The 122,932-nt window shown below is 42.6% G+C and overlaps 2 protein-coding genes across 3 annotated transcripts; one reads left to right on the top strand and one right to left on the bottom strand.

The window, feature by feature from the left end:
* Positions 1–1,456: 1,456 nt before the first annotated feature.
* MNAT1 (MNAT1 component of CDK activating kinase) lies at positions 1,457–95,607 on the bottom strand (the record flags this gene model as incomplete). The annotated part of the gene is made up of 8 exons (XM_039383316.1): positions 95,494–95,607; positions 60,486–60,638; positions 58,746–58,819; positions 50,113–50,216; positions 45,843–45,983; positions 40,413–40,538; positions 11,211–11,332; positions 1,457–1,592 (listed from the first exon to the last, which is right to left on the bottom strand). Coding segments are annotated over exons 1-8 (945 nt in total), but the record flags the coding sequence as incomplete, so codon positions are not given.
* Positions 95,608–96,882: 1,275 nt separating this feature from the next.
* On the top strand, positions 96,883–108,062 carry SIX4 (SIX homeobox 4). 2 transcript variants are annotated; one of them, XM_039383331.1, is made up of 4 exons: positions 96,924–97,068; positions 97,156–97,709; positions 99,049–99,737; positions 102,178–108,062. In XM_039383331.1, exons 1-4 carry the CDS (start codon positions 96,949–96,951, stop codon positions 102,972–102,974), a joined length of 2,160 nt encoding a protein of 719 aa, XP_039239265.1. In that variant the 5' UTR covers positions 96,924–96,948; the 3' UTR covers positions 102,975–108,062. The 2 variants fall into 2 exon arrangements, with proteins under 2 accessions (XP_027572528.1, XP_039239265.1); XM_027716727.2 differs by having other exon boundaries at positions 96,883–97,709.
* The last annotated feature ends 14,870 nt before the right edge of the window (positions 108,063–122,932 follow it).

Below are 122,932 nucleotides of genomic sequence, written 5' to 3'. Positions count from 1 at the left end.
GGACCTATGTTCAGCTCTTATTTTTAAACCTACAACCCTCAGCACCCAAGCAAGCTCAACGGGAATTTTTCAAAACAGTGGTTTGACACAAGAGCCAAAAACAAGTCAGGGAACATGTGAACTTCTTACAGCTCTTTGGAGAAGCCAGGGAAGGAGTCTGGAGGTGTTAACTGTGAGAACTGTGAAAATGCTGAGGAGGGCAGTTGCACTAAGTTATCATTGCTGTCATCTCCATGGTCTGATACTACACTATTGATGGCTCAGATGTTTGTAGAACTGGATAACACCAGTTTCGTATGTTCCTCTGCTAGTCCATGCTTTTCCAAGCACATTTAAGACCTGGATAAATTGATCAAATACAGTAGATCTAAAAAATCTGTAGATCATAGAATCACAGAATCAACCACTTCTGGGTGAGCAAAAAAGAGAGAGAAGTAATAAATACAAAATACAAAACGAGCAACTTCAGTGACTGCTCTTAGGCAGAAGCCAAAAGATCAAGAAGGATCCTACAGCATGGACTGCTCAAGGCAAGGGACTACTCAGTCATAGCAGAGTCCTGAAGGTGAACTCCTCATTGTACTCACACCTTCACAACAATATTTGCCTCTCTTCTGGTTAGAAAAAGAGCAGGATGTACCTACATCATGGAATGAGGAAAAAAATAAAAAAGGAAGATAAGGTTTCCATATTTCAGATTATATGGAGACTCTGTATCTGTGGGACTTTTCATTCCAAAGTTAACTGTGTGCTGAAGAGAGTCTGGAACAGCAGAGCCTTTGTGCTTCCAAGTTTTGAGGTGGCCTCAGAGTGCAGATCTGCTCTTCTCTCTTGTTTCTGGAATACTTTTTGACAATTAGCAGAATCAATGACCACAGAGCAAGAAGTCTGCCCAATCCATCAAGGCCCAAATGTGAAAAGAGGAGGACGAGAGAGAGAACCTTCTAATGACAGGAAGGGGAGAAGAGGTGTAGATTTTTTTTGGCTGTATTCAGGAGCATTTCCTCATGAATTCTGGAAGAGAGTCAGGAAATAAAGATAGCAGCCAGCACTCACCTCCTGCATCCTTTTAAGGGAGAACTAGACAAACGCAGCAGTAGCAAATAAAGGAAACCATAAGTAACTTTCTCTGTGCAAGGCAGACACTACTCCAGTACACACAGTTGGCACAAACCCAAGGTATAAAGTCTGCTTGGTAAAATTCTCAATACATATTAAAAACTCAAGTATGCTGATCTCTGCATTTTTTTCCCAAAGTTGGTGGGAAAATTAAAGCATGGGTTGATGCTGCTGAGAACAGAGGAGTCAGTAAGATTCCCATGTTTAGGGGAAAGAACAAAGAGATGGAGAAACTATTATCTTGAATCTCAGTTAGTGTCAATAGACTCTGGAGAGAAGAAAACCTGCACTGGAACCAGGACCACAGCACCTTTTCCATCCTTCCAGAAAGGCTCACCCAACTTCTAGACATGAGAGAGCAGAGGTGCTTGGAATCTTGTCTAGTGGAATAATGCCAGCAAAATATGGGACCTCTTCTTTCTACAGGTTTCATTCTTTTCTCATCACAAGCATATCTGCTGTTCCTATTGAGTCTACAAGGACAGAGGAGAAGGAAAGAAAAGAGAGTATTTCGTTTTCCACAGAAGGTAATCCTCATGTTCTGTGGTTATTTATTTATTTGTCTATTATTTCTATATGTGTATATATTCCTTTGCAGAGGAATAGTGGAGACCAAGAGCACAACCACCACCTGATATCAGCAGGAAGTCAAGAGCATGGAGAATGTGCTCACCTTAGGTGAAACACCACCAGGTCAGCAGCTGACGGGATCCCTAAGCAAAAAAAAACCCTATCCCTGCAACAAATCAGGATTGATGGGTCATTAAAAACAGTGACTAAATTACTTTTTGTGTAGAAATATTTAAAATACCGAATAACACAACCACTTCCAGTACAAAAGTAACCAAGCATGTAGCAAGTGTATTACATCAACTTCAATAATAAATCTAACCTGCTAATATTTTCAACACTATATTTGTTCTCGCACACTTTCGAATTACTCCAACACTATTTTAAACAAATCCTTTCGCTGAAGAAAACATCAATATATCAAAACTGTTTTTTACACTAATGAGTTTCCCTTTTTGCAAAGCAATTACTCTAAGTACTGAAAAGGTTTCCGTGGCACCCTCCACTTCCAACTGACAAATATCAGCAATAGCTGGATATAAAACAAACAAACTGAAAACCCCAAATCAGCAGCGTTTGACTCGAGGAAAAACATTAAATGTTTTCAAGCAGAAGCACTGAAAAACTTATGCCTACTGAAAGAAAAAAGTATGTATGCACACCTGCTGCTCTATCAATCTAAGCAGGAAACCATTTCGCTGCTGCATCATAAGTAGAAGAAAAGTGCTTATTAAAACATTAATCACAGTCCATTATATTCTGACTCCAAGCCAGAAGTTCCCATTACATCACTGAAAATATCTATTAACCAAAACCTGATTCTGACAAGTTACAGAAGTGTAGTGTTTAGGATTTAGTAATGTAAAAGTCAGTTTTAGAAGAACAGTTACACAATTGATTTTGCAGTGGCAAGCAACTATAATTAATTGTTTTTGTGACATTTATTACTGCAATGGGGTTGATTTAACTGGTGTTTCTACTGTAAAATTATTAAAAAATTATTTCAAACTTCATCTACTTTTATTAAACACATTTATTGTGAAGGCATTTAATACCTAGGACTGGCTAAACAATTTTAAAATGTGCTGGATATACCAGTACATGTAAAACTGTATTGTCTTGTGTAAATATGGGCCTTGTTTAGAACCACGTCTCACAGGAAATTATGCCAAATGAAAACCATCTCCCCTTCTCCTCTCCCACTGAAAAGGATTTATGTTTTTACATTTAATACCAGTTAAAGAAACAAAACCATGGTGGCGTTACCTTCAAGCCTGAGCAATAGTTCAGCTGTGCAGTTCAATTATGCTCAAACCCCTGTTTTGTTATTAGAAATGCAGCCTAACTCAAATGCTTCAATTTGGAAGAGGGAGAAGTGAACAACTCAATTCTTTCTGGAAGCCTGGCACTACGTGGCTTGTTAACCAAGAACACTTTTCAACTAACTATCAGCAAGCCAAAGCCATGAAAATCAGTTCCTAGATGTGTGCATATATAATTTCTAGCCAACCATTTTAATTGTAGGTACTTTCCTCAACCCCCTGGTAGGCAGCACCACTAAAAAAAGAATTCAAAAAACAGCTATAGAGCATGATAGGAAACACATATTACGTTTTTTTGCGATTCCACCAAGTCCAACTGCAATCAGGGAACAGATGCACAAACTGCTGGACTGGAAGGAGCTAAAAACTTCAATACTTATCGGTGTGCAATACTCAGATTTATTTTTTTTTAATAGGAAACTAGGAAAAATAAAGAAGAGAACACACATGTGATGGGATAACATCAAATCTTACGAAAGGTTCTCCGGTTCCACTTTTTCAAAAAGTTCCTCCAGTGTGATATAATCTGAGGGACCACAGGGTCATTATCAAAATAAGAAAAGAGAGACTACCAGCTCTTTAAAATCTCATCATCCACCCAGATCAGTTACATACACAGGATCAAATTTATCAGTGGAATTACTGACTTTGGCAATTGGCATGCTCCTCCGGGAAGAGATCCCTCACTTCTTCAGAGAAGCTTTAAACATAATTGACTCCTGCAACAGAGTTATCTGAAGGGGGTTAAAGAATTACAAGCAACTGCTTGAAAAGCTGCAGAAAACTTCAAGAAAGAAACTCCTGCACTTCCCTCTGACATTTCAGAACTTGTAATTCACCTTTGCAGCCACTGATACCTGAACAAACAATTTTCATTCAGGAGGCTGCTTTACAACTACATTTACCAGTGTCAGCCAAGACTTTACTCCTCACGACTAAGGTGTTCCTGCCTCTGTAGTCCAACACTGAGTTTAAAGAAAGCATTTGGGGCTCTGTCCCAGGAAGAACTACAAAAGTTGGAGGACACTGAGGCCCTGCTGTTGCTGAAGTGAGAGATAAGCAGGAAAGATCACTCCTGCATGTGCAAAACGTATTGTTTTTCCTTGTGGCAACTACACAATTCCCAATGCAATTATCCATCTGGCTGAGGAGTCAGAGAAAGACTCGAAAAGGGCAACATGATGGAGTGCAGGAGAAGCGAGGAAGGAAAAAAGTAAAGAAAAAGAAAATACTGAGCACAAAAACTACTGACCTCAAATTTACCACAAACTTTCAGAGAAGCAACAGAAGATCTAAAATTTACCTTCTACAAAAACACACTTTTTCTAAGTAGATGGAGGACAGTCTGTGGGCATAAAAAGTCACAGGAGAACCAGACATCAATAGCAATATCAATGCAGGAGATGAAGGGAAGGATGAAATCAAAGAAGGGCTTTCAATAACAGATAAGAACTGTCACAGACAATCAGATATTTTTAAATGGCTGGTAGTAACAAGGCTTTGATTTGGTGAGACACAAAGAGTGCAGAAAATAGGGCACTTGGCCCACACAATTGCTGGATGCCTCCTGCCACATTATAACCCATCAGCAGGCACCTTTGCATGAGTGGGCACCATTCATGTGCCCACTCAACAGCACTGCCCCTACACCTGCAGAGACAACTCAGGGCTTGCCTCCTACCAATTCACAATAATAAAGCCAATATTACCATCCTGATCTTCTGAAACAATTTTAAATATTTACTGATTCATCCCATAGTACAGTTTGCAGACAAATCCCCATTCCTTACTTTAAGGCTCTGAAAGATTTTTTCCTCTTCACATTATTAGCATTTTAATAAATGTATGATTTAGTATTCAGCAAGCCCACACTACAGAGAGACTATTCTAGAATAAATGGTATAATTACATTTCCTACAGCGACCTTGTAATCTCTCGAGTATTTATTCTAGACTAAACAGCCTTACTCAGCTGCCCTGTGTCTGATTGCCGATGAAAGAAGCTTGTTTGACAACTGCTTCGAGCAGAAACATATTTTTTCCATGATTGCATGAAAAAGTAAAAAAACATTACCAGAGCAGTATTCCGAGCACAGAGACTCGTGTTAGATCGATGAGTTAATTTTGAAGCCAAACGCCAACAAAAACAATCACTATGGACATTCTGCTGTCATGGCCAGCTTTTGAGGCTAATTTAGTGGTACATATACAACTACAGCCAACTTTACATATAAGAAACTACATGGTGTATTCAGGCTTCCTTCTTTGTTTCTTTATATATTTTCCATATTCTCTGCTTTTATAACCCCCCCGAGACCTTTTACAGTTACAGAACCCACACTATACCCACAGGTGGGCGGGCAGGAAGCAAAACTCTCCGTTTCATAAGCAGGCCACTTTTAATATATTCAATTGCTAATGACCTTGACAGAAGAGCTCCATGCAAAACACCATATTCTACAGGGTGTCGTTTGAAATGTTCACGGACGTTTCTGCCAGAAAGCTGATTTCTTAAACAGTAAGATTTCAGACTTACTAAAGGCTGCGCTCCTCGATTTCCATTCGGCTGGAAAAATTGGTGCTGATCTACCTCCCCCATATTGAATTTGCATCCTTAGAAATCTTAGGGTTTCTAAGATGAAACTTGTAGGATTTCTGTGGTACTCTAAAGCAATACCAGACAGTTTCTCCATCAAACCAAATTAGGATGGTTTGCACACAGTTGTTGCCTTGGTCCATCCTCTCTTGAAAGAGAGCGTATTCCAAGAAAGCGTATCCACACAGTACTGGTATTGTCATTCACAGGCTTTTATTCAATTATTCATAATAAAATGAACAAAAAAAGGCTGTATGCAAATGTATCTGTGTCTTTAAGGCAATAATCACTCCTTACTGGCCAATTCTCATTCGTTGGGTGCCTGATTCAAAATTCACTGCAGCTGACAGAGATCTCTCTACTGAGGATCAGGCCCTGCAACAGGAGACTCTGGGAAATTCAGACCATATGCCTTGGTAGCCAAGAGAATTCCTGCAAGGAGTGCAGTCCTCTACTTGCCCTCCAAAGCAAGACAAGCTTTCCTTGCTCTCACTCAATCTTTTGACTCTGACTACTGAGCTTATTGAGAAACTAGATTCCATTAAAAGGAGCAGAATGAATTCAGTGTTCAAAATCAATGGGCCAAAGCAGATCAAATCAGCCCTTCGTTTGCGGCTTTTCTCCTTTTCCAAGATTCAAGAAATATCTGCATACCCCAGTGACAGAGCAGATGTGAAAAATCACCTGCTATGACTTTTAAAGCCCAGCGCTCCCGTCACCCATTCCAAATCAATTCTCAGTTATTTCACCGCCTTGAACCCGACACAGACACTGACAGGATTTTAGCAAAAACTAATCCAGCCAAAGACCAGCTCAGCTATGCTTTAAGAATAGTTTGGAGAGCATCCTTACTATTGCCTCACTTCAAAAAAAAAAAAAAATCCACAATGATTGACAGCAAAGAAGTTACACGAGTCATTTCTACATTAAATGCCAGAACTCTACATGTGTTTTAAATTACACGACAACACTGTACAACAAAGAAATATGCAGAAATTTTCCACTTGAAGTGAAGGTTAAAAATTAAACACTAACAAAGCTCTAGCAGATATGAAATCCAACCTCACCTTAATGCAAAATTTAAAATGACTGAGCTGTCCTACACAAGGAAAACAGGAATAAATCAATCCAGTTGTTCAAAATAAAAAGAACGGTAGGTTAAAACATGGTCATTATATGTACAGATTTTCACAGCACTCTCACTCTGCTTCAGTACTTACCCTCATCTCTTAAAATGACATTTTGCTTAGATATAATTTATCAAAGTATATTACCTATCCTCATTACTTCAGTGGTCACTCTTGAACTTCATTTTCTTCATCTTATTTAAACAAACTGCAGTGCTCCTAACAATGTGGTTATACGTGAAAACAAGTCAACAGATCAATGGAAATTCACATTTTTCCCTAGAGAAAAGATGATATTTTTGGAGCAAACCTGATTTTTATATACACATGTATATATTCAGGTTATATCTCTCCAAAGCTAAGTAGACAAACACAATTTTATTTTAAGCAGCCCAAGCTTGACTTGATTACAAGGTCTGCACAGAAGTTCTGCCTTAACATAAAGAATTCGAGCGCAATGCAAATAGAAATTTTTAATCTTACTTGTAAATTACCTCTATTTTATGAGAACACTGAGGATAGGACTGGCACTGTGTTATGAGCATGATCCACTTTGGATTACAAGAGGCAGTGTCTAAACTTCGAGACATGAAGTTCGTGTATCTTTACCCAAAATGTTAATCACATAAGCAGATTTTTGATTTACAGTCAGTTTTTAAGTAGCTTGTGTACGGCTCTTCACAGCTGTAAATAGCTGGGGCGAGAACGCTGTGTGGCCGCTCCTGCTTGACATACATACTTACAATTACTGCCAGGAATGTCTTTACATTTTTCAAGACCTCAAACAAACATCATTTTGATCCTCAGGGTTTCTTTTTTGTTTTGTGTTTTTTTTTCCTTTAAAATCAAAACTACATATCAAACATACATTTTTAAAATAACACAACAATTTCCATCCCGAGTTATTCTTTCGCTACTTGGCATGTCAGCTTGTTATAGTTTTCATTTCTTTTGTTTTGCAGTAAGAAAAATGCAGACCTCCAACCACACATATTCAGCCTACTCAGCTAAAACATTAGAAAGAAAGAAAAAGAGACAGGCCTTTTTTGTCCCTCTAAGAAAACCCCCAAGTAAAGTAAGGGCAGAAGGGAAGTGAGTGCCTGAGCATCCAGGTGCTCCTCATGTTCTCTCTCCCAGCCACCTATCTCCACACCCTGAAAGCCATGGTAGGTCACACAGCCTTGCAATGACTTTGGCAATTGAACAGATTTGGACCAATTCAAGAGACAAGGCTCTCAAAACATGACTCCCATCAGCAGGTTGCCTTCAACTCCACACAGAAGCCAACAATTTCCCAACACGTGTCTCTAAACACTTCAGTAACTCAGAGCAGCGACCAAGTCACACAGACCCAGGGCTATCAGAGCCCTGGAAGGACAGGCAGCTGCAGAGCCTGCACCCAGGACGGGAATGTTATAGTGATCCAAGACCACACTTTTCTCCAAGGGCAGCACCACAGGTTTGGGAGATGCTCTCACACGTGTCTTCTCCCCTTCTCCAAGTCACGTTTCCTTTTGACAGCTGAGACAGGCATGAGCTGGTCCTCACAGCCTGAACAACCAAAGTGACCTTTACCAGGGGACTGAAGGACACAAACCCCTACACATTAAACCAATCATTTGTGTTGGGGGGGAAAAAAAAAATCTATTTCTTCATTATTCTCAGACTTCCAACACACTAACAAAAAATGCATCACGAGTATGTTAACGCTATTCTGCAGTACTTAGCAAAATAAAAGAAAATTTACATGTCCAGGGGAAACTGAAAACAAATTTCTAAAAACAATTTGAACATAAATTTCCTCTTTTGCAAAATATGCAAAGTCCACACAGAGGAGTAGTGGGAGGATGCAGAATCAAGTTTATTGGTCTGCTCATAAAGTTCTTTGTAAAGTCTAATAAGCAAATAATACAAGTCATCTTAAAAAGCAATTTTTTTAAAATAATGAAAGATCCCTAACAAATGTTCTAAGTGACCCCCTAAGGATTAACCCTTTTACTTGCTCTTTGCTAGACCTCCTTGCCAGCTGTCCTACATTACAGCAGTTTACTAAGAAATAAACTCAACACTGATACTGAAAACTTAAAGCAAGTCTTGCAAAAGGTAAGAGGTTAAGACGTGAATATTCAAAAAGCCCATTCTACTGAGTGTTTTGAAGAGAATAAATTGTACCTTAACAAAGAAAGAAGTCAATAAATTATGCTACCAGAAGAGAATTCAAAGTCTCCAGGTTGGCAGTGTCTTTGCAATAATTCTGGCTCCAGAAACTCAGATAACAGCCTGCACATTTGAGGGAACTATTTAGCAGCAATAAATAGCCAGACTGCAAAATCATTAATAGGAAAATGAAAAGAGGGAGAAACTAAAAACCTCCTAAAATTAAATACATTTAGAATTATAGAATGATTTGGGTTGGAAGGGACATTAAAGACCATCTTGTTCCAACCCCCTGCCACGGGTAGGGATGCCACCCACTAGGCCAGGTGCCTCAAAGCCCCATCTGGCCTTTCATGAGTGTAAATGAACAGGAAACTAAAAATCTTTAGCAGGAGTGGATATCATTGTGCCCAGCTCTTCTGCCTCACCCAGGCAGCTGTATGCAGCTGCCTGAAAACCCCCAAAGCAGGGACAGAGGCACATTAGTTAAGCATTCATCATCAACAGGAAATGCGCATGAGTTCATATAAACACAGAAACACAAATACATAAACCAACAGCCTTGCACAGTTTAAGGTATTTCAGACACCCCATGGAATAGGGTTGGAGCTGTACCGGCTGGGAACCCACAGCTTCGATGTATTTGTTTTGGAATGGCAAACAGCCTCAGGACTCAGCAGAGCTCTTCTGGTGGGCACCACCAACCAACCAACCCACCCACGAGCCGCCCCTTGCTGCCGCAGCCACCCGGCACCCCTGTGCTCTTAACTCCTTCATCTCCTCCAGAGCCAAGCCCAGCAACCCTGGCTGTTCATGCTCCCACGAGAAGAATGACACATTCCAAAGTGTTCCCAAGAAAAGACTGTGGCGTTGTTTGCAAACTCTACTCTGGATACACTCGCACACGGACGCTGCGACGCAACCGCAGGATTTAAAGGATTCTCTTTTGCAACCTGTTGTGCTGCCTCTGAACCACTGTCACGGGCAATTAAACGGGATGCACACGGATCACACGGGGTTCCTGGTGGATTTGGACACCAGCACTCACCTTACACAGGCAAAAGGACAGGGAGTGGGAATCCTCCCTGCACAAGTCATCTTTTTTCGTTTGTGATGGGGCTGAGGGCTGGGAGGGCCTCAAAGCTCCCCTCGCACTGGAGGTCCCTCACAGCTGTGCTCCATCCAAACAGGTGGTGAAGGCCGAACCAGGCTGTGCCCAAGTTTAAACTGCTAATTAATATTTGGTCTCAGAAGCTTGGTATCAGATAATAAAAAATTACAGCCATCAGGAGGACATAAAAACAGTAAAAACGGAGACAACCTCAATTCCAGACAGCCTTGAGTTCTCTAAAGCACCATTAGGTTGCTTATTTACTTAGAAAAGTCTATCTACCTCTGTCACTTTCTGGATGAGATACAATTTCTCCCATGCCAGTGAACTAGATGGGATTCCTGTTTGGATTTCAGTGGTCTCCAAAACTGCACACTAAATTGTCTCAACTTTGCTTAGTACTTTGTGGCTTCAGTTTTCCCATACTGCACAGTCAAATGTAAACTGTTATCTTTTAAACTCTTTCTTGCCTTGCCAGTCTGCACATTTGTTCTGCCATGTAGTTTTTCAGGCACTGAAAGTGCTGTTGACCTTGAAAGTTAGGCCATGATGAGTTGGGTGACCGTATCCCAGTAGCTACACATTTTCAGCTGGCATTTCAGCTACAAACACATCTCTAGAGAGCACACTTCTGGACTTCCTATCCTCCATTATGCAGGCACAGCAGGCTTCCAAACCCCCTTCCAAACATGGCTGCACACCGTGATGCCGCCAGGCTGCTGCTGGACCAGCCCTGCATTATATTTTTTGACATAAGTTAAGCTCTGTGCTTCATTTCTCACAAACGCTGTTTGACTGTAGACAGCAGCCGACAAGTAAATCTACCCTTTTCCATGGCAAACAGCCCAACTTTAATATTTTTACTGGCTTACAGCTGGGTAAATTAAGCCCCAGATTTTTATTTATTTATTTTTTAATACCGTGCAACTGAAAATGAACAGCTACTTCACCACGACTGCCAAGGACAACCTTAAAAACACTAATGCAATCCAGTCCAGCTCTCAATAGATCTATAAAGGCTAGAGGACCAAAAATTTCAGCTTATCCACCCAAACAAAATGTTGGTTGGGCAGGAAGTCTAAGATTTCATTAAGATGCTTTAAAAAAAAAAAAAAAAAAGAAAGGAAAGAAAAAAATCCCTGGCAATCTGAAGATGGTAACAGTCCCAGCTATAATGCCATGAAATGGGAATTAAAATGTGTTACTTACCCCAGCCTTCCCAGCATTTCAAGCTCTGGAACTTGTGGTCCATATGTCTCCACTTGCAGGGGCTGATACTCATACAAAGTTTCCTCTAGCTTTTGAATGGGAGCTAGTGAAATATGCTGACCCTGTTAAAAGGAAAAAAAAAAGATTGCTGTATACCAAGTCAAGGTTTTGTTTTGACCTTATTTAAATGCAATGCTAGAACAAGTTGATACCATTAACCTGGTCCAGATAAAGACCATCCCATTAAGAACATTTTGTCCACTGTATCACTTATTTCTTCATGATTTAAATTTTTTACTGGGAGCTACAGATTGGAAGTGATGTTTCATTAGCTATAGCTGTTTGGACAAGGTAGGAGGAAGGGGGCAAGTTTTATTGAAGGTGAGTTTACCGTTAGAGAGCACAGCTGCTTCCAGTGTCACTAGTAAAATTATTATTAGGTTAAAATTTTGTTTATCAGAAGTACTATCAAACAAATGTCTCTGAGAAAACCACTTAATTCTGTAATCAATGATTTCCTGAAAGCCCTCATTAGAAAGGGAAGCCGCTTTCCTTTCTCTCTGCAGGCTTTGCAAGCTCCCATATATAATGGCTCTCAAGGTAGACTTTTACAGAGCAATACAATTAATTCATTCAGCAAATTCCCATTTGTTTCATAGCTAAAAATACAGAAACACACAAACACTAAACTTTCATTCCAGATGGTACTTTTGCAAGCCCTTCAGACCACTGAGAAATAGTGAGATTTCCACCTCCCGCCTCCCCCTCTCCAAGTCCCTATCACTCCAAGCTCTCACAAAACAGGAGACTTGTGGCTGGAAAGGAGGGGGTCAGGAGGATATGAGATAGAGCCAAAGTTAACAGATGTTGCTGCGTGACATTCTACACTGATTTGTTGATCTTTCACACAGTTTCAATTTTCTACTGTATTCTATGGTGCTCACAAAAATTAGCAGCAGCAGCAAAAAGACAGAGCACTATGAGGTCTCCCAAAACAGCCCTGTAGAAACTGAGCTTCCCATCTGCAAAATGCAAGAATTTAGCAAAGTAGTAGTATTGTTTTTGTAGACATTTTGTCTGCAACAGGAGATGGGAAGCTTTCCATGGTGTAATGCCATGTATAACCCTGGCTCCCGCTGGTGATCACTTACTGAGTTGAGCTTCCCTGGGGCCACTCATGTGAGCATCTACTCCCTCAAGTGGAAACTACAGGCTCCCAATGTGGGACATTGGGTTAAAATTAACTAAAGACAGGGGGAAAAAAAGGTCGGTAGAAGGGGAATGCTGTTAATTAAATTTGTGGTTGAGGACAGTGACCTTTCTGAATTTGGAGCAGAGATATTTTTGTTTAGAGAGTTGCAGAAAATAGCTAAGAAAATTGAAGACACAAGTCCTTGAGAAATGCTGTCATGGATCTAAGCTGATCTCTATGGAAATATCGGCAGCTCAGGTTTTCCACTGAAATGGCTCTACATGTGTGATGAGAACAGACAGTTTTAGCCTTTTTCTGCAGTGCCTGGGGGCCTGGAGAGGCCCCTGCCAGCACCCTTGTGGTGACAGTCCTGGAGGTGAAACATGGTGAAGGAAGTTCTCCACTGAGCCACAGATCACTCCAACTCTCATGGTCAGCACACTTATTTCTGTGCCACAAACTATTGCTGCAACATTAAAAGCAGGCTTCCAAACATTTAAAAAAAAAAAGGTTGGAAAAGAAAGGTTAAAAACTCAGCTCTATTCCACTTTATGACATCTTAAGACACAAACCTGGGGTCTTCTATATTGCTAGAAGTTGTCAATTTACAATCTATTCAAGTTCATGAAAATATTGTACTTTGTAACTACATATATGTGGACCTGTTACACCCATTGTAAGAGATTAATGCTTAAATAAGACTTTTAGATTTCCATTTTTAGCAATATCTTTGACTCTAACCAAACCAGAGGTAAAGACATACCAACATTTTACATGTGTACAGCCTCATCTGGCGAGTGAAAAGTCTCACTCTTTCCAAACCCAAATTTTGTTCAAGCCATAGAAAAGAAAATTCAGTTTCGGGCAAAGATCAAAACCCTGGTAAATATTTTGGGAAACTCCTTGTGTGTGGGAAAAGGGAGCAGCTCAGATTGCAGGAGCCACATCTCTGGAGGGCACCACCAGAACAGCTGCTCACTGTTAGTGGAGTTGCCACTGGTGCATTCCCAACACTTTTAACAAGAGCAACTTCAGCTGACATTGGCCAAGAGACAGGGGAAGGCTCCTGACATGTGGACTGGGCTCATCACTGGCCTCTATTTTCACCCCCATTTATGCTGCTACAGATGCCCACCCCTGGGAACTGCTAGGAGGACAGGATGAATGTGTTCCATTTGTCTTCCTCTCTTTGTGGGGTTCCCAAGGTCAGAAGGGATCACAATGGTCATGAACTCCCAGATGATCAACCAGTAACTGTGAGGGAGCTCCTCTGACCAGTGGGGAGGGTGACTGGTCAGCACACCAGTGGTATGGGGGGCACCAGTGTATGGGTAGTGGGGAAGCCACTGAGCCATGCCAGAACCTCTCTGTGAGGTGGGGAATTGCATCACCAACACACTGTGGTGGCCTCGAGAGCAGCAGAACATCAGAAGAGGAACTGTCCACCCTCAAGCTGGTCTGACCTCATGCCCAGCACAGGCCAGGACATTTTGTGTTCCTGTACAAAGCTCAAGGACCGGCAGTTCAGCCAAAACACCTGAAAGGTGTCCAATCTAGGCTGAGAGATGTCAGATCATAAAGGTTCAGGCACATCCCCTAGGTAAGTTGTTGCAATAGTTAATTATCTTCACCATTAAATATTGGCAAGTGATTTTTTGTTCATCAGTTTCCAAGCAGTGACTCTCTCCTACGTCTTTCTCACCCACATCCTGGGCCAAGGTGCAAGTGTTAGGAACCAGGATGTACTTTTACATGGCAAAACAACTGTAGTGCTTTGTGTCCAGCCAGCAGATCTGCACCTCAAGGAGATTATGCAGCTGTATGAGACAGCTCATTTGTTTTCATTTCCCAAAATCACAACTTTAGCTGATGGGCTTTGGCAACATGGATTACATTCCACTTAGCAATGGGTAAAAAAACCCCACGACCAGCTGTTGTTCCTGCCCTATAGCTGTCTGGCCTTTAGGCTCCTTAGCTCATGGGCTTCCAGCTTGTTCAGCCCTGCACAGGTTAGTGTGGTCCCAAGCAGTGGGTATGGCACAGAGCAGTGCAAAAGGCTGGGATGCAAACCAAAAGCATTGCCTTCCCTATTTCCACTGATGTTGGGACAAGACAATTCACAAAAAAAAAACCTTGTTGAGGTCAAAAGGCTCAATTTGACCACTGTTATCTCAGTTAAAAGCTGTTTGACCAGAAGCATCCCAGTTTTGTCTCTCTGTCCCAAGTGGTCCCTAACAGTTTCATAACACACTGGTATAATAGGGATGCTGCTGTGTAACTTTAAAGACAATAACTGTTACTTAGGACTTACACAGCACTTTTACAGATCCAAAACCCATTTCAAATCTATGAGGTAAGACTTTTAAATTTCCTGTATTCCACCTAGACAGTCGGCCTTACCTCTTTCCAGCATTAAGAGGCATTTATCAGCATGCTAAAACCAAAATGAAAGCAGTGGGGCCAAGATCCTACTTCTGCATTGCTTTCTCCTGACAAACCTAAAATCTGACGCTGTGGTCATGGGTAAGTATTTCTAATTCCCCTTGGATGCTGTAATGTTTGTGTAAAAGAAGCTGACAGTATCCAAATGGAGATAGAAAAGGCTTCCAAGAACAGAGACAACACATTTTCCTGCCTCCTCTCCCTCCCACCCCTATCTTCATGGCATACAAGTGTTTTCTCTGGGATTATTTTAGGCACTGGAGCTGCCTATTACATATTGGAATGTATGGAACCACAAAACATGCTGCTAATTAGAAGGAAGGCATTTGCTTATCCTTAGGACTTTGTTTATGTAAAAGCCTGCACAGCAATGGATTTGTCAGCAACTGACTTCCCATTCATGTACTGTGTGGTTTCAGAGGAGAGAAATACAGGATTAAATTGGGAGAGGGGGGGTTAAATAATGTCTTTGCATTAGAAATAAAACTGACCCCCTGATTTACTTTTCATTATCCAAATATACTGTTTGAGACATCCCCCAGTTGAAATAATAAGAAACAACAGCCGTGGCCAATTTTGGTTTCAGACTGTGATACAACATGGCATTAATAAAAGAAAAGCCATGGATTATACACGGGGAAGAGCTGCCCTGGCAGTGACAAGGAGCTTATTTTAAACAAAAACAATGCTCTTTTAGGAAGAATCATGGCTACTAGAACATCAAAATTATAGAGTATCAGTGCACCTTTCACACAGGTTTGGGAGACTCTTGGCAAATGTCAGGTATATCAGTATTTGCCTGCTGGCAGAAGAGGTTATTTTAGCTAACAGAGTCCAGAAATATCTGCTCAAGGTGCAGCGTTCACAATTCTTCCCATCCTGTCCTCTCTCCCTTTCCCTGCCTTCCTTCACCTCCTTCCCTCTGCAGCAAAAAGAAACAACTGACAGTCTCCTCAGAAATCTTTCAAGTGCTGAGGAGGAGAAAGGAGACTGACACCAAAAATGCACTAGTAGGGGAAAGAGGAGGAACAGCTATGCCACAAAAACATCCCCAGGCAAGAGACAGAAGCCAGAGACTGGGGTCAGTAAAACTTGTCCAGACAAGGCATGTTTCTGTACTAGCAGCAGCTGGATGAGTTGTTGCAGCCAATCTTTTTGCTTTTTTAATTTCTCTCTGCTTAGGACCTTACTCAGCTCTGCTATCACCACATTTCCAGAGCACAGCACACGTCAGATAACAGAAATAGCAGTATTCGTGCTATGTCTCATTAAGTCAGTTTGCAGCAATGTTATTTTTATTTAACCCTTTTCACTGTCAGGTCACCTTCCCCAGCCTGGTGTAAGGAGCATAAAAGGAACCAAGGTCTGTGGGATGCCAGGGCATGACACTGCTAAAAAATCTCCAGCATTGCCTTGATTGTACGTGGTGCAACAGAGAAGTTAACAAAGGCCCTTTTTGACACACCATCATCTGAGTGTATAATTATCCAAATGCTTTCAAGAGAACATTAAAACAAAAATATAAATTCCTTGAATATTTCAGTATAAGGAGTCTTAGGAAACTATTTTACTGTTAAGCTCGTAACAGAATTCAGGTTTTGGAAAGGTTTCATGTTAGCACTATTTCTTACAGATATTAATGCAAATATCTTTGGCAATGTGGTCTGAGCCAAAAGTTGGGTTGTTGTGGGGCTTTTTTCCCCCTCCAGTTTCCAGCCTCCAAACTCACTATTGACAAATATTTGTTAGCAATGCTAATGTGGCTTTCTGATTCTGATTAACTACTTTGACTACAGTAATACTCAGGAAAAGGAGAATGAAACTGATAGATTTGGAGGGCTCAGTTAATATTATTTTAACCTTTACCCTCTCTGTCTTCCACAGCCTTTTTAAATAAACACAAGGAATGTCAAACTAAAATGTATAATTCCATTCCTTAGCCTAAAATTCCTAAGCCAGTGAGGCTTTTCCAAAGACGTGAATTTCTGAAATCAACTTCTCTTTCTTCTGCTCTTGAAAAATCAACAATAAATCTAATTTCTTTACTTGATTATGAGAAGTGGTATTGAGATATCCCAGCAGCAAAACTGAAAGAGAACAAATGATCTGACAGAAAGCAACAAAATCAACATTAGATTTCCTGTTGATCACAAAAACAAAATCTGATCACATATGGCAGGACTAGAGATACAAGATTGTCACCCTCCCTTCTCCCTGAGGTAGGTGATTTCAGATGCCTAATAACAATCTGACTAAACTACTAAATTTAGACTTTTATTTTCCCCCTCCACAGTAACTTAATTTGATTTTCAAATGCCAAAACAGATTTAAAAGATGTGCTTTCTTTAGGAATGGCAGAACTAAACCAGGAGATCAACAGCACTGAAGAAGCTATTAACAAAGACAGTCAGATATACGTGATTTGTTATACAGAAACAGGTACCTGGGCAATTAACCACAGAGTGACATGGGTTAAATCACACCATCAGTTCTACTTGCCTCCAAAATTTTCCTTTACAACTTTCTGACATAAGTAATTACCTGACCAGACTTATCTTCAAGCTCCTGCCAAAAAGCCCCATTTCTGTAATCTCTCAGAATAAAGCCCGTGTCCATCTAACACGCCGAAATACAATTCTGCTGGGTCTGTGCCAGCAGCAGATTTAGTGCCTGCTCCCTTCACAGAAAAGCCCGGTGCCCTTTCCTCATGTCCATGGATTGCAGCCCCTGCTTGGGACTGTCCTCTCCAGCACTGCCTGCTGAAGCCCAGGCAGGATTCAGGGGATAGTCTGGATGTTTGCTGCAACAAGTCACTCGCTTGTTTTCAGCGGAGACTCCAGAGCTCCTGCAGGAAACTGCCAAGCTTTCCTCAAAATCTCCAGCACTGTTCAAAGGACAGCCCACTACACAAGACAGCATCATTTTTGGAAATAAAGAATTAAAACACAACAGCATTTTCATGTCACTAGTAAGCCCACAGGTCACCCTCTGAGTTTTCAGCACTGGTTTCTCAATCTTGCTCCCAGCTCTGTCTCAGCTCCTAAGCACTCACTTCTGTGCAACCCAATGTATGCAGCTCAACTGCTTCTGCTCCTTTTGCTCTGGTCCCAGGACCTTTACCCTGCACACAAGACCTGTTTGGCCACTTTCAGCTACACTGCAGAGCCATGGCACTGGCTACTGTGTGGTATTCCGATGCCCTGGGAATGCCAATTGCATTTACAAACCTCGCTATCAGCTCACACATTCTTTTTCCTACCACGGCTTCCACCAACACAGCCCTTCTCAGGGTACAACTGCAGGCTCTTCCCATTTTTCAGATGTTTCACTACAGGTGACTCCAAGTCCCTGCTCTGTTCACTTTGTTATGTCAATCCTCAGTGTGCCATGTTGGTAATACAACATCAGGCAGAATTAAGCAAACTTTTGTTGCGTCTCTGCCATCAGACTTCTGGAGCCCTGCTCATTTTGATTTGGCTATCAACAGAGCACAGTATCAACTATCAACAGTAGCCAGGCTAATTACAGGATTTAGGGCTTTAACACAACACTGTTTTAAATACACACATTAAGGGCCTAATTTTTCAAGGGACGTGAAGTAGAAATCAATTTGGCAAATGCCACTTTGTACATCACAAGGAATAACACTGAGAGAGGGACAGACAGGGCAGGGGAGGTCAGAGCACAGCCTCAGCTCGCTGACCAGTGACACCTGTTTGAGTCCCCCCACAGGTGAATCTCCTGGTGTTCCTGTTTTGTTGCAGTAAAGCTGTGTGTTATGCTGATATAATCCCTCTATTGTGCAAGATAATTATTTAGGATTTCCTGGAGAACAGTGGAACCTGCAAAAATCAGCTGCTGTATTAGAACAGCAGCTCATGAAGAGCCATACATCATTGCACTGTCTGCTCTTTCCTGGGATTCTCTAAAGCAGCTTCCCCCCATCCAAACAGCCACAGCTCTACAATATTGTTTTTGAGGAATGCAAAGTCTGATAGATGATTTAAAACGACAGACTGCTTAAAATAAAACCAAACAGAAAGCTGACCTCGGCCTGCAGAAGATGAGAAACTCTGTGTGTGAAAGTAAGATACGTATTCCCTGTTTTACTGAGCATCCAGCCTAGGCCCAGATAAACATTGATAAACATGCAGAACATCATATTCAGCATGGCTTATGTCTGCCTGATAAAGGGAAGAAATAAAGGGAGATTCCTTGAATAGCTAGATTTTAAGGAGGGACTGCTAAGGGTTGATAATTGTCTGGCAAAAGAAAGCAAGGAAGTTTTTATAGCAACAGGAACAAAAAAGGGAATAAAATATGAAGAAAAGGACAATAAAGGCAGATGAAAGGAAAAGCACGAATAAAATAGAAAAACAGGAAGAGTGAATTATTAGAAACAGGCAAAAAGATAAAAAGGAGGAATTTAGAAAAACTGAAGTCTAAAGTTAAAAAACTAAGAAAGTGTCAGATGTTAGCAGTACGAGATACATTTTCATATTTGTGGATTGTATTTACTAAAAAATTTTAAATGAAAACTGAAACCTGTTAGCAACGTATTTGAAAATTGCTACTTAAAGTGGAAGTACTGTTCCTAGCATTTTTCCTCATTTGCCTGCAGAGTGCCCAAGTAAATATGAACCAATTATTCTGGGACAGGAAGGGACATACTGCAAACGTAACACACACTTCACAGCACTGCTTTGAAAACACGTAGTAATTTTCCCAAACTAAACAAAAAACTTCCCTGGGGCAGAAGCAACTGCATTTTAATATGCACAAAACACACTCCTTTGTCCTTCCAGAGAGGATTAGTTTCTTTCCATGCAAGTTTCCCTCTATGTTTTAAGTGGATGTATCAAAATGATGCTTCAGTCTGAACCACAGACACAGGACAGCTTTTCATGTTGTCTGTACTTACTTTCAATGGTACCTGAATTTTACCAGTCCCTTGGACAGGGTTCACCAAACTCCACAGGAGTCTATTTGTAAACCTTGTCTGATCTTGAGAGTGACACAGAAAGTCCCTCCACGAGCTACCACGATCTACTGCATTGCTCTGGTTTCAGTGGCTACAGCCTCGTTACTCCTTGAAGCACAAGAACCAGAAATATCTAAGGCACCCTTAACACAAAGAAAAAGGAATGGTTCCTGCCATGAAAAATCTACAGTCTCAGACAAAACAGAAGCTGGCAGCAAAAGCACCGATAAAATCATACGGCAATTTCACTTACTCCCAGAAAAATCCTATTTATCTGTTTGTAAAATAAAAAGATGCCTCATCTGTTTTATCTTGTTAACTGGCTCCTTTGTGAACCCTTTTGCTAAAACACTTGGTTTCAAATAAAAAAATGGCAAGTGTTGCCACAGACTCTGAAAGAGGAGACTGCCGTGAAAGCAACTGCAGCACAAACACCGCATTTTGAGCAAGTTAGAGAGGCTGCCTGAGTATTTCCTGCCATGGGCTTACAACAGACAGTTTTGCCTTAAAAACAACACTTCCATTGTGGAAAGGAAGATTCCTGTATGCTCTGACATGAGTACTGGATGGACCCACATCAGCAGAATGCTCTGACATTTAATAATACCCAGCACAAGGAAGGGAATTGCTCAAACACAGCATGATGGAGATCAGGGCTTGCACTGACATCCCATGCCATGGCTACTGGCTGCTGCTTGGGAAACAACACAAACAAGCTGGAATCCCAGAGAAAGGAAGCCCTGAGAACAAGTATTAAGAACATTTGTTAATCAAAGGACTAAACATATAGGAAGTTTTTCATTTCTCTTTCATATATTATATCCGTTCAGTAAAATATGTACCAGGCTCTCCACAGATGATGCAAATGTCTTACCCCGGCTCACGGAAGCTGCTGCTCTGAGAAAAAAACCAAAATGAGCTGATCATTTGAATTCCCTTAAAACTCTTAATACTGGGCCAAATAAAGCACAGTAGAACTTATTATACAGTTTAACAAGCCATGTCTAACATCTCTGTGCACTTAAAAACTCTAATTTAATTAACTTTACCTGTAAGCTTAGGGGGGAGGGGCGAGTGAGGGGGGAAAAAAAGAAAATAAAATACAAACTCCTTTTCTCCTCAACTCTGAAAATAGTTCAGCGTCCAAATCCCTATACAAGAAGTAATAAAAATAGTTCAGTTTCTGGTAGCAATAACAAAAACGAGGGCAAGATTAATTCTTACACTTTTATGGCAAACAATCTAAAGCAGATGTTTGAGAATAAAAGCGAGATGTCAAAGTAGTTAAAAAGTGCTTTCCAAACCCAAACACAACAAGACAACTTACAGCTTTATGTGCTTATATAAAACTCTAAATCATCTCAGTCAGCTTCCACCCTTAGCCCTTCACTGGTATATGAGGCTTCACAATTACCAAAAATGTTTTATTCAGAGCTAAACCACCACAGATCAGTGTCTCCTGAACAAAAGCACATGAGAGTGAGCTTTGCTGATGAGAGATCAGCTCCTGAATCTTAGGCCTTATGAACAGAAATAGGTTGCCATGGTTTGAATATCCAGAATCTCTGGAATAAAGGCCATGTCTTTAAGAGACACGGCACACTTTAAAGGTATATCTAGAAATAGTTCAGACTGTATTTACATTTCCACTACAATACTGCAGTTTTAAGACAGAGATCAAACTTCACATTTTAAGGTCAAAATCCCCATAAGCATTCCTCAGAATCAGACTTCAAATGGATATTTGAAGTTATGCACACCGTCTTGTTTGCGAGTTCAAAGAATTGCTGATCATAAAGCAAACCTGAAGATATCAAATCTTCTAAGTACAAATTTCACAAAAGACACTGTGTGCATACAGGTGAGTTGAGTCCTTCCACGTTTAATATGGCAAAAGCCTGTGGAAGGTAACTGTAAGCACATCCCTTTCCAATGAAACTACTCTTTGTTGTGAACACGAGAGACACTGTGTTAACTTAAAACAGCGTCCCCTTAGATGTGCTTTCCAAAAGGCCTCAGGCAGGACGATACTGATTTAAATAAAGAAAATTAGGCAAGTTTTTGCACTGGAGCTTCCCACACAACTAGGATTTGCCAAGCCTTTTGAGTCTAATCAGAACTACAATCACCAGTTTTATAAAGAGACTGACTCAGCGCGCGCACTTCCAGACTCACCAGCAAGGGCTGATTTTTTGGCTGACCACAGCAAACTGCCTCCTGAGCCGGTCAGCCCAAGAGTCCATCTACCTGGAAGCCATCCATCCAGCAACACTGGGCTACTGTGCATCTGCATCGCTGTTTCACTTCATCACATGAAACACAAACCCATCGCTACAGGCATCGCAGTAACTGATACCACACCGCTCAAGTCAATGGGAGCAAATCAGAAACTCTATAGAGTACATATGAATAATAACAGGCTTTTGTGTTTCCTTTCCCAAGTGCTGACAGTTTGGAGGGGTATTTTTCCCACCACCACCACTGCTGGACTAGAACCACATTAATTTCAGCGTGCCAAGGCAAGCTGTTTGAGAAGCTTTCACGGCCCATTTGGCTTAATAATCCAGGGTGGGGTTTTGGGGTTTTGTTTTGAATTGTCCAAGATTTGACAAGAAAATGAAAATGAAGGTTAAGATGTATAACTCTTAGGAAAATTATATTTTCAGCAAAAGATGGCAAGGCCACATCTAAAAGCTTTAACAAAAAATTCAAATCACCCTTTAAATCACCAGCAGCCTAAATAACTTTGCCCCGGCTCTGGATGTAAACTTTTATCAATTGGTAGTATACTGAGAAAACCACGTTTTCTCCTTCAGTTTCACATTAATCTTGGGTCACAGTTAAAACACAACCCCGCATCAACTTTTTTCTCCCCCCATCCCCTATTCATAGCCATTGCTGTGTTGGCTGAAACATTTATGGCTAGGACGGAGCATTGACCAAGAGACCTACAAGGAACAAAAGCCTGCCAAGAGCCCAAAAGCAGCTCACCTTACAAAATCATCTAATCCCCAGCTCAGCTACTCCAGCAGCTCTACCAGCCATTCCAGGGCATTAGCAAAAGCAGTGATTGTTTGCTACCAAGTCAACGAAATTCAGACTTTGTTTAACCTTTCCTGTCTCAGATTTAGACCAATATAAGAGGCAGCTCTCAAGTGCTACCAAGAGCATTCTATAATTCATACAATAGTTGAGTCACAGCAAACCAGCAGCCTGGCCAGGATAATGCACTGCTGAATGCACCTATATTTGCTTCTGCAAAGGGCTACAGTTTCCTTTTAACTATTCATAATGCTCTGCAACGTACTTGGATGTGTATACTGTACATACACATAGCAGATTTATTTGAGAAAATAACCACATCTCAGTAATTAGCTGATTGCAGTGCCCAAATGCTGCCGTTTTTAATGAGATGCTTTTTATGTGCATGGAGGTTTCTATTCTGTGTGTACACACAGATACACCCAGACACAAATAAACAAGGGCATGAGCTAAACAGTTTTAAACCAATACTGTCACAGAATGTTTGCACAACCCTGTAATTCCCCAATCATGTGCACATCTACACACAGGATTTATTTAGAGGCACGTCAAGCTAACAAATTTATTTGCTATCAGAAAATTTTATCGTACACTTACCTGGGGCTTAGACCCAGATTCAGCAACAATGATTCAGCTTAGAAAACTACACAGCTTTGAGCAAACAAAGAGCCTCACAAAGTCAAAGGAGCCGTCGCATTCCAATTACTTTGTCTGGATCGTGGCCTACAAGTCCAGTCCAACAAAGCCAAGCAAGCCTAAACCTGATGGCGTAAACTGAGCCCATCCGCTTCGCTGCAATTACCTGTGGCAATAAACACCACGGTCTAGGAAGCAGAGGCTTGCAGAAACAGGCCTCCAGAGAAACAACCAGCACCCTGAGGACTCCAGTCTCCGCTCCTTGTCCTTCCGTGGACTGTTCCAACAGCCCGGAAGTTGAGCGGCTCACAACCAGGTATTGGACACCAATGTGTGCCATTGCCTGGTCCACAGATCCACCAGGATACCTGGATGGGCCCTGGGGAGTGAACTGCAATGAGGGCAAAGTCACAGAGCTGAGGGGTAAGCCAACAGGAATACAGGCTTCCTTCATTTTAAAGCACATGCTTAAGGGTTTCCTGGGTTAAAGCCAGGATGATCCATATCTTATGAGATCAAGCACCTCCGCCAGTCTTAGATCAAAAATTTATATGGCCGTGTCAGTGATACCATCAGCCTACAAGGACAGATTTTAGCTCAGGATACAGGTAGTCTGATGGATTTTACCAGTCTAGTCAAGACGCACAAGCCATTTCCAAAGCAAAAACCCACTGGTTTTGGAGTGTTTTCTTACCAATTTAAATGGTAAGAAGGCCATCCCTCTCTACCTGAAGGTGGACATTAGGAGACTAATAAAACATTATTAAATAGATTTTAAGAAGTATATTGGGCTTCCAAGTAATGTCTCAAGAATAGTTATTTATTATATAAATCATCTTAATTTTATTATCTGGGCCCCAATCCCATGGTCTAAACAAATTGAAAAAACAGTCCCACTAGGCTCTATACATAATAGGGTCCATTACTCATACCAAATTGATTAAGCATCTTAGAAAGCCAATTTACAGAGAAAGTTTCCGAATTTCTCTAATCATGTATTTAAAAACTTAAAAGAAAGACAGCAAGCAATTATAAATCATGCAGACATACTCAGAAATTTGTATCATTTTAAAAAGCGGACCAGAATTCTCAGGAATAGCTTACTGCAACAGCCACTGAATTGATCACATTCCCTTCAGCGTCTTTTTTGAATAATACCTATCTTAGCATTTGACATTTGTCTTCCTAGTGAAAAAAATTGCAAAATGCACTGCAGACAGACCACAATCCCCTGTAAACTGATGTTCAGGGACATCACTTTATCGATGGGGTGCACCTCAGCTTATCAAAACAACCCAAGAAAACTTGCTTCCTTTTCAAGTGCACATCAGATTTCCCTAGTCTGTGCATTTACCAAACTGCATAACCACAGAACTGGTGGTTTGATGCAATCAGCACAGTGCCATTTAAAGCGCAGCACATCACAGCACCCTTTAAGTCTTTTTGGAAATACCTCTGGCTGTTGAGCAGCACCAGCTTTCCACCAGTTGCTGCTCCACATGCTATTGCCAATCAGCTGCATTTGCTGTAGCGCATTCCAAAGTTTACTAATTAATCTCTGCACTAAACCTCACCGATGGCCGGTTGCCATTTGAAATGATCATCATCTTTTATTTAAAGACATAGAGACCCTATGGTCAAACTCGGACCTTATCAGTAAAAAAAAAAAAAAAAAAAAAAAAAAAAAAAAAAAAGATGTGCCAAATTTCAGGTAATTAAATCCAGTATCAACTAGGGGTTTTTAAAAACTGGACAGAGGTAATTATTAACAGTTTGAGGGCATTTATATCAGACATAGTCAGTTATTTCAATGTTAATTGTCAGGAATCGGGCACACTCTCGCTTTTTGAGTTTGGAGCTACATTCAGCAGAGAGTATGAGATGCAAACTACTGGAAAAGACAACATTTATTTCTTGCAAAACAGCCTGGATGCTTTGAAGTCGTGTGTTTTAACGATTCCAGCTCATTGCTACATTTCAGATGAGGTTTTAAACATGGATTTCAGGCAGCCCAACCTCTCACACCATTGTTCCAGGCTGCTCCCATTCAGCCCTGAGTACTGGCTCCCTGACCTTCACAATGACCTCTACAAAAGCAGTTGTGCATTTTACTGTGGTGTAAATCCTCACAGACAAGTCGAACCTGTTCTTTTTGGCATCCAGCCCTTTAGATGAATACTCTGCAGAGATTTATTATGAAAGGGGAATGAAGGGGCATTATTGCACAACAGTCATCCCTCACATACAGCTAAGTTCCATCTCTTACAACTTCTGAAGACTTTTAAATAAACAGATCATCTTAATTACACAAATCCTTCTTGTTTCTCCCCAATTTTCTGCAATTAAAATTTGCTGTTGTTTACCAAAAGGTAGACATGCCCAGAAAAAGGCATGTGTGCAAAGGTGTTTTCTATTATTATTAATAAGTAATATTCATACTTCCTGCTACTATACACAGGGGATTAGTGTTTCCTAAGCACACCATTCACTTACTACACTGAAGTATTATTCCACATTGTAGCAACACACATTGCCCTAAAAGGGTCCATTAATTATTTTTGTAATGCCATGAAGCTGCTGCAGGATATTAGATTGTCTCCATAAGAAATACACTCCTACGGTAAAATGATGAATGACGAAGTTTGCAGGTTTTTAATTAAATTTCAGAGCAGTAAGAATTCACAGAGTTGTTTTCCATGGCTTTAACTTAATACTTCGTGTGACCTTATGCAAATAATTAAAACAAAATTCAAGATTCCATTAATCAAATAAAATAAAGGCATAAAAAACTGTGAAAAGAGAAGATTTTATAAATTCAATTAATCTGTCTAAGTGGTCAGAGTAGTAACCCTGTCACTCACATCATCAACATGCTTTCAGGTTTTCCAAATGATCCTTCAGCAAAACGTGCTCTCCTAGGGAAGGTGGGGAAACCAACATAAAAAAACCACCCAACCAAAGTTGCACTGATACTTCAATCCAAAAATCATGTTCAAACTAGCTTTAGTCACTTGGTATTAACTACAACAGAAGCATTTTGACTGAAGCACATATTCCCTGATCTAAATCTCTGAATTCCCCTCAAAAGCTCCCTTCCCCCAACATCAGCTGTCACAGACAATTGACAATGCACACACACACATACCTCCCACTGCCAAAATAAGGACCTGCTGTGTGTGTCTCTCCCTGTCACCCACAGGCGATGTCAGGTAGGGGTTCTCTCTCCCCTTCCTAAAAGCCTCAGATGGCCATTCCTCAACTTTCCTGCTCCTCCTTTTGTGCCAGCAAAAACCAAAGACAACAGAATGCACAACAGCAAAAACCTCCCCATGCAAAAGCATAAGAAAATACACTCTCTTCCCACCTCTTCCAGCTCCAGATTGCACTTTCACAGCTCCAGAGCTGCAGGCAGAGGTTTTCCCAAACAGAATATGCAGCAGTGGTTTTTACCCTCTAAATTCAGTTCCCACCTGCAGGTCCAACTCTGCCACCTCCAGCACAGCCCACTCCTTCATTTCTTAGCCTGAGGCTACCAGTGAGACAGAACAGAGATGGGCTAAAGATAATAAAAGGTGAACCAGCATGGTCACACAGTGCTGTACTTAACAACAAAGATAAAGTATCCCCAGTTCTAAAGGGAGGTTTCTTCCTACAGAAGCAATTCAACACTTTGAAAAGCTGCAGTTGCTACACAGTTTGCCTCTTCATAAATACACTAAATAAGAACTAAAGAGCAGCTACACTTACACTTCGGTCTTCATGACAAACAGAATAACCCTGATACCACCAATATTTTATTCAGGGTCCTTTTTAAAAAAAAATCCAAAGGTTTTTCAATCAGGTGATGGAGAGACTTAATGCCGAAGTTATACCTGGCAACTCAGCTACAGCTTAACTTGGTTACACAAAGCCTAAAAGCAACTAATGGCTAAATGGGTACAACACTCTTCAAGAGCATTTCTTTAAATAGTATTACTTTCTTTAAAAGTATTACTTTAAAAGTAATTTATTTAAAGTATTAAAATTAAATTTAAATATTAAAGTATTTATTTATTATTTAGATTTAAATATTAAAGTATTAATATTATTTAAAGTATTTTAATTTCTTTAAAAGTATTACTTTAAAACTGACACATCTGTTTAATTTTTGTATTTCAAATTCACTTAACTGACCAGACACAAAATAGGTTGAAAAGTAGCACAAAGCAAATGCTGCACATAACACTATCAATGAAACTGAACTGATGCAAAATCAAGCTTTAGTGTAAACTGCACCTTAAGGGGACTGTACTGTTTTGGGCTTTTTACCCCATGTTCCAAACAGATTTTAGAAGTGCCCGATATGAGATAAATTCTTGGCCTATCGCTAACTAGGCTTCAGATTCTACCTAAATTACCATGGGAATTCAATGTGGCATCATCCCATGAAGGGGCAGATTAAGGTGCCTCAGTGACACTGAATAGGTGAAGACAAAGGAAGGTTGAAGCTCCCATTGCAATCCCCTCTACATCCTCCCATCAGCTCTCAAGCCAAGCCCTCTTCCTCTCCCCCCCCAAGGAAAGGAAACCCTTATCATGTTTTCTTGTAAACAAGGATGATGGGGAATCCTCAGCATGCAGGCACGGCCAGGATAGTGCCACCCCTCTGGAAAGGCAGAAAATTCTTCAAATATTTACTAATTGATTATTCAAACGTTGCTTGTCTGAACCCAAAAGGCCTGTCACAGGGAAGCATTACAAGCTGGCCATCTTTACATACAGTCTGGGATATATGTGATGTATGTGGCTTTTTTTTTTTTTATGCTAGCCATGTACATGTGTCCACAGGTACCCAAGCACAGGCAGCCCCAAGTCCTGGTGCCAAGGAGTGCTTAAGGATGGCGAGGATCAGGTGCCTACACAGATCCCCTTTGGATCTGTCAGCACATCTACACAGCCCAGCCCAGCAGCTCCTGGTTCCTGGAGCACTGCCTCCAACTGTCCTGCAGACAATCATGTTTCTGTGATTCTCTCTCTATGCTTTGGAGAAGAGAGCAATGCTCTATTTATTTCTGCCTCTCTTTCAAGAGATGAAACAGGAGAATGGACCTCAGACTTAAAAATACATGCTGCTTTCCTCCTCTGCACAGCCCTCACTTTTAACTTGTTCCTCCCTCCAAACTTACCTTTCCACCATCTTCCCGTTCCACACGCACCACCTTGAGAGGTACATCTGTCTCCTGCAGGATCTACCTCACTGGCCCAGAATAATACAAGAACCATTATTCTTACACAAAATCATCGTTTTGTTTTCTATGAATCACGGCAAATGTTGCAAGTTCCAGTCTCCTGGCCCCCATCCAGCTAATTTAGATAGATGGTTCCACATGTGCTCTCTGTCCTTCCATTTCCTGCCCATACCGCTGCACACATTTGTCTAAGTGAGTCAAAGCAGGTTTCTCTGTAGTTACAATATTCTTTAGTACTTTATATTCTAGAAAAGAAGTCTGCATAAAACACAGCCTATTACCATGCTATTATGGACTTGGCAAGGGGCAGAGGATTTTACTGCTCTGCCACATGTACCACTGAACTATAACACATCTCACAAACTACGCCCGAGCCTCACACTTCCCCAAAATACAAGTTACCGGTGTAGCAACTATTTTCAGATGCAGCAAAACAACAAACTAAACTAGTCAATTGTCCACTTTAATATATGCTCTTATTGGGGTTTTTCTCCTTTAAAATAAAAGCCTCAACAAACCCAAAACATTTAAGAGGAACAAAGATAAGCCAAACTTTCAAAGACCAAGGTGCTTCTTCACAAGGATAATTTCTCTTTCATTATTAGCCAATGCTGTCAATATTCCTTTCCAGAGACACCTTGACTGACACTCTGACTTCACACTAGGTATATATGGGGACATTTACTTTTTGATGTACAATGCCGACTGCCTAAAACAAGATTCCTTTCTCCCACCCTCTGCACCTGAACAAACATTTTTAAGGAAAACCACTTTTGAAGTCTCCTTGGTACAGAACGTTGTCTCTTTGATCCAAATATCTTTTGCTGCAAGTACCCTAGCACGATATGGGTGCACCTTGGATGGTAATAATGACTATTTAGAACTAGGGCCCACAACAGCTCATTTGAAATACAGCTTCATGTATTTTTAATTCACAAATGTGCTGTTTTAAAGCTCAAAAGTCAACTCCACTGAGACCCTGTAGCAAACATTCATTTATTTGCTGTGTTCACTTAGGCAGGAGTTGAGGTGCAGAAATGTGGTACATGCACACGCAGCACAGCCTCAACCTACACACTGATGATTTTTTTCTTTGTAGGAAATTAATTTACTAGTAAGGCTGATGTACCTTGGAACAGAGATTAACACAAAACAGAAGATGCTGTGGGGAAACACAAGCCCTGAATCCTACACCCCTGCCTACAACCAGAACACTTGGTTAACCAGGTGTGGAGATGGCACATTTGAAACCCCTGCAGTCCTCAAAGACCAGACTTCTTACAGAGGAACTGAGCCAGACAGATGAGTACCAGAACCAAATCCTTCTGTCCTAGAGCTCCCCTATAATTCCCAATCTCATGCAGAAATCCCTCAGCCCTTCTCCCTCGACTCTCATCCCACGCACTCCCACCTGTCCTAAGTCTCCCCACTCAGAGTGATGGCACCATGTCTCCCCATGTTCCCTCCATCCCTCTGATCAGCTGCCCCCATCTTCCCAGCCCTGATCCCATGCTCTACCATGGCACCACTGCTGCTGCTGCCAGCACTCGGTACTGATTTCCCTGCCACGTTCTTCCAACGACTACCTCCTGCTATGACCATCCCTTTGTCCTTCTCTTGGCTCTCCTTGCATGACCCTTGAAGTCTGGCAAGAATTTCAGAAAAGCCAGAGGTAGGCTGTGTTTACCCAAAATTTGTCTGAAGGTGGCCCTGAGAATAAGCATGGAACACAACACAGGCATTTGGGAGATCTTTCATCTGTGCTGCGAGAACAACGTCCTCCACGCTGGAAAACAGGCTCTGTTCATTGAGAAATGGAATAACCAGGAATAAAACCAGTCTGTGAGATAAGTCTGCACACACATGCCTGTCTTGCTCTCAAAGCAAGACAAACAGACACAGCCCAACCGGCCACTGACTCAGAGGAATCTGTGAAGATGTTATCCCAGCTCTGCCATTCCAGGTCACCAGCACTTCTCCAGGTAAACAACGGAGAAGATGAAGGAATGACACAGAACTGCTTCGATCAGCAGCAACAGAAGAAAGGATTAGAAGAAAACATGTAATCTTCTCACAAATGCAGGCAAATGCTAGGAATAAAAGAATCATGGCAAAAAGGTCACACACTTTTCTATGCACATATACAAATTTACTACTTTAGCTTCCCTAAATGGATTCAAATCCTTCATTGAACTTACAACAATTCTTTAAATGTTCTTAATGCTCTCTTTAAAAGAATTTTCTTCTCTAAAAAGTCATCAGCTGATGAATGTCATTTCACATCTAGTCTGTAGAGTTGAGACAGTCTACCAAACATTTGCAGAAGAAATTAATGTTTTTATTGTTAAATGACAATTAAGGCATCTGAACTACTTTTTTTAATATCTAAATTCTAAAATATTTAGTTATGTGAAGTCCTCTTTAAAGAGTCATCTTCAGATAGTCATCTTCAAGTACATAATAACCTGCTACAAAAAAGCAAAGAACAACCTGCTCTTGGCACCTACCTAGGCAGAAAATGAACTTGCATCAGGCCAAGGAAACACACAGTTACTGAATTTCCCCCAAAATGTAAAAGCAAGGGCAGTAAGTGCTACCAGAGGCTGCCTGGGAGGCTGCAAAGCCTCCATATCTCTGGAGGTCTTTAAGAACAGGTTAGACCAGTACCTGGCATGAAGTACCCCTGGCTCTGCCCCACAGTGGGGGGAAGGACCCCACAACCTCTCAAGATGCCCTCCCAGAACTATGATTATACAATTCCACAAGTATCCACTGCAATTTTGGCACCAATGCTTCTCACTTTATTCATTTTGCTTCCGTGACTTAAAATTCCACACTCGCAAAGGAACTTTCCGCTCCCATTTTTTAATACTATCTCTACCAAGACACAAGGAGACTCCTTATACTCACACTTTTGGACAAGTTATTTCTTTCTGTTTCACCCCAGCACTTCTTTCTGGTATGTTTACTTTCAAACAGTGCATCGAGCAGCGCCATTTAACAACTTTTTGCATCAAAAGTGTGGTTCAATAACTTTGCACCGCTCATTTAGCACGAACTCTTAAGATTTAACATTTATGATGTTTGCAACTCTTGGCCAAAGTATAGCATCAAAAGAGCATGTATGCACTGAATTGTATCTTGTTAAAAAGAACAGCAGCACTGAAAAAAGTTATATTGGAACAATCTATAAATGTGTTTACATTATATGAATGATTTGCTGTTCCTTCACAAGGCATGTAGGAAGTCAGCACTTCTCAAATGTGTAAAGTATTTCCATGTGCTTAAAGCATGATCTTTCCAAAACAAACAATGATTGAGAAATTTTTTATTATTCTTTATTTCCCTGCCAGCTGTTTTGTTGGACTCTCCTCTCAGCCACCTTCTTTCTTTCAGTCAGATCTCTCCTTACTGCTCTTAGTAACACCTACTCAAAGCAATGGTATATTCAGAGCTATAAGACTCAGAAATAGGAGGATCTCAGGCTGATTTAAATGGCATTTTCTTTAGAACACTCTAAAAAGTGTCTTTGTGCTATTGTAGCTAGTGGCAGGTCTGGCTGTTGCTTGGGATGGAATTTGGGCATCCTGCATTAGGGCCTGAAGCCCAGTTCCTGATGCTCTATCCCAGTGCCTGCTCCCACACAAGCAAGGAAGCAGCTGACAACCTGGCTGAACCCCTCCAGCAGCCTTCTCCCTACAAGCCTTTTCATGGGACCAAAACACGCTGCATGAACAGAGATGTACCTCTGCAAACAGATGTAAAGAGTTGGGCAAGCAAGTAAGCTTTTGGGCAACTCCATAAACCAAACAGGACACTTTAAAACCCAAACAAACAACCAAAAAAAACTCAAAAAACCCCAAGAACAGTTCAGTTCCAAAAAGTAACAGCTACAGCTTAGACCTGCTCCACTGCTGGCTACAGCCACCCTAACAAGTACATCAGTTGTGCTGTTCACTCCTGTACAATTAACACTGTTGGCACTATTTCATTTACTAAATTCCAATCATTACAGCTGTGCAAACTTATGGGCCTGATTTGTATTTATACTAATATGTGTATATAAACATGTGCTGCTTTAGCCACGTAAAGGAGCCTTAAAGCAAATGAACAAATATTTATTTTAGCAGAGCAGTATAAGAGAGATCAACCATAAAACAGAATCAGGTCAAGAAGTTCTGATTATGTCTGTCCACCAAACAGCTTAATTTCTGCTATGGCATCTTTCCTAAGGCATTCCAAACAGAAATCCTGCAGAGAGATATGGGGAGACATAGAACTGCATTTTCAAAATCCAGCCTCCCTTTCCAAGGCCATCACTGTGTAAATGAGGTGAGGGGAATAACAAACACTATCATTTACTTTCATCCTTTTTTCTCCAGAAATACTTCTTACCTACATTAGGAAAAAAAAATTCATTAAGTCAACATAATGTGCTGAATGTTTACGTACTTTGATATAACAGTAATTATTTAGTAAGGCCAGAACCCAATTAATGTTTTGGATTTCAGTCCGTGGGCTGGAGTGCAAAGGAAGCGTTCCGATGACAGATCACTTAAATAAAGTTTATCTGGCATACACTTCAAAACCAGAGTTCAAAAACTTAAAGCACGGTTCTGCACGTATGTGCTTGACTCTTAACAAAACATCTTTCTTTAAACAGAGGGCTAGGGACTTAGTATGACAAACGTATTTACTATTGCTAATCATTCTCCAACGTGCCACTCGGAAGTTGCAATCATATTGTATATATAAGCCTATGAGATTTAAGTGAGCAGTATGTGGATCACAGGGCTGTGGATCATTTTTTAAATCCAGCGTGTTAGTCCTAACCTGAATTATATCATCCAGCATTTCTGGTGTCCCTCAGTTCATATGTTTGAATTCTGTACCCACGTATTGTCAAAGACAGTGGAGATCCAGCAGCCACAGTTTCTTTTTCCTTTTTTCTTTTCAGAAATAGTATCCTTCTCAGCAGATCAATGCAGTGCTCATTGTTAAAAACAAGGCATTGTTATTGATGACAAAAATCCAAAGCTAAAGCAATACACAATATATACTTTTATTAGGAATCAGGAAATGGTGCTTAGCAACTGCAGAATCCCACTTGTCACAGGGCAAGAATGCACAACCCCAAGAATCTCCACTCCAGGGAAGCTGTCTGGCAGGAATGCTCGTTCCCTGAGCACCTTCATTCAGAGACCTGCTGGAACACACTGTAACTGCCCTCTGCCTGGGACATCTGGCTTTCCTCTGCAAAGGAACTCAGCTTCATGGCACTGACAGCCAGCCCAGAGTGTCAGAGCACTGAGCTGGGACACACCAAGACTGCGAGGGCAACGCAGCAGCCTCGTGGTACAGACCCACCTAATGCTCAGTGCCACTGGAAATTTTACCTTTACATGCATGCTCTCTAAACAAATACATCTATTCCGAAAGGATCAATACACCCAAACACACTAGCTCCTCTTGAAAGTAAGTGTTGTGATTTTGCTGTGATTCTAAACTACCAAGAGCTGTGAAAAGGAAAATATTCCACCCAGCTGTAAAAGAGAAATGTGTGCAGTGTGAGCCAAACGAAGATTAAAAACAAAACACCAATTAAACTCAAAATGGCATAGATCTCAAAGAAATCAATTCCATCTGAAGAGTTCCAGCCTGAAGACAGACCAGCTGAGCTAACAGTGAAGGATTGACTGATTTATTTTTTTAACTTGAGGCAAAAACTAAAAGCACTTAAAAAAAAAAAAAAAAAGGAAACAAACCACCACAACCCACACACCAAAATACACTACACGAAAACCGACAAACCAACCAACCAAACCAGAGCAGCAAGAGTTAGCAAAGCAAGGCTGAAAGGCTGAAACGGTCCCTAGACACACAGACAGGGTGGCAAAGCCCCCGTGGGAGCTGCAGAAAAGTTGTAGTCTAAACCACAGTGTGACACGCACCTCACTTACCTCAGAGTACCTGGCATATGTCTAAGCAACTTTGAAGGAGCACAACTGATTAAAAAGATATTTTGACAGACTTTTTTTGCATTTGGAACAGGATTTTGGATAATTGCTCCACGAGCTATAAAAGAAACAGACTGAAAAACAGGAGCAGCCGCTCAGGAGTTGTTTGCACAGGAAGCAATATTGCAGGAAAAGGCAATAATAAAGAACAGTTAATTTGACCTGAGCTGATGAGGTCAATGTTTTAAAAGAAATAGCTCCACATAACATAAAATAAGAATATTATTTCCCATCAGAATAATACTGCAAGTGTAACGCTGCATGAAATCTATTCCCTGACACTTGTTATGTGCAGCTTAGTGGTAACGCGCATTCCTGAGGTGTCCTAGACATCCTGTGTCTGACACAAATCCATTCCTCTGAAATACTGATTCCGTGACTGCTCCCTCCTGCAAACTCTGGCTGCCCTAGACTGCACACTGCTCTCCCCAGCATTCAGCTGCTAATAAGCCAAAACTACAAGAACTGGAATAAATCCGGGCAACGTTCAGACCCACAAAGTTATATTTAACATCGTTGCTGTGATTTGGGCAAGGGAAGCAGTAGCTGGAGCAGATATTTCACTCTTAATTCGCTGCCATTCAGGGGTGCTGTTGACAGGAGATGGAGCCCGGCTCAGCGGAAGAGCCACGAGGTTAGGAATTCAGTAGGGCTGGATCCTATTCCTTCTTCTCCGCTGCTCTGCCGTTTAATCCTGGGCGAGAACATCCCCTCCGGGCACCTGGTTCCCCTCCCTCCCTGGCACATCTATTTACACTGCAGATTCAGAGGGGCAGAGACCATCTTGGTGATGACGAAGCATGTACAGCACTCTTCACTAATACTTCTATTAATAAATATTCCCACTGCTATTAAGTAATAAAACAAAAACGATGGCAGAAAATGAAAGGTCAATGATGCGTTACATTAATTCTGAGGCATTCAGGGACAAAATGCAAAAAAGGCAAACTCTCCCAAGTGGTAGCAGGCAAGAGGACACCTATGTTGTTTTCTTGAGTGTTTTGGCAATCCAATTAGAGGTAATTGGGTTTTTAACTACATGAGATTACTTCAAAAATACCATCACTAGAGGCGAAGTGTCCTGGGAGGCTGGGGGAAGGGAGAACAGGAACATTATACAACTGGAAGGAACAGAAAAGGGACAGCCTGAAACATGCTGGAGAGAGCATAAGCCTAAGGCACTCATTTTTTACAAATATGGAACTGGCTGGGCCACAGACTCAAAAGGTTCCATGTTCCCACACCAGTGAATTAAAGAGGAGTTAAATATGTCCACACTTCTATGCGTTTTTAACCACAACAGCAACGTAAAGCACAGATCTACAAGCACCAAAAGGTTCCTACAGTCCTGTAAATGCCAGAGACATAAGAAGAAAACTCAAGTCCTGTAACAAAATTAATTCCTGTTGCACTTGCAAACTGCCATTTTGTGTGCAATACATAGAGCACCTCTTTTACACCTCAAAATGAGCTTCACAGTAAAGCCACCTCCCAGCCAGAAATGGTCACTCCATTCACCAAGAAACAGAGGAACGATTCTCTTGCCAGACTTAGATTTGTTTTGCACCCCCTGATAAACCCTAGAAACACTGGAAACATCATTCATTCCTAACAACCTTTGCTCTTTTTGACAGCTACTAAAATCTGAAGTACCAGAATTGACAGGAAATAGCATTTTTAGCACTACTGCAATGATTGCTACTTTTGTGGCTTTACACAGACTTGCGATTAAATAAGACTGTTTTAAATATTCAGATATGCTTAAAGTGTATTTCTTAATATGATGACCATGATAAGGAGAAAGCTCCAAAGCACTTCCAACCCCCACTCATAGAGGTAAATCAAACTGATCAATTTGGAAGGTAAACTTGGCGCACAGAAGACACAATTTACTGCAAAAGTTAAACAGCAGACTAGAGAGACAAACCCTGCTTCCACTTGAAAGGAGAAAAAAAAAGAAGGAATTTAACAAAAGGAAAAGTGAAGGAGACCCTGTCCCCATGAACTAATTGTCTGTCTCATGCTATAGGGGATGCTCTTGCTTAGCTTACAAGTGAAAGACATTCCCTCCTCCCCCTGCAAGCAGAGGAACTCACAGCACTAATATGACACCTTAAATGAGCCAACTTCCTTGAGCATTGCCCAGGAGACTAGAATGGACATGCCTCCTAATTCAGACACCGAGAAACATGTCCAATTAGCAGCCAGGCAGAAGAGCATCTCTGATCAAGGCCTTCCCAGGAAAAACACTCATGTTCAAGCTGGAAAAAAACCCAAACCCGTGGATTGCCACAACTGGCACACTTTTATAGCCTTTGTGTAAACACCAGCTTTGGATTAGCCAGCATCTCAGCTAGCTCTATCTGGATTCCTTTCTTTTGAAACAAAACTAAGGAAAACACCCACCAGAAAAGGTCAGTGACCAAACTACAAGGAAAAACTAAAAGCACGGGAGAAGAATGTACATAGCGATTCATTAAATGTGCGTTGCCGAAACTCCGACAGTGAGACAAGGCTTTTCCCAGAAATATATCGAATGAGCAGAACTGTTGAGCCAAACAGAGCACTAAGCTCTGCCAGGAGAGGTTTAGGTTGGATATTAGGAAGAAATCTTTTACAGAGAGAGCAATCAGACATTGGAATGGGCTGCCCAGGGAGGTGGTGGATTCACCGTCCCTGGATGTTTTTTAGATAAGACTGGATGTGGCATCAGTGCCATGGTCTGGTAACCACGGCGATGTCGGATCAAGGCTTGGACTTGATGATCTCAGAGGTCTTTTGCAACCCAGTAGATTTTATGATTCTATGATTAATTAGAACTATATTTCTAATATAGTTCTCCCCTAGAGCTGCCCCTACCAATACAGGCAGTGTGAACCCCAATGGCTTAGAGAGGAGCAAAGCCAAAGCAACTATAAAGAGCACAAAAAAAGCTCCACCTACTCCACGTGTACACCTACACAAAACTAATGAACTGAGCATCTCGGGTTCTTAGAAAAACACTCAGTTTGGAAAATACACTTATCAATAAGGTGAGTATCCAGGTGTGGATTCACCTTACACTGTCACCAGAATACACCATCAGGGATCATCAACCCCACCAAATCACGTGCAGTATTGCTTGTTACAAAACTAACTCTGCTCTGCACCCAGTAACTTGCGTTTGACTACAATAACTTTCCAAGACACACCCCAATCCTAATCTGAAAACATCAAGAATCAGAGATTTCGTTGCATTCCAGACTCAGCTTTAACAGTGAGGCCAACTAGCCGGTGGAGCATTGTGAACTTTAGGTCTTACTCGTTCCTTCAGTTCCTATTTTAGATCCAGTTTGTTTAACTGAGGTTACTGAATCTTGCTGCATTTATGGTTGCACTGCTCAGATTTGGCATGCTCCGTGTGAAGGAGGTACTTACTGTAAATTGAGTCATACCTTAACCTTCTTCCAAACCAGAGGCAGATCACAGTAGAAAGCAGATCTTTCTGCCTTTGAATGGACTTTTGTCCATTTTGTGTTCTGATTTTTGCACTCAAAATGCAGTCAGCAGAACTCTCCAATCCGTGGCTCTTCCCAACACTGCATTCAGAAGGACAAGTCCTTTCCTATTTATTGCTGGGTTATTCACATACCCAAGGTCCACCCAGCACATGCTGTGACAAAGGGTCAAACTGCTTTACTTGCTTAGCTAAACTTCCAAATCCTCTTCACAATGCCTGTTATTTACCCTCCTATTTATAATTTTGTATTTAGCCATATTAGAACACATTCATTCAAACGAGGCCAGCTTGTCAAAGCAGCCCCTTAAACTGCCTATTTGCATATCATCCACAGCAATTCAACATCTGCTTCCAAGCACTGAGCTGTGTCCTAGCAGAACACCCACAGAACATTCTCATGCTGGGGAACCAACTACTTTAAAAATTACAATTAAGCCACTTAATATATTTATTGTCCAGAATCTCAATATTGTTATTATTGTGTAATATAATCTCTACATACTTTTAAAAATTAGTGTGATGTAATACCTAAATCAAGCCCCCTGTACAGAAAATATGCACACATTCACCTTTCTCAACAAAACCTCTAATTTTATCAGTGTAAAACTTTTGTTTGATGCAATCCATTTTCCATAAATAGTATTCACCAACTTCAAATACTCCTATCCTTAACTTTATTCTTTAAAACATTAGTAGAAATAAATACAGTTAAATTGTTCAATCCCAGAAAACAAAAAAATGCCTCACCCTGATTGAGCTTAGTCCTAAATTAAAAATGAACAAATTAAATTAGTTATCTATTCACATTTTCTGAACATTGGTATAGTAACAATTAGTTATCTGATGTATCCTCCATTATTCCAGATGCTAAGATTTAAATGTCGTGCTGCTAGAGATTTCTTCATCCAAGTCTTTAACCATTCCCAGATAAAGTGTACTTAGGGCTGCAGATCTCAAAATGTCCACTACCATATACAGCATTTAATATTAATTTATAAATGCATTAGAAAATACTTCCACTGTCCTCATCATGTAAAAAAAGGTTATCTTCCTTTTCCCAGGAGAAAGGCCACAGCAAGAAGAAGTACAGGCACTCAATTGGAGTATTTTTAAACAGAACAACAAACATTTTCTATCCACTGGCTTTCCTACACAAACAGAAAATATCTCACAAACCATACCAATCTCCCCCAGATTCTTAGACTTTAAAAGAAATTGGAAGAAGATCAACTTATAGAACAGGAAAACAAGAAAACAATCCACACAGCTTTGCAAAAGCTGGCACCACTTTTGGAAAATGAGCTGCAAATGCTTCTACACTGCGAACACTTTGGCAGATAATGAACACAGTATAAATATTCCTGGCAAAAATAAATTGACTGCTGATAGGAAACTAATTTGATGCAAAGGTTTTTGCTTTGCTGCCTTGGGTATTGAGAAGGGTGGAGAGTGTTGGTTATTTTTAAGACATCGTTTACCATTATCAGTTCTAAAACACAAAGTCTAAAATATGCAGGGATTTAAAAGAATACAAAACAGAAGACCAGTAAGGTGCAGAAAAGATCAGTAACTCATGCTCCCACCTCCAACTTTACATTTACACACAGAGGCTGACATGTATGTGTACCAAGTCGTGGTACAGAACAGGAATGCTGACAGCGCTTCAGCTGCCCCCAGAGCAGTGACACATTTGCAAAAGTACTTGTTGCTTCCTAGAGCCAAATAACAATGAAAATAATGTCCTTAACCTTGGCATAATTATCTAGATTGTCACTTTCATACTCACAGATTGCTCCAGTGCTTAAGTAAATCTGAAAAGAGCAAAGCCTGTTCTTGAACTTCCAAAATTTCAACTTCCAGAATTGGTACAGAAACAAGAAAAATAATTCAAAGACACCACGATTTTGGAGGGAGAGAGGTATAGCTTGTTTTTTGACAACTATGCAATGAAAGTGTTTCATATATTTGTGATGACTGGGTCGTCTCAGTATTCCAACTAGTGGAACAATGAAATTCTTCGATTAATTCCTAATTACTTATTTAACTGGAAGAGAACAGGGTATTTAACATAATATGCAACTCAGGTTTAAATAACCTCTGAATTTCTTATGAGGAAACCCTTGGCCTTTTGAAAGGCGTTAAAAGAAGAAACAAGCAAGTCTTACCATTTTGATGCCAGTGGAAAACGTGACTGGTTTGACAGGTTTGGGTTTTTCCAGTTGCATTTCTAGCTGAGTAGATCTGTCCTTATGCTGAGCTAAAAGCAGTGAAGCAGGAAGATCAGAGCTCTCCTGTAAACATACGAGGAACAAATTTGAATGCTAAACCAAAACAAATATTAATCAACACTACACATTCTTCAAAACTGCAAGCTGTGTCTGCAAGGCCATCCCTAGGAGAGCAGCGTAATGCCAAGAAGCCTGTAAGAAACACTTCGCAGAAAAAGATCATTTTCAGTAATAAGAAAAAGCTGCAGCAACCCCATAAATCAGAGCAACCTGCAAACAACCATTTTTATAGAATCCACATTAAAGACAATATAACAGGCTCCTTATTCCAAGTGGCCAATGCAACTATATTTATTAAAATAAAAAAAAAAAAATTAGAACTTAATCAGAGAAGGAATAATACCAAGTAGTATAACTTGGATCAGATGTTTATCTAAGACACATTCTTTCTACCAATGAACTCAGACCAGTTTGAAATTGTTTCCCATTAGATTTCACCTGAGGCCGTTTGGAAATGATCCTTGCTCTGCTCTGCACAATGGCACTATTGTAAGTGCAACCAACAGCATATTTATTTTCTCCTTCAGCAACTTATTTCTAGGGAAGCCAGCCAATTTTTAAAAAAAAAAAAATATATATAAAGTAGTAAAATGAATAGTTAAGCAAATGAACTACTTAAACTCTCAGGACAAAATGATTATTAACATACATATATGTAACTGCATTCCTGAGAGGGTCAAGAAATTATTGGCTAAGTAATTTTCTAAGAGGCTAATGCAACTATCCACACACACAGAGAAATCCTTGAGAATTCCTGGCTAGAACTGCCATAAAGTTGAGAGCAGGGAAGAAGTTCAGATGGATTCTTCCTGAACTGCTCTAGTGCAGTATTTTATTCCTAAGGCCCTCAAACATCACATACACTTCTGTGTAAAAAACCAAGTAAACACTGAACTATGAAACCATATTTGTTACTCACAAAACTTCATTAACTGGACTGTGATTTTTTTTACTTAGTTCAAGGCAAGAAGTTGGATGTTTTTAATGCCATGACATGTTTTGCTGTTTTCAGGGTATCCAAGAAAAATCTTCTGAAGTGATCACAAAGAACAGTCACATTATACACTGACTTTTCACATCACTTACCGGTCCTTTTTCCTCTCTATTTTTTGTTACACTCCCTTTATCTAACAAGCAGACTGCAAGTTAAAAGTAGAAAAACCTCACATGGCAAAATCTACTCCAGAATTACAAATAGAACAACTAACACACATGATCCTACTCACATTTCTGTGATTAACTGGGAGGAGGAGAGGGAAGATGCTAAAACCCTAAACTGTAGTAAGTGACAGTAAGAGACATCTAATTTCTATAGAACTTGAAGAAAACTTGGACCACAAATGCAACAGTTTACAGTCTGCTTCTTCCAAGAGTTGTACATCTCTAAACACCACACAGCAGCATATGCTGCCAGCTGCCAGAGGTTAAGGATGCTGAATTCTTTTAATCATCAGACCTAACATGTTGGGGGAGAAGGGAAGAGTGGGAAGAGATCTCTGGTTCATTTTGTCCTCTCATATTCCTCAAACACTCACTGCATTTCTAACAAAATAACTCAAGGAAGCCAATTTCACACCAACTTCTCAAGAGTTCTCACAATGCCCAGTAACCAGATTACACAACTGTGGGAAACCCACACCGTGCCAGTAAGGCACCACATCCTGATTGTTTGTCCTTCTGAGTGCACACAGAGCCCTTCTGTTAACTATTAACACACGTGAAAGTTCCAATGCTGTGAGCGTTTACCCACAGCAGCAATTTTCTGTATGGGAAAACAAACTGCTGGTTGTAGGCAACAATGGCTGAAAGATCGGTCTCAAAACCCACAAGGTTCTGGTAAAAGTGTGGATATGATGTCTTTAAGGCACCTTGCTCTTTGCTTAGCTCCAAGCTATGCCACAGCCCAGGGAAAACCTGCCTCTGCCATGTGCTGCAATCTCATTTTGCTCGTGTCCTCTTGAAGAAGAGAGTGCAAGTCCCACAACACACAAGACATCTAAGAGCAGATGGAGAATCCTCTGTATATATGTGAGAGAGTTTATACAGCAAATAAAGGAAATGCCTTCAATCTTCCAATAACATATAAAATGCATTTGAGACTACAAGTCTAAATTACGACAAGTGCTGTGCTTTTAAAGTGAGAGGTTTTATTGTAAAAGACGTCACTTAAAGTGAAGATACTATAGCATCTAATTTAGTACTGGAGAGCAAAACAGGTACAGGACCAAACTGCTCTTCCAGTGGCCTGCAAAACTTGAGCCTCCACAATGCCTTGGTCACCTCTCCACCAAGTGACACCAGCGTTCCCCTCCCTGTTCCCAGCCAAGGATGGGTTCATGGAGCCTTGGCCCCAGGTCCAGTCCTTTCTGCAAGAGCTGCTGCACTCCCCAGGCTGGCCAAAAACCAGAGCCTGCTGCACAACACTTTAAATACCAAACATTTCTGTGCCTTTTTCCCTGCCTCTGGACTACCTAAATTACAGGCTCTTTGAAAATGGCACAGCATTCTCAAGTGCTTTTGCAAACAACCGAGACCTTTACTGCATACAAAACCACCACAAATAACACATATAATGACTTGGACCACCAAGATGATTAGAGGGAAGGAGCACCTCTCCTATGAGAAAAGGCTGAGAGAATGGGGATAGTTCAGCCTGGAAGAGAGAAGGCTTTGTGGTGACCTAATGGCAGCCTTACAGTACCTGAAGGGAGCCTACAAGAAAGATGAAGACTATTTACAAGGGCCCAGAGTGACAAGACAGGGGAAATGGCTTTAAACTGAGAGAAAGTAGGTTTAGATTAGATATTGGAATAAATTCTTTACTGTGAGGGTGGTAAAACACTGGCACAGGTTGCCCACAGAAGCTGTGGATGCCCCATTCCTGGAAGTGTTCAAGGCCAGATTGGATGGAGCTCTGAGCAATCTGGGATAGTGGAATGTTCCCTGCCCATGGCAGGGGGGGGTTGGAATGAGATGGTCTTTAAGGACCCTTCCAATAGAAGCATTTCTATGATTCTATGAGATTCACAGCTTCTTAGGATTTCAGCACCAAAGGAGGAAGAGGAAAGACCCAGTACCTCAACCTGCACCACACACAAAAAATTTGTCTTAAATTTTCTCTTGCTGTCCAGTGGCAAGGACAATCCTGGAAAAAAATTCCCAAGACCCAGGAGATCTGGGCTGTAGGTTGCCCACACCAGGTGATCTATCCAAAAGAGAAGATTCAAAACCAACGGGTGAAATGTCAACTTCCCACCTTCCTCTGCACTCACAATCCTGCTGAGTCTGTGCTTTTGCCACTGGTATCTCTGTAGCCAGAAATTAATCTTTGTTGGTTTAGCAAAGAACCAGTGACCTTAGATACAAGATTATTTTTTTACACCTGATTCTTTACACTCTTAATGCTTATGCTTGGCTTGTGCTGCATTTCTTAATTAAGTTTTACTCATGATCAGCTTCATTTTCAGATTTGCAGCACAGCATTAGAGGGACTTCAGAGACCATAGGAAATGTTTATTTGTTTAACAACCGCTGGTTTTCCAGAGACTTTATAAGTCATTATACAAACACTTCAGTGCTGGTTTTATAAAGCTTTAGTATTACAAAACAAGTTTTGGCTCAAATTTAAGTTGACAGTGCCCCTTCAGAAACAGACACACAACTTGAAACTGCTCAGTTTCCTTTCTCAGCCTTTAAAAATCACCTTTATGTTGTTTTTAGAATATTAAGATATGTTTTAATAGCAATACATATGCAATCACAGTTAAAACTACCTATTTTAGTCATGTTTTAAGGATTATTTATAACCATTCTTTCTGAAAGCCATCTGGTGAAGGTTTCCAGTAAAACCTACTACTGTGTTAAAAAAAATAATAATAAAATAACCAAACACACATCACCACTGGTCTCTAGTTAGTTAAGAGTGTGTTTTAGAACAGGATTTAAGTAAGTCAGAAACCAGTTCAGAACCATATTCTGAGAAATTAAATTCAAATTCATAGTGGAGTTTTTATTAATTGATCCACTATTCCTAATTGTGTGAACGGTAAGCCCATTTACCTTTAAAGTGAAAATAGATTGCTGGATGCAAAGTTACAGACTTTGGGAATTTTCAAAGAACCTTTCTGCTCATCTCTGGTTTTGTCTAACAAAAATGAAACACCAGCTCCTTTCAGGAAAACCAATGACAGGTTGCCAGAACCCCTGGTTTGGAAAAAGGCAACTCTACAAGAGGCCCTAAATCTTCTAAATTACACTTCTATCCTCTCTCCTCATGTCAGTGCCTTCTGCACTGGCTCAGAGAGGAACTCTGCTTTTTCAGGAAAAGTAGAAAAGCATCTGTATCTTCAGTATAAACTGAGAATACAAAGCAGGAATTAACACTTTATTAGTGTGAGATGCATTGAAACAAGACAGAAATTCTGATTTATCTGATTTAAACATACCAAACAGCTTTAAACCACACTGAATAGCTGAACACGTGTGTGTATGGATACATACTTCTTTTTTCTGTATTCCTTCAAGGGAATGTGTTACTACACACAGAGACTGTCCTCACAGGTGTTAGAGGACATGATTCTCTGTGTGCACGTCTGTGCACACATACTTGCACTGAAAATACTGCTTAAATAACACATTATTGAGCTTCTCTATGGCCACACTTCATTGCATTTTAGATGCAGAATCCGTAGTATTAACAGAGTTTAGTATTACAGAGTACTAACAGGGTTTCCAGGAGTAGCTTGAGTTTTTCTCCATTTGTTTGTACACCCCTCAAATGAACTCAAGCTTCGTTCACTTCAAAAGGAGCAACTCATACATGAGAAGTTGGAGTAAGAGAACACGACACACTCAAGGCAAGAATCTTTTCCTTTTAGTAGTTTTTGAATACGAAGAGACCACTTATCATTTAGGTGCCCTGACCCATAAAGGGCTGACCAATGCTCAAATAACTCCTGAGGTTACTGCTCTCTGCTCTCCATCTCCATTGCAGAGGTGGCTGAGCTCATAAAGTAGCTCCTAATGACCATTTTGCTTCAACACACCAGACTATCAACCAGTATTCAGAACTGCTTAACAAGCCAACAGTGGGAGAGTCCAACTGAGCTTACAAATCCCAGATGCACTGTTCATCCAGCCCTTAGCTTAACAAAACCAGAGTTGTTTCCAACATTGAAATGAATAACACAAAACGTGCAAGACAGAGAAACAGGGGCAGTTGGTTAACGGTGGGGAATTAACACGTGATAGAGATGAATGTCAATGTACTGCTACTGAGCATTCAAAGCCTCTGGTTTTGTTACCCACCAGATCATCCAGGAGTGCCTGTTTATTCTTCCTTTTTATCATCTGCTGTAGCTGTTCTTCCTTCTGTATGAACAGTCTCCTTTGTTCGCTTTCCTGTCGCTCTACCTCCAGAGCCTCCTCCAGCTCTTCCTGCTCCCGTGTCTGAAAGGGAAATCAGAAATGGGCTCACAGCAAGTCCAGAGCTCCATTGCCTGCCAAAGGACCCAGGGCAGGCCACGCAAGAGGAAGGCGGTCAAATTGTACCTTTTAAAGTAAAATTTTAGGTAGAATTTTAAGATGATTACGGCTGATTATTCTACCTCCTCTTATTGTCCAGTGTGGAGTTAGATTTTTAACTTGCTACTCTCTGCAGTCTGGATCCAACTCTTTAAAAGTTAAAGAATGACAACGGTATTTCCTTATATCTTCACCCTAAAAGGAACCCTTCTGTATTCCCACACATCTTACAACCCAAGTGATATAAGTAGGGTGACCAAAACTATAATCCCACAATACTGTTCCTGATCGTCCCCTCCATCAGCTGCATCTTCTGTGCAAAGCACACTCTGTGCTTATTGGTGGTGCAGAAGAAAAATAAGAAATTACAAATAGGTGAATATTAATAAAGAAGCCTGCAAGTTAAAACATTTAAGCATGAACTGTAAAAAATGTCACGGTCTCAGAAAATTAGGAATTTTTCCTATAACCTGGATTGCAGCCATGTGACATGAGATGAAACGGAAGATTATTAGTAAAAAATTACTAGTTTTTGTTACAGATCTATTTCTTGACAAGTCTTTTTTAACCTGTAAACTATTAAGTTATTTGTATTTGAAAATCACAGTGAAATTAAAAACCAGAAGAGGGCTCAGTGACAGGGGAAAACAAAAAGGATTTTATAAAGAAGAGGGAATCAAAAGAACATCAGTTTTGTTGCAAGAAGGTAAAAACATATAGGAAACACTTTCCAAAACTTCCCATCCAAAAAGACTAAAGCAAAGGGAGATGCAGTAAAAACACCAAGATAATTAAAATTTTATAAAACTTAAATGGACGATTTATTGATGGAAGCAGTTTCAGGAAAAGATCATTGCAGCCAAGAGCTCAGTAAAGTTTGTTCCAATCATAAAGTTCTCTCATAAAGCACAGCAATCTGATATTGGCCACAATACGCTGAAAAACATCCCTTTACCAGGCAGATCAAGCCAATGGGTCCCAGCAAGGCCCAGTATCTCCTGGATGCAAGAGCTGACAGATCTCGTCACCTGCCACCAAGCCAACAGGAGCTGCTTCCATTCCATTATGAGCAGTGACACTGGGAAAACGCTGGTCACCAACCAGTGACCATCTGGAACTGGGTTCTCTTTGCATTGAATGAAAGGAAAAAACCAAAGCAAGAAAATCCCCAAGTTGCAAACTGAGGTCGTTTCTGAGAATTAAGGGATTTAGTTAGTTCAGTCAACAGAACTGAAGAGCTCAGGGATGTCTTTAAGACATTCCAAGGCTCTTCCACGTTTATGTTTAAAGACTGCCTGGGATTTGCACTGAAACGGAAGAAAACTTGTAGGGAGGTGGTGACAGACCCAGACTGAAGAATCAGCCCAGAAAAATTATAGTCAGAAATAAGTAAACTGATACACAAATCTAAACCAGACCACACTACAGGAAAATGGAAGAATCATCACATGTCAGATCAAATTCTTTCTGAAAGGAAGACCAAGCAGAACAGTAAAACAGAAGAGAGACAAGTTCAATAGGCAGCAAGGGTTGTGTCCAGCCTAAAGATAATCCAAACACAGTCCTGATATCTGAAGAAAAAGATGACAGTGAAGCCTGGAGTAAACTCAAGAAGACAAGTGGAAGAAGTAAATAAAAAGTATAATAATGTTTCATCACATTCAGGAAAGGACAATCAAGAAAACATGCACATTCACATCACAGAACTTAGACAAAACTATTTCAAGACTACACAAAGCAGTAAGTGCAATTAAATATCTAGTGACAAAGTAGGAAGTAACAGGTTACCCTGTGATTGGAGAACTGCAGGTATTTAAGGAAGAAGGCATGTTTGGGAAAGCTGTAGTTCATTCCAAGTGCAAGGCTTTTTAAAAATAACTAGTGCACATAAATATCTCTATATAAAAATCAATTTATAATGACAAGAACTTAGATAGTTCTTCACATTTTTCTTTTCCTAACCTGTCTACTTAAAGTTTTTCCTTGCATGGTCCTGCATCAAACTTACACATCTAATAGATGGGTTAGTACAAAAGTAGCAAAGTCATTAGGAACTGGCTACAAAGATGACAAATATGGCTTGTACTGACAGGAGAACAAACAGTTATTCAAATCCTGAGGTGACTTATTCAGTAACTTAATATTTTGGTTTGCAAGAATGACAAACTCACAAAGACAAAAGTAGCAGGAGTGAGATCAAAATAACTTAAGGTCACAGATTTGGGGACATTAATTTGCAAGTGAGAAACCAAAGAGGATGCACTGCTTGACAACTACTGACTGTGAACCTTCCACATGACAGTGATACAAGAGCACAGTTTTAGGATCATGTCAATGTATTTTCAATAAGGTGGAAAACGGGCGTTTCTTTACAAGAGGCATTAAGATCTCAGCTGCAATACTGCATTCACCTCTGGTCCCTTCTACTTACCAAACACAAATTCAAACTGGAGCAGGCAAAGGGTAAGAAAAACACCATGAGAGACAGAAAATATCTGTATTCCTCAGAAGCAAGCTATTACAATGAACAGAAAAATTTACATCAGCCCAAGAATGAAGGGACAATGACTGGCCAGGAGAGGTTTAGGAAAAAAATATTTGGACACCTTTTACCAGGTATGGAGCTAAGACATTCCAAAATCTGCCAAGAAGAGCTAGATAGGGAAAGCAACCCTTCAGCTTTTGGGAGAGGGTTAAATTTATGGGCAACATCATGCAGTTTTTGTAATAGCTGCTGTGTCAAGTCTATTATTATGTTTCGATTGTCGAAAAAGAAATGCTGAATGTTTCAAACGATGAAAAAGAAATAAAAGAGAAACGCCTCCAGATCTCCAGTGAGTCTGGATTCACACAGGCTTGCCCAGCTGCCACCAGCCAGCCTCCAGCACAGCAGGACTGCACAGTACAGAACAGAGGAGGCCCTGGGGGGCTTGGTGGGCACAGGGTGTTATGGTGCTGCTTGACAGGGTCACAGCTCCTGCACGGGCTGTCTGAGAGTCACCTCCACGAGGGGAAGGTGGGCTGCAGGCAAAGCACACTGCTAACAGAGTGGCCCTCGAGGTTGCAGCTACACTGTAAAATAAGATGTGAAGCCAAAGCTTTGGCAGGTCTCTTCAAGCTCTGAAGCATAGGATATTGCACAGTGTCAGAGACAGGATAACAGATCAGAGATGGACCCCTAGGGAAATTTCCTTGCCTTTAAAAGGAAGAGGTTCAAACAAACATTTTTCAGATTCCAATCTCCTCCTGTGAAATCCTAGAGCTAAAGAAATCACTCAGAGTTTTGCCACAGACTTCAGGGGAGTGAGGATTTCACCCCTACTGATTTGAAAGCAAGTCCTTAGTGCAACTGTAATACAAACACAAAACCTTGTTATGTCACACTCTGGGCAGACATTTTGCTTCAAGAACCGATAACAGTGTGTATTTTTATACTGAAAAAATATTTAGCAGATTAAACTTGTCTTACAGGAATAAATGCTTGCAAGTTTATTTTAAAGAGCCAAAAGATATCTGAGCCATATTTTAATGAATGGATCTTCAACGAACCATGTGTTTTGCATACAGATCATATATACAATATTCCTGACGTTACTGTTATCAGCTCTTGAACAAGAGTTCTAATGTTTGTTTCAACATCTTTCATTCTGAATTTTGCATAAACCAGACCTGTGCTTTCCCTCAGTTTTATAACTCTCTCCTGGGAGCTTCCTAATGTCTGCGTCTGGATTCCTTTTTTCCGTCGGATGAGAAAGGAACGATTGTCCTGGTATAGGAATGAACTTCATCTCTCCTGGATATTGTCCAACGACGCTGCCAGCACACATGCAGTGGTGATGTGTTAGACACAGGCTTTACTGCCTTTCCCTCCTTTTAAGCTCTTCCCAAAGTGAAGCATAACTACATTTCAGCTACCAAACTAAATACTGAAATAGAAAGAGAAATCTGCATAGTGCTTTTAGCTTTGTCTTTAAGACACCACAGAAAGTACTTCACAAATCCTTTAATTCTTCAACTAATGAATAAAAATTGCACAGGAGAAAAGTTAACTAACCAGTTTTAACTTATTCTTCTGAATGACTTCTTTGTTATCCTTTTGGTACAGCTCCATTTTCTTTTTGGTGTTCTCCAAGTCCACATTGTTGGTCAAGTTAAACACTACATAAAGACAGAAAGCAAAAGTATTTAGGTCAGCATGCATGACTATGACAAAGAAATACTACTCTTATGTTCTCTATCCCTTCTAGCACCAGATATAAACATTGCAGTAACAGAATTTACTTAAACGTGCTCGGTAAAGACAGACACAATCTGCTAAGTCACTGCAAACTTCAAGAGAAGCCAGCAGAGTTCCTTTAGGTTTACACACTTGTAGGAGAATAAAATCTGAGTCTTGCATCCTCTTTTGTGATACTGATCATGTTATTCAATAACACTGACCTTTTCAAGTAGCAGTTACAGCTAAGAACACAGTGATTCCTGTAAAATTAAATTACACCAAACACATACATATTAAGACAAAGTTAGAAATTAAGTCATTCTATTTCAAAAAATTATCTAATGCACAAAGACTAGTCAGAGATTGTTTGAATTTTCAGGTACACACAAATAATTCACATTGCTTGATAACTTAACAGGCATTAATGTACGATTATCTTTCTTAAGAGGAATCTACAGATGCTTCCAGATTAATAGGTTAACTGACATTCTTTTGATGTCTCCCAATGGTGACAGAGTATTATCTCATGTCATCATGAGCAAGGGGGGTTGGCCAGCAAGTTCCACAGTTTAGCACAACATTCCCAATTATCTACACATGGCACAGAAGATATCTCAAGAAATTGAACAGTGTCTATAATCTACAGCTTGAAAGATGCAGATGGTTTGGATGATTAGTAATTTGATACAATTCCTGAGCCTTTCACCTCTAGGTCACTGGTTCAGTTGAGGGTCAAGTGAATTCCAACTGAGAGCCGCTATCACTGGGAAGTTGCTTGGTGATCACCATCCAGAGTGGATGCTGGGCTCATGCCCATGGCCTTAGAGCTACTGAACACTCACAACACACAGCACTCAAAGCCTCCAAGAGCTTTGTCAAGAGCGGCGAAGAAATTTGCACTGCTGTTGATAAATCCTTCACAAGCAAACAACCGCGTAGTGACCGCGCTCAGTCAGACCCCGAGGAAGGGAAGGAGGTTCTTGTGAACACACCAGCACAGGACTTGGAAGATTTTAGTCCAGTTCTCTCCTCCTAGGCTTTCAGGCAACCAGGGCCAATTGATCCCTGGGCACTTGCACCACTGCCAAGTCATTTGTACCAGTAAGGCTGCTAGAGAGGAACAGAAGGAAGCAGCATGAAGTCTGTTGTTACTCATCAGGATAGCTCACATCTCAGTTTGGGAAAGATTATATCCCTTCTTTCATCCTCTCCACAGCTAACATGGTAGAAATGTGCATTAGGAGGGTTCTAGGCAAACCAAACCATGAACAGCCTCGACTGGCAAACCAGCTGAGAGCAGCAAAGGAAACATCAAGAATTCAAAGCCAGGGAGTAAATGGGGACAGGGGGAAAAAGTAAGGAAATGCTCCAGTTGTAGGATACAGCTCAGTTCTACAAACCCAGCTGTACAGCCAAAAGGGGTACTCCTGCTCCTAGGTGCCTCCTCCCAGGCACAGCTTCACTCTTCCCCTGCTCTGACTCCAGAACACCCCTGGATGCTTTGCAGTGTCAACAGAAACAAAGGGGTCAGGCAAGAGCCAAAGGTGGTACCACAGAAGTAATAAAAGTGTACAGATGGGAATAGGAATATTCTCTTTCCAGAAGTACTGGAGCACCACATCATTTTACAGTTATTGGAAGTATTCCATTTGCCCTAACAGCAACAAAAAGGGTTCAGCAAGATACAGCTGAAGGAATTCCTAACCTTAAGCAAAAAAAATCCCTAAAATGCTGTATCTATTTCCCCCCTCTTTTCCAAATAATAAACAGTATCAAGAGGACCGACATTTCAATTCAGCCTGGCTCATAAATCAGCCTAACTCCCCCAACCTCACCCCAGCATCTTCACTTCAGAAGGAAGATCTGAGATGGAGGCTGAGTTTGTGGTTCAAGAATTTCAGAATCAACACCTGAGTTCAATTTTTGAACTTTGCTACTGTTCCAGATCACTAAGCCTCTATACTAGACGTCTCCCACTGGCAAGAACCAGGAAAAGGAGAATAAAGCTTCCTTTCTCCTATATATCACCTGCTGTATCTCCATGCTATAGCTAAATGCAGCACTTATCCCTGTGGTCTTGATCTCATCTCAAGTGGAACCTCTGGGCACTGCCATAACCCAAACAAGCCATTCAAAGTCCAGCTCCTTGGTTTTTGGAAGCAAGTTACCCATTCCAAATGTTTGAGGGTTTTTTTTTATCTCCAAAAGGCATAACATTTTCCTATTTCATATCATGACAAACATACACTTTCAGGTTGTAGCAACCTCTCCTTAGTAGAACACATTACTTCAGTCTAAATTTTTTGTATTTTAATGGAGATTTGGCCTCCAAATTTCCAACCTACAGTTCCCAATTGACAAGCACTTTTAATATTTGAGTATTAGGGCAGAGAAGAATTGTCATGTGAAAATGCTGGCATACAATCAGCCCAGGGCTCAGCAATGACAGCAGCTGCATGGGAATGTCAGCACTTCCTACAACTTAAATCCACACACCAGCTCTCTAAACTCTTCAATGACGACACAAGAAAGAAATAGCATATGAGACATGCTGTGCTAGCAGGATGCCCAGATGCCACCTTCAGGTGCAAGAGGAGGAGCAAGATGAGATGTCAAATTGCCTTTAGGCTCCTGAACATCTTGAGTATTTCTCTAAAAATAAATCCAGCAATAAGTTGATGATCCCTGTTTTGCAACTATTGCTGCTTGAAACATTCAGGCTTTGGTTTTTTACCCCTTTCTCAGTTATCTTTAATAGGTTCAACCAGTCACAATTTGGTCTGTAAAACCAAAAGCTTAAGACTTAAAACTCATACGAGGAGAGCAGGCAAGTTTTAAACATGTGCAAATGCCTGCCTTTATTAGGAACTACTTACAAAAGTGAGTGCCTTTTCCAGTATTTATTGAGTATTTTGGTACCTGACAGGAAGTAACATTTCCATGTAAGGAATCTATTTCTTCATCAGTGTTTGAGAAATCTTCAGCAGCCACCTGCACAGCCACCTTAAAAGCCCATTGATCCGCTCACAGCAAGGTGAAAGACTTTATTTCCCCTTCTGTTTTTCTGCTGTGGCTGGAACCAAACCACAGATACAACCCTCCCAACAGTCATATCTGCTCATACCCGTTCTGCTCTGTCCATCTGATTCTGCTCTGTCACTCAAGGATATTGTAGGACATCAGCAATCAGAAAGATTCAAACTTCCAGCATCCTCAAAGGCCAGAGAAGATTTGTCCCAGTGAACATTGATGTACAGTGATTGATGAGGAACATTATCTTGGTCCTAAGCATCTGCTCCTCAACACTAGCTTGCCCACATTTCAAGAGTGAAAATACTGAAGAGGTACATTTTGTTGAAACAGTTGTAAAAAAGAGTGTAAAAAACCAATTTTTGAAACAGTGTAAACAAGTGTAAAAAAAAAAGTAGAACAGTGAAAAGTGTAGCAGTGTAACCTGGATGTCTCTACATCAACATCAGTGTCAACAGTTGCCCTTTAATACAGGACAAAAGCATCTTCCCTCCTACAATAAGTACTCAGCAGCAAAGCAAACTCTGCCCTTTGACACTGTGTGGTTACCAGAGGCCAACCAGCCACCAAAACATCTTTCAACATATTTTCTAATAAATTTTTCATGAGCTTCAAACGTCTTTTCATCAATATTCATAGAATACAAGTTCTTGCCATTGTACCCTTGCAATTACAGCTGACAAGTCTATTTTGCAAGGGGCACTAGGCTACAAGAAAATAATTAAGAGATTATTTCTTTCTTTCTCTTGTCACCTCTTCCCTCCACAAGTTCCTTGACATTTAAAAACCAACAAATATCAAACCAAAGAACACAGTTGGTAATACTTGACATCTTACCTTTTAAATAGCAAGGACTTAAGCAGCACTTTTTTATTTGGTCTGCTTTGAGTTTTGCCAGAAACTTATTTTAAATATAATTCTTCCCTTTTTCAAAAGCTCAACAACAAGAACACAAAAAAAAAAAAAAATAAAACTAGAAGAACCAGAAAGGGTTAAAAATCCCTAACTCGTAAGCCACACCTACCCTGAAAAAATATTGGTGTAGATCTGAATATGAGTGGCAAAGCAGATGGCTGGTTTGAAAAGGTTTCAAAGAGAAGACAGACTTATTTTTGTCCATGTTGAAATATAGCATAAGCCGATATAAGAGGCCTGAAACCCTTCAGGGAAAAGAAACAGAAGCTGTTTTGTATGCAACAATTATTTATCTACTTATCCATCTCACATTGGTTGGTTTATAAAATGACTTGCCTTGAGACATCTGTTGAAGTGTAACAGGAAGACTATTGTGTTTTTCTGAAACATTTCATTCTATTTAGGTAAAACTCCCAACTTCTGAAATTCAGCCTCTACAGAGAGACTTTCACTGCTTTTCAAAATAACAACATTCATTATGGAATTCTACAATAAATGGAAAAATATTTTCCTAGCTATAAAAAAAGAAAATGAGAAAAATTTTAATTATATGGCACAATCATTTGTCCAGAGACGTAGCAGTATGAATGAATATGACTCCACTGCAGGACTCTAAGTCCATCAAAATCTCCATTTTAATCTCAGACTAAACATTATTAGCATTAGTTTGATATAAACAATATTCCTCCCATCCCACTACAAAAAACTCCTTAATAATCAGCTTCATAAAACCCCAGCTAGAGGTTGGGAATGGTAGAAGAGCAACTGCTTTGGGCAGAGGGAGACACAACCACACAGCCACACCCTCAGTCTGCCCAAGGAGTCCCAGGCTACTTTGGCACCTTCTCTTGGTGTTTTTGATGCCTGGTCCCTGTACTTTTAAGAGGGGTAGGAGAGGGGGGAGGTGGAAAACAGATGAAATAGATCATAACAGGTCCCTTCCAAACCAACATTTCTGTGATTATAATAAAATAATTATCAAAAACAAAAGAAAACCCACAGATAAGCCAGAAAAGTCTAGTTAGATATTAATAATTATTTCTGTTCATCCTCAGTTGTCTTTCACTGGGTCCATAATTTTCCAGAAAATTACCTTAGCACAGTCATAAATGATCGAATTCACTCAGCCCCATCAGTGTAAGAGAGACCATTTTGTCTGGAGCAGTGTGAAATCTTTGTTCAGACGAAATGACTGAAATGGTTCTTTGATAAAGCCGCCCAGTTTCCAGTTGGGAAATTGCCTCTGTCAGGACCAGCAACACCATCCTCGAGAACACACACACACACAGAAGGAAAAAAACAAACCACAAAACAATAAACAACACAACCCACAAGTGATCACAGATACCAAAACCCTTCCTATCCGAGGATCACTTAGATGTTCTGAGTAAGACAAGTCTCGAGGCAGCCGGTATTGCACAAAGTCTTGGAGGAGTAAGGAGATACAGGAATCCGAAGGGCACAAATACAGCAGCCTCCTTCCAAGCTGAACTTACTGAATGTTTTTAAAAAGCAATAATTACTGCTAACAATTGTGTTGTGGGAATGCCTGCGGGCCTCACTCAGGTACCAGGAGAAGGGTGCCAGGCACATGCTGGGAGGCAGGTCCTGCTGGGAGAGCTTACACACAGGGTTTAAAAAAAACTGGGCACAGATATACTCTGGGGAAGAAGAAAACCTTTGGGGAAAGAAGAAAACCTTACAGAAATAACAAACAAAGTTTTCATTATGTCCAGAAACTGCAACTTGTAGCAATACTCTAAGGTTTAACTTTGTCACTCTCATCATATGGGCACAGACCTGACTCATTCAGATGGATGTTGTCCACACCTTTCCCAAAGGCAGGTTTTAACCCTTTCACTTTATTTTTATTCCTAGTGTTAATGACAACAAACTGTGTTTACAGTGTTCTCAAATTGTCCAACTGATTTTTCTTCTGGTGAAAACTTGCTTTAAAATGTGGTTTTTATTTAAAGCCTTGTAACAACACATTTTAGCCCAAAGCATTATTTAGTGGCTACATTCTAAACCACTTCAAAAATGTGTTTTTTATAACAGAAATCTTAAAAGGTGACTACCCCAATGTTTGTTTGACCTTCCCACACACACGCTTCTGCTGTACCACCCAACTTTTCAATTTAAATAGGAAAAGTCTGTAAGTATAACACGGTTGATATGAAGGGGGAAAATGTGTTTCCAGTGAGGTCGTGTATCACATCAATGGAATAAGACAGTGCAATTGCTGCAAATATTTGGAAAAACTATCTGAATTGTGCCAGAGTCATATGAAGGTTACAGTTGATGCTTACACCTTGGCTCTGCTAAGTAATTATTTTATTTGAACTCCCACAACAACTCAAGAAACAAAACTTCCCAGCAAAGAGAAAACAAGGTAAAGCCACACTTTGGCCCTCCCGCAGAAAAACTGAAAGTTTGGGGCAGGGGGAGAGAGGGGAAATCCAATTTCTCTGCCTCCCTACATTCCCAACCTGGTAGCTTGAACAACCACCACCAGCTACTCTCAACCTGCTGTACGTTGGCTCCACGAGGCAAAACTGCCCTGCACAACCAAATCCTTTCCTTCCCTTCTTGCAGCCCAGTTTTTCATGTGCACAAACCAGCAGGGAATTCACACACACACACAAAAATGAAATAACTACTCTCTGCAGTATAATGTGAAGTGACCATACAGAGTCAAAGATACACCCTTAACACGTTATTCAGTCATGCCATTCTCCACATGCATTGGAAGAATCCACCAGACAACTTCTAGGTGCAGAAATCTGCCCAGGAGCACAGTAGGGAAGGGCTTGGGGAGAACAATATGTGTGCAGTGGGCTTTGTCACCAGGGAGAGAGTGAACTCTTGCCTAAAGTAGTGTTGTTGAGTCAAACCTGTCCTCTGGGATCTCTCTGGAGTTAGTAGATCACAAATGAACCCTTTGACAGTGAAAACTAAGAGCCTTCTGACTGCACCCCTTTTTTCCTCTCATCACCCTGGCTGCTACATGAAGGAACTGAGGTAATCAGACTTCCTATTCTTTTAGTATTTTAGGTGTCCCTCTCAGGCAACTAACTCCAATTCCTAATGACTCTATCAAGCTTCTTCATTGTGCATTTGCAGGGCCAACACAGTTATTGGCAAACTCACTCTTTTTCACAAGGTTACCAAGACCAGCTGGACTCCTGCTGCTTCTAAACCAAGTTCCCAGTGCAGGCTTTGGAACCATTTGAAATGTAACCACCTAATCCCAAGAGCTGAAGAATCATAACGTCCTGCACAAATTCATGAGATTCAGGCAACTTCAGGCAAGACTTCAAATCCCTTGCTGCAGATGCTGAAAACTGCAACAGCAATAAGTGGGGCAACTGCATTTAATGCTACATAAATAAGCTCTTTTCCCTTCCATAAGCACAGAGATTCTTCCAGGATCCTCTGGCCAAGATGCAACCATTCTTTCTGCTCATTCCCTCCTTCCCCCATACCATTCCAAAAAATATACAAACAGAACTACACCCACATCATCTCCTCCAGATATTTGGACCCGTGTGAGTGTGGCTGGTGTTTCCCAGCCACACGATTTGGCTCTCCAGCCTCGGCCTTCTGATGCCAACAAAAACACGATACATTACTCACGGCAGTAAGTGTATTGGATACATTTCTACAAAACACCACAGTGCAAAGAGGAGCGAGGGCTCCTTTGAGAAACTGAAGGGGAGTGGCATCTCCATGTTTTCCTTCAAATCACATTCGCTGCCCTTCCTGCATGCTCTAAGTCACCTCTTCTTCCTCCAGGTCAAAAAAAAAAGAAAAGCCTCAGAAGCTCATAAAAATCAAGAAACAAACCATTTAGGAGTCACTCCTTTGAACACATCCTTGTTTTTCTAAGCAAAATCCATCAGTCCACCATAAATCACAAGTCACCCTAACTAAGAAGAAAATAAACTCTGTTGATAACATTGTCCCTTCCCCAAAGGGCAAAGTTCTGCTTCAGCTAATCCAAAGAGAAAGAAGTCAACGTCTGTTCCTAAACCTCCTCCTTCTGCACAGCAACATAAAATGCTACCACAGTGGTATGTAAGGTCATCAGCTTCAAAGCAGCTTCAACTACTGTACTTGCAGAAGCAGAAATGATGAAAGACACCATATGGCTTCTGTCATGGTAGATAAAGTTAATGGAAGCATATAATGAAAATTTCAATTTCTCCTCTCTTTGTTTAATCTTTGCCAGTGTAGCACTGACAGTACCCTGCAAGCCTTTCTTTTCCAGCTATAAAGCACTGCTTCCTCTTTGGATTGTGTTCTTCCTCTGGCAGATAAAAAGTTTTACTCAACGATGTCCTACAGTTCAGCAAACATGATTAAAAGTGTGCAGAAAAAAGTAATTAGATAAAAATGTGATACTATGATAAATCCTATTACAGAAACTCAACTTAGACATTCTCATAGGCAGCTGAGTCAGAATAAAAAAGCCTATGGTCTCATGAGCACAGCACATCAAAAATGCAAGCATTAAGACTTACCAATTTCTTCTATTTCTTCCAGGAAATCATTATATTCATCTAAACTGGGAAAGTCTTCCTCTCTTTTATTGTATCTTTGAGAGAAGAGAAACAAGTATTTATACAACACACAAACATGCAATTTCCATTCAACAAGGCTCTTGCTGCAAGCTGATTAAGTATTGATCTAGTTTTATCAACTATGTACTTTGTGGCTCCCAAACTGACCAACATACAGAGTCTTTCATGGGAGACAGAAGTGCTTGTTCCAAAGGAAAGGAGCCAGCCTGGAATAAACCAGTGCTATCTTTGCCTACTGTTTGCCAACTCCTTTTCCAGGGTTACAGGTAAACACGAGCACAGAGGCCAAGACAGAGTCATTCCCAGTCAACCTCTTAACAAAGGCAGAGACAACAGTAACACCCACAGGAAAAAAAAGAGGAAAAAAAAGCTTTTCTAGAAGTATCGGAACAGGGAGTTTGGCTTTGTGCCAACAACAGAAAGCACATGTCAGCAGCAAACTGAAAATGCTATGCAATTATCTCATTTCATATCAATAGACCATTCCAGGACTCATATTCACCTCTTCATAGCTGGAAAAAGTAAAAAGATGAAGAGACAGCTGGCTAGAACATGGACAGCCTCTGAAAGTCAAGATGTGCAGGTTTTCTTCCCAAGAAAATACAAAGCTGAGATTCTGCCTGCTCCATGGACCACAACACCCAGGAGTATAAAAATCTAATCCCAAGCACTCAGGCAAAATTCCAATTTGGAGGCATTTTTCCTGCCTCCCAAAAACTAATCCGGCAAAACAAAGTGGGCCAAGCATTTTCCAATGTTTTCTCTTCTAACTAAACTTCATTCCATGTTTAGTCAACTCAGTTGACTTCATTCCAGTTTGACTTCTGTTAACTTTAGCAGACTTTAAAATCCAACATCAAAATTATTATTGCTTTCCACATCAGCATCTTGGTATTCAGCAACACAGTTTCTCCACATCATCATCATGATTTATTTAGTATTGTACTAAGTCTCAAATAAAAGGCTGCCAAGTTTACAATTTACCTGTACTTTCGTTTTTGCACACACAACTCTCTCTGGGTTTGTTACATTTCACCAGACCCTCTTCTATCAAACACCAACTGGCTCCCTTATTTTCCTTATAAAATGCTGTTTCTTGGCCACAAGGAGGGAGATGCAATTTCAGACCTCATTTATCTCAATTCCAAGAGCTTTCAAATCTGCATGACAGGCTAGTAACACCAGGCTTGTAGGGAACCATTTCCATTAACAATTGCTGTGTGAAGTTAAAAAACAATGTGAACTTTATTTTGTTCATTTTGACTTTTAAGGGAACCAGCCTTCAACTCTGAGAACAGGTCCCCAGGGAACAAAACAATCAAGGTCCTGTTTCTTGCCCTACTCCCATGTTCACCCCCTCAAAGGGAAAGCAGCTGTACTCCTCAACATCTAATCATCTCCATTTAGGAGGCAAGTCTTTGCCAAAGGAGGCCACATAGAAACACCCGTTTTCTAATGCTAAGCAGGAATCCCTCAAGGCTTAACCAAGAATTAAGTCCTCAGTCGTTGCATAAAATTAGATTCTTTGAAATCCCTCCATGATAAATGGAGTCAAGTTTTATCGTTTGTCACTTTAAAAAAAAAAAAAAATCTCCTCTGTACTACTGGAAAAGTCGATTCCTTAAAATTGTGATCCACGAAATACTTCCACCTTCTGTTCTTTAAACCGGTGACACTCACATTTTCAGCACTTTCTTCCGAATTTCCACTTCCTTGTCGACAGCAGGATCCTCGAAGAGCTGCACCCTGAAGTTACTCTTCCTCAGGGGGGTGTCGCACTCGTGGCAGTTCCCAGCCCCTCTCACAAACAGCAGCTCCACGCAGCTCTCGCATCTGCAGGGGAAAGGAAGGGGTGTAAGGGCAGACAGGTGTTAAACAGGAACCGACACACAGGACTGCCCCCCTTGTTTGCTGTTTGCACCCTCCATCTCCCCCGGATTTCACCGTCCCCGCAGCACCCAAGTGTGGCAGGAGGCCAGGGCTCTGCTCCGCGGCTGAACGGAAACAATCTCGGCAGCACAAACACATTTATTCTCCCTGCCCAAACAACTCGGTCCCTTTGCTGGGACCCGAAGTTAATCCAAACAACGACGGGGTCTGTGTTGAGGGGAAGTTTGTTTACTGACACCATCAAACCCATTTTGAACGGGCCATGCTGCAACATCCTCACTCGCCCTAAGCACCACCTTGCTGCACAAAAAGCCCTGTTTATCTCCTGGTGTCACAGTGCAAGGGACAGTTCAGTACAAGCACAGATACAAACCCTGCCCACAGCCTTCCAAGCATCTACCAGTCCTACCACAGAAGAACTGCTATAACAAACCTCAGCTAAACTCCAGCCAGGCAAAGCCAAAAGGACCAAAAAACCATTTCAGGCAGCAACCCAGCATTATGCAGCTTTCCTGTGCCTTCTGGTAATACTTTTAAAATTGCACATAAAATAAACTTTACACAGAGGTTGTACAGAAGTAAAGCAAAAATACCCTTCTGCTTTTATTTCTTTTTTCTTAACAAAGATTTGCTATTTTAATGTGATGCCTGCTGACCAGTCAGTTGGCATTTAATAAAGGAAGAACAAACAACAAGAAAGCCAATTTTAAAAAAATTACTTGGGTAGTAATGGTGTGCAAATATCTAGCAGAGGACAACACCTGCTGCAGTCATTTCCTACTGCTGGGGAGGCAAAGGAGCGCCTATTTATAGCTTTGCTATATTGAAGCCAAAACAGTTGTACATTAAGGGCTAAGTTGTGTTGCACCTTCATAAACCCAGCACAAAAGCTAAACGAGTCAAGAGAAACAACACTGACACAGTTGCGAAGGATCTTAAACAAAACTTTCGCTCTGCTGACCTACCCCCAGCTAAACTGGTTCCAGTCCTTGCAAAGGCAGAGCTGAGGAGAGCCAACCAGTTTCACCCAGCTTCTGTTTTCAAGATTAGAAAGTGCAAAACAAACACAATTGTATCTCAGAATTAAAAAAAAAAAAAAAAAAGGAATTTTTTTTGTTGTTGTTAACACAAGGAGAACTTTCATTTTCAGCTTTGAAATGCATCTTGCACAGCAGCTGCCAATGTTAAAGAGCAGACCTTGAATTTAGTTGGGCATTTTCCTGCTCCAGAATTCCTTTAGTTAGAAAATGAAGTGTATTTATAAACACGAGTTCTCTGGGAAAGGAAAGATCAAACTTTTTTAGCACACTAGGCCTGAAATTCACACGTTTCTGGGACACAGGCTCAAGAAAATAATGAAAAATTAGTATAATGAATATAAAGAAAACAATTTAGGTTCCCACTACAGAAGAAGCACTACTAAAGCAGGCAAGGCAGGGAAAGGGTTTTCTCCTTCCTCCCCCAACCTGTCCATGCATGCAAGGGCCCAACATAAGGACAGTTTCACTGTCTCCTTCATTTTGGCAGCTCGTGCTATTTATGTGTCTCTCTCAGTGCAGCAGCCGCTGCACAGAAAACCCCTGTCTCTTCTTTCCTAAGTTATAGGAAAAGGAGTGTAAAGCTACAGAACTCGGCAGGTGCATCCAAGTGCAGGTGTCTGTATTGGTTTTTTGTCAGGGTATTGCCTAAGGACCAACAGAACAGGGGCTCCATGTGCAGGATATTATACACTGACAGTAGCACCTGAAATTACTTCACTCCCCCCTTCTCTAAATCAATATTTCAAGTTTACACAGAACTTGACTATGGAGAAAAATCCCTTCTTGGAAAAGCACTTCATACAAGGGCTTCGATGCCTTCCCAAACTGAAACCACTGTTTCTAGGGCTGGAAAATAGCTTTCCATACATGAAAAGATGAGTCAACACCTCACTATGGGAATCCCACATCAGGTGATCACATTCCCGCTCACTCACGCACATCCACCCTTATATTTATTTGTAGATAATTCCTTCTGAACTCAAAGGGGGCTATGTGGGACAAGTCGAGGGCAGACCTGGACTCTGTCCATATCCTGCCTCCTCTCCATCTCCGGGTAGGTTTAATACACACAGTTAGATCCCAAGCTTCCTTCCGGGCTTGTTCATTCTTGCCCCCACAAACCGCGGCCACTCTGCCAGCGATGGCGACGTTTGGTCACACATTCCCATCTGATCCTTGAGGAAGGAAAAAAGCCATTCCCCAAACCCCACTCAGAGTTCCTTTTGGTTTCACTGCAGGCGGCAAAAGCCAGAGCATAGGCCAACATCAGGAAGGCAGACTTCTATAAAGACAGGTTTAATGAATTATTTCATGTCTTGAAATGAAGATTTCAAAATGTGACTTGAAAAAAATTTACCTTGCACTGTAAAATTTAAAAATATAGCATGATTTTTTTTTTTTGTCTGTGGTTTATTTATTTATTCAAGATATGCAGCAATTTCTGTGACTTCACCAAAGGTACCCAACTCAAACAACAGTCAGACATCCTGGGCAGCAGAGGGACAGCCCAACACCACAACTGCTATTACAGAGCTCCTCATGGCACACAGACCATAGCAATTTGGGAAGTCCTTCCATTTCTTTGCAAGTCCAACTCTTCCTGATAGGTCTTAGTTAAAGACAGTTGACTATGGAAGCAAGACATCATCCAGTGCATCTTTCATTGCCCAACGCATGCTTTCCCCAAATGAGCAAAGCACCAAAACACTTAATTCACCTTCAAATCAGGGCCAAAACAGATGGCCATAAGTTTTTTTAAATTAGAAGCCTTAAATTGGCAATTTTTCATGTGCATGACAAATGTTCATGCTTAAAAATCAGGTCTATATATTGGTCCAATACTGAGTATGCCTGAAGACAAGAGCTTCACACGAGACCTAAAACACTCAGTGTGTGATACTGCTGATTCTGCTCTTCACACCAAGGTTTCACAGCCCCTGCAATCTGTATTCTACTTCACACATTAAGACATTTCATTACCTTTTGGATTTGAGTTTGTATCCTGAAGAACTGGTAATCAGGATGAAGATACCAACAGAAAACGTCCAAGGAGTTACACACGCACAGAGACAGGGAAGCTACTTTTACAATTAGTAATGCCATCAACAAAAGCCATCACAGCACCTCCAGGAACAATAAAGTCTCCTGGTCTTCAACACCAGGATAATAAATATCAGTATGCTCATTTTCATTTCCATGGACACTGGCTTGATCTGTCTTGTTCTTCTCTTTCATCCCATGAAATATTAAACAAAAGGCTCGGTCTCTAAGCAGTCTAGAACAACACCACATTTTTGAGGAAAGCAAACAGTACAGCATCTAGATGGTTTGGCACCATCTGTGCACAAACAGCACTACATGCCCTCATGTCAGTGTTCATGGATTTGAGGACCAGGATTGTACTAAAAATGCTTTTGGTAAACAAGCAGAGGTTCCTCTCCAGAAAACTGTTAAGATATTTATCAACTAAATTACACTTACTGGAACTAAGTGTTTGTTTTGGACAGAGTGTCTTCAAAGGTTACAAGATTTGTGCCCAATCCTGCATTCCCCACACATTCCCTTCGTGAAGGGATGATGGCAGATGAGGAATCAAGCCTCTGGGACGGTGAACAGATTAAAATGGCTCACAAAATTAGCATAGCTCGATAGTGCTGCTCACTTTTCTAGCTTGGCTGGCAAGGGAGCAAACAAAACAGAAGAGAGGAAGAGCTATTTTCACAAGTAGCAGAGTACAATATATTCTCTTATAAAACTGCAGATTCTGCTGAGCATTACAAAAATTTGCAGGGCTTTAGATATGCAGCCATTAATCATTTCAGGGAAAAAAAAATCTTTATGGTTTTTGCTGTTGACTAGGAATATTACAGAATGAGTTACTACCCTTCTTTACAAAGCCTGTTTTTAGTAGATACACTCATTAAACAGTATCAAATATTTAGAATCTCTAAGCCCCTCTTTCTTCAGCTTTTATAACCAAGATGTTTCTGTTAAGTAACTCACAAAACAAATAATCCTCTCCACTATGGAAAAACCAGTTTAGATTAAAAAAAATATAATAATAGTCTTCAATACATAGCCAAGACCTGAACCACAAACAAGTGGAGTGGAAAGAATCAGCAAAAACGATGTGTTTGCACTTGTTCCTCAATTCTGATGTCAGAGGGAAATCTACTTACAGAAATGGAATGACTTCATTTATGGCAAGGGAACATTAAAAACCAACAGAAAACACACACATGAGAAAGCTTACAGAATGACACCTCGATTTTTTAAATCAAAGATGCTTCTAGAAACATCCCCAGGCTTTTTGCTTAGCTTGGGTTAGACAATTTCATGTTCTCCTACAGAGATACTTGAACTGAGACAAGAACGACCCCCTTTGAAGAGGGAGCAGCTGCCAAACCTGTTTATTTCTCAACCTTCAGTACATTTAACAAATCCTCATAACCCACAGTGGTTCCTGCTACATAGCCAAGAGCTCATCAACTATCTGCAGTTGGCCAGTGCAGGTTTATTTTCTGGGCTGATGGACTAAGAGGCACAGCCTAGAAGGCAGGTTCTTCCCAGAGTCTGTGGTAATGATGATGTCTGTGATTCAAAAAATCCAGAAGAACTGAGCAAAAGCAATTATCTCCCATGTTACAGCTTAGGGATCAAAAGCAGAGGGAAGAGAAAGAAGAGTGACTGCAATGAAATCAAGCACTTCCAAGAGCATCAGAATAAAGGAGCTTATGAGATCAGGAGCTCCCATATGAGTAGGGAGTTAGGGACAAAAGTCTTTTCCCTTTCACACCTCAGCTTCAGCAATTCATAAATCCTTATTCAAGCACTTGCAGAAACTGCTGGCTATGTGTTTTGGGCCATCTCTTCTCTGACTGCCAAATACAAGAGGGAGCTGGGAGGTAATACCAATTATTCTTTCCCTGGTCCCTGTTCAGATTCTGTGAAATCCCACCCATGGGGATTTTGCTGTTCTCACCTTGTAAGGAGACACCTCCAGAATGCTCTCAAAACCTTACCTGGCCAAAAAAACCACAATTGGTCTTGTCTTCAATTAACAAACCAACAGGTCTCACAAGCAGCCCATGAGCCACATAGAGACTACAGTTCATTATGGCAACAAGACACATCTCAGCTTTCCGGCAGAAATCAAAACTATCAATCAGTAGATATGAGTTTTTGGGTTTTAAACACTGTTGATAAGCTACCTGCAGTTGTCTGCAGCTCCCTTCTCTTCAGCCCACAGTCACACTGCAACACGAAATCTCACAGATTACTTCGCTAACATTTCATTTTTTTCAGAAATATCAAGAGCTGATCTGAACCCCCTCCTTTAAGCAACAAAGCAAAACCAAACAGAGACTCCAATACTCTCCCTATATCTGTGTTATATCAATTCCCAGCATCATCTGCCAAGCTGCTAAACACACAATCCTCCTTTTAGACTATTTATATCTTTTGGGAAAAGGATGCACGCACACACTTCTGTTTCATTTTTGTTCTGTCAGACGAGTTCTGCTCCGTATTGCAGAAAGGAGGAGGTTAAACGAGCCCAGACATCTCAAAAATTTAGGAGACAGCCACAGTTAACCCTATTTTCCAAACACTCATGTACATACACTGCTATACAGACCCGTTCATCTCAGCTGCACTCACCAGAAAGAAAGCAGACCAGGTAGTGGTTGAACTACAGCCTTGACTGACTGGCATTTTAAGGAAAAAAAAATACATACTGATTCAATTAATAATAAACAGAAACATTTCCACCACCCATTGTGTTTCAACATCTCACTACAAAACCATTTCAAGTGGCTTGGACCTGACAAAAGAGTTTGCAGCAAGCTGAAACTTAACTCACATTTATCCAGTACAGATGAGCCTTTTGTTTTAATTCAAAAAAAAAAAAATTAAACCTTTTATGGTATTAACTCTGGACAGTATAGAGAAAACATTTCTATAGATATTTAAATAGAAGTGATTATTTATGAGATACTACTGCCTAGTCAATTAAGGACACAATCATAAAAACATGTCTTACAGCACCATTATGTCAGTTTGGTCAAACAACAGGCCAGTACTTGACACTTCAAGAGCAGCTGTGTGGCATTGAGAAATAAGTGCTTTCACAATGATTAGGCACACCAAAACCGACCTAGAATTTACCCAATGTACCAGAACAACTACTCCAAATCCATTATGTTCTACTGGGCAAACACATGCACTAAAATAATAATTCAACTGTGTCAATAACCCTTCTATTATGCTTTATTCTCCCTGAATGAGAACTCTGCAAGTTCTCAGCAAACACCAAATTGGGTAGCTATGAGGATCAGCAGCTGCCCACAGCACACCTGAACTTAAGACATAATTACGAAATTTCCCGTCTGTCTAAATTGCAGAAACTGCACTTTTTGAGACATGATCCAGCTCAACGTTGCCCATTGTCTCAAGACAAACATACTTATGGTTAACAAGTTTGAGATCCCCCACAGAACTCCATCAAAGACACGTTGCTCCCTTCTCCTTCTGTATCCATGTGTTACCTCGTGAGAAAGCCCTACACCAGGGCTGACAGGGCTGACTGCTGAAGTGCTCTAAGCATTCACTGACTCAGTTGTACCAAACACCTGCACACACAAGAAATCACACTGGGAAAAAAATAAAACACGGTCAACAGAAAATAAACGCTCTGGGGACCCAAAATAGTCACGAAAAGACTTTTACTTGATCCAAAACAAGGCTTTCACCTTCTGTCCTGTACTCTCAATGTATTCAGAGCGGGAACAGCATGTGGGAACAAGACAAGGAAATGCAGCTATATGGTAAAAGGGGAAAAACACTAAAAGGTATTTGTGGCATGATGGGATATCATGACCACATTACTGAGGGCTTGTCACAAGACACTCCCATATTTCATTCCTAATCTCAGAAAGTAAGAAGATAAAGTTGATAAGACACATCTGTAAGAGAACCAGGCATATGACCAAGGTTTTCCATAAAAACAACAGTGGTTTGGGGTCCCTATGGGACACATGCAAAGGTTTAAAACTCTCTCAAAAATCAAAATCTTGACCTGTCTCTTGCAAACATACCTGTTGAATGATCTGCATATGTTGGCTCATCTCTCATGGCTTTTGGGAGGAACCAAGCCAAATTCCTGCCAAGAGCAGAGGCTTGTGTTTCACTGAAAGCATAAAAAGTACACAGTCCAGTTTCCTTAAGCTATTCAAACACAGACACAGTGTGGGTGTATTGTACACACAATTAAAAACGACTGAAAGAAACAGCCTATTGGGGCAGTAAGTGCATCGTCCGTGTCCTGGACAGCTCTGAACCCCCTGTCAGTGCTAAAAAAGCCAAGTGATGTCCTCTCTATCACTGAACTTGCTCAGCGTGAAAAGACTGAAAGAACAAGTTTGCCATGACAAAGTGGGAGCTCCCGCATAAATCTTGGCTTATGATACAATAAAATCAACTGGTTTTACCTAATTTGTCAGAAATGGGTGATCGAACTCAAAGGTTAAGACACCAGCTCCCATTCTGATGAGCAGCAAAAGTCCCAACAACCTTGAGTTTATATATGCAGCCCAGGAACACTAAAACTCTATCCCTACATGTTAAGTCAGCACCAATGCCAGAGAAGCTGCTGTAACCTGTCTTTGCACTGCTGTGCACTGTCCTTGCCCTGCTGTCCTCTCCAGCAGGCCAGAACAGCTTTTGTGCAGCCACATGGTTATTCTTTGGGTTACTTTTTGGGTTATTTTTCAGCCACACAAACTTTCCCTTTGGGTTCACCACACAGGCAGGTCACAGTCTGAACAAGATCCTTGAACTAAGATCCAAGGGATAGCCACTGGGTGGGAGGGTATAAAAATCTGCTTGTTCCTCTTCCCAATCTGAGTCAACAGCACCCTATGCTGTTTATTAACGTTTCTCCTTCCCTCCCCTCTTACAAAGCTTTTGTGACATACTGAGCTAGTTTAGCTTGATCCAAAAGTATAAGGAAAGAGAATACAACCCATGAAGTGTTGATCATTATTCCAGGGTAACCTACAAGTTGCTTGATCAATATACCTCTAAAAAGGTGAGTGGAAGCCCAGTTAGAACACAACGAATGTAACAAAACCTGGGACAGTAGACAGAGGATTAGTAGTATTTTTCAGGATTACTAAAAATAAGAGAATCAAAAGAACAGGACAAATTATTTCAGAATACTTTAAACAAAGCACACAAGATTATTTTACAGTCAAGTCCTTCTACAACAGAAACAGAAGGCAACACAACTGAACGAAAATTCAAGCACTTGAAACAAGTCACAAAGTCACTGTGGGAGCTCATCTTTTAAAGAGCACTACACAGAGGAAGAGACACCTCTATACCAATTAAATAGCACCTCATGGTCCCTCTGCCATGAGGTGCAGTCATGAAAAGGGAACCCAAGGACACATCAGAAAAGCTGCTGTTGTCAGAAAGAGTTACCAGCAGGATGTGAGATTTCACCTGAAGTGATGTTTGCAGTTCTGGTCACTCACTCTCAAAACAGATGAGCTCATCCTATAAATGCACAAAAGAGCAACTAGATGATCACAAGATTTGGACGACTGGCTTTTCAAGAGAAACAGCAGAAAAAAGCTATTTAAACTAACACAAGTCCAACCAATAGAGTAAAAATTCATACTGGAAACTGTATTTCTCATCAGTCACCATAGTGGGAGTCTGGAATCATAACCAACAGAAGTAACAGGACAAAAATTAGTTTAAAAAAAATTACAATAATTAGTTTTTAAAAGTTCTGTAAGCTCCCAGGGAGGATCTGATGATCTGACTGTCTTCAACAGGTAACTAGATTTGATAACAAAGAAGGTGCCTGCAGCGTTAGCCATGGTTGGTCCTGGTTACCTGCTCTAACGACTGAAGCCCCGAGACAACGAGAGCTTAGGAAGAAAAATAAAGAAGGAGAAAAAAAAGCTACTATTACATGCATCTTTGATTACTGAAAAAAAAATTTTAAAGGATGACAAGCACGGTACAGATGTTCTAGCATCTGCTCCTTCTGCTCATAACAGAAACCACCCTGCCATCAGTCTAAAACAGTCTTCACAAACTACATAGATTCATATTCTTTTATCAAACCCCAATTAATTTATCTTATCTGGCACACACCATAAAACATATAGGTCTGAGATCCAAATTTGATTCACTTGGATCAAGTTTTTTCACATTGTGGAAAAAGAAAGTAAGATCACACCATTCTGGTTGTCTCTAATAGCTGATACAACAGCACAGAAGAAAACTACAGAATAAACATCCTCAGCTTCTCTTGTTTCAGATAAAACACACAATTTAATATGGAGATGTATTCTACCAGCACGTAAAAAGTCCTTTCTGCAGCAAAGGGCAGTGATCATGACTCAACAAATCATCATTCCCGCCTCTTCATCAGTCCAATACAGCCTTAGGGAACAAACTGCTGCCTTTTCAATGAGACAGACCAAAAGCACCAGTAGCCTTTGAATAATAAGGACTCAGTAGCATTTTTGTTGTTGAGAGCACACTGGTTTCCCAGACTAATGTTGGTAATTTTACATCATATCCCAATTCCCGACTGGAATTTCAATTGATTGGGGCATTATTTATTTCCTGCCCTAAAGCACCATTTAGAGTGACTTGCTAAATCTCTGTTGCCTTTACTATTACAATTTGAATAGCTGGATGTCAGAGAAGGAAAAATGATCTCTATGGAGTCCTTAAACACCTTAGAGAACAGAGCCTAAATTATTCTGAACGTTAAGTTGTAGAAAATCTCATCAGAAGAAAGAAAAACAAAGAAAAGACGCAACTTAATAACATTTTGTTGCCATCTTTCACCCAAATACAGACTTAATCCTCCAAGAAATAAGCCTAGGCAAGTATACGTTAAAAAGAAATGCTCTGACAAATCTACTTGTTTTTTTAACCTAAAAAAGTTAAAGGAGGTGTAAAGAACAAACCCAAACCCAAGTAAAGCATCCCCTGCCGAAATGGATCGCTCGTTTAGGAGTGGCTGTGCTAACGTGTGCCTGAAGCTCATGTGTGTCCTATCACTTCCCAGAGCCGGCGCTTTGGATCCATTAATGTTCTTTAGCAGCACAGGCACCTTCTCAGGCTCCGTGCCTGCATTCTCTGAAACTGTAGCACCAACAAATCCAGGAGCTAAAAATTCCTCCAGTTACAGCTGTAGTTTCAGTTTCTGTACCCAACAGATTTTTACCTCGTTTTCTTTAAACGCTTCTTTATCTCACCAATCTTAATTTTCACTACAATTAATTTAACTGCAAAGAAGATATTCATTACAAAAGCCCAACAGTAGCAATTGAAACAGCTCTCCCACCTTCCTAGTCTCATTTGGGAATCTCCTACTTCCTACCAATTTTTAAGGGTCATTCCTCACTTCATTTTCACATAATCCCTAAACAACCATTATCACATCTTTTCTCAGCGGGAGATAAAATATAGACTGTGCTTCATAAACAGTGGAGACCTTAAGATTACATTCTTGGTGGGACACAGCACGATAAATATTTCAGGGATGTCTTGAAATATCCTACAATCTCCAACACGTGGCCAGTGAAACAAATCTCAAAAAATAAGTATGTTTTGACTTATTAAAAAAAATAGAAGTAAAAACACACCAAAACCTCCCTCCCCCATCCCACACTGGCCACTGAGCAGGTCAGATTGCAATTTCCTTTTCAAGGGTGGCAGAGATCCTGACCTACTAAAAGCCTTGTAGGGAACATTTTTTTTTTGCATTGTAAATTTAATCATTTCAAAAAATGCTTTTTCCTCAAGCATTTCCTTAAAAATAAGCAGCAGTTGGTATTTCAGTACCTTAAACTAGTTGGTGAAAGTCACACAAACTTTTGGAAGCTAAATTATACGGTCATATTCAATGCAACTACTTTTAGGTATTAAACAAAAAATAAGGAGGATGTGTCAGACCTTCATTAGCTACGCTGGCATCTCAATCATTTCCTACAGACAGTAGGGAATAAAAACCCAGCCCTATTCCAGGGAAGCTGGAAGCAGCTTCACAGGTTATCAAACACAAAGGAGCAAGTGAGCAACCACATTACTCACCATACCCGAGGTGTAACACAAACCGTTCTCTCAAAGTTCCAGCACATTTTGAAGAACTTTATCATGATGAAATTTGTGACGTGTATTCATTCTTTTAGTATTTGTTAGTAGGAGAGGCAGTGAGGAGAATCAGTTGCACAGAGGGAGCAAGAAGCAAGAAAACTTGTATTAAGGGAGGATCAAAGAGACAAAAGCAAAAAAAAAACCTACATTTAAACAAAATACATTATATTCTTGTTAGTATTTATATCAGTACACGTTCTGCCACAAACCACACAAAGCAGAACACACCAGTGCAGTTCCTCAGCAGTGGATGCACATTCTGGGACAAGAGGCAGGCTGACACACAGCTGCCTCCCCACACTGGTGAGCTGACCAGGACCGAACTGTTGTCAAATGATTTGAAGTCAGATAAATATCCACAAATCTGTTCATCATTATGTGAAGCTCCTCCCGTGTATAAACGCCAAACTCGGAGCACAGATTCGCTGTTTGCTTGTTATTTGTGTGTGGAAATGGCTGGGAAGAAGTATTTTTTGGATGCCTGTTTTAGCACAAACCCCACCTGCCACCATCTGTGGAACTGGTCTAATTTACTCGTTATGCAGAACATTTTTGTTCATTCCTGTATCTGCATAATGGTAACTACAAAAAGTTCTCCATTTCCATCCACTACTTCAGCAGACAACCAAAATCCACCGTTATCCATGGTTAGAGGTACCATAGCCCACTAGTTCCACTGATCAAGTAAAAAGCCACTGAAAACAAGTAAGGAAATGGAAATCCGGCCCCAGACAATATTTGAGCTGATGTGTTTCACCCAAACATCAGCTGAGGAACACTCAACAATGCTCCAGGTTCTCCCATAAACACCACGCTGCTCCATAATTACAGGGAATCTGTGCAGGTACTGAAAAGCAGCATTTGTTTAGGCTCACAACTGTATTGAGGCCATGTGTAAAGAACATTGTTCCTAGCCTGAGAAACAGCGAACAGCATTCTGCTTCTCCATATAAATCACACACAGTAAATGCTTGATATTATCTAGTGCCACTAAAGCAGCCAAATTAAAACAAATCGGGAGCGTACACCCTCCAGCACTCAACTCTGGGAAGATCAAAAGCCTTTGAACACAGAATTTCATGCTTTTTACATGCTCCTAGTCTAATCCAAATGATAAGCTTATACACAGTAATGAAAAGGATTTTTTTCACAACCGCTCACTCAAAATATAAAAACCAACACATCTATTTTCCACATGACTTTTTGATTCTGCAGACCCTCCCATAAAGCAACGGGCACTAGCAAATTCCATGATGACCAGACGAGAGACCCAGTGAAGAAACCCAAAAAGAAGCAAAGGATAAGCCTTTCAGAAAGCAATGACCCCTCCAATTCCTGACATTTCAGAGATGCCCACTAACACTGACCACCTTTAACCTTCTTGGCCAAGGTAAGCTGTATGTGTGCAAAATACATAATTCTCTCTACACAAAAATGAATCTCTAAGGAGATCCCAGACTAAAATATTCTCATCATTTTATGGAATTATGTATTACAATGAATTATTGAGCTCAATCCTGCAAGCTTAATGCACAAACTGTCCTTGATGGCCAACAGGGGATAACCTGGGCAAACAAGGCTCCTTCCATGGAGGCTTTTCAGAACAGTTGTGTGAAATTTTAAGGCCAGGTCAGGTGGGGCTTGGAACAACCTGGTCCATGAGAAGGTATCCCTTCCCACAGCATGGGTGTTGGAGTGAGATTATCTTTAAGGTCCCTTCCAACCCAAACTATTCCGTGATTCCACGTTGATATGAAATCTGAACTTTTCTGGCTTGAAAGCTCAGTGCTGTGGCACACATTTGGGGAGGTGATTACTTTCATGCTGAGGACCACAACTGTAACACCGTCACACAGACAATTTCAACTCACCACCAACACCTATGATTAGCAAGCAGTCTACTTCCTACAAATCTACTCCTGCTATTTATAATATCATTTTTTTAAAGTTCTCTAAAGCTCTCAGACTCCCATGAACTTCAAGCACTTCCTTAACTTTCCAACTCTTACCTGAAGTGCAATCCAAGGTGCTTCCACCCCCTAAAACCACATGCAACATTTTGGACGGACATGTAAGGTGTTTACCAGCATTTTCTCCAAGAAACATTAGGATGCTATAGAGAAGTCGATCACCTTGCCTACTTAGACAAAGGACATAAGCCAAGTTTACTGATCAAAAATAAAACAAAGGCAGGCAGAGATGAAGAAAAGATAGGTCTTTTGCAGATCCTGAAGTCTGCACCCTGGCTATTGCACTCAACAATTAAACCCTGAAAAGAATGCAGTTACAGACCCAGGCTGTGGTTCATGACTCATGGTACCATTGTGCAACACAAGTATCTGAAAAGCAACTGCAGCTCATCTGAAAAAGCCATTTACAGCCCACCAGCCTACCCAGGACACAAAACACCATACTGGGTGTTTTCCTTGGAAAACCCTGTAAAACCAGTTTGGTGACACCCGCTGCAGCATGACCTGAATCCAATGTACAAAGTTAACCAGTTTAACAAAATTCCCCGGTAAAAAACATGCTATGGTTGGTGATCCTAGGGATGTACATAAGATTCTCCCTTCTTTCTCCTCCTTTTAAGACACCTTTCCATATCTCTTTATGCTTAGTGCTGTATCTCCACCACAACATGCTGACTCTTCAAAACCATTTCGTATTAAAAAATAGAATACATGACTCAGATGGTTTTAAGACATATATGCTTACTCAGTATTCCACCCCAAAATATCACCTTAACAGCAATATATATTACAGTTTCCAGAACTGACAAGTACTTGTTTGCAAAACTTTCCAGTGATAGAACTGAGGCATCTGTGAAATACTGGGTTTTCTGCAGAAATCAGCATTATTAAACACTGGAAGGGAATTTCATTGCTGTTATGTAAATTTAACGCAACAGAATACCAAGATGATCAATTTTCACCTTTATTTTGAAAGTGCTTTCATGGAACAAAGGAAGATGCTCTCCCCCACAAAGGGATATTTTCTGCTGGTCATTCCCTCTTATCTGGTTGCTGAAGACCTTGACAACACTCTCACTTCTCAGGGCAGCTGCCCTTAACCACACAGACACAATGACACCCAACTCCTATCCAGGCTGTACAGGTGGAAGTAAATCTCAGTCAAATTCTCACAGGCTTAAAATTATAAACTGCTAAAACTGTGGGAATGTGGATAGTGGAGGTAGCTTAAACATAATACGTTTTAATTGCGTGAAGATGTGAATGCACTAATAAGATAATGGTATGTTTTGGTTCTGCAGCAATTGTCTCTGGGCACAGTGTCAGACAGTTCAAACTGTCACCAGCACCTGCCTCGTACCCCCACCTACACAGCAGTGAACAGTGAAAGACAAACCCAAGTGATTTCTGCTCAGCAGCTTTCAGCAAAACCAGATTCAAGTGAAGCTCAATGGTCCATTAAATGGCCAGGCCAAAAGAGGTTCTTTGGTTTTGACAATATACAATTAAGTCACTTTTCCCATCCCCAACATACCAGTTTAACAGGCATGTTAGCACTCAATACTTCATCATAAGTAAGCTAAAAATGTGTGGCTAAACAACAGCTCCCAGCTTGTACATTCTCAGACATAACATGTCAAAATGTGAATATATTCAGGTCTTATTTACTATTTAAAAAACAAACAAAAAAAAAAGTGGCCTAATCCTTAAGCCAGTAACTACTGGGAGAGCTGAAGTGGCTTCGTGGTCCTTTGGAAACTGAGGTCTCAAGGAAGGAGTGGAAACAAAACCACAATATTTGGTGGGCTTCAAGGGGGTCTTGGATTCAGCTCCATATACTTATTTGAACAGTCCCACAGGTATCACCAGTAAATAAAAACTCTGTTCATTACTGTTTGCAAGACCAGGCCTCTCAAGACAACGGCCTACTGAAAGCAAACAGAAAAACCTCAGAACACAGAAAGAAGAAAAGAAGAAAGACAGATACAGACTTGAGAAAACACTTACTACATGCGCTGGATAATTCCCATGTAAGTGGAGTTTTTGCTTTCCCTAGCAACGCAGTGTGGATCCAGGACTGCCCAACATTCCCCTCTCCAAGCAGCCCTACCAGTGAGGCTACACACCAAATATTGTGGAAAACTCATCAGGAACTCCTTTTCACTTGTTCTTTTCTACAAACAAATGCTCTCCAGTCTTTGTTCAGAAACAAAGGCTATAAAGACTAATAGATTATTAAAGGGAAACCTGAATACTCTTTCAGAAAAATGAGAGCCTAAACTTGACATAAAACTCGGCACAACAGACCACAACACTGCTCTGTTTCACTCCCAAAACCAGCAACGATCTTTCCACCACTAAAAACAAAAAGTATTTCTTCATGCTCTTCAGCAATGACTTGTCAACCATCAAATTCACATGAGGCAGAAAAGCAAGGACAAAACTGCATTGCCCAAAGGACTGGTCCAAGACATGGAGTCTTTCACTCCCCGTTCTGGAGGCAAAAGTGCACATATTTGGGCAAAGTACCAAAAATACAGACACGCTCACTGCTCGTTGTCCTCCCTGAAGATCACCTTGCTGTAAAGGTCACAGAGCAGAAATGCTTCCTCTGTGTTTCACAGGCTGCTGATGCCACCTGGGGAAAATGCGTCAAGCCAGTCACTCCCAGAGCATTACGGAAAACCGGTTACAAGACAAAAGCCTTCCTCAGCTTTGAGGAGTGTTTACAAATGTGATGAATGCCAGTGTGTCCTAGCATGCCAGCTTGAAAATAAGTCAAGCACCTGGCCCTCAGCACAAAAGGCTGACTCACCTATACAGCATCTAGTATACTTTGAAAAGACCCCGAGTTTAGCGCTTGCGGGGACACAAAGTACTTTCAGGAGGCTGATGGGAGCATGACTTTTCCTGTCCTTCTCTCCACCTGCACCATAAAGTTGTGGGATGGCTTCCCAAGCCAGGGGACAAAGATGACTTGCATCGTGATCCCTCTGATAGTGCACAGACACCCCCTGACACCAGCTCATCTGTTCTGCTCCAGGGGGGGAAAGGGGAAGAAAAACAGCACAGAGATTAAAAGCCACAAATACTTAAATCTATGCTCCATGAAGTTCTAACTCCGGTGTTATTCCCCATCCCATCCTGCACCTCCACTGAAAACTAATCCACGAAACTGAGCAAGCACTTCAGCAGGATACACTCTGTATCAACTAACTCAGGAAGAAACTGTGCTTTTCTTATTGCCACTGTATCTTCACCTTCCCTGCTCAAATCCACTTACTTTTTAGACTACAGCTCATTCAAGGATTTTTCCTCTCCCTGCAGGGTCCCCTAAGTTGGGACTCATGAAAGGTCTTCTGGCTGCTATCAATGTAAACAATGCTAAAAAATAAATAAAAAAAAAAATAGAAAAAGTAGATTGGTGGTAAAACAGTTGTGATGCAAAGATCAAACACGCTTCACTGTCATTCCCGTTACCTTTCAAACAACTTTTGCTTTGTATTATCTTCACTTTCATTTATGTAGAGAAGAAAAATAAGCCAAACAAAACCCATCACTCTTATCAAGGACCACACTGAGCACCCTCCTGAGTAATCTCTTGTACCAGCTTTTCACTCACACTGGTGACAATTTTAGAAATCCACTGTAAACCAAATCCCCCTGCCCAAGCTTTGAAAGGACCATGAGAAGACCTGAATGAGATGAGATCTGAAAACTCTCCCCACTCCAAGAAGAAAGTTGTCTCCTCCCCAGCACAGCTCTTTCCAAATTGCAACACTTTCAGTAATCCACAAATGATCCTTTTATTTTCAGGAACAAACTTTACATAACATGAAGAGGCAGTTCCTTGGGATTTGTTTAAGCTAAATCCAAATCCAAGCTATACAGTGTTTGAGCAAAAGACAAACAGAGCCTCTGCAAGCTCAGGTTGTAAACTAAAACAAACATCTTGACTCCCACAGCATGTACTGGGGAGGTTGTGTGGGATCACCTGAGATCAAAGTTTTTTCTGCATGGGTGACACACACCTACCCCTTTATGTAGAAATGTTACCAGGACAGCGCTGTCCTGGCACAGCACTGAAGTTATCAACAGAGACACATACAGGTATCTAATATAGATTTATGTATTTATTTTTACTGGCATCAAATATGGCTACTACAAATGCAAAGGAATGCATGTCTAGTCCTACAGTAGCTTATCCTACTTTTAGATCTGGGCTGCCATAGTTTCCCACCCCATATTCAAGCCCTGCCACCTCTAGAGCAGCACACCTGCTCAGGAGCAGCACGAGGAGCTAATTAGCTGATAACTAAAATGCTAAAATTGATCACCTTCCTGAACTGGTTCACCATTCAGTGCCAGGAAAAAGTGTTGAAACAGAAGGAGAGGACAGGCATGTGACACAGGGAACACCTGGATTTCAATCAGCTGGAGTCACCGTGGAGACTCAGGTGAAAGTCAAAACACACCTGCAGCCACTAATTTTTATTCTGTCTCTTAACCACACCACTTCTCTTCTGTTGCCTTTATACATAAAAGGCACAACCAGTGACGTCTGATCATTACAAAGCATAAAAATATTCTACACCAGCATGGCCAGTCACAAAGCTCATTTGTGCTAGAAGCAGAGTGTGGGAAGAGTCATAACGTTTTGAGCACAAGCAACAATACCACTGAAAGGGCACGACCACAGATGCTTGGCAAAGCACAACCCTTCTGCTCTAATTCAGCTTAAAAATGCACAGAAAAAACCTGCACATGAAGCCACAGGGCTGCCAAAGTGTCCCAGAAATCACACAGAGGGGCAGCTGCACAACAGGTTTCGCCTGGTGGCAAAAAAACCTTGTTGCTGCTGTGTATCCCCATCTCCTCCCTGTCCCTGCACTGGCATCGCAGCCTCCTGCCCCTCAGGTGTGCCCACATAACACAACTGTGTGTGAGGATGGATAACAAAGCAAACAGAATAACTAATCTAAATGTGGGAGAAAAAAAGCACGTCACTTATAACCCCACTCCTTTTGAAACCCTCTTTATACCCGGCTTCCTTTCCCCAGGACCAGAACTTCAGTTTTCAGTCTTGCTCAGTAGCACTGGGATGATCCAGTGAATTACCTGCCCAGACACCAGGCTGTACAAATCACCAGTTGTCTATGAGCTAAATGTTGTAACACAAAATTTAAGGCCTTGAGCAACCTGGTCTAGTGGGAGATGTACCTGCACATGGCAGGGGCGGGTGAGATTAGATGATCTTTATAGCCCGTTCCAACCCCTTAACATTCCATGAATCCATGATAAAATAAAACTCCTAAAAACTCCAAAACTACACTGCAGAGCACAGCTAGAGCATAATTACCTTAACTAATGCAAATACCCTTTCCTGGAACGCTCAACATCTATTTATAGGATTGGCACAATCTAAGTTCAACATTTTTCATTATGAGGCTCTCAAAAGGCTGGTTTTGTTTGCTGTGGAAGCATGTTGTGTGTTTGAGGGTGAAAGGTGGATGGAAAAGAAGTTCTACATTCCCCTTATAGTGCATTTAAAAATTTAGAGATCCCTGCAAAAGCATGATAATTTTTCTCATCAGTAAGTGAGGTATATCACAGGAGAAACACATAGGCATAAAAAGTTTTATATCCAGAGTGCTACAGAAAAGGAAGAAATCAACGATCCTCTTATTCATTACATATGCTTGATACATCCAAATAATAACTGATTAAAATATTCTCTGATTATGGCCTAAAACAGGTCTTGCAAGATAAAAAATACCATTCTACATCAATAATAGTACCCTACCGTATATACAGAGGAATCACACTAAGACTGAACAAGGAATCCTTATGTTAGTATTTTCCAATTTCTGGGTGCTAAACTCCAAAACAAAGCTTGGAATGTAGCTTTCATATGCAATTCATACATTCCTCAACAGATTCCAGGTAAAAATACTCAAATTATCCTTATTGAATCTGAAAAAAAAATAAATCTGCAGATATTAGGAAAGGAAAATAAACAGTTTTATTAATGTAGTCACTCCAAACTTGCACCAAAAAAGTGCTCTCACCATGAAATGAAATTTGACCAGTATATTTATTGCAATCCTTAGTCAAAAGAGGTCAGTGCTAAAGACTGGCAAGTAAAAGATCTGATAGCACTCAGGGAAAGATGAGGAACAGAAATTTCAGACCTTTGAACTGGTAATATTTAAAAGGGGGGGGGGGTAACACAAACCTACACCTCTCCCTCGTCTCATTCACCTTCAGCTTCTACTGTAAATAGTGCAAACCAAATACGAAAAGTGACTGCATTAGGACAAACTCCAAGTCTACTGTTATCAACTTATCTTAAATAAACTGTTTGTCTCTGTTAAGTAAACTATTTAACAGAAAATTGACTGTCAGAAAAACTGATGTACATTTTTTAGCAGTGAAAATAAATCATACAGGTTTGATCCCAAAAATAATCATCACAGGGAGAGTCTTTCTATTTCTATGGGTTACTGGCATGAGTGGGGCTACACTGGCACTCAAGCCCCTGATGAACTGAGCCAGCCTTTTGAAACAACAGTCTTGTTAGCAGAGCTCTTTTAATCCATTCCTCTGTTGTACTGCTCTGCATCCCAAATGGCCAGGAAACAAGAATTATAATTAGAAAACTGAATTTTTTTAATTAGCCAACATAAATTCAGTAAATACAGAAATCAGTCCACAGTGGAAGTGTCTGTCACTGATACAGAGCTGACGTTGCCCAGGATGAGATCCCTACAACAGAGCTGCACAGCAAACGTTCACTCTCCTACTTTAGGAGGTGTCAGATTCACTCGCCCACACCAGACCTCCTCTAGTAAGCAAAGGGACTCTGCAAGCATTAAAAATCAGGCAGAGAAGAATTCAGAAGGTAAAAAAGCAGTGTTCTTGCAGGGACATGCAGCAGGGAGCGGGAACCATCCGGAGCAGGGATGACGAGCCGGGGTGCCGCAGGGACCGCAGGATGCACTGCTCTTCCCACAGCTTCCTTCCCCTGGGCAAGGGCTCACACAGCAGCAGGGCAGAGCTGACTGAGGGGACAAAAGGCAGCTCCTCCCTGCCCCATCCTTGCTGGCTGTGCTCTCAGGGCCTCCACCCAAGCCTGTGCCATGGGGAGTGCTCCATGCTGGCAGTGCCAAGGAACCTGCTCCAGAGCTGCCCCTCCCAGGAGGCGCCAGTCCGACACCTTCTCCTGGTCTGCTCCAAGAGGAGACCACCAAGGTCAAGTGTTAAGTCCTGCTAAAGATTGAATAAAATTGTGGGGCTGCTTCGCACACCTGAAACAGTTAAAAATATCCATATAATATGTTCAGCATATTGTTTTCCTTGGCAAAGCTGGTAAAATGTGCATAAGAAGTTGGATTAAAAAAACATGTGGGAAAACATCCTGATCAGCTCTGCCAGTGTAACGCTCCAACTAAATTAAAGCAAGAAAATAAGAACTGTCAGAAGCAATCAGGATACATGTGCCACGCAAATGCAGCTTTCTCCTGGTACTAAATTAAAATTTCTTTTCAAAAACCTTAATAGATGAAACAGAAAATTGCATACTGCCATGAAAGGGGGTGGAGTGAATACCATTCTGCACATTACCCTTTGTATAATAACAAAGGCAATACTATGTGTAGTAGAGAATGTTTCTGCTTATTAAATTTTATGTTGCTATATTCAATGGCATCACATTATATGCAGTCTTTTTTCTGCAATTAACCTCCAAAACACAAATTAAATATTTATGGATAAGTGTCAATTATGATTATGAGAAACAATAAAAGGACCGTAAATTAAATAAAGCAGAGAGAACAATAAAGTTTTTTCACATGATCAAAACAATGTTTCAGTGTTAATGTTTTCTTTTTCTAATTGAAAATGTAAATGCACTCATAGGTGCTGTTATCGCATAAAATTTGGTAAACAATACCATCTTTTCAGCATTATGGTTCACTCCCAGTAAGGAAAAGCCAAACAAGCCTGGTTGTTTCTTCCAGCCGAGCCCAGCAGTGCAATATTATTGGATGCTTCACAGAAATCTTCAGTTTGAGGCTGTCCCGAGTGCAGTAGGACATTTTCACAGTTATTCCTAGACTATTTCCATCTTCTGTAATTAATTATCCACAATTGTATATTTTTCCAGTATTACCAGCTCCCCCACACATCCAAAATATTTTCCCACTATTGTATTTTTTAACTAAGCAACTAACCTTAGGCTTGTTAAAAAAAAAAACAAAAAACAAAAAACACACAAACAAAAAAAAACCAACAACAAAAAAAAACCTCCACATAAATACTCAAACATGACACTAGGACAACCACCTCGTTGTTTTAAGGTCATTGCTTCTGTCTCCTGAGGTTGATTTTATTACAAAAATAATAAAGTTCTGAAACAAAACATTTTTACCAAACTACTAAAAGCAGTCAGAAGTCACCAGTGACGACTTTAGGAATTGTAAATGACGTGGGACACGCTGTTCACAAACAAATCAGATTTATGATTATATACAGTTGTTCCTGCTACCTGAAATTAGAATTAGAAGCTCATTAAATATGAATATGTTTCAGAGAATGCAGAGGCACAGCATTATATTGATGAAAGCTTCATTAAATTTTCAATGATAGAGCTGCTTCTATATTTGTGAGGGAAGGACACAGAGCAAGTAAGTTGGGGCAATTCTCCTTCAAGCAACTTTGCATCTTTCTACTTTCCCTAAAAAACAAATGAATTTTAAAACAAAATGTTGGACTAATTAGGTGTAAGAGAAAGGGATTGTGGTCCATTATATTCAAGGAATGATTACTTTCAGATCAGCATTTGTCTTGTATATGTTTGTCAATTATACAACTGATGTTCCAGAAGAGAGGAATCGGGAGAGAAAAATGAGGTTTGAATGATCAAGCTCGTATAAAACACAGACTCTGTACGGGTTCTGAACTCAATGGCACAGTCATCTGTTTAAAATATTCACTTAAAAAGACATCATGAGCATTGGTAATGAAGCCTTACCAAGCAAACAGTAAGAGATAACGTTTTGTGCGAGCAGGAATGTAAAACTATCTATCAAAGTCATGCAGTAATGCAGCCTTAATTTTACTGCAGAGACTGAAGCCAGGAAATAGACCTGTGACAGAAAAACTAGACACAAGCCCACTGTTCAACTACATTTCTAATATGATCTCTAAGTCAGACAATTAAAACCCCCATATGTGGAATGCTCATCACCAGGCTACATGAAAGAACGCAGAATCAAAAACACAAAAGTGAAAATTCAAGTGGTCTGATCCCTCTTGTGGTCGTGCACTACAATATAAATTTATTATATCTCCACATCACACCAGCCGGTTTCCTTTGGAAAAAAAAGGCTTATGCAACCAGGCTGCTACTCAGCTCCTCCCCTCTATATCCATTACTTTATGTCAACTAAGTCAGGCAGCAGGGTAGAGGCCTCAATGTCATGTTATTCCTCTAACAACCTGCACAATACACAGGGCGAGCATTACATGTTTGCCTTACAGTTAATGTGCATGAACTGCCAGGAACTGGGATGTGGGGTTGCTCTTCCCAGCTTGTTACGACTCCCACCTCTTTCAGCCCTCTGGATAGGCAAGGCTCAGCTAACACACATGCAGGCAATGCTGGTTTATCCTCAGACCTTGTTTATTCTGCCCTGCTCAAATCCTGCTTCGACACGTTCACTGTTCCCCCCCCCTCTAGTTTTCTTTGGCATGCAGAGTCAGCATTAAATAACTGACCTTCTCAAAACCACCATGAGGTAGCATTATCCCCACATTACCAGATAAGGAAATTAAGCCACTACAATTAATGCCTGAAGCACGCCCAAATTTCACATTCCTGATTTAAGAGTGATTAGCATTAGTGCTCCATAGGATTTCCTCTGCTCAAAGCCCAGCCTGCACTTCCACAGGGGTGTCCCACCGGCACAGCAGAGCCCCTGCGAAATGCTGGGCTCCAGGAACTCGGCCAACCCACCCCAGGGCTCTGTAAAGCAACCCAAACACCCAGGTGCTGCTCCAGCCCAGGGACAGAACACAAGATCCAAGTGCCAACCTCCTTCTGCACCCTTCCTTCTTCCCCTGGCCGAGAGCTTTGCATCCAGGCACAGACTCCTTGCTCGGCTAATTCCCATTTAGGCACCTACACCTCTTCACCACAACGTTCAAGCACACTGACACTCATTATCCTCACCTCTGATCTTCCCGTGGCCACGATGCCTTCATCCTCCTAGAACCTCACATCTTCCTACACAGTTCTTTAGCTCCAGTTCTTCCTCAGTCTTCCCAGATAGTTCTAAACCCTTCTCTAGCCCAGCCATCACTCCTTGTCTCAACTTCTCATGTAGTCACGTTCCTTTCTCCAAACAAGTCTCCCTCGTGATCTTTGCTGCTTCTTTATTGCCACACAGTAAGACTGGGAGTCACCCTCCCCTTCCAACTCCCCTGCAGCATTTCAAAGTTTTCCTAGAGCCATAAGATGTTTTCCAGCCACACATTCCCTGCAAAAGACAAGGCTCCTTTCCAAAATCTGTCAGCTGGCAGCAAAGGTTCCCACACAGATCCCATGCAATTAGAGTTCTTCAGTCTCATCCTAAGAAACAAACCTCCAAGGGGCTGTTTCACTCATACATCCTGGAGATACTGCCCATGTAGAGACAGCTAATTCTGGACACATCTCCTGTATTACCTTTCCCCAAAACCAGGTAGATAGAATAGAAATCTAGGGTTTGTTTAGCAGAATTGTAGGCCAGCCTTTGCTGCAAGAGTAGAAACAAAAAGGCTCAAACAAATACAGCTATTCTAGACTGAGCTCAAAAGACAAGTATCTCTCCAGCTCCTGAATTCCTCCAAGCCTGCTCAGCTGATGATGTTCACAACAACATCCCATCACCCTGGCATTGCCCTCAGTCCTGTTAACCTCCCTGTCCCCCTTTATACAATACAACCACATCCCAAAGCTATAGATAAGTTCATTTTTTTTCTCCTAGAACAAGGGATCTTGGGGATTTAAGGGCAGCCTCTCATCTCCAGTTCACAGCACATCAGTCACAGGTTTATCAAACTGCACCACTGCCACCAATGGTCCTTCCTGACGCCGTTCAGGGTGTGTAAGGACTATTTTTTCAGTCTTTTAAAACCCACAGACAGCTACTCCCAGAAGGATCTGAACTCCTCTGTTTACTCAAGGCTATTCATATGCTCATACCAAAGATTATCTAGTCACTAGCTGTACCTACCGAGATTGTTCAGCCCCTAATCCCCACATCACGTTTTTTTTTTTACAAGAAAACACATGACACCCTGCGAGTAAGGATGACAAAGACATTAAACATTAGTCTGCCTCCACTTGTCTGGGACCAGAGATCCTCCTCCTTCGTCCTGGCTCTTGTGATACATTTAACCCCAGTGCCAAACTTTCCTGCCCAGTTAGACCCAACACTTCCCATTCTGGCTCAGCAGTCTGAAGGTGTCAGCATTAGCCAAACCACTCCCTTGCCTTTTGCTGTCTAGGAACATCAGTCCTCCTCTGCCACCCTGGCAGAGAGGCTGTGACAGCCTGGCCACACTGCTTGGCACTTATAAAAACTGCAACGTTCTTGGGAACTTTCACCTCAAGATCGCTTCTTAAAAAAAACAAACAAAAAACCTGTTTCTCACTTTGCCCATCCCGCTCAGCAGAACCACTTCTCTGTAATACTAAAGAAGTTGTCGTGTTCACGTCAAGCCCAGGATTCTGCAAATTCTTAGACACAGAAACTAACCTTAGTGCCAGTCATTGAGGCAGAACTGTGTGGACACAGCAAAAATAATTACCTTCATGTTTCTCAGGTCAAAGCCAAAATATTTATCAGACCAGATGATTTCCTCATTGTTCCTTTGTGGCAGAGCCATCTTGTTCTCACTTATCTCACTTGCCAAGTTACCCACATTCCACACAAAAAACCCTGCAAGAGTTTCCTAATACATTCTCTCCCCCTTCATGTGTTATATTCAAAACAAAAAAAACTTAGAATATCATTTTCAGACCATCAAAAAAAAATGTTCTTAGGTGAATTTTGTCACATATAGCAGCAGTTTCTGGTAAGTTCTCAGATCTGGTCCTGTCCAAATTAATTCCTGCAAAATATTTTTTATAAAAAGGAAAACCAAGCCAATGCCATTACAAAATTCAGTTCACTGTTAGGAGTATTACCTGTAACTTTTTTTACAGTGAGAGTGGCATTTCTGTGAGGAAATATCCACTGTTTCCTGCACATTATTAAACCACAGAGAGAACCAGCAATATGAAACTTAGGTGTCCCAAACACAAGCTCAGCCTGCTGCCTGTCCTACAGTCTGTTACTATCAGGGATTTTTTTTGTATTTCCTAATCATACGTGAACAGTGAAGCACTCAATTCAATTCCCAAAATGTTGACCCGGCTTTTCTTCAAATTTCACCTTCAGTTCCCGGGGGGAAGAACCACCAGCCAAAGCCCCAAACAAAGAACATGCACACAAATGCAACTTCTGAGTACCCCAAAGGGGCACTTTCGGATCTGCCCTGCTGTGAATTTACAGTTACCAAGACACGTTTCCTAAAATGACTCAGGAATATATTTACTTAATTTCACAAATAGTAAACCTACGCATAGGGCTTACTAACATTTGGCAGCTAAGGCAGCCACACAGGAGCAAGTCAGATGTCCTTCTTCCTCACAAACCCACAGAATTACTGGTTTCAATTAAAATGCAGTAGATGCAATTAAAAGAAAGAGAAAAGAAAAACCTGCCTAATATGAAATTGTTTAAGAGGTTGTTGTGTTTGGCTTCTTTTGGAGAAGCCTTTGTTTTCACCACAGAGATTTACACACACCTGTGTTGGGCCATTACCATGCTGGGCATTTACAATATTCAACCTCAGCAGGGTAAACATTTACCCAACCCAAAAAGGGCCCAGTATGGTAGAAGACTCTTCAAGCTGGGGACCCAAACACGTTTTCACGATCATAGAATCATAGAATGGTTTGGGTTGGAAAGGACTTTAAAGATCATCTCCTGCTGCTCCAAGCCCTGTCCAACCCGGCCTTGAACACTTCCAGGGATGAGACAGCCACTTCTCTGGGCAACCTGTGCCAGGGCCTCACCACCCTCACAGGGAAGATTTTTTTTCTAATATCCAATATATACATACTCTCTTTCAATTTGAAGCCATTGCCCCCATCCTGTCACTACACACCCTTATAAACAGTCTTCAATCCCAGGCTGCAGATTTAACCAGACTGAATTTTCAGAACCAAGGAAAAAAGAATTTATTTTTCCATTTACTGACTGGAGAGCCAGGATATAAACAACAGCTTTCCTCTTGCTGAGATCACATCACAGAGTGGAACCACAACTTAAAATTTCCAAAAAGTACTTACAGGGAATGAAGAGCAGAGCTCTGTGAGCTTTGCTGAGCAGACAAGAAGTATTAGCAAGCAGACATGGCAATTGATAGCTCAGCAGAGAAAAGAGAAGATTTTCTAAGTATGTCAGTTTTAAAACAAAAGAATTAAACTGAAGCATTAACACCACTTCATCAGAAGTATTAAGACCATGATTCAGAGCCAAATGTAAAAGCAAATATTCACTGTCAAAACTGGATGGCAGAAGGAAATAACCTCTTTGGTATTTCAGCAATGATTTAATCACCTCCCATGACTAACTCGGAGAGACTTTGGAAGACTAACGGGATGGAACAGGATCCAAAGAGTATTGAATCCCAATTAATAAAAACAGGAATAACTCCAAAAAGACTAAGAAGAAAGATGACCTAGATTTTTGTTCCCTAAGAAGTCAGGAAAAAGATTTCTTTCTGAGGGAATACAGTCCACTTTACAAAAAAAAAAAAAGTCATTTGGCTTCTTCCTTTGAGGAAGCAGATAGGCTACGATTGTGCAACTATTTCAACCACCAACTAGTTAACTTCCTATAGCAGACCTGACAAATGCAAATAAAAACCTCCTCAGTGCAACTCCCAAGCCACCCAGAAGAAATGAAGAGAATTCTCTCAGAGATGGAAATCACTGCGATTGAAATGCATTACATAGTTGTCATTACTTATCTCCCAAAAGCAAAGTAGGCATTTTTTGGACCACACCACTTTCCTGCTCTGGTTGAGATTTTTGGCTGTATGTAGTTCCAGTCTGCTTTAGACCACCAAGACCACTTTATGTTTTTCACACCAGCAGGGATCCAGCAATCTAATTTGAGGTGTGATATGGTAACAGCAGCAAGAAAACAAGCCTAAGAGACAAAACAGAGCACTTGCTCTCCCAGATAAGCCAGCTTTTTAAGCTGCACAAAGGCTAAATTAACATTGTGCCATAGGAAGGTCCTTCGTTCTACCCTATTCCCACCTTTCCTGTGGATGCACATTCCTATAAATGACCTTGCACCACCTCTGATGTCTGACTAACCATTCACAAGCCACTACAACTCACTAGCCCTGTATAAACATCACCACATCAACTGACCAAAAAGCTTCTCATCTTCTGCCAGGTCAGCAAACCAGATCAGCTCCTGCAAAGGTCCACTAAGTACCAGAGTCTGGTGGCTCTTTTCCTTGTGCCTGCTGCCCATTCACAAGTCCTGAATCCACATTTCCACGGTTGAACCAGCACACCCTACTGTTTGCACTCCAAAGCCCACACACCACTTTTTTTGGCCTAAAAATCATATACATAACAGCCAACCTTTACATTACAAATGACAGCCCTGAATCATTGTCCTTGCATATCTTGCATTCAAGGTATTTTCTTAAGGAAAAAAATCTTGCCAAATAAAATTCGAATACGTATTTAAGCCCCCCTAATTCCCACGTGCTCAAGTTAAAAGTTACAGCTCTGACAGATCCTCAGTGCCTACCTCCAGTTGGACTTCTTCACTTAAACTCACTTGGCTGAAATACAGTTTTATGTTATTTTTCCAAAATCTCCAGGGCTTCCCCCCCATCCTAGCAGAAAGGCATTTTCTTGAACCACACTGCAGAGAAGAATGCAGCAGGAAGCCAAGCCATCCTTTCACTTGGAAGGAGTTTAAACGAGAAGATTCCAAACTTCTTTTCAGATGACTCCAGCCCCACGCACTGGCATGAGACCCCACTCCCCTGAATTCACCAGGGATGTTCCTACTTCCAACTCCCGGGGAATTTGACAGCCACAGAACTCCAAAAAGCTCCTAACATTAAACTAAATACGCAAATAATGAAAACTCTGTTTCTTGGTTTCAGCAGCCATTGGCACCGCAATTAGAGTTCTCCAAGGATGCACTTACCCCCTAATGAATCCCTGGAACAGTCATAACAGGGTGCAGGGCAGATTATGAAATCCCCACAACACAACTTGGTGAATTGATGTCTCCCCTGAGCAACACAAAGCTGGGCCTAGAGACAGCGAGCGTTTTTACGCTGTCTCAGTTTTGAAGCTTTATTAACAAATTAAATGAGAAATAAATACATCTCCCTCTGGGAACAGGAGGAAAAAAATGACATTTTAATAAGGAGCCCAGACACCTTTCCACACGGTTCTTGTGAACAAGAAAGAGAGCAGAGAAACTGATAGTAGAGCAAGTTCATTAACTACCATCTAAGATTGTGGCAGCACATGAACAAATCCCAAAACACCACAGGCAGCAGCTGAAATCAAGCCTCTCAGTTTTCTGCAGAGGCTGCTCTGGTCCCTGTGCCCGTCTCCCAGAGATGTCAAGCATGGAAAAGACACTTTGCTGAGACAGCACAACAGCTGGCATGACACTGGGGAAGGAAAAGTGTTCCTTTATTTTTGCTGCTCTACGGACATCCACATGTCCTCCCTCTGCAAGCCAGGGTGGGTCACAGGTAGCTGGAGCAACAGGACTGACTCTTAAGAAAGTGCTTCACACACCAGTTTCCCTCCTCCCTGTAGCAGGCAGTGGGATAACAATGGTGATCCAGCACCCCAAATTAACCACCTTTTTTATCTAAGATTTTTGTGTGTCATTGTTGGAGACCATATGGCCCAAGTTTACAGCCAAGAATAAATCTCTTTACCCTCTCCTGTTTGCAGCAGCAACCTTAACATTCTTGTAATGCAGGTTTTGATGGATGCATTTCCTTTCCTCTCCATGAAAGTAAATCAGTGGGATACACTTAACCTCCCTCCTAAAACTCAACACAGGCCATGAAATCCAAGCGGGCAGAGTAAAAGATAATTCATGGTCTCAAGTGAAGCCAGGTGGATCCCAGCTCCATTGGCAAGCACGCACCCAGCATCTGCATGCTCAGAAAAGACATTAGAAATCGTCTGAATAATCAAAAATTGTCAGGCATGCACAAAGGATTTGGAATATAATTCTTGAGTGAACTTCTAAAAGGCAAAGCCATCAGTGCACCTTAGAAACCAATGCATTGTAGAACTTGAATCAAGTATTGCTCCATAATTTGACACACCTTCCCCTGCACAAAAGCATCTTTAAAGCCAAGTGTCTCATGCCTTGAACCTCTGTTATACTTAAGAAAATAAACTTAAAAAGACATTCATTATTCTTCAACTAAGCGTTTCCCTACTAAGTCCCATCCTAAAACAACTTTTAACTGCTAATTTATCATCCTCCCTCCCAGTGACAGGGAAGATTTATAGTGGAAAAAGGCTTATTTAACATTACTCTGATGCCAAAAACACATGGTATTACACTTTTGGCGATACTGGTCAAGAAGCAACAACCAAGGAAAACAAACTGCTAAGAAATAACCCCCCCAAAAAACCCATTCCCATAATTGTAAGCCTTGGCATCATTCCATTGGAATAAACTCCAGTGGAATTCCAACTTGAAGGTTGTTTACAGCCGGAGGCCAAATGTCCCATTTCATCCTCCTGCAGCCACCTGCCTATCCCTTATCTGCACCACAGCTCTGCTGTGCTTATCAGCACAGTGATCCTGCTCTGCCACAAGCAGACACATTCCAGAGCCCCACTGACCACAGGGGAACTGAACATGGCAAACATGTGGCATTAGGAGAAAGCCACTGTGAGTTCTTCTAACGTAGGGTCAAGCCCACTGACACGGGAAGATACGCAAAGGACGAGGGAGGAGAAATGCTCCCTGCATGTGGTACTGCTGAAATCCAGAAGGAACACACTGGCAGAACCAAGGTTGGAGTAAAAGAGAGGTGGGAGGCCAACGGGGGCACTCCCACAAAGAGTATCTACCTCAGATGAGAGAGACTTAAATAAATGAAGTGGGGAAGAGGAGAAGAATGAACAGCCAAACCTCCAAAGCACAGGACTTCATAGCAAGAGGAACCTTCATTGCAGGCATCTGTCAAAAAAAGAAGGAAAAAACAGGACACACGTTGCCCAATGAGTTCTCAGATACTTTGAGATTTTTTTTTTTATATATAGGAGGTAAGAAGAAAAGAAAAAAAGAGGAGGAAAAAATAAGCCATGGTAAAAACAAGAGCTCTTCTAGTTTCATTCTATCAAAGGGGAGGAACTGACTAAGAACATGAAAGTGGAAACAACCCAGCTAACAGAAGGCATAAGAAGGCAACTCTCACAATTCTTGAAAAGGGAAAACAGGGAGCCACAAAATAAAGAAAATAAACTCATGGTAAAATGCTAAAACCACAAGCGATCAGTAACCCAGGAGAAAAAATATGAAGTTTACTGACAAATCATCTCAGCTAAACACAGGTTCTTCAATAATTTGAAATTCAAGGTATTTTGCACAAGGGCAAAGCAAATCACTGAAGGTCACCTCATTAAGTGAACAGCACAGTTAACAGAATAGGAAAGGTTAGAGCTTTAGGAAAGAAACTACCAGGAGGCAACACGAAAATATTCCTTCAGAATGCCTGCAGCGAAAGAAAGAGCAGTTGAAGCAGGAGCACATTAACCCGGTATTCAGTGGGAAGGAAAATCTCTAACAGATGATGCCAAAGCACTTGGGGCATTTTCTGCATCAATCTCCACTCAGTAAGACGGATTAGCTGGCTAATGTAACTCATATCACAGCAGAAGGAGCAAAAGCACGAGCCAGAACTGGGAAATGCATTACAGCAACTGCTCCAAACCTCCCGAGCCAGCAAAGCCGAGACTCTGAATTTTCCATGCAGATTTATCGGGAAACTTCAAACAGAAAGCACAGTAAAGGCAATATGCAATTGCAGGCAACTTAATGAGCCTCCATAAACCCATGGATGTGTAGTCCATAAACCTGTGGGCTATTTCCAGGGGTTATATTAAGAGTACTTCAAGGTTTTCAGTTCTGGTAGGTGCAATATTTATCCTTTGAAAACGGACAAAGGCAGATCATCTCTGCTCTCTGCATTAAGTGCCAACAACCTAGAGAAGGACAAAAGCACCTGCCTCTAAAGAGCAGGAAACCAAACACACAGGGAAACACAAACCAGAGTCAGGCTCACCACCAGTCCCTGGGAAGATGTTGAAATAATCAGACAAATTACCTCTTTCAGATAATGAAATAGATAAGATTCAACACACAATTTCTTAGGAAAAAAATCACATCAAAGGAATATAATTCTATCCAATGACACAGTAACAAAGTAGGTAGCAAAACAGCAATTACAGGCAAAATACTTTTGGTTTAACAGGATTTTTGACACTCTTAAACTGACAGTCATATAACTGAAACAAACACAGAACACACTGAAGTACTGGGAGATGATTAGAACCCCACACCCAGAGATAAGCTGTCATTATTTCAGTCAGAGAGAAAATTGATAGCAAGCCCATTCACATGACTCTAATCTTTTCTCATTCTCCACTGTTACAGAAAGTAACCAGTGGAAGAGGGTTATTCAGCAAGGAACTCACTGCAGGCAACTCCATATTTTGCTCTGCCTTGGTTTGATTTCTTTCTTTTACAAGAAAGATCTCCCTGACAACATTTTGTCCACAAACTACACGTTGGAAAATATCGGGGCAGTAACAGAGGACAATCTGGGACAGTTTCAAAAGCCTGGATGGAGGGACTCAGAATCTAAAGTCACTTGAACCAAGTGCAAAAGTCACCTGAAGTAACACGTTGTTTAACAGAGCAAAAACATAATAAGTTGCAGAACACAACATGGAAGGCAAAGTTAAATTCTGTTCTGCCCATGGATATGCTGGGTGGCAAAGGGCTAAAGAATCTGAGCTTATCCTGATAATAAATCACACATGTCACTGCAAAAAAATAAAGACTCATCATCCTGCCTGTACGAAATGCATGTGAAATCATATGAATCGTGTGAAAAGCACATTAAATAATTTTGACTCTGGCTGATGTACTAAGGACTCAGAGGGAACAGCGGGTCCAGTTCCAGCAAAATGCAAACCAAGTGGAAAAGGTCTCAAGAAAAACAGTGAGAACAGCCCACAGACGTATTAAAAAATAATTTCTAAAAAAAATCACTCTAGAGAGGAGACTGAAGGAATGGGATTTCTTCAGAGTGGAAAACAGCAAAGAGAAAGCCCCCAAAACATGCAATGCATTCCTACAGAAGAGGTGTAATCAAGAGTTCACAAGGTATACCTCATGTTAGAACTCTTAAATGTTTAAGTTATAGCAAGTAAATGTAGACTGGAAATTAGAAGTATTTTCAATGGTAAGAACAGCAAACTATCAGAATGGATTGCCTCAGGAAAAATCTCCACCAGAAACTTACTTTAGCTCATTTGCTTTGAGAACTAGTTAAACATTCCTTCCTTGTGCCTGAAACACAGTGAATTTATGGGAGAACGAATGTCAGTTACCTCCCTTTTTTCCCCTTCCTTCATTCACAGGTGGATCATCTGAGCTTCCAGGTTCTGGATTAGTTATTGTGAGAATTTATTAACCATTACTAAGAAACAACTACCAGCATGAAGGCTTTGTAATGTTGTATGGAAACAGTAATAAAACCACAACCTTAAAGGAGCTATTGGAAGGAAAATGCAGAGGGAAAGCGACACACTTGAACCAGATCAAGATGGAGAGTCCTTAATTACAACAAAACCAAAGAAATGCAGAGATTCTACGATTCTACTCTGCAACAGAGGTGCAAACAACAAGAGCTGGGGGAAGCAGAGGCAGAACTCGTGCAGAAACAAGAAGCAAGGCAAGGACATCAGTGCCAAACACGGTGTCAGCAGCTGCACCCACCAAAGCACAAAACACCATTTTCTCAATTAAAGCTCAGCTACAAAAAAAAAAAAAAAAAAAAAAAAAAGAAAACAACAACAACAAAACACAGGGAACCAAAGCAGGAAAGGAAACCGAGACGTGCTGTCCTCTGCTGGAAGAGGCTCTGGATGAGCCTGAAAGCAGAAGTTCATGAAGACCACAAGTCCCATGATCTTCACTGAACACCAGATCGAGGGATCATTTTAAATCTGCTCTGTTTTGCCTAAATTTGGCTGTTGCCTCTGGAGCTTCAGCTAATGCTGCACTTGGACACAGAGAGCACCCATCACCAAAGGGCCACTCCTGATGCCACCTCTCCTGCTCCACCACCACCAGGAGATCCACACCTTCATGGTAACACAAGTGCTTGTGTGGCCACAGAGAACAGGATCAGGGAACAGAATGGAAGGTAACACTTTTTCTACTTTTTCCTAAGACAGTAAGATAAATCCTTTCTTGCAATTCAGTTCCTTCATTCACAGTATCAAGTTCACTTCCAACACAGTATCAAGTCAAGTAAAAGCTTTCAGGCTGGGTCTTTTGAATGTAATTCACATGTAGCTTAAAAAATATAAATATACATCACAGGAAAGATGAAAAGACACAAAAACTCCAAACAAAATAAATAAGAAAAAAAAAACGAGAAAGGGTTGCTATTGCAGTATGAGCCTTCTATCATGGACATCCAGAAAGAATGTAGAGTACAGCCTTTTAAACTTTCACATTAAGGATGATCTCCAGGTCTGAAAGTGAATGAGTTCAGACTATCTGCAACTTAAATCAGGTAGAGCCAGTGCTGGGAATTATCTGAGGGTTGAGCTTTGGGGGGAAAGGGAAAAAAAAAGGCATAATTCTTCTTGGGAAAAAAAAAAAAAAAGAAATGAGTGAACACGACCATCTGCACTGGTTCACTGGAGGGGTTTCAAAACTTCAGCAAAGCATTCTTCATTCAGGAGAATTAACACATTAAAAGGATACAACAAAACACCTTTTTTATGATTCTTACGTTTCTCAACTATGCGAGCACAGCGTTAAATACAAATAAGAAATGTTTAAGTCGATGAGAAATTTATTTTCCACGGCGTTACCGGCCTCGCACCCCGAAGCTCCGCAGCCCTGAGGGACAGGAGCCTGTCCCAGCCACATGCCGGGTCTCGTGGGCTCCTGCCCGCTTCCCCCCAGGAATTTCGCTGCACAGAGGGAAGACCCGCACCGGACCCAGCCTGGCCTGACACGGAGGCCGGGGGAGGAACCGGTGGCACGAGGGGCCCGGGGCCGCCCCGCAGACACCGCTCGGGGCCGGCGGGGCCGGAGCCGCCCCCACCCCCGGCCCGGCCGGGGCAGAGACCCCTCCCCCGGGGCCCGCCGCCTGATGCCCCCGCGGCCCGGCCGCACTCACAGCGTGTGCCCGCAGACGTTCACCATGAGCTTGAGCGAGGGGTTGCGGTACTTGGTGGTCTTGCAGCGCGGGCAGCCCAAGTCGTCCATGGCCGCCCCAGCCCCGCTCCCTCCGCCCGCCGCGCCTTCCGCCTTCCGGTGCCGCCGACAAACGGCCCCGGCGCCGCCCGCCGCCGCCCCGCGCGTTCCGCGCCGCTCCGCGGCCCCGCCGGGCTGAGCGGGTGCGAGCGGGCCGGCAGCGCCCGCCCCGCCGTGGGGCTGGAGCTGTGGCTGTGCCGGCCCCAGAGAGCCGGCTGTAATGAGGGAGAAGGCGGCACTCGCCTACGAGTAACCAACAGGAATCGCTGAGAGTCAATTGGGTTGGAAAAGACCCCCGAGATCCTCGAGTCCAACCTGTGCCCCACCACCACCGTGTCAACCAGACCATGGCACCGAGTGCCACGTCCAGTCTCTCCTTAAACACCTCCAGGGGCTGTGGCTCCACCACCTCCCTGGGCAGCCCGTTTCGATATCTAATCGCCCTTTTTGTGAAGAAATTCCTCCTGATGTCCACCCTAAGTCTCCCCTGCCACAGCCTAACGATGTGTATCATCTTCTTATCCTGTCACGTGTTACCTGGGAGAAGAGACCTACTCCTAGATATCTACAGTCTCCTTTCAGGTAGTTGTGGAGAGCGATAAGGTCACCCCTGAGCCTACTCTTCTCCGGGCTAAGCGCCCCCCCCAGATGCTCCACATCACACTTGCGCTCCAGCCCCTTCCCCAACTCCATTGCTCCTTCTCTGAACGCGCTCCAGCACCTCAATGACTTTATTGAAGCGAGGGAGTCCAGAACCGGACACGGCGGGGTCCCTTCACCCCACAACCCGTCCCAACCGAGATGCCTCACCCCGGGGCAACCACAGCACCGGAGAAAGTTCACCGCCTGCCCCGTCCAGGGCGAGCCGCAGGTGCCGGGACCCGCCGCCCGCCCGCGGGGGCTCCAGGTGGAGCCGTGAGGGGGGAGCGGCACGGGGCGCGCGCCCGTTTGATTGACGGTTGCCATGGAGACGGGCGTGACCCCGCCCCTCCCGGCGCAGCGCGGCCCAATAGGCGGGCGCGGCCCGGCCAGCGGTGGGCGGGGCCACATAGTCTTGCGGCGGGTGCGGGAGCCGCGGCGGGGGGAGCGGCGGGAGCGCGGCCGGGACACAGCGCCGGTCCCGGATGGTCACTGCGGGGCCGCGGGGAAACCTGATCGGCTGCAGCGGGAGGAGGAGAGACAGATAGGGAAAGGGGGGAGAGGAGGAGAGAAGGGGACCCGGGCGGGGGGGGGGGAGTGAAGAAGAGGGGGGAAAAAAAAAAAGAAACGAAAAAGGAGGAAAAAAAAAATAAAAGGAAAACTAAACCGAAACATGTCTTCTGCCTCCCCCGCCACGGACGACATCGTGATCGCGGTGGAGATCAAGGAGGAAAATGTGATGGAAATGCTCTCGGAAGCCCCCGAGGCGCCCGCGCCGCCGCCCCCTCCCGCCGCTGCCCCGTTCCCCATGGAGCACGCAGGCTCCGCCGCCGCCGGCGAGGAGGGAGCCGCGGAACAGGTACTGCTCCACACTGAACTCCTGGCCAGGAACCACCACGCTGCCTCCTCTCCCTCCTCTTCATCTTCCTCCTCCTCCTCCTCGCAGACCCCTCTGGCTTTCTCCCCGGACCACGTCGCCTGCGTGTGCGAGGCGCTGCAGCAAGGTGGGAACCTGGACCGCCTGGCCAGGTTCCTGTGGTCTTTGCCCCCGAGCGATCTGCTACGTGGCAACGAGAGCCTGATGAAAGCCCGGGCGCTGGTGGCTTTCCACCAGGGCATCTACGCCGAGCTCTACAGCATCCTGGAGAGCCACAACTTCGACTCCTCCAACCACCCGCTGCTGCAGGAGCTCTGGTACAAGGCTCGCTACACCGAGGCGGAGCGAGCCCGGGGCAGACCTTTGGGGGCGGTGGACAAGTACAGGCTCCGGAGGAAATACCCCCTGCCCAGGACCATCTGGGACGGCGAGGAGACGGTCTACTGTTTCAAGGAGAAGTCCCGCAACGCGCTGAAGGAGCTCTACAAGCAGAACCGATACCCCTCGCCCGCCGAGAAGCGCAACCTGGCCAAGATCACCGGGCTGTCCCTCACCCAGGTCAGCAACTGGTTCAAGAATCGCAGGCAGCGGGACCGCAACCCTTCCGAGACCCAGTCCAAAAGGTGAGGGAAAACTTTTTCCTCCCCGCCCCCCTCTCCCGCCTGCCTTTCCCTCTCCCGGCTCTTTCTTCCCTTGCAAACATGGCGCTTACCTTCGGTGCGCCTCGTCCTCCCCTCCTTCCTCCTCCCCGCTCCCTCGCTCCCAACACACCCACCCGGCCCGGCCGTGCGAGGCGGCACGGGGGAAACTTCCCGGACCCGCTGCCCCGCGCTCCCGGGGCAGCTCCCGGCCCGGGGGAGCCGCCGGGCTGGCTCCCGGGAGGACACGGGACGGGGGGTGTTTGCGTGTGTGTGTCCCCCCCCGGCTCCTTGTTTTTATTCAATTGTCGCGCCTGACAGAGTTAATCATTGACGGCCGGAGGACGCGCGGGGTCCCGGCGCTCCCTCTGTTTTGAAACCTGACTCGGGAGCGGGCCGGGCTCGGGTTTCAGCGGGGGAGCGGGGCCGGTTCCCGGGGCTCCCGGGCGGGAGAGCGGCCCCGGCCCGGCCCCGCTCCGCCCGCGGCTCGGGCTCGGCTCCCCCCGCCCCGCCGCGGGGGCGCGGGCAGGTGGAGGTGACCTTCCCCCTTCTCCCCCCGCCTTCCCCCCCGGGAAGGGACGGGAAAGGGGGGAGAAAGCGCGGGGAGAAGGGAGGAGGAAGGGAGCGGGGAGGGAAAGGAGGGAAAGCGGCCGGCGGAGGGGGCCCCAAGGCATTTCTCAACCAAGGGCGCGATTGTGCCGCCGCGGCCCCTCTCCGCGGGACACATCAAAGGGCGAGGGGGGAGGGAGCGGGCGGGGGGGGGAGCGACCGAAAAATGCAGCCGAGGGCGGACCAGTCAGCGAAAAAACCCCGACGCAGCCCCGGGCGGAGGCACAAAGGCCGCCCCCCAGCCCTCCGTCCCTCCCCCGGCCGCCGGGCACGGCCGGAGGTGCCTCCGGGGGCAGCGCGGGCCGGGGTCCCCCCCTTCCCCCGGGCCGGGGGCGGCGGGCAGAGCCTTCCCGGCCTTCCCTCACCTCCCAGCGCTTTGCCAAATGGCCGCGGCCGACTCTCACACGTGTGGACACCCCGCGCCGGGCAGCCCCCTCTGGCCGCCGGGATGGAGGAATTTATTTACAACTCCATAACCCAAGTCTGTAAAGTTTCTCCTCGGCGAGTGTTTGGCTTGATGTGTTCTTTTCCAAGAAACCTCCTTCCTCCCTCCCCCCCCCATTTGGCTTGAATATTCGTTTAAAGTGCCTTGTAAAGGCAAAATACAGGAAAAAAAAACGTTCGTAGAAACTCTCGCAAACTGTGTTAAAGCCTGGGTGCAGAGATCCTGGCACGCCGTGGTAATGCAATGTCATGTCTCCATCTTTTCCCATAGCGAGTCAGATGGCAACCCTAGCACAGAAGATGAATCCAGTAAGGGACAGGAGGATTTATCTCCCCATCCACTCTCCAGCTCCTCCGATGGCGTTACCAGCCTCAGCCTTCCCGGCCACATGGAGCCCGTCTACATGCAGCAGCTTGGAAACACTAAAATAGCCTTGAGCTCGTCTGGTGTCTTGCTGAATGGAAACCTCGTGCCTGCCAGTACCTCTCCTGTCTTCCTCAATGGTAGCTCTTTTCTTCAGGGACCCAACGGTGTCATACTCAATGGACTCAGCGTGGGCACTTCGCAGACAGTTACCTTAAATTCACCCAAAACTGCGTCGAGCATTGTGAGCAACGGGGTGTCCATTACTGACATAATATCATCGTCATCAGAAGATGTTAAAGACTTCAAACTCCTTCAGGCTTCTGTCCCCAACGCCACAGCAGCCACATTCAGCCCTAGCAACATCCCAGTCTCTTTCCCAGGATTGATACCGAGCTCAGAGGTGAAAAGGGAAGGCGTAGAAACTGCTGCTTCCCAAGATGGAGGCTCTGTAGTTACTTTTACTGCTCCTGTCCAAATAAACCAGTATGGCATTGTCCAGATCCCCAATTCAGGAACAAATGGCCAGCTGCTGAACGGAAGCATTGGTTTTTCTTCTCTGCAGCTGCCTCCTGTTACTGTGGCAGCTTCACAAGGTAAAAGTTTTGTCTCTTGCAGTAAGAGGTATGAGGAAAAAGTTGGAATCAGGCACACTTGGCATTTAGAGAAGCTGTGGTCCTTTTTCTCCAAGGTACCGGGGTTGTATCTCTGCCATGGCCACACACAGAACATCAAATAACATCAAATAATACCTTTTGCTTCCCTTTATAGTGGGTTATGCTCGTGGGCAGGCTGTTAGATGAGGCTGAGCTCTGCTAAGACCAGGGAAGGAGGTCTGGTAATTTACCCCGCTTTCATCTCATGCTGTTCGCAGAAGTCTGTGATACCAATCTTCACAAATATCTGTAAATTTTACACGTTTCGGTAGTCAAAATATTCCCCATTTGCCACTGAATTTTTCCAATGAGAAGGTTCATAAAAATGAAAATTGCGGCAGCTGGAAGTTGTTACCACTGTTGCTCTTGTGGTGGTTGTTTTGTTTTTTTGTTTTTTTAACCAAAGCATGTCATAAAAATACATATTAAATTACTGTAGACACAACAAGACCAAGCAGTTACACTTGTACGTTTTCTGTTCCGTAATTAAGAAAGATTAAACTTGAGGGAAGCAGTTGAAGTAAGCAATAGCTGGTAGATGTAAAATGTGAGGGTATTTGGATAAAGCTACCCTCAGTCCAAGGGAAATATGTCATCACAGGTTCACGTGCCAAGTGTGCAGGCTCCTCCCCGAGTTTGCTTTAGAGTTTGTCTTAACATACCATAGACTGAACATTGCAGCCAGCCAGGAAGAATCCCAGGGAGCACAAACCTAGTTCTGTATCCTTGTTTTGAAGCAGGTCAGTTAAAATGCGCAACTGAACACCTTTGTTACTTACTAGACACTGTATGTTTGGTTATGAAAATGATTAAATTGGAATGAATCTCTTTAGTTTCGGGAGCTGTGAATCCCATAAGGAAAATCAAATTGTGCTCATGTGCTTCTTTGAATTAAATGTGTATAGGGAGTGAATTATTCTTGCTGGAGCACGGAGAGGAACACTGGAGCTGTACAAACACATTTTAAATGGGTGCACAATTATAAGCTCCTAAAATGTGGCACTCACAGGCACTGGAAGTTATTGGTACATAGTTTAACCAAGATTAAAGAGAGAAGACATTTAGTCTGAATGCCACCTGTAATTACAAAAGCCACTTAATCCACATGCTCCAAGGCATAAACTGACAGCCAGCAACGGTGAGAAAGAAAGTTCTGTCCCCTAAGTAGTGTGGGAGTATTGTGCTTGAAAGTCCTCAGATTCATGAGGACTTTAACAATCAGCATTGTTAAAAATGCTGATTCCCACTGGAGAGTGGTCCACCATATGTCTGGTGCAGAGAAAAGTTCTGGTTTTTTTAACATGAGATGGATGGATAGCTGGCTGCCTATTCCAAGTGAAGCATGCTGCAGGCTATTTTAAGTAAGCCACAGTAAATAATACAGATAGGTAACTTCAGATTGCCTCACTTTATTCTCTGGTTTACACGTATGCATAACACCTTCCAAAAAATCATCATCGATAAACCGGAATTGACAGGGAGATAAAATATTCCCCATGTGAGAAATTCATCTTTGCTGCACTTCTGAAAACTTCAGGTGCATCCAACTGTAGCCTTCTATAATTAAACTGCTTTTGAGAAAGAGAGGTGTTTGGAGTGGGACCCAGTCCCGAGAGCCAGCATTTCTTATTTTAGGAGGTATCATAATGACAACTTACATGCTATGTCCAGTAAAAACAACTTCAGGTCATCTCTGGCCACCTCTCCTTGCTTTGGCTCACTGCAACATCACGCGAGCAGTGCTGTGGCTTTCAGCAAGGGGAGGCAGTGCTAGGTGACTCTACACAGTGGATGTGGCAGGGTTAGGATTTTAGAAATATGTGATAAAGCAAGGTGAAAGGCAATAGATCCGACTGCTTGACAGAGTACCTCATTAAACTGATAGAAATTACCGGTTTTTCGTGTTTTCTGGGCAGGTTGACTCTGGGCAGGTTCTGCCCAGCAGGAGTGGATTTCATGTGACGTGCCTCCAGTTCCCACACACAAGCTGTAGTCTGTCACTGAACTATCTTTAATAGCTTTTCATGCTTCTATTCTTAGAAATGGAGTGGTGGCAACTAGTGAAGGCCAAAGCACATTCATTTTAGTCACATGGCTGGGGACTGTTTGCCCCTAACGAGAGTCTGAAAGATACCTCATATACCAGAACCCTTTTTGTTTTGTTTTTCTTTCTAGAAGCTGTTTTTGTTAACAGCTTTTATTTCTTTATACCAACCTCTTTTTCACCTGTTAAAAAAATTGCTGTTCAGTGTTGTGTGAGATATTAGTATACGTGTATACTGCAAACATAAAAAAGACCAGAACTTCTTACAGAAATGCCTGCACAACTCTCTGCCAGCTGTAATCTCTGTTTTCCTTTCTTTTGCTTCCCTTTCCCTAGGTAATGTTTCAGTAAATCCCAGCACATCTGATGGAGGAACTTTCACAACTGACTCTTCAACAGTGCAGCAAGGAAAGGTTTTCTTCAGCCCCCTCGCTCCGAGTGCAGTGGTTTATACAGTTCCCAATTCAGGCCAGGCAGTAGGCTCTGTCAAGCAAGAAGGACTGGAAAGAAGCCTGGTGTTTTCTCAGTTGATGCCAGTCAGTCAGAACACACAATTAAATGTAAACATGTCTTCTGAAAATATATCCAGCGGAGGACTCCAGTCCCTGGCCTCCTCATTAGTGAATGTAACGCCCTCCCATAATTTTTCCCTCACGCCACCAACTCTTTTAAATGCTGCAGAACTGAACTCTGGTATCTCGGAGAGCCAGTCCATGTCATCACCCGTGACCAGTACCTCTACAGTGATATCTATCAGCAACACTAACTATGCAACCCTTCAGAACTGTTCCCTCATTACCAGTCAAGATCTGTTGTCCATTTCCACTGCACAGCCCGTGCTTGGAGAAATAGTTTCTACGAGCGGAGACCGTGTCAGCCACCCCTCTGCACAAGTACACCAGGATTTTGGCAGGGAGCACAGGTTAGTCCTGCAAGCCGTACCTGACGTCAAAGAGAATTTCTTACCTAATTCTGAGAGCAAGTCAACTGGCAACTTAATGATGCTGGATTCCAAATCCAAGTATGTTATGAGTAACATGGTTGACACAGTTTGTGAAGAACTGGAAACGGACAAAAAAGAACTTGCCAAACTGCAGACAGTTCAGATAGATGAAGATATGCAAGACTTGTAACTTTTTTTTTCCCCTTTGCTTTCTGTTTTAATAGATAAGTCTCCCGTTGAGGCCCTAACAAGCACCGAGTGGGGTGTTTGGTGTTTTTTTTTTGTTTGTTTGTTTGGTGTTTTTTTTTTTCATTTAAAGAAACCAGAAGAACATTTGAATGGTCTGAATTGATGTACAGAGGAATTTCCAGCAATGGAATTAGGTTGCCACACTTGGTTTGCATGCGGTATTCTCTTTTAAGCAGATTAAAGGAGAAAGGAAATGCCAGGGCAAGTACTGAGTGAATGGGTACAGGTTTGGCTACCAGATGCTACCCTGAAAATTTAACTAGACTCTCCATAGTACAACATACTCTGAACAGTAAGTATACACTCCTAACTTCAGATAGAAAAGTCTCGCTCCAAAACCGTAGGAACAATGCAGTCACTTTTGCTGTTTACTTCCAGTCCATGGGCATTGAGAAATTTTCAAGGAACTCTAGACGATACCTCTCCGGCTACTTTTACGTTGTTTGAGGTTAAGAAACGAAACAAAGTCACGAATAACATTGTTACTGGTGTGTTTGCTTTTTATCCAGCAGACTTGCGTTCAAACCAAAAATCTCACGTCAATCATGTACAGGTTTCTAAATGCTGCGGCGAGCGTTTTGTCAGTGCACCAGAAAAAGCATCATTTGAAACTCTAATTATGCAACTCAGAAGCTTTCTCTCCAGTATGAATGTAAATATTGTTTCAGTTCTTATAAAGGAGACTTTTTTTTTTTTTTGATTAGTACAATGGATTTTATTTATGGTTTATGTTCCCTTTCACTTTAGACACAATGCATTGAAAAGGAAAACGTTTTCTGGCTGTTTAATTTATTTTTATTGTTTGAGCAGGAAGTAAGCGTAGTTATTTCTGACAAGGTTTTACTTTTTTGTAGTTTTTTTTCAAGCAATAGACTGTAAAAGTAAAATGTTAATCACACTGAAACTAGAAAATGAATTCCCAGTCTCACAAACCCAGGAGGTCACTGTCTCTACCCCCTCTGTCTTTGTGTTCAGGGGCTTTTTGTTTGTTTTGTTAGTAATTTGCGAATTAGTTGAACCTTTTTGTGTATTTTTTACAGAATTCCACGTGCCTTTCTTCCTAGTGGCCTTATCTTTGTTACTAAAGCACAGTGGCAGGAGGCATAAAAACAGTGATTTGCAAATATCCGTCCTCAGGGCCAAATCCTGATGCCTTACTTCTGCAAGTAGACCCTCTGACTTGGGTACTTGCACGAGTAAGAAGAGAAATTTTAAGTCTTCTGGACATCGTGGGTGACATTTACTGGCGGTGCAGAGAGCCAAAGGTGGGTCCTTCCTCACCAGGGCAGGAGGAGTCTGCAGAGGGATCATGGGCACAGCTGTTGCGCCGAGGGAAAGGTCTTGGCTGCAGCCTCGGGCAGATGAGCAGGAAGGGTTGGATGGGCAGGCCAGGGAGGGGAACCCGATGTTTACACGGGCCCATTGGCCAAATAGCCCGTGTGGGAGGAATTCGGCTGCTGGTTGAGCAAGCAGGTCTCCATCCAGGAGTGTTCTTGTGTGTGTATTTATAGATCTTTCCAGGATGAGCAGCCTGAGGGCTGATGGTGGGAACTGCAGCTCTGAAGGGCTCCTGGCAGCAGCCATGGTCCCTGCCTGACTGGAGATGGGTCTCCACACCTTTCTCCCCAAGGACAGCAGAAGCAGGTGGGCTCTGGGCAGGTGGAACAGATCTTACCTTTCCTCCAGAGGAGTTTTTTTTGTAGCATGGGAAAGCACGTCCTTAAGCTTTAAAGTGATAAGAAGAATGCAGATGTACAAAAATGACATGCTGTTAATCCTTGCGGTCTTGTTTTGTTATTTCTTACTCTAATGTGAATATATACAGTAACTAAAGCATGTGTTTATCCTCATCAGGGGCCTGGTCTGAAGCCTTTGGAAGGCAAGGGGAAATCTTTTCATAAGCTTCTGTGGGGTCCAAATGAGGCTCAGGACAAAACAAGGTCACTTGTAAAGGACAAAAAAAATGGAAAGGAAGGATGATTGAGGTAGCACATCCCAGTCTGTTTGTCTTGGCTGTAACTGGTTCTGTGGGAAGCCTTTGAGGAATGAAGGTTCTTCCGTGCACCGTGCGCGTGGCATCGGTGCTCTCGCTGCAGTTTTGCACTATATTGAATACAGCGTGTTTTCCAGGGTTTTCTGTGGAACCTTGGAGCTGAGCCCTGTTGGTGATCACTGGAGTCCGTGCTGCAAGCCGGAGTCCCTAGGGCTGGAGGGAAAAGGGCAGGGAAAGGGAAGAGCAAGTGTGCAAGGGGTGCACTTTGCAGCTGTACGGACTCGCTGGTTCTCTGCAGACAGAAGCAGCCCATTAGCAGTTGGCTGTCCCCATGTGCTCCCAAACAAACAGGGTGCTTGAGGCAAGCGCTTTAAAGCAGAGATTATCACAAGCAGAACATGGAGCTGTATGTTCCCCTGGCACAACTTTCCCTGACGTTGAGGGGAGCTCCACGTGAGCGGGGAATCGGATAGGCCGGAGTTCTCCTGTCTGCTCTGCTTGTTTATCTGCTTGCTGGGCCCCAGCATGAGCAATCTGCTTCCCACCTCGTCTTCACCCATAAAACCAAGATGGTGATGACAGTAACAGTAATAGTAGCTGTAAATGCTTTGCATGAAATTGTTCGGCCATTTGGAAAATTAGAAATGCCCTGTATCATTGTCATTTTAATGAAGAATGTGCTTGGCTCTGAAGGAGTTCACTGAGGCTTAATGTTTGGTTTGTGAAGCTCAGACTATATTTGGAGGCAAGCTAGGGAATATTTCAGAGCACCTGTTGGTGAGATCAGGTCTTATAACTGAAAAGACTGTGGTGTTACATTAGTACCTGTTACTCTTTTTTTTTTTCCTCCTTTGCATTCATTGTGTTACTGAGGCTCTGAATTCCATGGCTTTGCAGCACAGTTGACATGAAAACTGTGTATGTTGTTACAGTGGCATGTATCTTGGAGTGTCTGGTACTTCTAATAGGAGACTTCCCACTCTTCAGTGGGAGTGGAGGATGTACATAAAAGCAGTGGTTTGGGACAAAGTAAGATTAATCTATTCTAGTCTTCCAGATATCAAGTAACTTATTATTATCTTTTATTCTTTCTTTTTCACATTGAAAATAAGTGTCATTCCCTCCAGATAATGTAGTTATAACCTCATGTTTTCTGCAGGTACATATGCACAATATAAAGACTCATTGCACGGTACAATGTTTTTAAAATAGAAATTTAAATAAGTAGTTTTACTCCTTATCAAGGTTAAGTTTTTATTATGTGGCCCTCAAGCAAGCAGGGTAACTGCTCTAAATAGACAATAATCAAAGCCCCGAAAAGTGTCCAGGGACGGATCCTTGGCTGCTGTAAATAAGGCATTGCTCCACTGATTCCCAAACCCGGGATTTAACGTGGTGTTTAGGGGGTATGGATGCTGGTCTCCCACACATGTGAAGGCAGTGGAGTGTCCAAGCCCCACAGACAGCCCTTATTATCACATTCTGTTGTTTAAATGGAAGGTATGTCTACCCGGCATACACATTCCTTCTCCTCCCTCCCTCTCTCTCTGTTATGGATGAGAATAAACGATCATTTCAACCTCACATATGTTTGTAACTTGTGAGTCCACTGGTAATCTTACAGGAAACATTGCCAAATTCTACTACTTTTTTAGTCCCAGACTCAGCTTTGAAAACTACGCTTAGAGTTTAAGCAAATTCTTACAAAGCACGATGTTAAAAACCCCTCTGTTCTTTACTGCTTTTGATTAAAGCTGCCTCTTTTCCACCCAGAGTTTTGCGGAAAACTTGTTAAATTGAATGCTCTGTCTGGGCTATTTGCAGCATTATTCCTGTGGTCTTACCTACAAGGACATTTCAGCAATGTAAATATCACGGACATCTAATGGCCAGGTCCTCAGCTGGGCTAAACTAGGACATTTCCATTAATGTCCTCTCATGCCAGCTGGGAATATGGTCCATTCATTTCACTGGTGTTAGGTCAGGGACGAATTTGGCCCCGTAGATGGTGGCAGCACGAACCAGAGCACAAGGCTGACACTTTGGTAAAACCAAACAGTCACAGTCTATCAAAGCATATACCTCTTCCCATTTACTGCTTTTCCCTATCTGTGGATTCAGGAAGACGCATTCAGAAAGCAACTTTACCCAGAAGTAAGGCTGGAAGTGTCTTTATCGTTATTACCATCAATCTGATGTTGATGATGATAATGGACAGGTTCTGACTTCAAATCCTGAAAAATCACCTCAACACCTATTTTCAGTTAAATTAAGCAGGGCAGAATTTGGCCCTGTGTGCACAGGAGCTTTTCACATACAGAGATTTCCAGTGCCTGTGCACTTTCCTTAGCAAAGGCAGATGAACAAGAGGGTGCATCTCTCCAGTTTCATATGAAATGTGTGTGCAGGACTCTGGGGGGCATGAATTGCCTAGTGCTTGTGGTCAAGAAGTATGTCAAATCATCAAAAGAATAGTAATTTTATAATTCTGGAAACAAAAATTGTGTTATTTTACAAGCAAGGATACCTGAAGTCTTCCTGTATCTCCTAGCAGTTATTACCTTGAAGGATATTTTATACCTTGGTTGTATGTTTCATATAATTTAAAACTTGCTTCTTAAATTTCGGAACTCAAGGAGGAGGGGGGGGGGAGTGAATCTTCTGACTTTCAGGATTCACATTCAGAGGATGTTTGTTCTTTTTGCTGCATGTACTGTTTGTCCAGAACACTAACCAGTTACTTCTCCGATATGGGTTTATTGTGCCTTACAACAAATACGAAACTTAAGCGGAATGTACGTGTTAGAGGAGGGAATAATCAAGGAGACTTTACTGCACTGTTAGGTGATGCTGCCCCAGAGTGTATCATCAGACATATCTGTGCTTAATTACCCAACCAAAGAGATCTAAAGTATGTATGTTTGTTGTACTGTAATAGGGGTTTGTGCCTGGACAATTAAGTGTTTTATTTGTATTCTGAGATGATGTGAACTTATTTTTCTAAACACTATACTGAATAAACTTTATATTTATACACATCTTGTGTAAATATTTCTATGTGGATAGCATGTGAGGGCTTTGAATTTTGAGTTAGAAAAGCGATCTAAAGTAGAAAGTTGGCTTTTAATGACTCATCATGAAGGTGATGGCAACTAGGAGCGCCTGTGCTTGCCACAGATTTGATCTAAACCCTACTTAGGCTAGAATGAGACATTCTGTTGACTTGAGGGGGTTTTGTCAGACCCTAACTTTGCTTCTAAAATACTAAATTAAAACCCATAAATCTTACATCTCATATTGAACCTAGCTATTAAATCTGTGTCTCAAACCAAATTTATACCATAATTAATTAGATACTATTAAAATATATTTCCACCTGCTAGTTAGGACTAGTCAGTATTTACTTGTGGCTGCCATTCTGACATTGGCATGCATTCTATGTCAGGGCCTTTTTTTGGGTAGGTAAATTCCTACTTGCTAAATTTGCGATGGTTGAAATTTTTCTTTAAAAAAAATGTTTCCCATAGTGTCAGACTTGGTTTTGGCAGCCTTTTGAGAACAGCTTGAAATGTTATGTTCCCTTGATATTAAAGGATTTAAACACATTACCATATTACTTTAGATCAGCGTTCCAAGTACCAGGATTGCCTAGTCAAGATTTTGATGCCAAAATGAACGACAGTAAGTTCAAATAGACTAATCTGTACAGGTGAAACAGTTTCACTTGCTGAAGCTATATATTCATTAGAGGCAATTAACAGCCTGCACATGCCTCTTAAGTTCTGTTTAGGCCACAGGAAGCAAGGTGAGGTCTGAGAGATTTTTTTTTTTTTTTATTAGCTCCAGTGAAAATGTAATACCCATTATGTTATTAGTCACTAAGACATTACCTTTCCCTACTGTTACTCACCATTCCTCCACCTTTCCCATTCATCACAGCCGTGTCCCACTCGCTCCATGCAGCTCCAGTGATGGTGGCAAGGCACAGGGAGTCACCTCCCAATCCCGGGAACATGTCCCCTCTCTGCTTGAGGCTGATCTGACTCGCACTCTGCAGCTGCCAAAGTAAATCCAGTTATCCGGGGGAGCAGCCCTAAGGTAGAGAGAGCCAATTGTTGCCCAATTCCTGTTTCCTCCCCAGAAGCAGCGCGCTCAGTCCTGTTGGTAGCACTTCCCTGTGCCATGCTTTGGTTTTTGCCTGAGCAGTAGGTCTGTGGTAATATTTTCCTGCCCTGCAGATACCAAGTTCCTAACTGATCCCTGGGCAGCAGCTCTGTCCCAGCTTTGCTTGGAGCAGGAGCTGAGGAGCTAAAGCCATCCTTCAGCCTGGCTGGGAGCAGCTTTTCTCGTTTCTGCCTCGTGATGCAGCCCGGGGGGAGGACCACCAGGACCACCACTGCTGGCTTTGCTCCAGCTGGGGGGAATCCCCTCCGGGAAGGCTTTTCTGGCTGTGCAGCCCTCATGCTCTCGACCAGACGAAGTGGAGGGGTTGCAGAGCAAGAGAAGCGGAAAGTCTCAGCGTATGCAAATGTCAGAATTCTCCCTGAGCAGCCACCCATGCGGTATGCAGGATGAATCATGTCCTAACTGAGCGCATTCCTGCTACTTTGGAGGGCTTTGCAGATGTGTTCCAGGTCACCCTGGGCGAGAAAACCACACACAGCCACAGTTCCTTCTTCCCTGGCAGTCTGTGCAGGGGGGACAGCACCTTTGGAAGGGTGGGCAGCTGGATCCCGGAGCCCCCGCCTTTCACACGGGGCCTGGGGATGCTGGAGGGAGGAGGGGGGGCTGCCAAGGCGGTAGCTGGGATAGAGCTGATAGTGGGAAGTCTCAGGGAGATGAGCGGTTGCTCTTGATCTAGCAGGGAGACAAGCTGGGAAGGGAGACAATGTTGGAAGACAGCACTTATTATCCCCTATTTCTGGCTTGATCAGAAGGAAATTTCACTGCTCCAAGAGGCAGAGGTTGGGTCAGTAAAACAGGATTTTAATATAAATACTCAAGGCTTGGAAAGCAGAGGTCTCCTCACAGGGCTGCATCCCCTGTTGGGGTGATCTCTGGCTGCAGAAATCTCTGGGCTGAAGTCTTGGTCCAGTATATAGATACAGATCACATTTTTAATATAAAAATACATCTTAGAAGGAAAATGATTCCCAGAAATGGGAATTCATCTGCCAAACAATGTGCACATAACCGACTTTACGCTTAGAGGTGCCAAAAAGTTCAGGAATGAGACCAACAATAAAAAACCAACACACGTGTGAAAAATCTACTGCATTAAAGCCAGATTCAATAAAAATAGCACCTAGTTTATGTGCTACAGAAGCTGGCACACGCCTCCAAAAGCTGAAGGAAAGAGATAAAATGCTCAGAAGTTGCATGCAGTCCAGAGGAACAGAGCAGCCCTGGAGCAGAGCTGATGGTTACTCAATAACTCATGTACGATATTCTCCTGTGTAAGTACTTCAATTCTTCATCCTGCTACTTCTCGGGCAGAAAGAAAGAGTCTGTAGTACTTGGGGCTGATCAATAAGCTTCACTGTTGGAGCCAAAGTGCTTTGTGATAGATCTTACATTACCCAAAAGGACTCCCAGAACGTTACACATCATTTTCTTTCTCGGTCTGCAAGCTGACAGCCCATGATTTCGGTGTTGGTGGTATCCCTTACACTGCCTGCAGCTGTAAAACGCAGCCCCTCCCCTGGGGCACTTACAGTACACAGAAATCAAAGCAATCCAGGCTGGAATGGGAGAGGGGAGGAGGGCAGTGAGGGGAGGTGATGTGATGAGCTCAGGGCGATGCAGGCAGTGGGTGGCAGAGCCAGGTTGCAAAGCCAGGTCTCTGACTCCCCCTGTTGCTTTGCCCACTGGCTCACGCTGCCTCCATGGGAGCCCAATCCCACTTGGATGTGATGTCCCCTGAAAGCAGCAGAGGGACTTGCTGCTGACACCAAAGCTGAGTTTACTTCTTTTATTTATTTGCTGTGTTTACAGCCACCTCCTGGTGCCGACCGATAGCTAGGCTGACCCTGGACCAGCACCCCTGAGCCTGCAAGCACTCAGGCTCCAGAGAAACTGCTCCTACACACACAGGCCCTGAAGGACTGACTGCCAGCCACCCACTTCCACATCAAGGCAATCTGAGAAACCTTCCACTCATCTCCCACCAAGTCCAAGGAGCCGAGAGGGGAGGGATGCTCAGGAGAGTGGGGAAGGGTTAGTTCAGAGCTTGAGCTGTGCATGTCCTAAACCAGAAGTTTCCTAAAATAATAAATCAACAAGTGAGAATTTACAGCTTACCCATGTCCTAGGAAAATGCTGGGGATTTTGCTGCTTACTGCTGCTTAAGCAAACCAAGGCAGGCAGGATCAGAAGGCAGATCTGGAACACAACACTCTGTACCAACCCAAGCACATTTACAATGCACATAAAAATATAAAGGTTGTCTGTGTTAAAAAACATTATCTGTTTGCTGTATGCATGCAGGTAGAAGTGAGCACTGACCAGACTAAGTCTAAAAGAAAATTCTTTATTTTGAGGTTCACTATGAATTTGTGTAAGAGGAGCAACCTCTGCTCCCTCTTGCAGGCAACATATAATATAGCCAGGTCCCAAAACTCCATGAGGGAACTGGGCTGAGGGTCAACACCCCCAGACAGGTGCAGATTCCTGACCTGCTGCTGCTAATTGTGTTGTCCACTCGCTTGGAGCCTGTGGCAGAAGACCAGCAGAGGCAGCAGGGGCTGAGTGCCCCATTAGTGCTGGCCTTGAAGGAGAAGAAGGCTTGAACAGCATCAGTAAAAGAAAAAGCTGAAACCTCTAAGGTTGTGATATCATCTGCATGTGGAGGGATTTAGGCACATAACACCCCTTAGTGAGGAGTCAAATTAGCTCCTGAAGGCTGCTATAGCCCTTCTCCTCCTCTTCCCTATAAATGTAGTGGTGTTCTCCCCAGAGCTTCAAAATATTGAGGTGGTTTTACTTCTTACACCACCTGCAGGGCTTGGTGTCCCCGAGATTTGCGACCAGGCCAGAAAAGTAAGACACACTTTTACATGTCTGCCCACGAGGACAGGGGCTGGATGCAAGACCACAGCAGGTCCATCCTCCCAGTCAGCAAGCATTGAGGTGCTTCAGCTGAGTCCCCACAGTGTCTTCCCCGCAGCACCTTTTGTTTAGGACCTCTCAGGACCCCACAGATAAATTCTGAAGGGGATGTTTAGGGGCTGCTCTCATTTGCCATCTTCCCCTCAACCCCCAGACCTCTGTCATATGAGGGTGGTGGAACCCAGGACTTCCAAAAACACCAGTACCTGGAAGCAGGCTGCTGACAGCAGCCTATTTCGAGGTATTGTTTTATCAGGAAGAGCCTGGAAGTGCTCCCAGAGCATGGGGAATGCTGTGCATACCAGGCAGGGCCGCCTTGTACTGGCCAGCAGCGCTGCAGGATGCCTGATCCCAGATCAGACCACGCCAGCCAGTCCTCCATGGCTCCACAATAATTTACTGGCCCAGGAGAGGGGTGCCAGGGGGACATTTGGCACCTCCTGCTACACACCCCAGGTCTCAGTGAATCCCTTCTGGCCTCAGCTTCTAGGAATAGCTTCCTATAGCTACTGTGGGAGGGTTTTTGTGCAAACCAAAGGCAGAGTTAACCTGAGCCTCAAGTCAGGAAAGCTTCATCCCATTCCTTCGGAAAAGTCCGTCCCAGCAAATGAGGCTACTTGACCATTTGCTCTTGGTTTATCTTTGTTAACCAGTAATGGCAGCAAGTATTGCTCAAGTATACATGGTAGGAAGTGCTCCTGTTCCTTCCAGATTTCCCTGCAAAGTTCTGAATTTTTGCAGTTTGGGTTACAAAAGCAAGACTTGTTCAGGTGAATGACATTCACAGCAATCAAGGATTAGTCATTTGCTGATGGACTGAGGACCAGCCCCTCAGATTAAAGTACAGGGTAGAGCCTATTCCTGTTCATTTCTTAGCTATTCTCAAATCTGAGGATCTTTTTAGAAGCCAAAATAAATTAAATATCCCTGTGAAAATAAGCTTCTGCTATTAACATACAACACTGGAAGGCAATTGCAGAGCCGTATCTAAGCCCAAAATTAGACAACACTCCCGCTTGGGTTTTACCAGAGCCAAGTCCAGTGGAAGCAGGGCCTCCTGCCCTGCAAGCTCTACTTCCATTACAGGCACCACAGCCAGTGTTTCAGGATCCAGGTCTCCACCCCGTGAAACTTGTGCAGGATCGCCAGCTTATCTGTATTTAATAAGCACACCCTCTTCCAGCATCCGAGAGGTTCCTGAAAACACTGACTAACACCATGCTGAGTAGAAACCCTTGATCAAGAGATCATGGTATTTTGACCTGGAACCACAAGATAATCACTGTTTCAGTGAACAATTTCCCACCCATCCTACGGGGACTTTTCCCAGATCGCATTTCCTCAGTTCATCGGGGCATGGAACAGCATCAAAAGGCTGACGGATGCCAAGTTGTGTCACTTCTAATGGCTCTTCCCTTTCCAAACGGCGTATCATGTCATCAAAGGCAACTAGGCTGGCACGACATAATTTGAGAATCTCACTTTATAGCTGGTAGAAACCGAATCCCATCAAGTCTGTCAGTGATGATATATTCCAGGTAACACAGGACTGAAATCTCCTGGCCCCAAGTCTCAGTCTTATACTTAAGCAATGCTCTGATTTGCCAGCTTTCACAATTTATGAGCTTTGCAATGTTCAGTAGCTGGTGAGACAGCAGAATTAGGCAGGGGGGTTACGGCCACAGCTTCCTGATCAACTTCATTCTTAAGTTCCTTGTTTTAAAAAATACAAATAATTGTGGAGGTGTTGAAGGTCTCCAAACCAGAATGCATACAAATCTAGGTATATCACATTTATCTATCTGACTGTATATAAGCATTTTATCTCAAAGCTGGTGTTGCATCTTGCTCTCCAAGCCTTTGGGTCTGATAGCACTGGTGCCATTTTAGAAATAAAATTAATAAACGGTCTATGAATTCAGGAGAATGTTTGTCAAAGATGCCTTTGGATCCAAATCTCCCTTAAACTTAAAATTAGATTTCTGAGTTAATTTACTAGACTATTGTGGTCTAATCAGTAAAGCCAATAGCTGATTTTTTAAAAACCTCGGTATAACTCAAGATGAAGAAACATTTCACTGACCTAAACACAAGCCCCAGAAAATAACAAACAAATACATTTCTTAAAATCAGCACCTGTACAAGCAGTTCTGTTTTCCAGGAATTCAAGCAAATTCATTCCACATCCTTATATGACACGGGCAGGATTTTCAGATCATCCCCTGCCTGGCAGCTCCCATCGAGACTGGCAGCACAAGCCATCCCATGCCAGGTTACTCAAGGCCACAGCTCAACACCAAACCTAAATACTTGTCTGCATACAAACTGCATATCCGTGTATCCATAATTATCACAAGCAAATGGCTCCCGGGTGTAACAAATGGTTTTCAGCTGAGTTATCACCCATTGCAAAGACCAGACAAACCTCAAGGGCTGTGGAAAAGGAGCCAGAAAAGGGAGAAACCTTCCTGATGTGCCTGATATTAACTACCATCCTCAGCCCTGGTCCAGGAAAACTTGGAAGTGTTTGTTCTCCCAGGTCAACCAAATCAACTTCAAGGCTTTTTATTTGCTGCAACATAACAAGATGCTGCAAGAAGAGAAATCAGTGGACTGCTCAGCTCACTCTGAGTTCTAAAGCTTTGGCCTAAACCAGAAATTTTAAAGGGTAATGGTGCTCTTCCTTCAGTCCTGACTATAACGGCCATTGAAATGTTCCAAATACTTGTATTTTTGCAAAATAACAGGGAGCACAAAGAGAAAGATGGGTTATACTTTATTTTTCAAGCCCTACTCAGAGACAGCTTGAATATTAGCTTGAATATTAGCCCAGTATTAGCTGATGTTAACCTTTGGGAACCAAAAGTCCAGTTCCTAAACATCTGGATTTCCATCTCCCCCTCAGTACAACAACAGTACAGCACTTCCCTCCTTCATGGCAAGAGGCACAGCCAGGCTGAGATTCACCCATCTGGGATGGCACAGTCAAAATACTGAGGCTAGACCCCACTGATGAAACAGAAAATATATATTAAAAAATATATTTAAATATATTATATAGTATATTTTCATATATAACATAAATTATTTATTACATATTATATATAATATATAATGTATATTTTTATATATAATATATAAAAAATGCACTGTTAAGATACTATTAAACTTATCCCTTACATAGACAAGTGTTCAGAACTGGCCTGAGTGCCTGGTCTCTCCTTAAGCTGTGCTAATGCCTCCCACCTCCCTATTCCTGCCCACCATCCACCTCCCGTGCACCAGGAGGAGTGTGAGCAGGGCACAGCAAGAGCACTCTGCCCTTCACCTCTGAGGAGGCCTTTTCCCTCCCACTTCAGCAACATTTGGCCAATTCTTCTCCTCTTCAGTCCACATACAGAGAAGGGAAAGTCATTTATCACAGAATCATAGATTGGTTTGAGTTGGAAGGGGTCTTTAAAGGTCATCTCATTCCAATCCCCCTGCCATGAGCAGGGACACCTTCCACTAGACCAGGTTGCTCAGAGCCCCATCCAACCTGGCCTTGAACATTTCCAGGGATGGGACATCCACAGCTTCTGTGGGCAACCTGTTCCACCTCACCACCCTCACAGTAAAGAATTCCTTCCTTATATCTAATCTAAACCTACTCTCTTTCAGTTTGAAGCCATTTCCCCTTGTCCTATCACTTCAGGCCCTTGGGAAAGGTCCTTCTCCAGCTCTCTTGTGGCTCCTTTAGGTACTGGAAGGAGCTCTAAGATTTCCATGGAGCCTTCTCTTCTCCAGGCTTAACAGCCCCGACTCTCAGCCTTTCCCCACAGAAGAGGTGCTCCAGCTTTCTGAGATCTTTGTGGCTTCCTTTAGACTTGCTCCAGCAGTTTCACATCCTTCTTATGTTGGGCACTCCAGAGCTGGACTCAGAACTCCAGGTGGAGTTTCTCCAGAGCAGAGTAGAGGGGGAGAATCCCCTCCCTGGACCTGCTGCCCACTCTGCCTTTGATGCAGCCCAGGACACAGTTGGTTTATGAGCCTTTCTTCTTCATACCTCTCCTCCCTTTTCATTTCAGTCAAGTCAAGAGGACAGCTCTGCACCAGTGGTGATGGAGCCAAGGCTGGACACGCTGCTTTACCTCCTGGTAGTGCATTTTAAGAGCCATTCCTTAAACAGACTGCAGTGCTGCTCCTTTCATTGTCTGTCTCCCAAATCCACCAGCACATCTCGGCACTCCTTGTCACCTCCTGGGCTCACAGTGGGTGTCACTGACCCACCAAATGGAGCTGCCACAACTTTCCTGAGCAGCCAGCGAATAGATCACACTCTCAAATCACTGCCTGGAAAGTCTGCATGGTATGTGGCTTAATTTTCTTTTCCATAATGTGAAATCCAATCTGAAATGCACAGATTAGTTTACTAATCTGTGTAAATCCTATTAATAGCACTTGCGCTGCTGCGCTCCCATTCACATTCTAACAAATCTGTTTGGGCTGGCTTGGTTTTCCCTCATCTCCTGCAAGACCTTCACACCTGGTTGTGGTCACGTCTTCACAAAATAGCTGGCCACAAATGGAAACTTGAGCTTTACGCTCATCTCTCATATTTTAATTCGTGTCCCATGGTCCATCACGTTCTGGATCAAAGCATTAGTGCTGTAAATCAACATGGTGCCATGGAAGCTAAAGAGATTGTACAAAGGATTGCACAGCTTCAGTGGAGAAGGGCACAGCCCCTCCTTTGCCCCAGCATCGCTGGCTTCTGCCCCTGCTCCCACTGCTCCATGCCCCACAGAGCTCCCACTGGCACCACAGTGACTCCATCCTGCCCTGGGCACCTTGCCCGAAACGAGGCCCAAACACCAGCAAAGGACCTGCTTGAAGGAAGGAAGCAATGGACAGTCTCTGGAGACACTGGATGTGTTCACACCAGCCCCAAGCACATCCCCTTCTCACGTGTGGGTTTCAGGTGGCACACCCAGCACCAGGGCTTGTGACTGTCAGAAAGAGCATCCTTGCTGGCAGCTGGGTGAGCTGCAATAATCCCCCTGTGCTTCTCAAAGAGAAGGCACCCTCTGTTCTGCTACAGAATGAACCATTCTCTATTTGAAACCACAATATTTACTTTACCCATAGTGGACTCCAGTGGCTCCCTACTTTGCAGTTGTGGTGAGAGGGGTCAGCACGAGGAATGGCAGAGGAGGAGTGTGGGGCTTGCATTCCTGGCTCCAGCTTCCTAATCAAGCTGTGCATTAATTAGCTAATCCATCTCCACACTGTTGTCCCCTGCACTTCATTTCACCACCATCCCAGAGTCCTTGTAACTGAGCACCTTCCATCATGGCCACAGCCTCAACCCATCCCACAGCACACCAGCTCCATGCTGAGCCAGGACCATGCTGTTCCCTTGGTGTAAAGAGTCCTCCATGACTTTGGACCTGGCTGGAATTTGCCAAAACCAGCCCTTGGGAAGGACTCTGAGCTGTTGTCACTCCTGACCTGTGCCCTTGCAGCCTTCCAGCACCTGCTGGTGCATCCCCTACCACGTGCCAGGCAGGAGTGGATGGATGTGGGAGAAGAAACCCTGCCAGGCAAAAAGCTCCTCAGACTTACCAGCTGGGAAGTTTTAACAGAGAACAGGAGAACATGAGAACTCTCAGATGACAAAGGGAAAAGATCTTCTCTAGATCGTGGAAAGGGAAGGGTTTGAGTTAAAACTCCATTTACACAAGTCCACAGTAGGACAAACCCACTCCTCATCTCCCTGCCAAGGGATCCCTGCTCCTTGCACAAGTCTGTTGTCTGTGTGATCCTCATCATCCAACTCTTCACAATTCCCAAGGCCAAGCAAGGCTCTGAAGTGCTTTCACTAACCTCAATAAAAAGGCTGGACCTGCAGTGGCAAGTCAGCTTCCTCCTTTGCCCCAGCATCGCTGGCTGGGGCACAGCGATCCACAGCCCTGGATACGTTTCCAATGGTTTTTCAACCAGAGGGTTAAAAGAATTATCAGCACAAAGGATTTGTGGCTCTTCTCTTTTCTTCCCCATAGCTGAACTGCATCTACTCCCCATCCAAAAGCATGTGGATTTTCTCTCATCACTGTAGCAACTTTTCAAGGTCAATACAGCTTCCCTCTCACCTAGTTTTCCCTAAAATGGTTTTAATATTTTTTTATTATCTGAATAATTCCTGGTGGTTTACATGAATACTAACTCAGGAATTGTTTGTAATTCCTCAGCATCATGGAAGAAATGTTTTAAAAGCATTACCCACACTCAAGAAATTCTCCCCAAATTCTCTTCTACAAAAGGTTCTTACTTGTTACCTTTGTTAAAGCTTGCCTGTGAAGCAGCCATTTGTTTATAGACCTTTAATCTCTTGGTAAAGGTGCCTGCTGTGAGATATTAAAATGCCACAGAGAAAGAAAAAACCCAAACATGAAAAAATAGAGGAATTTTTGGAGAGAGCCTACTGGCCAAATACAATATGTGGCCAGACAGAATCAGAAGCACTGGCTGCAGTACAAACCCAAGAGGCATCAGACAAACCGCCTCAGCCACAATGGTAATGGTTCACCAGCAAAAGGAATGTAGAAAACAAAACGGGGGGAAGATCCCCCCCCTTCCTCCTCTGCCTTACCCCCAAAAGACTATCTGACATGACTGATACTTCCAGTGCATGCAAATGTGCCACTTGGGAAAGGCAAACAGGGACTTGCTTGCTGGCTGGGAATTTTGACTACAGTGTCATGCCTGCCCAACCCTGTGCAGGCAGACCTCAGGAAAAGTGATGCTTAAAATACTAAGGGTGAGATGAGAGCAGGGGAACAGCCCATCTCAACCCTTTGTACATTCACTGAGCTCCTTTGTAAAACTGCCATGATTTCTATCACCTTTGCTGCAGAGCATCAGGTACTGATGGCTGGAGACTTTGTTCTGGCATCCAGCTCGTGTGTGCTCACAGCCAGCCTGTGCCCATCCGTCCTGTGCCCGTTTTGTCCTTCCCCTTAAATAGCTCTTTCCCCTTGGACACGATTATAGGGGACAGTCACACTCCCTTCTCTCACCTCTGCCTTTACTGCACAGCCTGACCAAGCTGTGCTGGAGGTTGGCTTGCAAAGAGCTCCTTGAGCTCCTTGTCCCGATGTCAAAACCTGTGTCACATGCCATGATCAGCTGAGACACAGCACACTCTGGAAGAGCCCTGCTGGTTTCGTACACCCAAGGATCTCACAAGTCACCTTCTCCTCCCTGTTGCAAACAGTCCTTGAATGAGCACACAGGAGAGCTCAGTTCGCCATCTGCCAGGAGGGTTCATCCAAAAGGTGAACTTAACTCACAGCTGCTTTTCAAACCCTGCCCAAGGATGGACTCAGGAGCTCCAGCTGCTCGTTCTCAGGCAGTATCAGGACTTTCTGCCCCTGCCTGTCCCCAGGAGGGGGCTGCTGCCTCGCTGTGGTCTTGGCAGAAGTAATGGTGTGTCCCCTCCACGATCATCTCAGAGTGCAACCTACTGCCCTAATGTCCTCTGCAGCAGCAGGTGGCTTCAGGTGGAACATCGAGTGGTTTCTCATGCTTTAGCTGTGGGAGAACAGATCTTTGGGAAAGATAAGATGGACAGGACCTCACGAAGGCTAGGAGTGGGGCTAAAAGCCTGGATCGTGGAGAACTTTTCAGCCTGGCTCATCCTAGATTTGGCTTCAGAAATTCAGGGTTCAATTTCTGCTGCAAAGTTTGGTGTTGATTCCTCGAACTCAACTTGCAGCATCTCCTGCTTCCACCCAGCACTCGCCAGGGTGTCAAGGGAATATCTGTTGTAAATGTGCTCTGGCAGCAGTGAGAGAGGAATTGCTATACAATTTTGCCTACAACAGCCCTGCAAACTTCTTTTACTCCTGCTTGGAGCATAAGTTTTCTATCATGGAGCAGCCTCTCCTCCATCTCCAGTGCTGAGCTGCACAGGACCCTGCCTTTAGGGAAGCCTCCATGTGTCGCCGTGGAAAAACTCCCTTTCAAATGAATTTTAATAGAAATATTTGTATTTAATATTGGCTCCTGTGTAAAGGATCAAAGTCCTGGCCCTTGGTATCTCTCCACCCTCCATGAACACACACAAGTAAGCTGCCAACACTCCTCAAAGCTGGATCCTGCAGCTCCTTGGTCCCGCTGAGGTCCGTGTGCTTGGGAAGAAGATATAGGTGTGCCAGCAGTGGCCATGACCATGACGACTTTAAAGCAGAGGAATGCTTTGGAAAGTGAATGCCTTTCATAAAAATCCCCCAAATATTTCATTCTGTCCTCATGCTCAGCCAAACAGCTTCTCCAAGTACCCATCGATTACAACTAATAATAAAAGTAAGTTTCTACTATCATGACCTTACCTCGCTAAGTGTAACCCCATGTGCGTTCACAGATGTGCTTTGGGAGCTCTTCCATAAGTGGAACTGCTGGAAATCTCCCAGAACTGAAATGACTTCACTTGATATTTAAAGAGATGAGAAAAAAGGGAGTGGAGAGAAATACAGTCAGTAGATTAGACGCTGTCATCTGATCCACTGAAGGTACAAAGGACATTAAACAGAACTGAAACTCAAATTTAATGAGGCTGAGAGACACAAACTTGTGTATAATTAGCTTGCAAGATTCACTGCCACAAAGTATCATGGAGGCCAAGAACCTCTCACAAAAAGTGTGGAAATATATACATTTATACACACACACATAAAAGTATATATATATATGTATACACCTACACACACACACGTGAGCATATATATGTGTACAACTGTGTTCTCTCAGGGCTGAAAAGGACTTGACAACACCATTCAGTCTTTTCCCCAGATCCAAGACAAGATCAAATAGACGTCGGTATTTTCTGACAGATGTTTGTCTAGACCTGTTTTTAACAGAGAATCTCCCACCTCCCGGGGCAATTTATTCCAATGCTTCCTTTTCTTCTTCAGCTTTCTCCACACACACACACATATATTTATCTCAGAAGGTGAGCGGAGCAGCCTCTGATGACTTGCACATCAAAAGGCTTGTTAACTCATTTCTCATGGCAAGATCTTTCTTGCGAATGACGTACGAGCCCAGAAGATCCCATCGTGACCTGAGGTGACAGGCTGAGCTTGGGGGACCAGCAGATGGGTTAAGGAGGGGCAAATGGGAAAGGAGGGGGAAATTCAGTCCTTTCTTTATTAACCCATCAGATTTGTCTGCTGATAAAAGAGGGACCAACTTTGTATACTCCATTTTTAGGCTCAAACAATAAGCTCCTCTGTTTTTTGATAAAATAAATACATTTTTTGCTTCCTCAGCAGCCACCTCAGAGGAGATGCTGTCCTGTCAAACTTAAGTAAGGCAAAGGAGGGGATGAGGAATGAGGCTGCGCAGCTGGAATATGTAAATGGCAGGATGGAGAGTAGCACTTTCCCAGCCACACTGGATATCTATTACCTCCACTTTTGGACTGACAATGCACCAAATGTTTCATTGCCTGGGGCCTTACAAAGCTGACCAGCTTTTTTAGCTGAAAGCACTAATGTAGAAAGGCAATTGGGAATTAATTATTTAATGTGGTTCTTGTTGGTAGAAAGCTTCCACCCCTCCTGCGTCTCAGCTACCATTATACATATGTTGCTTTTCTTCAGACTACAGTGATTAGGCAGCAGCAGAAAATGACCGCTAAATCCTGTTCCCACTTGCAATGAACTCCATTTAAATCGACAGATTTGCATTCAATAACCAAGGGCAGAGTTTAACCCCGTGCTGGGAGAGCATCATTTGTGACAAAAACCATAAAGAGATCTGTTTCCATTTCTGAAAATAAGCCATCTCGTACCTCTGCTCCCAAGCTCCCTCTTTGACAGGCAGCAGAAGAGTACTTCTGTTTAAAAATTAAAATCCATGCGAGTAGCCCTATTAGGAAATCAGACTGAGCTCCCTTTAATGTGGCTGTTTGGATGCCTCACTGGAGCAGGCAGAAAGGTGTATCCCGAATCCACACCGCATGTTGGTTCAGCTCCAGCTTCTCCCGGATTCTCAAGATAAGCATCTATTTCATTTAGAGCCTTTTTAGTTATGACCTGTGAAGAAGCAAATGTCCTTTTGAAGATCTCCCTGCAACAGCTGCATGCCAGAGAGTCCCGGCCAAGTTACTTGAAGAGCTTAAGGATCAGGCCCCAAGTATTTAAAAAATAAAGTGCAAAATAAGGTTCTGCAGCAGGGCTGAGAAGGGGCATGAACTTACCTGTCAGCCATCACACGTGAGAAACTGGTAACTTCTTCCCTGCAGTCATCACCTCTGGAATCATTCCGGAGGAAGCTCCGACAGGAACCCACTAAAATTCAATGTAGTGAATTAAACTGGGAATTAATTTATTGCAATGTGTCGTATTTTTCCAAACACAAAATATACTGGGTTAGCTTTTTTTTTTTTTTGGCTCTTCAGATGAAAGAAATACGGCTGTACAGATGTGCTTTTCTGAGATCCAGTGGCATGAAACCTGAAATGCCCCAGCAAGTTTCAGGAGCGAGAAGTTTTAATCACCATGGAAGCACAACACTTTTGAAGGTCTATGAAATTATACACCCAGGTCTGAAGAAAGGGTAAACTTATCCGTCTGGGCAGATCTGTTGATAAACAGAGACAACTCATTTTCTTCTGGAAAGCTGCATTCTATGTTGTTTGAAAAAATAATCAGTTGTTCAAGACAGGTTTATGCTGGGAAAGGGAAAGGACAGAAAAAAAAAAGCAGTGCTGGGAGAGACTTTCCGGAAGGGAAAAGGAAAGGCAGTGTGAAAGT

This window comes from Pipra filicauda, unplaced genomic scaffold (genome assembly GCF_003945595.2).
Source record: "Pipra filicauda isolate LSUMZ 115617 unplaced genomic scaffold, ASM394559v2 scaffold304_size882533_pilon, whole genome shotgun sequence".
Classification (NCBI taxonomy): Eukaryota; Metazoa; Chordata; class Aves; order Passeriformes; family Pipridae; genus Pipra; species Pipra filicauda.
Note: the sequence above shows the minus strand (reverse complement) of the source record. Positions and strands in the feature narration are given on the sequence as shown.

Excerpts from the sequence above, each read along its gene's own strand:
- SIX4 (XM_027716727.2), top strand. The coding sequence starts at position 96,883 with ATGTCTTCTGCCTCCCCCGCCACGGACGACATCGTGATCGCGGTGGAG. Across the intron at positions 97,710-99,048 it reads TCCGAGACCCAGTCCAAAAG|CGAGTCAGATGGCAACCCTA; the intron begins GTGAGGGAAAAC and ends CTTTTCCCATAG. Across the intron at positions 99,738-102,177 it reads TACTGTGGCAGCTTCACAAG|GTAATGTTTCAGTAAATCCC; the intron begins GTAAAAGTTTTG and ends CCCTTTCCCTAG.